Below are 113,697 nucleotides of genomic sequence, written 5' to 3' on the forward strand. Positions count from 1 at the left end.
CTCACAATTTTTTCTGGCATGATGGCCATTACTATAGGCAAGATAGAGGGGCTGCCATGGGGGCTAAATACGCCCCCAGCTTGGCGAATTTGTTTATGGCCAAGTGGGAGGAGGATGTCGTTCATGTGGTTTCTAGGCCCCAGGTTGTGCTGTGGGCCCGCTACATTGACGACATCCTCCTCCTATGGAATGGTTCTGAGGAGGATCTCTCACGATTTATGACATTCCTTAATGCTAATGATAGGGGTATTGTCCTCAGCTACGAAGCCAGCAAGGAAAAGATAAATTTTTTGGATTTAGTTATTGGTGTTGTCACATCGACATACTTCAAAACAACAGACAGGAACTCTTTCATACCACAAGATAGCTGTCATCACGCTACTTGGCTTAAGGCGGTACCCAAGGGCCAATTTCCCTGTCTGAGGAGGAATTGCAGTGATCATGACACCTTTCTCAGACAGGCGAATGTTTTGACTGAGCCGTTTGTGGAAAAGGGGTATTGTCGGGATTCACTTTTGGGAACATTGGAGATGGTAATCAACACCAATAGAGAAAATCTACTTAAAAGCAAACCAAAAAATGTTTTGGCTAGTGGATTCAAAAGTCCCTTTGTCACTGATTTTTCTTGCCAGCATGCCAGTGTGAAGCACATCATGTCTAAACACTGGCATGTTCTAAAAAGTGATAGGGTTTTAAATACCATCTTACCCGATAAACCCCAGGTGGTGTTCAGGGGTTCATCATCATTGAGGAGCAAATTGGCACCGAATGTGCTCAATCCACCGAGGATTCAATCCATGTTTCTATCTGGGCTTGTGTTTTTTTTTAAATGTGGTCGTTGCCAGGTTTGTACCATCAATACAGGTACCCCTAAAAAAAACATTAGTTTTCATTCCAGTTGTACATCAAAAAACTACCAGATTGAATCATTCATCACATGCTCCACGATGGGGGTTGTCTATTTGCTTCAATGCCCTTGTGGGCTACAATATGTGGGCAGGACTAAACGCCCTTTGCATATTCGTCTGAACGAACATCTGGCCAATATATACAGTGGTTTTCCTAACCACTCTGTTTCCAAGCACTATTTATTGGCCCACAACAAAGACCCCACAGGGACCATGTTTTTGGGGATAGATAAATATCAGGCCCATTGGAGAGGTAGCGACCTAGTTAGGAGCATCTCCAGATGTGAGATGATGTGGGTACATACACTCAAATGTTGTGAACCACATGGCCTCAACATAGAGGTAGATGTCAACTGCTTCATAGATAATTCCTAGGCGCCAGTGGCGGAACTACCGCCATAGCGACCCACGCGGGCGCTATGGGGCCCGCAGCCGAGAGGCGCCCGGTGAGGATCTGTGTTGCTAACCGTCCGGTTTTTTTTTTTTTAATTTTTTTTTTTTTTTTCTACGAACAGTCCGTTACAGGGGCGGACTGATCAGTCGGGCAGAAACCGAGGACCCCAGAGTCAGGGAGGCCCCATGAGCTGCTCATTCTGCCCCTGGATGTGCCCACAGTTTATTATGCACAATTAGGAACGTTTGTGCACCGCAGAGGTAGTGAGTGATGTCAACCCTGCCTGCAGATGATGAGGCTGTATGAGAGGACTAGGTGCTGGCCAGGATTACAGAGCGATCATGGAGCCATGAGGATTATTGCAATGACAGGCGCTCTGGCCACCTATCCTCCTAGGGAATTCAGCAGAGGGGCGGGGCCACAGTATACATCCATGCCGCGGGGGAAAGCCAGTGAGAGAGCTGGAGGCTGGAGAGGGAAGACACAGTGGAGTCTTGTGTGTGGCAGCAGGTCAGTGTGTAATCACAGCATGTCTGTGATCATCAGCCAGGCTAAGTGTTCCTTCTTCCCCAGTGCCCATCTACCAGGAGCTGTTCCCTGACACACGGAGATCTGTACACTGAGGGCCTGATTTACTATGCTATGTGCGCTGCGCTGGTTCATGCGTTAATTAGTACTCCGGGTGGAGGCTTAATTGGGCGCATGAACCAGCGTAGCAGCCGGCGCATTGAAACTAATATGTAAAGCCGCGCCGAACTCCCTATAGAAGTCTATGGGAGAAATTAAAAGTGTTCATTTTAAAGGCTAATCTGCAAGTTTTGTCCTAAAAAGTGTTTGGGGACCTCAGTCCTGTCCCAGGGAACATGTATCAATGCTTTTTTTATTTTTTAAAACGGACGTTTTTTCGGGAGCAGTGAAATTAATAATTCTTAAAGTGAAACAATAAAAGTGAAATATTCCTTTAAATTTCGTACCTAGGGGGGGTGTAATGTCAGCATGTGAAATAGCGCATTTTTCCCGCACTTAGAACTCCCCCTGCACAAAGTGACATTCAGAAGGAAAAAAGTCATTTAAAATTCACACGCGGCTATAATGAATTGTCGGCTCTGACAATTCTAAAGGGATTCATTCATAAAACAAACAAAAAAATGTGTAGGGGTTCCCCCAAATTAAATTACCAGGCCCTTCAGGTCTGAAATGGATATTAAGGGGAACCCCGCCGTAAAAACCAAAAAAAAAAAGACGTGCGGTTCCCGGCAAATATCCATTCCAGGCCCTTCAGGTCTGGTGTGGATTTTAAGGGGAACTCCACCCCAAATTGAAAAAAAAAATGGCGTGGAGTCCCCCTAAAAATCCACACCAGACCCTTATCCGAGCACGTTGACCTGGCCGGCCGCAGAAAAGAGGGGGGGACAGAGTGCGGCCCCCCCCCCTCTCCTGAACCGCACCAGGCCACATGCCCTCAACATGGGGAGGATGTCCCCATGTTGATGGGGACAAGGGTCTCATCCCCACAACCCTTGCCCGGTGGTTGTGGGGGTATGCGGGCGGGAGGTTTATCAGAATCTGGAAGACCCCTTTAACAAAGGGGACCCCCAGATCCTGACCCCCCCCCTGTGTGAAATGGTAATGGGGTACATTGTACCTCTACCATTTCACCCCAAAAAAAATGTCAAAGTGTTAAAAATTACAGTAGCCGGTTTTTGACAAATCTTTTAATAAAATCTTCTTTTCTTCTTTCCTTCGGGTTTCTTCCGCTGCTTCTTTCTTCTCGTCCACATCTTGCCCTACGTGTTCTTCTATCTTCTCCGTCCGTCCTTCAGCCTTCTGGTCACGCATCTTGCCCGTTGTCTTGTCCTGTCTTCTTCTCCGTCCTTCCGCCAGCCTCCTCGCATCTTGTGTCTTCTCCGGTCTTCTTCTCGGTCCGCCAGCCTTCTCGTCCCCGGATCCAGCGTTTGAATTTGAATTGGGCCGCCGTGTTCCCGCTCCTGGGACCCGCCCCCCTCTGACGCCACAAGTAAACTCCTTAGAAGGTCATGTGCGTCAGAGGGGGGCGGGGTCACATGAGTGTGACACGGCGGGAACTTCTTCTCCGGGCGGCGCGATTGAAATTGAATTCCCCCGCTGTGTGACGCTCTGTGACCCCGCCCCCCTCTGACGCACATGACCTTCTAAGGAGTTTACTTGTGGCGTCAGAGGGGGGCGGGTCCCAGGAGCGGGAACACGGCGGCCCAATTCAAATTCAAACGCTGGGTCCGGGGACGAGAAGGCTGGCGGACCGAGAAGAAGACCGGAGAAGACACAAGATGCGAGGAGGCTGGCGGAAGGACGGAGAAGAAGACAGGACAAGACAACGGGCAAGATGCGTGACCAGAAGGCTGAAGGACGGACGGAGAAGATAGAAGAACACGTCGGGCAAGATGTGGACGAGAAGACCCGAGAAAGAAGCAGCGGAAGAAACCCGAAGGAAAGAAGAAAAGAAGATTTTATTAAAAGATTTGTCAAAAACCGGCTACTGTAATTTTTAACACTTTGACATTTTTTTTGGGGTGAAATGGTAGAGGTACAATGTACCCCATTACCATTTCACACAGGGGGGGGGGCCAGGATCTGGGGGTCCCCTTTGTTAAAGGGGTCTTCCAGATTCTGATAAGCCCCCCGCCCGCATACCCCCACAACCACCGGGCAAGGGTTGTGGGGATGAGGCCCTTGTCCCCATCAACATGGGGACATCCTCCCCATGTTGAGGGCATGTGGCCTGGTGCGGTTCAGGAGAGGGGGGGGGGCCGCACTCTGTCCCCCCCTCTTCTGCGGCCGGCCAGGTCAACGTGCTCGGATAAGGGTCTGGTGTGGATTTTTAGGGGGACTCCACGCCATTTTTTTTTTCAATTTGGGGTGGAGTTCCCCTTAAAATCCACACCAGACCTGAAGGGTCTGGTATGGATATTTGGGGGGACCCCACGCCATTTTTTGGGGTTTTTTTTACGGCGGGGTTCCCCTTAATATCCATTCCAGACCTGAAGGGCCTGGTAATTTAATTTGGAGGGACCCCCTTTTTTTTTTTTTTTTTTTTTTTTTTAATGAGCAATGACTCTATTCTTTATAGCCATGAGTACTTTAACCACTTGCCCACCGGGTTAATTCTGGCACTTCTCTCCTTCATGTGAAAATCAAAATTTTTTTGCTAGAAAATTAATCAGAACCCCCAAACATTATATATTTTTTTTTAGCAGACATCCTAGGGAATAAAATGGCAGTCATTGCAATACTTTTTGTCACACCGTATTTGCGCAGCGGTCTTACAAGCGCACTTTTTTTGGATAAAAATCACTTTTTTGAATTAAAAAATAAGACAACAATACATTTTGCCCAATTTTTTTATATATTGTGAAAGATAATGTTACGCCGAGTAAAATGATACCCAACATGTCACGCTTAAAAATTGCGCCCGCTCGTGGCATGGCATCAAACTTTTACCCTTTAAAAATCTCGATAGGCGACGTTTAAAAAATTCTACAGGTTGCATTTTTTGAGTTGCAGAGTAGGTCTAGGGCTAGAATTATTGCTCTCACTCTAACGATCGCGGCGATACCTCACTTGTGTGGTTTGAATACCGTTTTCATATGCGGGCGCTACTCGCGTATGCGTTTGCTTCTGTGCGCGAGCTCGTCGGGACGGGGCGCTTTAAAAAATTTTTTGGGGGTTTTCTTATTTATTTTTATTTAGTTTTATAATTTTTTACACTGAAATAAAAAAATAAAAAAAATGATCAGTTTTCTTCCTATTACAAGGAATGTAAACATCCCTTGTAATAGGACTAGTGTGTGACAGGTCCTCTTTATGGAGAGAGGCGGGGTCAATAAGGCTGGAAAGCATGGTATTGAAAAAAAAAATAAAAGATCTCATGCTTTCAGCTGCAATCATGTTCGTTCACCACAGTGGTGTAGTGTATAGCACTTTGACCTAGCAGCAAAAGAGTCGTTGGTTCGAATCCCGCCCGTGACAGCATCTGCATGGAGTTTGCATGTTCTCCCTGTGCCTGCGTGGGTTTCCTCCCACAATATAAAAACACGCTGTAAATCGGTTCCGGTCTAAATAAGCCCTAATATGCAGTAGTATATTTAGGTTTGGTTCTGCCCTAGGCCTGACTACATATCTGCACCTCCTAATAGAAAAATGACCCACCCCTTCCTGTCAAGGTCACACCCTGTTTTTGTATAACCCCGCCCAGTAATTTTCAGGGGACCCACACACTAGTTCTGGGGGGGCACTGGATTCCCTTAACCACTTCCATACCAGGCACTTACGCACCTTCCCGCCCAAGCCAATTTTCAGCTTTCAACACTGTCGCACTTTGAATGGCAATTGCGCGGTCATACAACACTGTACCCAAACAAAATTGGCGTCCTTTTTTCCCCACAAATAGAGCTTTCTTTTGTTGTTATTTGATCACCTCTGCGGTTTTTTTTTTGCGCAACAACTAAAAAAAGACTGCAAATTTTGAAACAAAAAAACGTTTTTATTTTTTTAGGTTAATTTTTTTGTAAATACGTTTTTCTCTTTCAATTACGGGCACTGATATGGCGGCACTGATGGGCACCGATGAGATGGCACTGATGGACATCGATGAGGTAGTACTGACGGGCACAGATGAGGTGGCATTGATTGGCGGCGCTGCTATGCGGCACTGATGGGCACTCATAGGCGGCACTGATGGGCACTCATGGGCGGCACAGATGGGCAGCATTTATGGGTGGCACTGATGGATACTTATGGGTGGCACAGGTGGGCACTGATAGGTGGGCACTGTGCATGGATGGGCACTGTGGGGTGGCACTGATGGACACTGTGGGGTGGCACTGATTTTCCCAGTCAGTGCCCATTTGTGGGCACTGATTGGCATCTTTTTTCTTATTTTTTATTGCTTTTTGTTTTTTTGTTCTATATTTTTTTTGTTTTTGCACACCCTGGTGGTCCAGGGTGGGCATCCCTGGTGGTCCAGTGTGGTGATCCGAGGGGGGGCTGCGCTGATAAACAATCAGCGCGAACGCCCCCTGTCAGGAGAGCCGCCGATCGGCTCTCCTATACTCGCGTCTGTCAGACGCGAGTGAGGAAGAGCCATCGATGGCTCTTCCTGTTTACATCGTGATCAGCCGTGATTGGACACGGCTGATCACGTGGTAAAGAGTCTCCGTCTCCGTGAGAGACTCTTTACCGAGATCGGAGATGCAGGGTGTCAGACTGACACCCCGCATCACTGATCGCCGCGCTGCGTGCCCCCACAGGCGCGTGCGGCATGAAATCCTGCAGGACGTCCTGTCAGGATTGTGTAACCACTTCCCGGACGTAAATCGGCCATAGGCTGGGCGGGAAGTGGTTAATTTGCATAGTTTTTCTCTCACTTCCTGTTTGGCTATGGGGCAGGAAGTGAAGGTAAATCTCCCCAATTGGACACAGATAATACAAAATAAACTGACAGGGCCTATAACCCTCCCTCACTCTATCCAAAATTAAAGAAAATAAAACTTGTTGATTATAGTTCTTGTCAGGGGCGGACTGACCATTGAGTCACTCGGGCACTGCCCGAGGGCCCCATGCCACTAGGGGGCCCCATCCGGGTTGCCAGGCTCAGTAAAACCAGGGACAGTATGTAAAAATCTGTGTTTTTTTTAGATCTGTCCCTGATATGTCCGAAAATGACATGCTTTTAATGTGAATATCCCAAGATTTTAGCTGCCCGCCTCTGCACTACCTCCTGGCGTGGTGGTCATCTGTAAGCCAGAGGGGCCCCATAATCTTCTATTGCCCAGGGGCCCCATGAGTTGTCAGTCCGCCCCTGGTTCTAGTTTAAGCACAAATTTCATAGAGTTTTATTGAGAGCCCTAAGAAAATATAACCATGCCAATAGGCCAGGATAGAGCGTTGCTAATATGTAGGAATGTGTGTGTTAGAGCACCCCACCCAATGTTAACTTAAAAATTATTAATTTGCAAATAAGTATTATCTGCTCATTTTTTTGGGGATGTCTGCACCCCTGATAGTGACAACATTTGTGAGGTGTCTTCACCCTTTCTAATTCATTCACTTCCTGTCACATAGCCAAACAGGAAGTGAGGGTAAAACCTTACTAATATCTTTTCTTGGGGACACAGAGATCAATCTAAATAGTTTCCCATTATGTAAATTGCACTCTAGCATTTTGCTGTGTACACCCCAAATTATTAGGGATCTTGGACTTTGGGGTCCATTGACTAAAGGCAAATCCACTTTGCACTACAAGTGCAAAGCAAGGAAGAAAGAAAACAAAACAACTTTGCTTCTACAGGATTGGATGTTAAAACCATCAGTGCTTCCTCTCTGATTTTCAGCAACTATGCTTGTACTGCAGAGTGGCTTTGCCTTTACTAAACCCCAAACTAAATAATCATTTGGGGCAGGGATCCTCAAACTACGGCCCTCCAGCTGTTTTAGAACTACACATCCCATGAGGCCTTGTAATGCACTGACATTCACAGACATGACTAGGCATGATGGGAATTGTAGTTCCTGAACAACTGGAGGGCCGTAGTTTGAAGACCCATGATTTGGGGTGTACACAGCAGTGCTGGAGTGCAATTTGCTTAATGGGGACACTAGTTAGATTGACCTGTGTCCCCAAGAAATGACACTGGTAGGGTTTTAACCTCACTTCCTGTTCAGCTGTGTGACAGGAAGTGAAGCCAATTTTAAGAAAAGGGACACAAAGCTCAACACAAAAATAAAAAAACACAAAGCAGGGGTTCTAACACTCACTTGGCTTCCCTCAAACACCCACAATTTGAATAGGATTGCCTTGCGCTAGATTTAAGCACAGTGCTGTAAATCAGCACATCAAGCCTGTCCACCAATAGCAAACCCCCCCCACAGGCCATGTTTGCAGGTTTTCCTTCATCTTGCACATGTGCTTTAAAATACAGTCTGGACAGCAATTCTTGATAAGAGAAATCCCCAAAACATGTCCTGTCGGGGGTACTTGAGGGCTGAGGACCACTGCAGAATAAATAAAATACTTACCAGTTTTTGTCTTTAAAGTCATGGAGAATAAACATGGCAAACATTTCATGATTACACACCAGGAAAGAAGCTTAGACAAAAATCACACATAATTTGTTAGGCCCAAACCTAGTTCAGCTGCAGCTGTCAACATATGTAGCATGAAAAAGTAACAAAAGACAAACTTAACAATTTTAAAGTAATTTTTATTGGTCAACAAAACAAGGAAAGCAAAAAAAGACAAACAAACAAAAATACATTTCAAAATTCTAAATAACCATAGCTTCACACATTTTTCATAAAATAAGGCCACATAGACAAATACATCAAAGTGAACATCATTTAAAAATAAACCAAAACCATTGGCAAAATAAAACAAAACCCATGCAACAAACCACATTTGTGTTTAGCAACAGCATTTCTGCCAGCCTGCCCCTTCTGAGGACTGATCGATCCAAGCTTTTTATAACAGTGCTAGTAATGAAGCAATTGAAATCACATGAACAAATTGCAGTCTCTAGTTTGGGTGAGCTTGTAATTGGGCACACCTGCAATTAATCCAAACCACGCTCTATGAGCATCCAATGAGTGTTTTTCACCTTTTAAAAAGAAAGGATATTTTTTTTCTAAGTGTTTGAGCATGCTCAGTTCATCACACATGTAGGAACCAAGCTGCAATGGAATGAGAGCTTTTTTTTTTTTGTTTCCCCTGATCTGATGCTTTCCAGCCTGAAGGGGAGGTGTTAAAGACAGAAGTAAACACGCACATTTAATAATCTATTTGTGTGAAAAAAAAGGTTGCCAATTTTGTTTGGGAGCCACGTCGCACGACTGCGCAATTGTCAGTTAAAGCGACGCCGCGCCGAATCACAAAAACTTGCCCGGTCATTGACCAGAAATATGGTCCGGGCTCAAGTGGTTAAAAATTAACAAAACACAAAAGTGAGCCCAATTTTTGGGGATAATGTGAAAGATGATGTTACACTGAGTAAATAGATACCTTACATGTCACGCTTTACTATTGGAAACACTCCTGCAATGGGGCCAAAATGAATTCCGTGAATATCCCCATAGGCGACCTTTTTCTTTTTTTTCCAGGTTACCAGTTTATAGTTACAAAGAAGGTCTAGTGGTAAAAGTATTGCTCTCGCTCTAACGCACGCGTCAATACCTCACATGTGTGGTTTGAACGATGTTTATATATGTGGGCGGGACTTGCGTAAGTCCCGCCCACATATGTAAAAATTATTTTTACTTTTTGCTATAATAAATATCCCCAAAAATATATATTCAAAAAACTAAAAAACCCCTCAGTTTAGGCCGATACGTATTCTACATCTTTTTGGTTCCAAAAAATCGCAAATAGCGTTTAGTGTTTGGTTTTTGCAAAAGTTATAGCGTCTACAAATTTTTTTTTTTTGTTGTTTTAACTAGTTATTGGGGCGATCAGCGATTTTTATCGGTACTGCGACATTATGGCGGACACATCGAACACTTTTTTGGAACCATTGGCATTTTTCTAGCGATCAGTGCTGTAAAAAAATGCATTGCTTACTCAAAAAATGCCACTGGCAGGGAAGGGGTTAACACTAGGTGCGAGGGAGGGGTTAAATATGTTCCCTGGGTGTGTTCTAACTGTAGGGGGGGGGACTGACATGTGTAAATGACAGATCGCTGTTCATGAAGGGGAACTCCAGACCCCCCAAAAAAAAAATGTGGGTTCCCTCCAGGTGCATACCAGGCTCTTAGGCTTGGTCTGGAACATAAGGGGTTAAACCCGCGCAAAAAAAAATAGCGTGGGGTCCCCCCCAAGATCCAAACCAAGCCCTTATCCCAGGCACGCAGTCTGGTCAGACAGGAATGGGGGTGGGGACGAGCGAGCGCCCCCCTCCCTCCTGAGCCATACCAGACCACATGCCCTCAACATGGGGGAGTGTGTGCTGTGGGGGAGGGGGGCACTGCCCCCCCACCCCAAAGCACTCTTGCCCCCATGTCGATAGGGACAAGAGCCTCTTCCCGACAACCCTGGCCGTTGGTTGTCGGGGTATGCGGGCGGAGAGCTTATCAGAATCTGAGAGACCCCTTTAATAAAGGGGTCCCCAGATTCCGGCCCCCCACCCTATGTGAATGAGTATGGGGTACATCGTACCTCTACCCATTCACATGGGGGAAATGTAAAGTAAAAAAAACACACCACACAGAATAAAATATTTTATTAATCTGCTCCGGAGCCCCCCCTTTCTTCTTTAGCTCTCTTAGAAGGGGGGGTTTCTTCTCTCCCGATCTTCCGCCGGGACCCTGGGCTTCGGTGATTTCTGCCGGGGGAGGGCGCCATCCCTCGGTCCTCTTCGGAGCCTTCCGCCGGATGCCCCCACCCCATTTAAGCTCTTTTTCATTAGGGAGGGGCATCCGGACTTCGGGGTCTTCTGCCGGGGGATGGCGCCTATCCCCCGGTCTTTCCGGTGCCTTCCGCCAGGGTTCCGGTCTTCCTGGTCTTCTGCCGGGGGTGCGCCAACTCCCCGGTCTTTTCTCTTCTGTCTTCTCTGCTCCCTCTTCTGCCTGGCTCCCCCGCGGAGCCAGGGCTTTCTTCCGTCTTCTTTCTTCTCTCTTCCTTCTTCTGCCTGTCTCCTCCGCGGAGCACAGGGCTTGTCTCCGCTGTCTTCTTCCTTCTCTTCCATTCGATGTTGACACGACGAGGTTCCGCGCTGACATGCCGTGTCAGCGGCGGGCATGGACTTATATAGGGTAATGCCACCATGTGACCTCAACCCATGTGACATCACATTCCCAGGGAATGTGATGTCACATGGGTTGAGGTCACATGGTGGCATTACCCTATATAAGTCCATGCCCGCCGCTGACACGGCATGTCAGCGCGGAACCTCGTCGTGTCAACATCGAATGGAAGAGAAGGAAGAAGACAGCGGAGACAAGCCCTGTGCTCCGCGGAGGAGACAGGCAGAAGAAGGAAGAGAGAAGAAAGAAGACGGAAGAAAGCCCTGGCTCCGCGGGGGAGCCAGGCAGAAGAGGGAGCAGAGAAGACAGAAGAGAAAAGACCTGGGAGTTGGCGCACCCCCGGCAGAAGACCAGGAAGACCGGAACCCTGGCGGAAGGCACCGGAAAGACCGGGGGATAGGCGCCATCCCCCGGCAGAAGACCCCGAAGTCCGGATGCCCCTCCCTAATGAAAAAGAGCTTAAATGGGGTGGGGGCATCCGGCGGAAGGCTCCGGAGAGGACCGAGGGATGGCGCCCTCCCCCGGCAGAAATCACCGAAGCCCAGGGTCCCGGCGGAAGATCGGGAGAGAAGAAACCCCCCCTTCTAAGAGAGCTAAAGAAGAAAGGGGGGGCTCCGGAGCAGATTAATAAAATATTTTATTCTGTGTGGTGTGTTTTTTTTACTTTACATTTCCCCCATGTGAATGAGTAGAGGTACGATGTACCCCATACTCATTCACATAGGGTGGGGGGCCGGCATCTGGGGGCCCCCTTATTAAAGGGAGCTCGCAGATTCCGATTAGCCCCGCCCGCATACCCCGACAACCAATGGCAAGGGTTGTCGGGAAGAGGCTCTTGTCCCTATCGACATGGGGGCAAGAGTGCTGTGGGGTGGGGGGGCAGTGCCCCCCTCCCCCACAGCACACACTCCCCCATGTTGAGGGCATGCGGTCTGGTACGGCTCAGGAGGGGGGGGCCGCTCGCTCGTCCCCTCCCCCATTCCTGTCCGGGCCAGACTGCATGCTTGGGATGAGGGCTTGGTTTGGATCTGGGGGGGACCCCCGCGCCGAATCGGCGCGGGTTTAACCCCTCACGTTCCGGACCAAGCCTAAGAGCCTAATGTAGCCCTGAAGGGGGACCCGCGCCGATTTCAAGTTTGAAATTTGGCGCCGAGTTCCCCTTCAGGGCTGAAAACAGCTCGGAGATTCCCGTGCGCCGCGTCACGCAGCGCAATCACGGGTACGCCGCTTGGTATTTACCAAGATTTTCACGGCGTACTGACAAGGCGCACGGGAAGCGCCGAAATTTCTCTCTGCGCATGCCCAGTATGCAAATGAACCTCCCGAGGTTCAGGCGCACTGTGCAAGCGTACGGGGATCTGTTTTCAAAAAACACTTTCACTTTCAATTCGGCCCGCCAAACACTTTCAAACACATGTCACTTCACTTCCCCTGCATCCCCCCACCTCCCCCCTAATAAACTCCCGCCCAAACCCCCGCAATTTACAGTTTAATGTGCCGTGCGCCAGGTCTGTACTGGTGCACAATGCACCCTCTCCTGGGCGCACGGAGCACATTAGTAACTAGGGAATTACACTGCACTAGCAGCGTATTTCTTTAGTAAATGGCCAAACGGCTGCTACTCCTGCTTTTACTCCATGAGTCATGGAGTAAAGGCTTGGTAAATCAGGCCCTGAGTGTTTTCCCTGACACTGATATATCTGTACACTTCGACAAAAAGAACCATCAGTGGGAAGAATGTCCCTTACATTAGTGGTCAGCAGAAAGAATGTTCCCTACATTGGTGGTCCCCAGAAAGAATGTTCCTTACATTGGTGGTCCCCAGAAAGAATGTTCCTTACATTGGTGGTCTGTGCGAATAATGTTCCTTACATAGGTGGTCAGCAGAAAGAATGCTCCTTACATTGGTGGTCTGTGCGAATAATGTTCCTTACGTTGGTGGTCACCAGAAAGAATATTCCTTGCATTGGTGATCTGTGCGAATAATGTTCCTTACATAGGTGGTCAGCATAAAGAATGCTCCTTACATTGGTGGTCTGTGCGAATAATGTTCCTTACATAGGTGGTCAGCAGAAAGAATGCTCCTTACATTGGTGGTCTGTGCGAATAATGTTCCTTACATAGGTGGTCACCAGAAGAATGTTCCTGCAGACCCTGATGTAAGTGGGAACTTTGATGTAAAGGGAATGCAGTGGACTCTGATATAAGGTGGTCTCTGGTCACCAGCGCCCCTCCCCCCACATCAGAGTTCCCCCTTAGATCATGATCTGCAGCGTTCCCCTTTACGTAAGAGTTCCCTTTTACTGTAAGGGGGAATCCTGCAGACTCTGATGTAAGGGGGGAACCCAGTGCTGGTAGGGTTATAGTGACCTGACCTTCATGTAAATGGAGAAATATGTTTTTTGACTTTTGTTTAACTTAAACACATTGCTAATAGTACTAGCTACATGTTTATAGTTCAAACATTTTACTTGCACTATTTAGCACTGAAAACAGTAATTTTAGTTAGTTTTTTGCAGTGCCAGTAAAAAATTTGGTTTCGTTTGTAAATGTTGGCATCCTTGCCAGTAAATTTCACTTCAGGGGGTTGGCAACACTGGTGAGGATGAAGAATGTAATCCGGCTCCCAGCCCCGCGAGCCCGGCCGTGTCCCGAGCAGAGGCGTCGTTAGGCCCGGGCTAGGGGGACTGGAGCCCCGAATGTGCCCCCGAAAAGCCCCGAGTCTCAAAAAGGGCACCATACACTATTTAGCCCCGAACGCCGGCGAGCAGGAAGCGATCTGATCTGCCGAGTCACAGGTCCCGCCTTCTGGAGCCTGCAGAACATATGATGTCCATCATACGCGTCGCCGGCTCCAGAAGGCGGGAGTTTCCAATCCCGCAGCCGCCGCCACATCACAACACTGAGATCCCCGCTCGGCGCTGAAGCGGGACTCAGGAGAGTTCAGATCAGGGCAGCGGAGGAGCGATCGGGCAAGTCTGAAATCTGCCACTGACTGCACCAATGAAGAGGAGGGGGATGAGGATGACCGGAGGAGCCCGCTGCACTGGGGTGAGTGTTGATTACCTGACCTGAGCTGTTGTTCAATGGCATTAGTTCATTTTTTTTGGAGGGGGGGGCCCCATACAACATTTTGCTATGGGGCCCTGTGATTTCTAGTTACGCCCCTGCTAGGCGCTTTGGGATTTCATTTAAATTTAATTGTTTTTGGCTGGTGTAATATATGGCTAATTATAATATTTGATATTGAGTGCGGCTATCCTGTGTTGGGCTTCATTCATTTATAATGACAGTTTAATACACTAGTCCCTTTTTTTATCTTCATTTCCTCTTAAACGTTTTTTTCTTCTCTATTTAAATGTCATTTATACAGGTGTCACCTCATTTGGTGGTTAATTGCTCATATATATGTTTTTCCGTGTTCTGATATGTGCTAGTTTATCAATGTACAGGCACCGGTCTCTGACGGCAGGCACAATATACCCAATTTATTAACTGTTACTATATTTCCCATTGATGTAATTACTGTGTACTAAGCGTGTTAAGCCGATTGGTAACGCTTCCATGAGTTTCCTCGGTTATATCACAATTTTTAAACAAATCCTTGTTTTATATATGTTACATTTAGCAAGTTCCCTTGCTCTTTCCCTCAGTTAAGATGGCGCGTGTGCGGCCGTTTGAGATCTGTGCCTGACGCTGACTCCGCCCATCTTATGTTTATATGCGGTGACGCAGAACGTTCTCCTCATCCCGTGATCAAGTCTCTTCAGACGAAACGTCGGGAGGCGACGTTCTGACGTCACCGCACGCTGAGGGCGAATCCTCGTTCTGCCACGCCGGCCGGCTGTTTGATTTTATGCTATTTTATATCTTCGTAATTGTAAGTGTATCCGATTACTTTTTTATTAAATTATCTGGCGTTTTTACACTATATGAGTCTTTTCTTGCTTATGGTTATCCTGCAACTTCACTGGTGACCTCGAGGATCCATATCTAGGACTCCTGTAACCCCCATGCTGAAGTGTATCTTCCCTGCTCTGTCCGATCCCCATTGGGATCTTCTGGTCCGGTAAGGGTCAGTGTGTTTGGTGGTAGTGGTTTACACATTTTTACACTGTCCGTCAGTCAATCACTGGGTGAAGTCCTATGTGTTTTGATTGTATGGTTTTACACTATGTGAGTTTTTTTCTTTGGATGCTCTGTGGCGTGATCGGTGGCTGCTGAGGACCCCGTCAGGTGGCGCGTTACATCCATTCCCACATTGTGATTATTCCTGCATTACTTGATCCATTGGGATCATTGATTCTGGTAAGGGTCAGTATTGTCGTTTGGGTGACCTGCATATTGTCTTCATCTACTGCAGCAGTGGTCTCTAACACTACATAGACTGTGCACCGTTTTAGACTTTGCAAGAAAAAAATCTATTTTTTTTAACTAATTTTGGACTGAATCTATAATATTTTCACAATTTTTTTACACATCATATTTTATATATTTTTTCACTAAGATATTCTCAACTGTTTAGCGCGACTCCAGCTTTTTTCTTTGTACTATGTTGTATAACATTTTTGAGTCGCAGCTTTATTTTGTTTATTAGTTTGTGGTATGCGCACTGTTCCTTCCATTTTCATATATATATATATATATATATATATATATATATGTATGTATATATAGGGAGCAGAGTAGTCACCTCAAGGTAGGGGGTGTCCGTTGTCACCCGTTTGCTCTGGCTATGGAGCTGCTGGCTATGCACATCCGCTGCTCCCACCAGATTAGGGGCCTTCCTATCGCTACCATAAAGGAGCAGATCTCGCTTTATGCAGATGATACCCTGGTGTACCTGGCCTCAGTGGCGTCACTAGGGTTAAATTGAAGAGAAGAAGCTGGGACAGCCGCACTCCAAAAACGTTCCTTTTTATTAAAACTGGTCACAGAACATCACACGCCACAGCAAACAATCAGGAAAAGTCTAACGCGTTTCGCATTGTGCTTCCGCCTCAGGTTGGTGTCACCCGGTGCGAAAAAAATGGTGTCACCCCCCCCCCCACCAACTATAGTCCCCCCTCAGTACAGACCCCCCTCCACTAACTACAGATCCCCTTCCCGCAGTATAGATCCCCTCCCTCAGTACAGACCCCCAACTAAGTACAGACCCCCTTCATCAATATAGACCTCCCCCTCAGTACAGACCCCCCATCAGTACAGACACCCCCCACCTCAGTGCAGACCCCCATCAGTATAGACACCCCCACCTAAGTGCAGACCCTATAAGTAAAGACACCACCACCCAAGTGCAGACCCCCCATCAGTAAAGACATCCCCCACCTCAGTGCAGACATCCCCCTCATTGCAGTCCCCCCTCAGTACAGACACCCCCCAGCAGTACAGACACCCCCCACCTCAATGCAGACCCCCCAGCAGTACAGACACCCCCCTAAGTGCAGACCCCCCTCAGTATAGACATTCCCCAGCAGTGCAGACCCCCCCCAGTGCAGACACCCCACAGTGCAGACCCCTTTCGGTGCAGACCCCCCAGCAGTACAGACCCCCCTCAGTGCAGACCCCCCCAGAAGTGCAGACACCCTGAGTACAGACACCCCCCAGTGCAGACCCCCCAGCATTACAGCTCCCCTCAGTGCAGACCCCCCAGCAGTATAGACTCCCCTCAGTAGTACAGACCCCCCAGGAGTATAGATGCCCCCCTTACATACAGGCTCCTCCTCCCCTGTGGATGTAAACAGAAAGGAGGGGGGTGGCTTCGGTCCGCTCCGCTGAGGGACAGAGCGGCGCGAGGCACAGCTAATCAGGGCAGCGGGCCACTACCCACTACCCACGGATGTCACCTCTCTGGCGGGCGTCACTCAGATGCGGCTCGCACCCGCCTAATAACGCCACTGCCTGGATGATACTCAGGACTCACTAAAGAAGCTGCTATCAGAGATAGAGGATTTTGGTGACAACTCTGGGTTTCGAGTGAACTGGGACAAATCTAATCTTTTTCCTCTACCATGATGCAACTTTTCAGATTCACCCAGACTCCAGACTTCAGGTGGTGTCCTCTTTCAGATACCTGGGGTCTTAGTGCAGTTACCCTTAGGCCTCATTCACACGGATGGACCGTTCAGGTCCGCCTGTCAGTTTTGACGGCGGACCTGAACGGCCGCTCCATGCATCCCTATGGAGCGTCGGATGACAGCGGAGACATGTCCGCTGACATTCGACCCGATCCGCTAAAAACAGACGTATGCGTTCCCTAACTTTTATTTATATTATTTGGCTTCCCAACTGGTCCACATCCATGAATGGCTACACTCGGTTGCAGCAAATGCCTGTACATTCACTGAGGGAGCCATCGCCTCCTCTCTGGACACTCTCCATAATATATACAGAGGTCGGGCTCCAGCCCGCCCGGGCATGTCTATGCTAACTACCCCGCTCTCCCTGTTTAAAATACTTGTTTACAAAGAGTCCTGGTCAACGTCCCCTAATAACCCTCTGTGGTTCAACCCCAACTTTAAAGAACTATGCTCTATACCTGACCCGCAACGATGGTACTCCAAGGGAGTTAAATACTTGTGCCATGGATGACACACATGGATTTAAATTCTTCCAACAGATTGCAGGCTGATTTTGACCTGTCACGCTCATATATGTTCTTCTAGCACAGCCATGGCTGGAACAGAGGCTAAATTGCCCTTAGCCACGTAAGACCCAAACCATTACGCAGGTAAAGGACCTGGCCAGTTTTTGCGATTCGGTACTGCGTCACTTTAACTGACAATTGTGCGGTCGTGCGATGTGGCTCCCAAACAAAATTGGCGTCCTTTTTTTACCACAAATAGAGCTTTCTTTTGGTGGTATTTGATCACCTCTGCGGTTTTTATTTTTTGCGCTATAAACAAAAATAAAGCGACAATTTGAAAAAAAATCTATATTTTTTACTTTTTGCTATAATAAATACCCCCAAAACAGATCTAAAAAATACATTTTTTTTACTCAGCGTAGGCCGATACTTATTCTTGTACATATTTGTGGTAAAAATAATCGCAATAAGCAATTTTTTTCGTGACTGCGGCATTATGGCGATACATTGGACAATTTTGACAAATTTTGGGGACCATTGTGATTTTCACAGCAAATAAATGCTATAAAAATGCATTGTTTACTGTGAAAATGACAATTGCAGTTTGGGAGTTAACCACTAGGGGGCGCTGTAGGGGTTAAGTGTGACCTCATATGTGTTTCTAACTGTAGGGGGGCAGGGCTGGACGTGTGACGTCATTGATCGCCTTTCCCTATATCAGGGAACAGACGATCAATGACAGCGCCACAGTGAAGAACGGGGAAGCTGTGTTTACACACACACCTCTCCCCGTTCTTCAGCTCCGGGGACCGATCGCGGAACTCCGGCGGCGATCAGGTCCGTGGGTCTCACGGTCACGGAGCTTCGGACCGGGTCGCGACCCATGGCTGGGCACTTAAAGAGGACGTACAGGTACGTGCTTGTGCCCAGCCGTGCCATTCTGCCGACGTATATGTGCAGGAGGCGGTTCTTAAGTGGTTAATCACTCTGGTCTGAGCCAAATTACAGCTCAGACCCCCATTAAATTTGAGGCAGCGCCTGTTCGTCAGGAGCAAGGCGCTACACAAGCAAAACATTTTATTTTGGCCAGAATCGTGCAGCTCTAGCTCATGGACACATAAGACTGTACAATGTATATTGTGAGCATATTTCCAGGCCTGGGAAACAACGCTGCAGTGTACAGCTGCCCATACTAATAGATGATTGCTCTTGCTACCAGTAGAAAGAAGCAAAGCCCTTTCTTTAAGGCTGGTAGTGATCAGGGAAGAATTACAAATAAGGTTACTTGTGGGGTACAAGGTACTCTAAGTAAAGTTACATAAATATACTGTAAATAGGCATCCCTACATAAAATATAGGGCTCAAAGACCAGTTCCCAGAATTGTTTTTTTCTTTAGCTTTTTCCCCCTCTGTTTTCACCTGGTGATCTGGCCAGTAACACACCTCCTATAATTAATGAGGCACAGCTCTGGAGGAATGAGAGCAGGAGGCACAGCAGACCGTGCCATTGTCACCGCAAAAAGGGCTCTGAGGAAGAGGCTAGGCTTGAAATGCGTTAGCCTATTGGATCTTCACCTTTTCCTACAACATTATATGGACTTAATGACGCTGTACTATGTGATGCGCTTGTTACATTTGTCACCTTGTGAGTATAATACTTACCATTTATTACATTATAAAGCAATGGTTTTAGGATAATGCACTAGGTCTGTGCGCCCTCTCTGTCTTTTTTTGGTATCATTTGTTCCAGACTTCCCCAGTCTTAAGAAAGCAGCAAGACAAAGTGCATCTATACAAGCCAGGACTGAGATGTATCCTACGTACATTGGCCCAGATTCAGGTAGATTTGCCCTTTAGTTACACCTGTGAAGAGCAGCTGATTTGCTCTGCGCTGGGGCAAATTGGAAAGATTGCCACCTGATTCAGGATTCCTTTTGTCTGCTAATTTGCTCCTTTGTAAGGCAAAAATCAGGGCGTAAGGCAGCGCAAGTGAAAGTGGGTGTGCCCTATGCAAATGATCTTTTTTCCACTCAGCAGTGGTTTGCGCCTATTTTCAGGGCAAATTTTGCCCACCTGCTTGCACTGAGCAAATAAATAGGGGCAGACCTGCGCAGGTCCTGTGCAAAATTACATCCTGCTTGTTCCACCCCCCCCTGAGCAAGGTAATTTTGCCCTTTGCTGCGAGATGGCACCCCCCGGCCAAAAAAAAAAGAGGAAGGCTAATTTTCTGGCAGCGGAGATGGAGATCATGCTGGAGGCACTGACGCGCCATACTGCTGTTCTGTATGGCGCTGAACGCCAAAATACTACCGTAGCCCAAAGGAGGGCAATATTTGAGGCGATAACCTTAGACATCAATGCCCTGGGCTTTGAGGACCGGACTTGGATGGACATCCAGAAAAAGTTCACGGACATGCGGCGTCGCGTCAAAATTGTCCTCATTAAAAAGCACAGCAGGGGCACCGGAGGAGGACCAGCCTGTTCTGTGCGACTCAATCCGGAGGAGGAGGTCATCTCTCAGAGTCTAGCGCTGGAGCAGGTGGAGGGACTGCCAGGCTATGACTCCACTGTTGGGGACTGGTAAGTTTTTGAGGGGGTAGAAGGGAACATGTAACAAGTTTTTGTTTCTCATATCTGCTGTGTATCATGGGAGGGGGTAGAAGGGAACATATGAGGGGGTAGAAGGGAACATGTAACAAGTTTTTGTTTCTCATATTTGCTGTGTATCATGGGAGGGGGTAGAAGGGAACATATGAGGGGGTAGAAGGGAACATGTAACAAGTTTTTGTTTCTCATATCTGCTGTGTATCATGGGAGGGGGTAGGAGGGAACATATGTTAAGTGTGTTGCTCCAGCAACATTTTTGTTTTGTGTCATCCACAGATGTTGATGATGAGGCTGGGCCGTCGTCGGCTGTAGGGCGACCCACGCCATCCCCAGAACATCATGGGGTGCAGTCAGGCCCTCTGCAGATCCTGGGCATGTTGGTGGAGGAGGATATCGGCCAGAGTCCATCTAGGGAGGAGGAAGTGGTGGAGGAGGCCGTTATCCTCAATCTGGAGGAAGCAGTGTCCCTCCAGGAGGATCCCACCATCCCTGACCGACCCACCACCCCCCCGACCATAACATCATCCCCCTCCAGGGCAAGCCCCTCCAGTGTCCCTCCCTCCAGTGTCCCCCCCTCCAGTGTCACTCCCTCCTGTGTGACCCCCTCCCCTTCTGCTCCCTCAGTTCGTGCCCCAGCCTCTCCTCCAAGGAAGGCTCTTTCTAAAACTAGGGGTGTACCCTCCAGCCTCCGTGAGGGTCTGCAGGAGGAGCAGGCCCGGCAGACCCACCATATAGGGGAGATGGTGGGAGACCCTAGGCGGGTGGCCTGGCATCCTCCTCCTCCTCTGTCCAGCAGGCCCTCACCCACCATGCTGACCGGGGGGACCGACAGAATGAGACCCTGGAGGATGTTAGTGGCAACTGCGCAGCCATTGTGACCTGTCTGGTTGAACAGCAGGATGCCACTGCATTATTAACTTCGGAGGTGAGCAGGTTGGCAGGTGCGGTGGAGGCCAACACTGCTGCTGTGCGGGAGGAGGGGAGACTTACCCGACGGCAGTTGAGGATCACCACCACATGGCAGATGAGGATGTTGGGACAGACCAACACCGTCCTCAACCGCCTGGCCACCGCCATGGAGGGCTTGCAGGCACCACCTGCCAGGAGAGATGAAGTAGGGGTTGATGCCCCCCCCCCCTCCATCCCCACCCCATGCTCCACCACAGCGTCTGAGGAGCCAGAGCCGGGGCACCCTTGGGCCAAGGATGTCCAAAAGAAAAAAAAAATTCATGACCATTTTTTTTTTTTTTGGTGGCTCAGATTATGAGCTTGTTTTTTGGTTATGCTCAGATTTTGATTTTTTTTTTTTATTGATGCTCAGATTATGAGCTTTTTTTTATTTTGTAGCTGCCCCTGGCATGTTGGCACACAGATGTGAGATCCAGAAAGTGTGGGTGCTCTGCTTGTTCAGCTCGTCCGTCTTGGTGCTGCTGTAGTTGCTCTCCAGCTGACCTGTGGCCATCTGTTGCTAACTTGCCCCTGCTTTTATAAAGTGCAAATATGCCCCGGCCAAACAGCTTGCGCGCTTTGGGCGCAAAATGCGCCTCACACGTGCAAGTTTATGAATCAGTGGCAGTTCCTCATTTGCATATTTGCTGAGGGAAAACCATGAGAGCGCAAGTTGCTCCCTGAGCAAAATTGCCCCTTAATTGCGCCGGGGCAGAGAAACTGCCTCCGTGCAAAAATGGCACATTTCAGGCTTAGCTTGCTTTCTGGGTCACCCGCAAATTTGCCTGGGCGCAAATCCGTACTTGCGCGGCGCAAATCGCACTTGCTCCCGCGCAAGTCGTACCTGAATCTGGGCCACTGTATGGGTCCACTCCACTCCCAAGTGCAGGAGGTTTTTTGTATTTGTGTGGATTAGTGGCATTGTCAGCTTGGGGGAAAGGGAAGTGTTAAATGTATTAGCAGATTTAGATACACTAACACATCGAAGCCAAACTCCAACTCACACTTTTAATAATCAATTACAACAGTTTTTTTTCTTTTGGGATAAAGGTTTTACATGAGTAATCTCCCCTGCCAGTGTTAAGTGGTTTGTCTCATCCATGTAAACTGATACATTCTGCTGGAGCGATTGAGCTTCTGAAACCCAATAGACCTGCTAGTTGGATCACCAGATGAAAATAGAAGAAAAAAAAGCCTAATAAAGCAAACTAGTGCAGCCATCAGATCTAAGAATGGGTAGGCTGCAATATAATAAAAAAAAAAATTGGGGGTTTAATACAGCTTTAAAGGAGTTGTAAAGAGAAAAAAAAAAAAAAATAACAAACATGTTATCCTTACCTCCACTGTGCAGCTCGTTTTGCACAGAGTGGCCCCGATCCACGTCTTCTGGGGTTCACCAGCAGCTGTCTCTGGTCCTCCCCGCAAGAACTTTCCACCTTCATGCGAGCAAGCTCACATGGTGGTAAGTTCTTGCTGGTGTGGTCCCGTGATACAGCCGGTCGCTATAGCTTACTGCATCACTCAAGCCCGCCCCCCGGAATGCCGCGTCATTGGATTTGATTGACAGCAGCGCGAGCCAATGGCTGCCCTGCTTTCAATCCATCCACTCTAGCCAATCAACGACCAGGCTGAGCGGCGAAGAGTACGTCGGGGGCAAGAGCTGCAGGTGAACGGGCTCAGGTAAGTAAAACGGGGGGCTGGTGGGGCCGGTATTGTCGGATGTTTTTTCACCTTAATGCATAGGGTGCATTAAGGTGAAAAAACATGTACCATTAGTGTCCCTTTAAAGGAGATGGGGTGGGAAAAAGAGACTGGACTGCTAACTGAATGGAGAGACTAGACTACTGGCTGAACAGAGCCTTGCTATACTTGACCACAGTTAGGTGAGACCTCAGAGAGACTGTTTATCACACAGGACTAAGGATGAGCTCCGGCGTGTTCGCACAGTCCATGTGCAGAGCCCGCCAGGCAGTCGGCACCGCGCTACGCTAATCACAGGCAGGGAGACATTTCCCGTTGCTCGGCTGCAGAGATCGGGAAATGTCTCCCTGCCTGTGATTAGCGCAGCGCGGTGCCGACTTCCTGGCGGGCTCTGCACATGGACTTTGCGAACACGCCAGAGCTCATCCTTACACAGGACCTTGCCTCAAAGACAGGAACTTTCTCCTTGGGAAGGTTTGAGGTGTGATTGGGACATGTCCAGAGACCCAGAAGAGGGAGCTCTGGGTCTAGTAAAAGACTAAAGACGGCCATACATGGATTGAAATTTAGCTGGTTCAGCAGGGACCAGGGTTGTAACGATCAACTTCTGTACAACCAGCCTGTCAGTTAAATGTCAGTATTCTGACAGTGGGTAATTCTTTAACAATTTGCCGAACACCCTATAGCAATTTTACTCAGTGGCGGCTGGTGTTCAAAATATTTGGGGGGTGCAAACGAACTGAAAAATACTGAAACAAAAACATCATATGCAGCCAACTGTGCCCATCATATGCAGCCAACTGTGCCCATCATATGCAGCCACTGTGCCCAGCAAATGCAACCAACTGTGACACCGCGGGCCCCCCATCGTGGTGGCTGGTCAGGCAGAGGGTGGTGGTGGCGAGATGTGGGACGGGTAACGTAGATCAGGCAATGACTCCTGTGTCCTCCATGCGTCTCTTCTTGCCTTCTGCTAGGTGGCCAATGGGATTGATGTATAGAGTAATTTTCTCACGTGTGAAAGATAGTGTGCACAGCTATTCTATAACTTTGTTACTGGATAAGAATGTGTTCAAGTGAACACAGTCGGTTATTTACTTTAATACAAGGCTATTCAGAGGAAGATGTGATAGGAAAAAAACTCTTTGAAGAGGTATCATTTTATCAGATTCCCCACCATGTGCAAATATTGGCATCTCACCAACAGCAATTTCTGCATTCGTGTGCCATTGTTCACAGGTTATACAGATTTCAGTACTACTGTTACCTCTATCACATATTCAAGTGTCTATTTTGTTCACATTCAAATTTGTCTGACTGGTTTGCAAAGAATATTTAAAACAACATCACATGGCATCCCTGTCTGTAAAGTATTTGTTAAGATAATTTCCATGATTGTTACCTTGGAAACTTTAGGGAGAATCAGTGATAGGACATACTCACAAAAAATGCTGTATCTGAAGATAATTGTTACACTTTTAAAAATACCCTAATGAGCATTGTGGCGCTATGCATTGTGAGTGGCACCCCAAAGAATTGTACAGCATAGTACAATACACTGCAGTGTACTGCATTACCAAAAAAATATATTATTTAGACTTGTATTGGAATGAAAAATAAGCATTCATAGACCCCTTTCACACTGGAGGCAGTTTTCAGCCGCTTTAGCGCCTGTAAAGCGCCTGAAAAAGGCCTCAGCTGCATACCCAGTGTGAAAGCCTGAGTGCTTTCACACTGGGGCGCTGCGCTGGTAGGGCGTCAAGAAAAAGTCACCACTCCTAAAGTACCCCTGCCCATTGAAATCAATGGGCAGCGGGAGCTTTTAACACCTTTTCGTCCGCTAGCAGGGGTTAAAATTGCCCCGCTAGCAGCCAAAAAGCGGCGCAAAAGCGACAGTAACGCCCGGGCGCTTTCAGTGTGAAAGTAGCATTAATCACCTCCATGTTGCAGCATAAGTCTGATGCTGCATCTGTCCCCTGCTGGCTCTAAGCTTGAGAACTCATAGAAGGGGGGAAATGTGGGACTTTAAATGAGGCACAGGCCAGTGCCTCCATCCCTGGTACAGATACGCAAAGAAGGAGAGTTGGGTCTTTAAATTAAGCAATTTAAAATGTGGAAGGTAAGAGTAGATAAAAAATAATTTATTAGTAACAAAATTGTAGTAGACCAATAATTTCGTGTATATACATATTTGAATTGCACAAGGTATAAAATATGATGGATAAGAGAGTACATGTAAATACAAACATAAAACATAATCGTAATAGATACATAATAGTTGATATAATTATACAAGAATGACCGGTAAACTGGCCTACAAATGCCAAGGCGGCATGCTTGTTGGCTGTGTCTATATTTACAAGATATATAAATATATTATATATTAGGAAGATGGATGACAGATCATATTAAGTGTGACTGTGGCATCAGGTATAGCTTGACGCGTTTCGTGGATGTCTCCACTCATCAGGAGCAGATGCGACAGAATCCTAGAGGATATGAAAGTATAATAGTATATTAAACCACACTCTGTATATAGAGGGGAGAGGTAAAGTATGTGATCTTTTTCTGTAGATGGGTAACCAACCACACTTACCAACATGGGCAGTAAATGTAGCATGTGGTAACTGGTACATGGTGAGCCGGGAGCACCGACCCCATCTAGGGAGCTGCGATGCTCCTTGTGGGTCCTCCCTCCCCTTCCTTAACACTTAGTGTTCGGGAGGATTGGACAGGCGCCCCTTTCGCGCATCGATGCAGCGTTCCGTCCGCATGACGTCAATCATGGCGTCATTGCACCGTCGTAATTAGTACCAACCAAGTGACCTCCGAAGGGGAAACATGGCGCCGTTCATTGAGCGTTAATCAGCTCAGGTGTGGTCGCCTCCCCTCCCTTGGCTCACGTACGTGGCGTTGGTGGTGTACATATATATTTCTCTCAGTTGGAGCGAGCTGTCCACACGGCTGGTCTCTTCCTGGGACTCCTGCACACCAGCTGCTCTTGCTGGTGTTGCACGTCCGCAGCATTGGGGTAAGTGTTCCTGGGTTTGAGTCCATCTCGGTTGTTTAAGTCCTATCCAACACTATACTTTTCCTTCACCTGTAGTTTTTCTATTATAATATGTATTATCCCTTATGAGTCTGGTGTACACTTATATTTAACAATTGGACACTTCCCCCACACATAGGCACATTATTAATTATTGTCATTAGTCTTACTCCCATTATCACTTTAGATGTAGCCACATCGTGATTAATCTCTATGAACTACTTGCAATCCTTTATTACTTCAATTATTTATATATTTAATACTTGTTCCTAGATATTCATGCCTGATGAGCTACAACTATCACTGTTGTCACGTGGAGATTATCCCTACACCCACGCTTTTCCCAATATCATCTGATGCTGCGGTCGTATATATCACCACCTCAGCTCCTGTGACGGGGTCCCCGGCTCACCATGTACCAGTTACCACATGCTACATTTACTGCCCATGTTGGTAAGTGTGGTTGGTTAACCATCTACAGAAAAAGATCACACATTTTACCTCTCCCCTCTATATACAGAGTGTGGTTTAATACTATTATACTTTTATATCCTCTAGGATTCTGTCGCATCTGCTCCTGATGAGTGGAGACATCCACGAAACGCGTCAAGCTATACCTGATGCCACAGTCACATTTGATATGATCTGTCATCCATTTACCTAATATATAATATATTTATATATCTTATGAATATAGACACAGCCAACGGGCATGCCACCTTGGCATTTGTAGGCCAGTTTACCAGTCATTCTTGTATAATTATATCAACTATTATGTATCTATTACGATTATGTTTTATGTTTGTATTTACATGTACTCTCTTATCCATCATATTTTATACCTTGTGCAATTCAAATATGTATATACATGAAAATATTGGTCTACTACAATTTTGTTACTAATAAAAATTTTTTTAACTACTCTTACCTCCGCATTTTAAATTGCTTCATTTAAAGTCCCAACTCTCCTAAGCTTGAGAACTGAACGATCACAGCTCTCGGTCTTCCTGGAGCAGAGATCAGTGGCTATCAGTCACCACTCTCTGCTCTGCCCCTCCAACGCTCACTGGAGTCTCAAACTGGTGAGGGGTAAGGAACTCCTTGTTCAGGCTCTCAGCCATAGGTGTGTGCAGGGTGTGTGCCGGGTGTGCTTGGGCATGACCTAATCACCCCGTGCAATGCAAATTCCCACTGCTGTCTGGTTTTGATATTTCACTAAAGCTCCCCAACGAAGCTCCCAAAAAATTGTAAAAAAATAAAGAATAATATTGTAAAAAAATAATAAAAAATAAAAATAATTAAAATAAATAACTACTGGCATCATCCACTGCCTTACTGACACCAATCTGTGCCCTACTGACACTGTCCTCTGCCCTACTGACTGACTTGCTGACACCAACCTCTACTCTACTGACACTGTCCATGTCTGTATTTATTTATATATATATATATATATATATATATATATATATATATATACACACACACACACACACAGCTTTGGGGTGCACACCCTAATGCATTAGGCTGCCCACACTTATGCTCTCAACAGTGCACTGAAAGGCTGGGCTGGCTGCTGGTCAGGCATTAGAGTGGAATCCAACATTATTGTCAGGACCCTTCCAGAGCGTGGAGGGGCTCAGTGATGTAAAACGAAGATGGACTTTAGCCCACTGTCGGCTGATTTGGTTAAAAGAACAACAGCGTGTAATGTAAAGTACTGTGATCAATATATATGCATTATACCTTTCTATCCAGCAGGTGGCACTGCAGTGTTATAATGTGTATTTTATGGTAATGTATTTAGAGGAAGTACCTTCGTTCATAAGTGTGTGTGGTTGTAGCCTCCTGTTTCCTGTTTCATGATAAAGACATTTTTTGATATCCTCCATGAAAGTAAAGATATATTCTGCATACAACAAGATTCCAGCGCATTATTCAATAACCTATTAGATTCTGGGACACAAGAAAGCCCAAGTAAGAGCACTTCTGTGACCTGAAGAGAAGAATGGCCAAAAAAAAGCTTTGGAAAAGAGGCATGTAGGTGGTTTCATCTGTTGTGGTATGTTACCTACAGGTAAGCTTATAAAGTCTACGGCCCAGATCCACAAAGAAGTTACGCTGGCGTATCTATTGATACGCTGCGTAACTTCTAGGTTGCTCCGGCGTATCTTTGTTTTATATCCACAAAACAAGATACGCCTGAAGCTGGGCTATATCCGACTGACGTACGTCTTAGTACGCCGTCGGATCTAAGGTGCATATTTACGCTGGCCGCTAGGTGGCGCTTCCGTCGATTTCCGCGTTGAGTATGCAAATTAGCTAGATACGCCAATCCACAAACGTACGTCCGCCCGGCGCATTATTTTACGTAGTTTACGTAAGGCTTTTTTCAGCGTAACGTTACCCCTGCTCTATGAGGCATACGCAATGTTAAGTATGGACGTCGGGCCAGCGTTGAATTTTCCGTTGTGTACGTCGTTTGCGTAAATCGCTCGCGAATAGGGCTTTGCGTAAATTACGTTCACGTCGTCGCGCTGTACGAAAAAAGCATCATTTATGTGGGGTCAATAGGAATTACCATAAAACACGCCCACATCTTATCCATTTGAATTGCGCACCCTTATGCCGACACAGTTACACTACGCCGATGTAACTTACGGCGCAAATTCTTTGTGGATACGGAAAATACGCTGAGATACACTACGCCGGACTTACAAATGCGCCGCGCTACGTGGATCTGGGCCTTCCTGTAGGTAAAATAACTAACACAGTTTAGAAGATATTCTAGTGCACAGCACTGCCACATGCACTCTGAAGGAACTGCATACCTGTGCTGTTCCTTCCGAGCTGTGGACCATGGCCGAGTGACATCATTGTGGCTCAGCCATTCATGTGGCCGCAGCCCATGAACCCAGATAGGACGACTGGGTGAAGATAGAAGCCTCTGCAGCAGTGACAGCATGCCGCTGGAGGGCTTTGTTTCAAGGTGAGTCTTTAATATTGTGCTAGTATGCAATGCATACTAGCACATTATGACATTGCCTTGCAGGAGGAAACTTTTTGTTTTGTTTTCTTTCCAAGAGTTTACTACTGCTTTAATGCAACACAATGCAACACATGTTGACACATGCTATAATATATTGTACATTGTTGGTGTGCATTGATATACCACAATAGTGTAGGTGGGCCTCACGCTTTCTTTTCGTATAACAATCTGTTAACCATTTAACCATTTAACAGTATGCATGCAGTGGGTCAATTAAAGTTAACCCGTTTAGTAGCATCATTATGCACTCTATGACTAATTTACCTAACTAAATAATTTTTCCATTGTTTTTAGGGGAATATAGGATTTGTATTCAATATGCTTTAAATAAATACCATGCTCTTCTTCTTTTTTTTTTTTTTTATTATTATTATTATTATTATTAGCTGAAAATTGAAAAAAAAAATGAAAATCAATGCATTTTTGGTTATTTTACACATACCTTTTTACTTATAGGACTGGTTAGAATTCATCCACTTAACCACTTACCCCCCGGACCATATTGCTGCCCAAAGACCAGAGTACTTTTTGCGATTCGGGACTGCGTCGCTTTAACAGACAATTGCGCGGTCGTGCGACGTGGCTCCCAAACAAAATTGGCGTCCTTTTTTTCCCACAAATAGAGCTTTCTTTTGGTGGTATTTGATCACCTCTGCGGTTTTTAGTTTTTGCGCTATAAACAAAAATAGAGCGACAATTTTGAAAAAAAATTATATTTTTTACATTTTGCTATAATAAATATCCCCCAAAAATATATAAAAAAACATTTTTTTTCCTCAGTTTAGGCCGATACGTTTTCTTCTACATATTTTTCGTAAAAAAAAATCGCAATAAGCGTTTATTGATTGGTTTGCGCAAAAGTTATAGCGTTTACAAAATAGGGGGTAGTTTTATGTCATTTTTATTATATTTTTTTTACTAGTAATGGCGGCGATCAGCGATTTTTTTTTTCCGGTACTGCGACATTATGGCGGACACTTCGGACACTTTTGACACATTTTTGGGACCATTGGCATTTTTATAGCGATCAGTGCTATAAAAATGCATTGGATTACTATAAAAATGCCACTGGCAGTGAAGGGGTTAACACTAGGGGGTGGGGAAGGGGTTAAGTATGCCTGGGTGTGTTCTTACTGTGGGTGGGGGGGGTGGCCTCACTAGGGGAAACACTGATCCTCGGTTCATACATTGTATGAACCGAAGATCAGCATTTCCCCTGCTGACAGGACCGGGAGCTGTGTGTTTACACACACAGCTCCTGGTCCACGCTCTGTACCGAGCGATCGCGTGTGCCCGGCGGCGATCGCGCCCGCCAGGCACACGCACGGGAGTCGGGGGCGAGCGGGCGCCGCGCGCGCGCCCCTAGTGGCGGCTGGGAGAGAGGACGTCATATTACGTGCTCTCGCCCAGCAGAGCCACCTTGTGGACGTATATCGACGGTGCGCGGTCGGCAAGTGGTTAAGGACTGGTTAGAATTTGTAGCATGCCATCTAAGAAATCTGAGATTTACAGCATATTTTTATTCACCTGTATAGGTTAATAAACAGCTAGGATTTCTATGCTTAAAATGTACAGTATGTGCATATCTTCCACTTTTTCATTTGCTTGTGTGAATTTGAAAGTTCCACTAAGGCCTCGTACACACGATAGGTTAACCAGAGGACAACGGTCTGAAGGACCGTTTTTATCGGTCCAAACCGATTGTGTAAAGGCCCCATAGGGTATTTTAACCTTAGGTTAAAGAAATGGCAACTTGCTTTAAAATTTAACCGATGGATTGCTAACCGATAGGTCAAAACCGATCGATAGTACGCACAACCATCAGTTAAAAATCCACGCATGCTCAGAATCAAGTCGACGCATGCTTGGAAGCATTAAACTTCGTTTTTTTCAGCACGTCGTTGTGTTTTACGTCACCGCGTTCTGACACGATCGTTTTTTTAACTGATGGTGTATACGCACGACAGACCATCAGTCAGCTTCATAGGTTAACCTAGGACAACGGTCCTTCAGACCGTTGTCCTCTGGTTAACCTATCGTGTGTACGAGGCCTAAGGTGTTTTCTAATACTAAAATATATGTGAATAGATTGCCTAAAAAAAATGGTATATTGAAAAAAAATTGAACATCCGTGGTTTTATCCACCTACCTTTGTTCCTTAGCAGTGTTTGTTTTTGTTATATTCCAAATACATGGAATGAAATGAGTAGGCAATTTTTATTTGCTTGAGGACTAATGCCGCATACACACGATCACTTTTCAGCATGAAAAAGCTGCTAGGAGAAATTCGAAGATTGGAAAAAATACATAAAAAATCATTAGCTATACAGGTAGAGGAGAAGCTGAGGAAGGCACGAGAGGAACTGAACTTATTGCTAACGGATAAAGCAAAAGCATCGCTGAGAAGGTGTAGACAAGCTTTTTACGAATTTGGCAACAAACCAAGTAAAATGTTAGCAAGAGCTTTAGGAGAGGTAAGAGCGCAAAACCATATAGAGGGTATAAAAACAACAGGAGATAAGATAACAAAATCCCCACAGGAAATGGCGGAAGTATTCAGGAACTATTATGTGGGTTTGTACCAGTTGAAGGGGGAGCAGGAGTCAGAAAAAACTGGGGAGAGGGAGAGAAAAATAAAAGAGTATATAGAGAAGTCGGAAATGCCGAAGCTATCAGAAGAAATAGGAAGAAGTCTAGAAAACCCAATAACAGCAGAAGAAGTTAAAAATACGCTAAAGCAGTTAAAACCAGGTAAAGCACCAGGACCAGACGGCTTTAATCTCCTGTACTATAAGACATATGTAGAAGAACTGTTGCCGAGATTTTTAGATGCATTTAACTCGATACGGGAGGGACAGGAGATGCCAGAGGAAACCCTAATGGCACACATATCGGTCATAAAGAAAGAGGGGAAAGACCCAGCGCAATGTGCCAACTATCGCCCAATTTCATTGCTGAATGTCGATCTGAAAATTTTTGCAAAGATCCTTGCAAATAGAATACTGCCATACATTCCTGGGCTGGTACACCAAGATAAGGTGGGCTTCACGCCAGGAAGAGAAGGCAGGGAAAACACCCAACGAGTAATAAATGCTATCCACCTCTCGCAGACATATAAAATGCCACTAGTACTAGTATCCACCGATGCTGAAAAAGCATTCGATAGGGTAGATTGGAAATTCTTAAAAGCAATTATTCAACATATAGGCCTGCGAGAGGGGATGCAAAGATGGATCACGAGTCTTTATTCCAGACCCAAAGCGAAAATTAAGATAAACAGCATGATGTCAAAACCCTTCGAAATACGAAACGGGACGCGGCAGGGATGCCCCTTGTCACCATTGATTTTTATTTTGACGTTAGAGCCTTTTTTGAGGACAATAAGATTAAGTACAGATATTAGAGGTATAAAAGCGAAGGGGGGAGAACAGAAATTAGCAGCATTTGCTGATGACCAATGGCGGACTAAGCAGGGGGCGGGGGGGGCGGGCCGCACCGGGTGGCACACACTGGGGGGGTGTCAGGCCGACGCCCCCCCTCCGCGACTGAGGCATGATTGACGGCAGACTAGGTTACACACAGCCTGGCTATTCAGGTGGGGGGGATGCCGTGCGAGCCGCACCCGAGTGGGACCCGGCCGCAATGATCCCCCTTCTCCATGGCAGCGCAGCCCCGCGCTCTGATACTATCGGCTGTGACTGTCTGACAGTCACACAGCTGACCCGAGCAGCGTGAAGCTGCGGCCGCCTTCCCTCCTCCGTACAAGTGCTCTAACACGCGGCGCGCTGATCATCACATTACATCAGCAGCATTACGGGTCTGAAGGCAAGGGGGGGTGTCACTCTGCACTATTGTAAGGGGGGTGTTCTGTATAAGGGGGTACTGTATATGAGGGGGGGTTCTGTATTATGGGGGGTGTTCTGTATAGGGGGGTTCTGTATTGTGGGGGGGGGTGTTCTGTATAGGGGGTTCTGTATATGAGGGGGGGTTCTGTATTGTGAGGGGGTGTTCTGTATAGGGGGGTTCTGTATTGTGGGGGGGTGTTCTGTATAGGGGGGTTCTGTATATGAGGGGGGGTTCTGTATATGAGGGAGGGGGTTCTGTATTGTAGGGTAGGGGGTGGTATCTGTATGGGGGGGTTCTGTATTGTAGAGGGGGGTGTTCTGTATTGTAGGGGGTCTGAACTGTAGGAGGGGGGGTTCTGTATTGTATGGGGGTGGTATCTGTATAGGGGGGTTTTGTATTTGGGGGGGTTTCTGTATTGTGGGGGGGGTTCTGTATTGTAGGGGGCTGTTCTGTATTGGAGGGGGTGGTATCTGTATGGGGGGTTCTGTATATGAGGGGGGTTCTGTATTGTAGGGGGGTGTTCTGTATTGTAGGGGGCTCTGAACTGTAGGGGTGGGTCTGTATTGTGGGGGGGGGGGTTCTGTATTGTTGTTGGGTCTGTATTGTAGGGGGGGGGTGTTCTGTATTGTAGGGAGGTCTGCACTGTAGTGGTGGGTCTGTATTGTAGGGAGGGGTTTGCACTGTCCAGAGGTGCAGTCTAATGTAAAGGGGTGCAGTGTAATGTAAAGGGATATAGAGGTGCTGTGTAATGTAAAGGGGTCCAGAGATGCAGGGTGCTGTGTAATGTAAAGGGGTCCAGAGATGCAGGGTGCTGTGTAATGTAAAGGGGTCCAGAGGTGCAGTCTAATGTAAAGGGGTCCAGAGATGCAGGGTGCTGTGTAATGTAAAGGGGTATAGTGATGCAGGGTGCTGTGTAATGTAAAGGGGTCCAGAGGTGTAGGGTGCTGTGTAATGTAAAGGGGTATAGTGATGCAGGGTGCTGTGTAATGTAAAGGGGTCCAGAGGTGTAGGGTGCTGTGTAATGTAAATGGTTATGTGATGCAGGGTGCTGTGTAATGTAAAGGGGTCCAGAGGTGCAGGGTGCTGTGTAATGTAAAGGGGTATAATGATGCAGGGTGCTGTGTAATGTAAAGGGGTATAGTGATGCAGGGTGCTGTGTAATGTAAAGGGGTCCAGAGGTGTAGAGTGCTGTGTAATGTAAAGGGGTCCAGAGGTGTAGGGTGCTGTGTAATGTAAAGGGGTATAGTGATGCAGGGTGCTGTGTAATGTAACGGGGGTCCAGAGGTGCAGGGTGCTGTGCAATATAAAGGGGTCCAGAGGTGCAGTATGCTGTGAAATGTAAAGGGGTCCAGAGGTGCAGGGTGCTGTGTAATGTAAAGGGGTATATTGATGCAGGGTGCTGTGTAATATAAAGGGGTCCAGAGGTGTAGGGTGCTGTGTAATGTAAAGGGGTCCAGAGGTGTAGGGTGCTGTGTAATGTAAAGGGGTCCAGTGATGCAGGGTGCTGTGTAATGTAAAGGGGTCCAGAGGTGCAGGGTGCTGTGTAATGTAAAGGGGTATAGTGATGCAGGGTGCTGTGTAATGTAAAGGGGGTCCAGAGGTGCAGGGTGCTGTGAAATGTAAAGGGGTCCAGAGGTGCAGGGTGCTGTGTAATGTAAAGGGGTATATTGATGCAGGGTGCTGTGTAATATAAAGGGTTCCAGAGGTGTAGGGTGCTGTGTAATGTAAAGGGGTCCAGTGATGCAGGGTGCTGTGTAATGTAAAGGGGTCCAGAGGTGCAGGGTGCTGTGTAATGGAAAGGGGTCCAGAGGTACAGGGTGCTGTGAAATGTGGAGAGGGGTACACAGTAGTTACAAAGAGATATTGAAGGATGCAGGGGACGTAGTGGGGTGTTTTCACATTTTACCATGGGGGGGGGGTGCCAGATATAGGATCCGCCCTGGGTGCCAAATGCTCTAGGTACGCCCCTGCTGATGACTTAATGTTTTTTGTCTCGGAACCAGTGTTATCTCTACCCCCACTGCTAGCTGAGATAGATAAGTATGGTAAACTTTCAAATTTCAGGGTAAACTATAACAAATCGGAAGCAATGGGGGTAGAGATGAGCATTATACAACAACAACAACTGACTAACTTCTTTCCATTTAGATGGACAAACTCGCATATAGGTTACCTGGGGACTAAAATTCCAAAGAAACTAAGCAGAATACATGAGTTAAACCTAGCACCTTTGGCAAGACAATTGAAAAAAGATTTACAGAAATGGGACAAGGAGGTGTTTACCTGGTTTGGTAGGATAAATATTATTAAGATGAATGCAATGCCGAGAGTGCTGTATTTATTACAGACACTACCAACAAAAATATCTCAGGGAGTCCTCAAAGAAATCAGAGGGAAGTTTGTAGGATTCATATGGGCAGGGAAACCGGCTAGAGTAAGAAGAGATATCCTTACATTACCGAAGGAAAAGGGGGGAGTAGGATTTCCGGACCCGCTAGCCTATTACGAGGCAGTACATTTATCGAGAGTGCTAGACTGGTGTGTAAGGCCAAAAAATAAACCTTGGATCCTATTAGAACAAGCAATGACAGAGATTCCACTGGAGGGACTAATATGGCTCTCGAAATCGGCGATACCTCAGACAGTGAAAAGACATCCGACGATAGGGACGACAATTAACATTGTGAAAAAAATATTTAAAAACTTAACAGACGAAAACGGAGCGAACCCGATGACACCAATCCTGGGGAACCCAGCGTTCGTACCGGGCTTGAGGGACCTAGGGTTCGCGAATTTAAAAAATAGTGGACAAACTAGACTGATACATTTCCAGAGAGAGAATCGGATAATGACAAAGGAAGAAATAGAAAGGGATTTATCAGAGTACTTAGATCCCTACAGGAGGAGACAGTCAGGGGGATTTCTTCGATCTATACGGGGACACATTAGGATGAGAGAAACACCATCAGAGTTCGAGAAAATGTGTCTTAGGGGAGAGTCGGTGAGACACTCACTTTCTATATTCTACTCCTTGATAAATGAAATGAAAGCACCGCGGGAGATAGGCTTTATCCAGAAGTGGGAAACAGACTTAGGGGTTAGATTTACGGAAATTCAGAAAAAAAAAATCTTCCAATTTAACCATAAAGCATCAATAGCTTCCAAATTTCAAGAAGGAGGATATAAGATACTGAGCCGATGGTATAGGACACCAGAGGTATTAAACCAGATTTACCCTCAGGTGTCAAATACTTGTTGGCGATGTCAAAAAGAAGAGGGAACACTCTTACATATTTTTTGGAATTGTGAGGGGGTTAAAGATTTCTGGAAAATGGTATCTGAAGTGATAGAAGAAATAACGGAGACAGCACTAGGAGAGGAACCGTCGACCTATCTGCTACTAGACATACCTATGTCAATGGAGAAATACAAAAGATCCCTTGTGAGACATTTAGTGGTTACAGCTAGATCGTGTATCCCGGTACTTTGGAAGAGCACATGCTATCCAAGTAAAGCACAATGGTTAGCTAAAATCAAGGAAATGCAATGCATGGAGAACCTCACGGCATTTCTGGGGGAGAGGGAGGAGATGGTGAGGGAGACATGGGAGCCCTATGTGAGATGGGAGATGCGGGGGAGGGAGGACAGGGGGGAAGACTAGGGAGGGATGACGAGGTGTGGGAGGAGAGGGGAAGGAGAGAGAGAGGGGATTTTCCTTTTTTTTTTTTTTTTTTTTTTCTCTAGGCCCGGAAGAAGGGCTTGGAGGTAAGGGGGGGAGGGGGGGTTGTAGTGTCTTGAACCAGGGGAGAACACGATTAAGGGGACGATATGATAGGATGAAGTGGGATAGAAAGGAATAACAGTGTTTGGAAATGTAAGATATACAGCAATAGAAAACTGTTTGTATTGTGTGTTGTGATACTAAACTGAGTTCAAGACAATGTAAGAGGTGAAAAATGTAAAATAAAGAATGTATAAAAAAAAAAAAAAATTCAGCATGTTCGAATTATTTTTTTTGTCGTTTTTCAGAACCTGAAAAATTATGTGCAGCCCACACACGATCATTTTAAATGACATTTTTGAAAAACAACGTTTTTTTCATGCCGGAAATAGATCGTGTGTACGCGGCATTGGACTCCTTATATACCACTACTTATATACCAAATACACATAGATATTGCTGCTGTGTTGTGTTATCTATTGTCACTGCAATTGTGTGAACCAGAGATGAAGAAGACTGAAAAGGAAATCTAGCCATTATTAGAATGACAAATAACTACAGGTGGTCTTAGGAAAGGCTTAATTCATGTCCAGCAAGCTGATATTATTTCACTATATTCATAATGAAGTCTGTTTAGGCCACATTATAGTTGCCAAAGGATTCAGTATTTTCCTACCAGGTTTTGAGATATCAGTCAGATCAAGTTATTCACAAGGGAAATGAAACTGTAGTATCAACGTTCCTTTAACTGGATAGTGTTGTCTATTCTTGCGAATGCCAAACATGTTCTGTAACTAGAGCACCTGATAAAATATTTTGTTGGTTTTGATCTGCATTTCATAAAATACACACCATCCGGTTTCAATAAAGCATGACATTGAAGTATATATACATACCGGCTAACTTACCCTGACAGAAAGGAAAGCAACTTCACACTTTTTCACACTGTGGGCGTTGTTTATTGAGAGTAGGTGTGGCTAATATGATGTTTGCTAATGAATATTTTATATATATATATATATATATATATATATATATATATATATATACTGTATATACACTATACTAACAAAAGTATTGGGACACCTGCTTTTACAACCACATGAACTTTAATAGCATCCCAGGCTTAGTCTGTAGGGTTCAATGTTGAGTTGGCCCACCCTTTGTAGCTATAACAGCTTAAATTCTTCTGGGAAGGCTGTCCACATGTTTAGGAGTGTGTCCATGGAGGAGCATATGTAAGGTCAGGCACTGATGTTGGACAAGAAGGCCTGGCTCGCAGTCTCTGCTCTGATTCATCCCAAAGGTGTTCTATCGGGTTGAGATGCAGGCCACTCAAGTTCCTCCACCCCAAACTTGCTCATCCATGTCTTTATGTGGCCATCCCCAAATTGTTCCCACAAAGTTGGGAGCATAAAATTGACCAAAATGTATTTGTATGCTGACGCCTTAAGAGTTCCCTTCACTGGAACTAAGGGGCCAAGCCCAACCCCTGAAAAATAACCCCACACCATAGTCCACCTCCACCGAATGATTTGGACCAGTGCACAAAGCAAAGCAAGTAAGAAAGCAGCTATTAGTAAAAGCTCAGAAGAAGGGCACAGATAGATGATGTGTGAACATGTCATTCAAGCTTTCACTTACGTATGTTCTACAACTATTACCTAATGGTATTCCTTCTGATTCATGGGGCTTTAAAAATCCAAAATTGAGTGCGGCTGGGGTTTGCTATTTACATGTATTTATCCTTGGCCAAAAAAGATTATACGATCCTCACCTTGAAAGTCAGCCGAACGATAAATGTAGCCTAACATTCCCACCACCATAAAAAATAAGTTAAGCCAAATGGAGTTAAACCAAATAAAGCCCAGGATAGAAGGATATTGGGTTCTTAATTCAGAACAATTTTTGATGGGATTTTAACAGATACCTATAAAGTATAACCATTTTTTAGAATTTGTAATGCTACATTTTTTTTTAAATACAACTATTTAACCCTCTAACAATATAACATTCCATAAGATAAAAAGAATCATAATACTTTTACGTTGATATCAAATGTCCTTCACTAGAAATATCAGATTTTTTTTCTGGTTTTAGCCTTTGTATCACAGTTTTACTCAAATACATCAAAAACTCTATCTCCTCCTTTCCACTCCACTTCCTCCATAGGGGTACTCCTCTGTCTTTAGACCACTGGCATACCTAACATATCTGGCACCTGGAGCCAATCATTTTTCAACACACAAACAAACACAAAAGAATAACAAAAAAATAAATGAAGTCCTGCACCAATTCATTGGTGTGTCCAAATTACGCTAAAAGAGAGAGAGACTCTTAAAGGGTCATAGTTAAATGAAACCTGAGCCCACTCTCTGCTTACACAGCACATATATGTGACTCGTGCTTTTACTTTTACTTATACTCTAAGGAGTGTATAATGGGGGTTTAGGGTGGACCTCCGCTTTAAGCAATGAAACCACTAAGCTACTCATTCACTCCCAATTTATTTATCTAACTATTTATTTATTTATTTATTTAACTACAGTAAAACCTTGGTTTGCAAGCATAATTAATTCCAGAAACATGTTTTTAATCCAAAGCACTTGTATATCAAAAGAGAAGAGAGGCACCTCTAATGCCGCGTACACACGATCGGTCAAACCGATGAGAACGGTCTGACGTTTTCATTGGACCAAACCGATCGTGTGTGGGCCCCATCGGTTATATATCCATAGGTTAAAAAAAAGCAATCTTGTTTTAAATTAAAAAATTAAAAAATTTAAAAATCCACGCATGCTCAGAATAAAGTCGACGCATGCTTGGAAGCAATGAACTTCGTTTTTTTCAGCACGTCGTTGTGTTTTACGTCACCGCGTTCTGACAGGATCGTTTTTTTAACCGATGGTGTGTAGGCACGACTGACCATCAGTCAGCTACATCGGTTAACCGATGAAAACGGTCCATCAGACTGTTTTCATCGGATGGACCGATCGTGTGTACATGGCATAAGTGTAGCAATAAGTTGCCAAATGTTGTACCTTCATTAAATGTAACCATATTGCTACACTTTGAGGTTCCTCTCTTCTTTTTTATACTCAGTTGTGACATAACGCTACTCTTATATCAAGACATCGCTTTTATATGAAGGCAAAATGTATTAAAACATTTTGCTGGTTTTGCAAAACTCAAACCAAGGTTTTACTGTAATGCAATTCCCTTCTAATTGGCCTACCTTTATATAGGATATTCTCCCTTCAGTCAATCATGCTGCTGCCAGACTCATCTATCCTACAAACTGCTCAGTGCTGGCCACCCCACTTTGCCAGTACCTCCACTGGCTTCTGTTTGCCCAATGAATAAAATTCAAAACATAACTATTCCCGAGCTATACCACCAATCTTGTCTCAAAATATCACCCAAACCATCCTCTCTGCACCTCCCAATACCTCTTTCTCTCTAGTTCACTCCTCCTGCCATGCTCGTGTAACACCCTCCTAGATAGGTGTTAGGTTAGGTAAATTTAAGCCCAGATTCACAGCCGAGATACGACGGAGTATCTCAGATACTCCGTCGTATCTCTCAGAGTATCTATGCGACTGATTCATAGAATCAGTTACGCATAGATAGCCCCTAGATCCGACAGGTGTAATTGTTTTACACTGTCAGATCTTAGGATGCAATACCGCGGCCGCCGCTGGGGGGAGTTTGCGTCGTAAACCAGCGTCGGGTATGCAAATTAGTAGTTACGGCGATCCACGACGGTTTTTCGCGTTCGCTATGTCGCTGCTAGTCTAGTTTCCCGTCGCAAAGTTAGTCGTCGTTTTTGGTGCCCTAACTTTACACAGCACACGTATGTGCTGTATAAAGTATGGCCGTCGTTCCCGCGTCAAAATTTGAAAATTTTTCCTTCTTGCGTAAGACGTCCGGGAATACGGAAGTACGCTACGCACATCGCCGTTCGAAAAAATGTCGTCACTTCGCGCAAAGCACAGCGGGAAATTCAAAAGGGAGCATGCGCAATAGGTCCGGCGTGGGAGTGCGCCTAAATTAAATGGCACATGCCCCTTTGAATTACGCGGGCTTACGCCGGAGGCCGCCAGCGGAAGTTTTCTCGCAAGTGCTTTGTGAATCAGGCACTTGCGATGAAAACTTGCGGCGGTGTAACGTATCTACGATACGTTACGCCGCTGCACTTCTACGTGAATCTGGGCCTTAGTTCTTAGCTCCCCTGTAATCAGTGGAGCTGCTTGTGATTACTCTGATCTGCTCTGAGTTTCACAGGCTGTTGGTTTGGCTGCTTCCCCCTGTTTTCTGGAAGGTTCTGTAAAGTAGTGGGCTTTCAGAGTCAAATCTACAGTACGAATATTTATGCGGTCCCAGCCAAGCCCTGAGGGAGTGTGCATAGATGGTGGCTGGCTGGGGGTGAGCATAAATAGTCTGAAGCCTGGAGGTGCTGGGCTTTTGTCTAGGAGAAGATCCCAGCCTAAGGGCTGCTGCCCTTCTGGGTGGTCCAGCTGTGCTTTCCTGTTGCTCATCGAGGTCCCAGCTAGCTAGCTAGGGTGCCTATTCTCAATGGCGGCTCGTGTTTTTTGGGGAGGGGGCGGTAATCAACCAACCCCCCCGCCAGCAGACTCATCCAGTGACGACCCCCGTGTGTGCGGCCAGTGGCACGGATGCACACAGCCACCTCAACCCCCTCTTCCAGCACCCCCACCCGCTGTCTGCCCGGCACTTACCCAATCTTAGTGGCGGGTCAGGCAGCGGGTGAATGACAGCAAGATGATGTGTCTCGGGAGCGGCTTTGTTTCCTCTCATGAGATGTCGTGCGTCTCTTCTCTCCTTGCAAGGCGTCCATTTATCGCCTGTACTGTCAGCCAATCGGATGGCGGGTACCAGACCCGCTTCCCAATTGGCCAGGAGGAGGATCAGTGTTGCAACAGCGAATATTCATGCTTCAAAAAAAAAACCCTGGCCTCTGTAATTCATATGCCGGTGACCAGAAAGGGGCCGGACATAATAATAGGGGGCGGCTGTAGATAGATTCATGCATGAATCTATCCACTGCAAATAGGGGGTGGAGAAGAGAGAGGGGGCAGCGCCCCGGCGCCCCTAATGGACGGGTCGCCACTGCCTATTTTGTTGAATTCTGCAGGAGCTGACTGAGGGACTTCCTTTGGGATCTGGTTTGAGGATTCACCGAAGAGGGGTCTGGAAGATATTAAAAGGAGGCATCCAATCAGTGGTGGTGTGTCCATAGAGGGCGCCGGAGCGCCGCCCCCTCTCGCTCTCGCACCGCCACTGATACAATACACGGATTCATGCATGTAACACTTGCCCTCCCTTTTAGATTGTAAGCTCTCATGAACAGAGTTTCCTAACCCACTTGTATTGTATTGTACTGCACAAACTATATACTGTAAATCCTGTATTACAATAATAAGAATGTACAGAGTACATATATATTAATAATACATGCATTTTTCATATGGCACTATCAATATATAAGGTCTGGAGTGTAAGTGACTGTTTCTTATTAGGAAGGAAGAAAAAATCCTGGATGGCCGCACAATGTTAAAGGCATCTTTATTGATATCTTGTGTAGCAGATGAAATCCAATGCAGTCACTTCATGTTAGCTTCATGAAAGCAGGAAAAGCTACTGACGCGTTTCACACCATATGAAGGTGCTTAATCATAGCTCTTTTTATTGCCTATGTGTTACAAGGATGACTCCACTTGTTCAGGGGATAAACTGCCAAATTGCTTTTAGTCAGAAAGGTATGTGATCAAATAATCAAAGGTTTATGATTTAATCTCTCCCTCTACCGATCCTCAGACAGACACCATGAACCCAGTAGGAGTTGTAAGGTGGCCAAAGTAGGAGTGGGTGTGCAACAAAAAACGGTGTTGTTGTGGGAAGGCACCATCAAAAATGTTCCAGAAAAAATATGGAATGGGGATGTGGAGACCACTACACTACATGTATACTTCTTCTACCCCATTGCAGTAGTTGTATGATTAATGGGTTTGTATTTCTAAATATATCTTACTATACCATACAGTGATAGGGACACCAAAAGGACTATTGTGTTCATAGTCCTAATTTGAAGGGAAGTATTTCTCTTAAAAATCCAACACCGTGGACCTAAGGACTTAATTCAACTAGAACAAATGGAATTCCTCCACGCCGGCCTTCTCCACCTGCTTACGTTAGGTGGCAACCTGACATTCTAACCAATGCCTTGCCATTCTGGATACCTCTCACTACATATGTTCCACAGGATTTGGAAGACTGCCTCCCGATGATGTCACTGTGACATAGGCAGGACTTCCGGTCACTACATCTGATTCCAGCTCTTCTTTACTTTGGGTCTTCATGGTGTGATGGAGAGACTAAAGAGTGTTTAAGGTGGTGCAGACTGATAATTTATAATGTGCCTGGGCCATTTTGAAATAAGAGGAGGATCCCGTGTGCAACAAAATGCAAACTATCAGAAGAAAGTCACTTGGTCTGAAATTTCACATGGAGAGACTGTTTAATATTTCAAAAGACCAGGCATGTAAAAGGATCTTTTATCTCCCTCACTGAGCATACTACTTTTGGGACACTGTGAGTAGGACCTGATTTGGGACTTTCATGTGTGACTGCAGGTATGAGGATTTAGTGTGAAGATTGTCCTCCTATTGATTGGAGATCTTGTTTTGGGGTATCCTGTGACCTTAACCCCCTCTCCTGTTTCAAGTTCTTCAGCAATAAATTCTAAAAAGTCTGTCCCCGGTTTTGTCCCCGGAAGGGGCGCCGCCCCTGCCCGCTTGTTCTGCCATTGTAGGGGGCTGCCTGCAGGGGGATGTTGAGTGATGCTGCTGCAGTCAGATACATGACATGACGTCAGGAGGCGAAGAAGACTGATCCAGTGAGTTAGCTGACGAGCTGACTGCCAGTAGAGTAAACTCTCATACAGTTATACCTCGCATTGCGAGAAACGATGTTTACGAGCGTTTCGCAATACGAGCTATTATGTTTTAAAAATCCTGACTCAGTTTGCGAGCATTGTCTCGCAAGACGAGCAGGATTCAATCCAATGGGGTGTGCAGTACCGCATTTTTTTCAGAGGTGCGAGGGCGCCGGTGACACTCTGAACCGTTTGGAGCCACTCGGAGATACTCAGAAAAACACTGTGTTCCCGAGTGTCTACGAGTGCATCCGAACAGCTCTGAGTGGTCTCTAAGTGTTTCCGAGTGTCTCCGGCGTCCCCCACCTCTGGCCACATGCAGTACTGCATACAATAGCAGTCACTGTGGAACAAATTATCTGAGTTTCCACCCCAAATGCGGTGCAACTTTGCTATGATTGCAGAGCGACAAAACACGCTAAAATTGTGGCAAAAATTGCAACACCATACGTTTCTTGCTCTGTACCAAGATTTGGTACAAGAGCTTCTTTGGAGCATTTTTGGAGTGACGGGAAGCCCATTCAAATGACTGGAGCCAGTCCAAAAACATACAACAAAAAAACACAACAAAACTTAAAAAAACTGTGCAGCAGCTGTTGCTGCACCACGCTCAGGGGTTACCGGAGCCTATAACAATGGTATATTTATGTATACTTAAATAAAATATTTAGTATGAAAACATACTTTAGAATATACAGCATATTGATATTACTGAAATTTTACTAGCTGTTTTGGCACCTTACCTACTACTCCACCCCTTTTCCATTACTGTAAATATAAATTGTGTCAATTTTCTGCAAATAAAGAGTTTGTAAAAATGATCTTTGTTCTTTAAATCTGCTTTGGGGCTATATCACACCAGATGCATGTGATTTGGCATGTTTTCTTGGCTTTGTTTTACATGCCATGTGACAATTTAGCTATTGCTGTTCTTTGCCTCTATGCTGAAATAAATACAGTCAACAAAAAGCACATTAATTATTCATTGTAGTTTCAGAAATCCCACACTCTGCTCAATCCTGTTAGGTTGCTATAGTGATTATGTGCCTTTCTCACTTCTCCTAATTGAAGCTGATAACACTTTGTTTTCATTAGTGCAACTAAACAAATTTTAATTACTTTGTCCACAAATTTAGCTTGGCGCACATACATGTGCTTTACACAAGTCACAATGATGTGTTGCGTAACATTCTGAATGTCAAGACATAACGAGGCAAAATGAGATGACATAATACTTTTAATAAAAACCCTTTTAGGACCAGTGTCTATGGGCTTTGGGCATGTGCATCAGTAAGATATACCGTATTAATCGCGGTATAGCGCGCTCCCGCGTATACCGCGCACCCCTAAAGTTGCCCCGAATCCTGTGGAATTTTTTTTTTTTTTGTACTTACAGTTTTGGTGTCTTGCGCGGCGTCCATCGGTGGCCTTGTCGGGTCCGACGTCCGTCTGCGGCTTCAGGTGTCCTCTTCGTCGGGTCTGGCGTCCTTCTGCGGCTTCGGGTGTCCTCTTCGTCGGGTCCGGCGTCCGTCTGCGGCCTCGGGTGTCCTCTTCGTCGGGTCCGGCGTCCTTCTGCGGCGTCCTCGCGTCCTCCCCGCTCGTTTCCCGCGCCGAGTTTGAATACTGCGCCGACATATACAGAGCGCAGTACACTCGTGTATTGTCAGCAATGCTCGGCAACTCTCGCGCTGACGTCCTGTACGTCCAGGACGTAAGCGCGGAAGGAGCCGAGACTGCCCGACTATACCCGAGTGTACTGCGCTCGGTATATGTCGGCGCAGTATTCAAACTCGGCGCGGGAAAGCGGGTATCGGCGTATACCGCGCACCCACGATTTTGCTCAAAAAAGTGCGCGGTATACGCTGATAAATACGTTAACTGTGACAGATAAGCAATGCCGTTTTTTTTCCACAAGTCCAAGCTTCCCCATAATATTCACTCACTTAGTGATATATTGTCCCATAGGGACATGTATTCATTAAATCACTAAACATTCAAAATCAGATTCAGATGGAGCCAAGTTTTATGATCCGAATTGAGAGAAAGAAGGTGTGTATGGCCCGGATTCACAAAGCACTTGCGCCGACGTATCTCCAGATACGCCGCGTAAGTGCAAATATGCGCCGTCGTATCTGTGCGCCGTACCCACAAACTAAGATACGCCTAAAAACAGGCTTCATCCCGCCGTCATAACTTGCCTATGCCGGCGTAGGGTGGGCACACATTTACGCTGGCCGTATGGTGGCGCTGCCATTGATTAGCCATTCAAATGAGGAAAATACGGCGATTCACGAACCTGCGCCCGCCCGACGCAGGCTAGGAGAGGTGTGCGTAAGTTGTACGTCCGGCGTAAAGTTAAGCCCCATAAAGGAGGTGTAACTCAGCAGCAGACATGTAAAGGTCTGCATCAGGGAACAGAAGCCGGCGTTTTTTACGTAGTTTACGTTGGACGTTTGTCTGGATGGGCGTAGATTACGTTCATGGCGTAGGCAGTGACCTGGCGTATCTTAGGTAGTTGTTCCGATGTGGTTATGAGCATGCTCACGGGGATGCTTACACGACGCATGCGCAGTTTGTACAACGTACTTGTCTGGCTCTCAAACCATCATTTGCATGGGGTCACGCCTCATTTGCATGGCTTTGCATGGGGCAAGCCCACTTCCACCTACGCCGGCCTGCGCCTTCGAAATCTACGCCACGCCGACGCAGCTTTGGGAGCACTGGCTTCCTGAATTCCATGCTTGCCTCTCTGCGCTGCGTCGGCGTAGTGTACATTGAGATGCGCTACGGCGGCGTAATGTGCGCCCGCTCTCTGTGAATCCGGGCCTATGTGTTTTAGAAAAGTACAAATTTTCAAGGTTGAGATGTCTGTGCTTAAGAAATTACATCAGATTTCTAGTAGGGTCCTCCAAATAGGAAGAATGCCACCCACACAAATCTTGTAATTGTGAAAAACATATACAGCGAGAACTTAGGGACCAACAATTCAATTCTAGGGGGTTTTGTCTTTCAAGATAATTTCCTGGAACAGAGCATCAAGCTTACATTTTTTGTTTTAGGAATCCAGATACAGTAAGTGTATGGTGAGTAATGAACAGAAGTTGGGCTAACCATATCGATTCACCCTTCCCACCATAGTTAGGAGCAGGTGGGTTCAGCATTTAGACTTTTTTTCTTTTATTTAGCAAGTGTAGCGGTCTTCCCAACCTCCAAGGGCCTGGTGGTGACATCCCCAGAAGGTGGGAGGGCTGACATTCCTCAGGGGTGAAGGTTACTAGGCATGGTGGGTGTAGTGCAAGGTGAAAGATGGGCACTAGTCACGTTTAAAAATTAACAAAGAGTTCTCTTGTTAAAAAAAATAAAAATAATAAAGAGTTTTATTTGTCTTAACTGGAACAGGGGGAGAGAGAGTAGGGCACAGGACACCCTTAGCATACCTCCCAACATTTTAAAAGTCCACTGGAGTCAAGTGTTCCCAGAACACAACAGGGGGGGGGATGGGACGGGAGGTGACGTCATGCCCGCAGTCTGCCAGCTATGACTAAGCGCTGATACCCCAGTGCGAAACGCGTCAGCTATCCACCCCACTGTCTGTTGTGACTTGTAGTGCTGTTTCCATTTTTTACAATTAAAAACAACTTTTTAAGAATTTCGTGGAAGTGCGGCTGTCCAGTCTTTTCTCCGGTCTTCTGCCCGAGACTGTGTGGCCGGAAGTGGGTACAAATACCTGTCTTTAGACAGGTATCTGCACCCCCCTCCCCCTGAAAGGTGTCAAATGTGACACCGGAGGGTGGGAGGGTTCCGATCAGCGGGAGTTCCACCTTAGGGTGGAGCTCCGCTTTAATATATATCTTTTGTGAATCCGTAATAGGTTTGTAGATACCTCCGCAGATCAAAAAAACACTATTTGAAAATTTATTAATACGTGCATGTTATAAACAAGTGGGGGACTAAAGCGCTAGCCAACAGTGAAAATTAAAAGTGACCAGTGAAAAACAAAATGCTGCTCAAATCTAAAATGTGCTAACAACAAATAAAGGTCTGAATAAAGAATGATGAGCGCAAACTAAAAATCTAAAAGTGAATATAAAGACAGTCCATAGGGGACTGATGGCAATCAATAAAGATATGCAGTGAATTCAAAATTAGTGAAATAACCCAAAACTGATAATAAATCCAAAAATAAAAGTCCAAATATATAAATCAAAGTTTGGATAAATCAATCTGGTGTGCCAGTGATAAACAAAACTTCTGCACTTCGGGCATCAATGTGGACAATCTTGATAACTCTTTGCTTAGCCTGGGCTCACAGAGCGCTTACCTCCAGACACTAGGTCATGCGTATCAACGAAATCCTCCCAAAACTGGAACAGAATCCAAACAGTGGGTAACTCGTGTTGCACGGAATCTTCCCAGTGCTGAGATAGTCGAGGGGCGTTCTCTGTATCCAATACCAGTATCGGTCCAGGCGCAGCGAAGTCGACTCCACAGGATAGCCACAAGGTGTATCAAGAGCATGTTATATTATAAGAATTTTTTATATATTTTTTTATATATATATATATTTGTTTAGAAGAAAATTCTCCACATAGGCACTTGGTAAACAAAAGGGACATGAGGGTTTGTTTTTTATACATACAATTTTTTGGTGTGTTTTGTCATAAACTTTTTACAGTATATATAGTTTTACACAGAGGGGTACACCTTTGTGGAGGCACATGGTGATATTCATAGGAGCTAAATAGTTTTTTATATTGCATAAGGCAAGGCTGATCCAGGTCACCTGCTAGGGTAGCGCAATCCTTATATTATATCCTTTACATTTAGGGAGGGTATTGTTGGGGGAGGGGTGGCCCAGGGCATTTGGAGTGGGGGTGGTTAGGGGGGGATCAGGGGTGACCTGTACGTTGTTGGGGACACACCTCAAGTGGGTGGGGGGTTTATCTGTGCCACATTAACACAATACTGATATATTATGTCCAATAAATATATACATTTTTAAATTGGTAGCCTTTGAAGGTGCATTTTTCCTTGTGTGTTTTTTTATACGAGTGCATGTTTATGCCAGATTTATGTCTGTAGATAAAAACAAAGGCTGCGATTCAGATACATTGTCGTATCTTTGAGCGGGCGTGACGCATCTTCTATGCGCTACGCCGACGTAACATTGAGAGGCAAGTACTGTATTCAGAAAGCACTTGCTCCCAAAGTTACGTCGGCGTATCGTAAATGGGCCGGCGTAATTCAAAGTAGCAAGGCAGTGGGCGTGTTGTATTGTAATTAAGCGTGACCCCATGTAAATGCATGTCCGATCGAACGGCGCATGCTCAGAATCACGTTGCAAATACTCCCTAAGATACGTCGGCTCAATGCTTTGTTGATGTGAACGTAACCTACGCCCAGCCCCATTCACGTACAACTTACGCAAACAACGTAAAATACGACACTGTTCCGACGTCCATACCTTAACATGACTTACCCCTGCTTTATGAGGGGTAAACTTACGCCGGACATACGCCTTACGTAAATGGCGTAGCTAAATCCGACGGGCGCAAGTACGTTTGTGAATCGGCGTATCTAGGTCATTTGCATATTCGAGGCGTAAATCTACGGAAGCGCCCCTAGCGGCCAGCGTGAATATGCACCCAAGATACGACGGCGTAGGAGACTTATGTTGGTCGTATCTTGGCCAAATTCAGGCGTATCTGGTTAACAGAATACACTTAAAGATACGACGGTACACATTTGGACTTACGACGGCGTATCTCCAGATGAATCCGGGCCAAAGTGTGCAGCTCTGACCCAGAAACTCTACTCTCTGCTGCCAGGGCTCTGTCAGAAGCCATCAATCAGACCGAGACAGAAGCACAGTTAAATCACACTTGTTTAATAATAAAAATAAAAAGGTAAACAGAGTAAGCGTAGTTAAAACATAGCCAGAGTTCAGTAACCGGGTCGGGTAGTCGGCCAAGCCAATGTCCAAGAGCCAGTGATAAGGTAGTAGTACAGCAAGCAGGATCTGTAGCCAGAGGGAACGTCAGTCAAGCAGGTCTTCAACAGGAACACAGCCGAAAGTCTCTTGTGATGTTAACACAGGCGAAGGCGAAGAGCAAATGAACTGGAAGGCTTTAAGTAGGCAGAGCTGACGAGCAGGATCATCAACAGGTGGATCACTGTGGAAAGATGGGAGCTGGCAATTAGCTGATAGCTGAGCTGCCAGCACAGAGAAGGAAGGGCTGAGCCCAGCCCTGACAGGCTCAGAATATTTATGGACTTTCCCTCCACCTTCTGGCACACCTTCCCAGGGATTAGCCAGAGCCCCAAAAATATGCAGACTGTTACTTTCTGAGGGGTCTACAAGACAGGGGGAAGTAGCAGAACAGCAGCCTGTGAGACACTGAACAGCCCTAAATAATGGACCCCTCCTCCTCTGCTAAATAAATTTACCTTGCAGCCTTCTCCGAACTCAGGAGGGTGCTACACATAGGAAAATTAACATACAGTGGAACCTTGGATTACAAGCATAATCCGTTCCAGGAGAATGCTTGTAATCCAAATCACTTGCATATCAAAACGAGTTTCCCCATAGAAGTCAATAGAAACTAAGATAATTTGTTCTGTATTGACTTCTATGGCATGCAATAGCGCATGTGGCCAGAGGTGGGGGGAGCCAGAGAGCCTCGGAAATACTTGGGGACAGCTTGGCTGATCTCGTAAACTCTCGGAAAGATCTGGGAACGGAGTATTTCCAAGTGATTCCGAGTATTTCCGAACAGCTCCGAGTGTCACAGTGCCCCCGCACCTCTGGCCAAATGCGTTACTGCACATCCCATTAGCATGTATTCTGCTTGTTTTGCGAGACACTCACAAACCGAGTCAGGATTTTTTTTTAAATGTGCTTGTCTTTTAAAACGATTGTTAACCGCGTTACTCGTAAACCGTGGTTCCACTGTAATGTGAAAGAAATAAACCTAACCATTTAACTACTAGAAGAGAGCCTAAAGAAAAGTTTCCTTTATTGGCCAGAGTAAGCACCAAAGTAATAACTACAGTCTGCAGGGGAACTACAATAACTGTCATTGGGACACAGGTTAGCCACCTATAGCTAGATTCAGTAAGGGCGCCGCATCTTTAAGGCGGCGTAGCGTATCGTATTTACGCTACGCCGCCGTAAGTTAGATAGGCAAGTACTGTATTCACAAAGTACTTGCCTCCTAACTTATCGTAAATGTGGCTGGCGTAAGCGCGCCTAATTCAAATGAGGATGGGGGGCGTGTTTTATGTTAATTACTCGTGACCCGACGTGATTGACGGTTTTTTACGAACGGCGCATGCGCCGTCCGTGTACATATCCCAGTGTGCATTGCGCCAAAGTACGCCACAAGGACGTATTGGTTTTGACGTGAACGTAAATTACGTCCAGCCCTATTCACGGACGACTTACGCAAACGACGTAAAATTTTCAAATTTCGACACGGGAACGACGGTCATACTTAACATTGACTAGTCCAGCTATTTGATGGAATAACTTTACGCCTGAAAATGCCTTACGTAAACGGCGTATCTTTACTGCGACGGGCGCACGTACGTTCGTGAATAGGCGTATCTAGTGATTTACATATTCTACGCCGAACTCAATGGAAGCGCCACCTAGCGGCCAGCCTAAATATTGCACCCTAAGATACGACGGCGCAGGCTGTCGTATGTTAGATAGGTTTAAGTGTATCTCAGTTTGAGAATACACTTAAACTTAGGACGGCGCAGATTCCGAGTTAGGTCGGTGTATCTACTGATACGCCGGCCTAAATCTTTCTGAATCTAGCTACTGGGGTCTAACTAATTAATACAGTGGGGTAGATTCAGATAGAATTTACGCCGGCGTATCCATAGATACGCCGCATAAATTCAAATCTGCGCCGGCGTATCTACTTTCTGTATTCTGAAAGCTAGATACGCCGACATTTGCCTAAGATACGGCTGGCATAAGTCTCTTACGCCGTCGTATCCTAGGGTGCATTCTGACGCTGGCCGCTTTCGTTGTTGTCGGTGTAGAATATGCTAATTACCTAGATACGCCGATTCACAAACGTACGTACGCCCGTCGCAATGTAATTACGTCGTTAACGTTAGGCTTTTTCGGCGTAAGGTTGTTCCTGCTATTAGGAGGCGCAGCCAATGTTAAGTATGGACGTCGTTCCCGCTTCGAAATTTGAATTTTTTACGTTGTTTGCGTAAGTCGTTCACGAATAGGGCTGGACGTAATTTACGTTCACGTCGAAACCAATACATCGTTGCGCTGTACTTGGAAGCAATGCACACTGGGATATGTACACGGACGGCGTCAGGTCATCATACATTTACATAAAACAAGCCCCCCCTTCCACATTTGAATTACGCGCGCTTACGCCGGCCTCATTTACGCTACGCCACCGCGACTTACGGAGCAAGTGCTTTGTGAATACAGCACTTGTTCCTGTAAGTTACGGCGGCGTAGCGTAAATACGATACGCTGCGCCGCCGTATCATTGCGAGCCCCTACGTGAATCTACCCCAGTATATATAGGTTTGTCTGGTACTTTATACATACCTCCCAACATTTTGAGATGGGAACGAGGGACACCTACTAGCAAACGTATGAAGGCATAGGGCACGCCCCATGCCACACCCCCTTAAAGGAGACTTAACCGGAAAAAAAAGGTTAATTAAATCCACAAGTGCTTTCTTTACCACTACTATTCCTTTATATTGCCTCTTAAAATTTACAAACGCAGCAATTTAGAATTTGCATTAAAAGGCTTAGCACTGGGAAACACTTTTTGAAAGATAAAAAGTGCATTTTATATATATAATACAACTATATAGATCAGACCAAAATGAGGGACACATGAGGATGAAAGAGGGACAATGCTCTGAATCAGGGACAGTTGGGAGCTGTGCTTTATAGCATCAGCAGTGTCCCTGTCACCCATGTTCAGGAGATCAGAGCTCTTCTAGCACCATCTATATGCACACCGTGATGATGACACGAGACAAATCTATGGCCACATTCCTGACGATGCTGTGTGACAAGCTGTGATCACAGGACACAAAGCCATCAGGACAATTCGCCTGAGATTGCCATATATGCCTTCCAAATTATCTTTTTCCTTGTTGCCAAGGGTAGCCAGGCGGTTTCCTGGATGCTGTGCTACGATTGGCCACAGAATTCCTTGCTCGCCTTCCGGTTCAGCTTTGCTCGCTCTGATTGGCTCAGGGAGATCCCGCCGAATGACTGCGTCCTGTGAAGGGTTGGCGGCGGACGTGACGCAGGGAGAGGGATGGTGAAGGAGTCTTGGTGTTATTGTTGTTGTTTCGCTTCTTCCTCCGGCTCCTCCTCCTCCTTAGTGCGGTGTCCGCGGCTCTCAGGCTCCGGGGTCGTCGTGTCTCCGGGATGTGCCTGTGTTCAACATGGAGAACAAGCGTGTGGAGGTTCCCGAGGGGGTCCTGGACGACCTGTGCAGGTGACTGGGGCTGGAGGGCTTGTATTGGGGCACTACAAGGCTCAGCATTGTCTGCCTGATGGCAATTATAGTTCTGCTGAAGAAGTGGACTTATATGTGTTATCAGAGTCATGAAAACTCGCCCTGTCAGCCTGTTATATAAGCATACTCCTTCCTTTTCTGGAAAGCTTGTGTTCACCTGAACAGCCCCAGGCCTGACACTTCCGGGTGTGTCAGATAATGTGTTCCCTTCTGAGTGCCATGTTTTCTCCTGCCCACCTCTTATGTTACTACAGGACAGATGTAGGGATCAGCGGGATGAACCAGAGGGGGCAGAGCTGTCCGACACTTCTGGAAGTGTCAGATATTGGCAGGGCCTGGAGCTGTTCAAGAGAGCGCAGGACCAACACCCCACCTGACCGACAGGCATCGTCCGCCTTTGTGACCGTCTCATGTTATACCTATATTTTGGGTCTAACAGGAAGCTTGGTCACGTGACCCAACAACCTACACCCTCGCCCAAAGATTTTTTATTGGTAACACATAGAAAATTTGCTGAGTGCATTTTTACTGGCAATCTGAAATCTGACAGATTGGACAGGAGAATTGATATGTTACCCTGAAAAAAAAATAGAGACCCTGTTTCCTTATAGCAGGTTAAACAGCCCAGTGCTTGAGCTGTCTAACCTGCCCATCTCTAAGCTGTAAAAAACCTGCCTGATCCTGCCCCCCCCCTCCCCCTGTAAACTGACCATAGTTTATCATGGCTGCTGAGCCCTGACACCGTGGTCAGTAAGGAAGCCAGGAAGCTTACACTGCGCAGCGCTAATCACAGACAGTGTGGCTGTGCTGCTACTCCGATCCAGGGCTACAGCAGGAGTGGCTGAGCTGCAAGCTTGGCGGTCACGTGACTCCCGGCTGACGTCAGAGGGAAAGCTCGGCTCCTCCTGCTGAAACCCTGGGTCAGAGTGCTAGCGTGGCCGGGAGTCACGTGACCGGCCTGGAGATACTTTACAAAAAGGTGTTTAGAGGCAGTGGGCCGGATTCAGATACAATAGTGTATCTGGCCGGCGTAGCGTATCTTAGATACGTTACGCCGCTGTAACTGGGCGCAAGTTCCGTATTCAGAAAGAACTTGCGCCCTAAGTTGCGGCGTAACGTATGTGGGCCGGCGTAAGCCCGCCTAATTCAAATGGGGATGTTGGGGGCGTGTTTTATTTAAATTTGGCTTGACCCCGCGTATTTTACGTTCGTGAAAACATCCCAGTGCGCATGCTCGAAAATCCGCCGCAAAACATCATTGCTTTCGACGTGAACGTAAATTACGTCCAGCCCTATTCGCGAACGACTTGCACAAATGACGTAAAATTTTCAAAACTCGACACTGGAACGACGGCCATACTTAACATTAGCTACGCCTCATATAGCAGGGGTAACTATACGCCGAAAAAAGCCTAACGTAAACAACGTAAAAAATTGCGCCGAACGTACGTTTCTGAATTGCTGTAACTACCTAATTAGCATATTCCTCACGTAAACATACGGAAGCGCCACCTAGCGGCCAGCCTGAAAATGCAGCCTAAGATACGATGGTGTAAGACACTTACACCTGTCGGATCTTAGGGAAATCTATGCGTAACTGATTCTCTGAATCAGGCGCATAGATACGACCCCCCGCACTCAGACATACGCCGGCGTATCAGGAGATACGCCGTCGTATCTCTTTTCTGAATCCGGCCCATTGAGTCTAACAAACACTTATACAGTGCAGGATAGCAGCTTAAAATAGGGAGGCTGACAGCAAAGAATAATTTAGGGTTACAAACCCTTTAAAAATACCCATAGCAGCTAATCTGCTTGGCTTTTCAATGAAATGTCAAAATAGTGTGACAAAATGGAAGCATGACTAGGATTATGAAAAGCCAGAGTCATGGGCACACGTAGCGTGCCACGGTAGATGGTCATGGTGCATCTAACTTAACCTCTTCCTCTCCGGAAGGTTTTACCCCTCCTTCATAACCAGGCCATTTTTTGTGATACGGCACCGAGTTACTTTAACTGACAATTGCGCGGTCGGGGGACGCTTTCCCCAAATTAAATTGATGTCCTTTTTGCCACAAATAGAGCTTTCTTTTGGTGGTATTTGGTCACCTTTTTATTTTTTGTGCTATAAAAAAAAAAAAAACACTGACCACTTTGAAAAAAAAATAAAAAACTTGTTATTTTCTGCTATAAAACATACCTAATAAAAAAATTCTAAAACATCCAATTTCTTTCTCAATTTAAGCCAATATGTATTCTGCTACATGTTTTTGGTAAAAAAAATCCCAATAACACAGGGTTTGACAAATTTGCTTGGAATCTAGGAGCCAGCTAAAAAAGTTAGGAGCCAGAAAACGCACCCCGTCCCGACGAGCTTGCACGCAGAAGCGAACACATACGTGAGCAGCGCCCGCATATGTAAACGGTGTTCAAACCACACATGTGAGGTAGAGGTCAACCGATATATCGTCCGATATTTGTCCGTTTTTAAGAAATCGGCATCGGCCGATTATTGTAAAAAAATCGGCCGATTTTCGGCTGCCACGCTAAACCCCGCTCCACCTACAGCAGCACGAGAAATGAATCCTTCAGTCACGCTGCTGGTAGCCTGCAGGGACAAGGCTTACCAGTGCTGTGTGCATCTATGGATGCACACAGCCTGGTTTGGAAGTGTGCACACACGGGTGTCCCCATAGCCTTTTTAAGGTGTGGACAGCACCAATAAGGGACTGCCAGAAGAGGAACTAAGGGACCTTTCTGTGTAATATAGTTGCACATAACATTTACCTGTTATGTAAAATTATATTACACAAAAAGGTCCCGCCCCCCCCCCACCTCGGCGGGCTGTAGCAGAAAGCAAACTTGTCACAAGCCCGAGCAGCTGCAGTACAAGTTGTCTGCGCGAAGAGATCACAAAAGCTTCCTGCATGCTGGGACGGTGGCAGGATTACTGAACATGGGCTCTAGGCTACGGCTCCAGCCGTAGCCTAGAGCCCATGTTCAGTAATCCCACTACCGTCCCAGCATGCAGGAAGCTTTTGTGATCTCTTCGCGCAGACAACTTGTACTGCAGCTGCTCGGGCTTGTGACAAGTTTGCTTTCTGCTACAGCCCACCGAGGTAGGGGGGCGGGGCCGGCGCGCAGGCTACCAGCAGCGTGGCTGAAGGATTCATTTCTCATGCTGCTGGAGACTGGGGTAATGTACAGTATTCCTATTATCTCTGATAGGTGCCTCGGCTCTCTAGTGATTGTACATAGTACTCCAACTCACGTGGGAGCTCACAGGTGTCATCCAATGGACAGTGTACATGTCAGAGCACACCCCTCTCCTGAATACACACTAATTTTATATATATATATATATACCCATCGCCACCCACGGCCAGCTCCATCCATCCACCCCCCTCTACAAAGCATCTCCCACCCACGGCCAGCTCCATCCACCCCCCTCCCTCCATCCACAGCCAGCACCATCCATCTCTTCCCCTCCACAACGCATCCCCCACCCACGGCCAGCTCCATCCATCCATCCATCCCCCTCCACAACGCATCACCCACGGCCAGCTCCATCCATCCACCCCCTTCCCTCCATCCACAGCCAGCACCATCCATCTCTCCCCCTCCACAATGCATCACCCACCCACAGCCAGCTCCATCCATCCACCCCCCTCCCTCCATCCACAGCCAGCACCATCCATCTCTCCCCCTCCACAATGCATCACCCACCCACAGCCAGCTCCATCCATCCATCCATCCCCCTTCACAATACATCCCCCACCCACGGCCAGCTGCATCCATCCACCCCCCTCCCTCCATCCACAGCCAGCACCATCCATCTCTCCCCCTCCACAATGCATCCTCCACCCACGGCCAGCTCCATCCCCCTCCACAATGCATCCCCCACCCATGGCCAGCTCCATCCATCCACCCCCTTCCCTCCATCCACAGCCAGCACCATCCATCTTTTCCCCTCCACAACGCATCCCCCCTCCACGGCCAGCAACATCCAGCCATCCCCCTCCACAACGCATCCCCTACCCACTGCCAGCATCATCCATCCATCCATCCCCCTCCACAACACATCCACCGCCAGCACCATCTATCCCCCTCCACAACGCATCCCCCACCCACGCCCAGCACCATTCATCCATCCCCCTCCACAATGCATCCCCCAGGCACAGCCAGCACCATCTTTCCCCCTCCACAACGCATCTCCCACCCACGCCCAGCACCATCCATCCACCTCCACAACGCATCCACCACCCACGCCCAGCACCATTCATCCATCCCCCTCCACAATGCATCCCCCAGGCACAGCCAGCACCATCTTTCCCCCTCCACAACGCATCTCCCACCCACGCCCAGCACCATCCATCCCCCTCCACAACGCATTCCCCACCCACGCCCAGCACCATTCATCCACCCCCCTCCACAACGCATCTCCCACCCACGCCCAGCACCATCCATCCTCCTCCACAATGCATCACAATCCAAAAATCGGCCCAAAATATCGGCCGCAAAAATCGGCATCATATATCGCCCATCGGCTGTCCCGATTTCTAAATATCGGCATCGGCCAGAGAAAAACCCATATCGGTCGACCTCTAATGTGAGGTATCGCCGCGATTGGTAGAGCGAGAGCAATAATTCTAGCCCTAGACCTCCTCTGTAACTCAAAACATGCAACCTGTAGATTTTTTTAAACGTCGCCTATGAAGATTTTAAAGGGTAAAAGTTTGTCGGCATTCAACGAGCGGGCGCAATTTTGAAGCGTGACATGTTTGGTATGAATTTAATCGGCGTAACATTATCTTTCATAATATAAAAAAAAATGGGGATAACTTTACTGTTGTTTAATTAAAAAAAGTGTAATTTTTTCCCAAAAAAGTGCGCTTGTAAGACCGCTGTGCAAATACGGCGTAACAGAAAGTATTGCAACGATCGCCATTTTATTCTCTAGGGTGTTAGGATAAAAAATGTATATAATGTTTGGGGGTTCTAATTAGAGGGAAGAAGATGGCAGTGAAAAATAGTGAAAAATGACATTAGAATTGCTGTTTAACTTGTAATGCTTAACTTGTAATACCAACGGCCACCACAAGATGGCGTCAGCTCACAAAAAAAAGTTTTTTTTTTGCCCACCTTCCAAGCCAAGTCGCCAGGACACTATTTCTAGTCGCCATGGCGACTGGGATTTTTTCGAGCCCTGCAATAACAGTATATTGATTGGTTTGTTTACATAGGCAGACCGCCGTTCTGTCTGCCTTGGGAACGAGGTCCTGGCGGACATGGGGGAATGGTTACAGAAAATATGTGCTTAGTCACTGTATACACTCCACCCATATGAGACAGTCCTTGTAATAATTACTGCTCTACAAGTGACAGTCTCACAGAAACACATAAGCCTCTGGACAAAGGATCATTAAAAAAAAAAATTAAATTACATTTGCTTTCCTGCATACAAAAAGATATCTCTTTGACTGAGCAACTGCAGAGGTAATGAACACTTTGGTCAGAAATATATAATGGACAACATCAGGGCTCGACAAACCCACAGGTACAATCTTTACTTCCCACCACTATAGACGAGGTTGCTTAACTACTATCAAGTCTATCTAACCACTTGCCCTCTGGATCCTGTTCCCTGGCAAATGCTACGTGCGCCCTCTGGCTCTATTCTACACTCTCGAACCCACATCTTCAAGCTCTCCCTCTCTTCTAGCATATTCCCCAACTCTCTAAAACATGCACTAGTCAGCCACATACCTAACCACTTCCCGACCATACTGCGGCAAGAAAGCTCTATTGCTCAAATTGCTGTACCGGTACGGCACTTTATTTAATAGCTATTGCAGGCGCGTGCTGCCAGAGCCAATGCGCATTGTCGGCGGCTGCGATGTCCGCTGGCCACCCACGATCGTTCCACAGAGAGCCAGAACAGAGATCTGCCATTGTAAACAAAGCAGATCCCCGTTCTGACAGGGGAGAAGAGAGAGATGGTACAACTCTAAAGCCCATCTCTGCATGCAAAGGTTCTAGGTGTAGTGCTGGACTCTGAACTCTCCCTTAAACATTTCCTGCCTGGCCTATAGTAAAATGATGACCAGGCGGTGGTTACGTTATCCTGACTGAACGTCATATGAAGTCTTTCAGGATAACAGCCAACGTGCGCCCATGGGGGCGCGCAGCGCAGCAATTGATGGTGTGGCGTGTCAGTCTGATGCACGGCAACACTGATCTCGGTAAAGAGCCTCTGACAGATTGTGTCCAATCACAGTTGATTACGATGTAAACAGGAAAAACAGTGTATCAGCTTTTTCTATGACAGACGCAAGTAGAGGAGAGTCGATCGGCTGCTCTCCTGATGGAAGGTCTGCACTGATTGATTATCAGCACTGTTTCTTTTTCCACCTTTTTAACCACTTAAGGACCTGCTCACGACTATATACGTCCTGTTTTTAAAGATGGGTATCTTGGTAATGGCAGCAGCTGCCACAACCGAGGTATCAATCTTTACTGTGAGCGGTCCTGTACACGATAACGGTGGTCTCCACGGCGGATTCGCCGCAAGATCACCATGATCGGCGGCGGGAGAGGGGCCCCCCCTCCCGCGCCCTCCGCCGCTTACCGGAGCCGTCGGTAGTGGCAGAGGCGATCGGGTCCTGTCCCCTGCTCGGCTGGGATACGAGTGAGGGCAAGATGGCCCCCACCCGTCCCCATAGCATAGCAGGGCGGAAGTGACGTCAAAACGTCACTTCCGCCCATGCTTCTTAAAGCAATATTTTCTAGTTGTCATTTTTTCAAATGCCAAAATTTTTTTTTGCACTTAAGTCTAAATATGAGATCTGAGGTCTTTTTGACCCCAGATCTCATATTTAAGAGGACCTGTCATGCTTTTTTCTATTACAAGGGATGTTTACAAGGTATTCATACAGTGCACACACATTAAAAAGCCGAGTAACGGACAATCTTTGAAGTCACATGACCGTGATGTAACGCACAGGGCGTGAGTGGAGGCTAAGGATGAGCTTCTGTGTGTGAGCACAGTCCACGTGCAGAGCCCGCCAGGAAGTCTGCACGACGCTGCGCTAATCACAGGCAGGGAGACATTGGCCCAGATTCAGGTAGAATCGCGCAATATTTGCGTGGGCAAAGAGCAAATTTTTTTCTCTGCGCCCACGCAAATATTGCGCTTTGCCCGCGATTCACGGAGCAGTTGCTCTGTAAATTGCGCGGGCAATATGCTAAACAGCCGGGCGCAAGGCTGCCTAATGTAAATGATCCCGCCGGGGGCGGGAATCATTTAAATTAGGCGCGCTCCCGCGCCGAGCGAACAGCGCATGCTCCGTCGGGAAACTTTCCCGACTAGCATTGCGGCAAATGACGTCGCAAGGACGTCATTTGCTTCTAAGTGAACGTGAATGGCGTCCAGCGCCATTCACGGTTCACTTACGTAAACGACGTGAAATTTGAATTTCACGGGCGGGAGGCGCAGCTATACTTTAGCATTGGCTGCGCCTGCTATTAGCAGGAGCAGCCTTATGCTAAAGGCGCCGTACGGAAACTCCGTACCTTGCGTACGCAGGGCCCGCGCAACTTTTGTGAATCGGTGGTAGTATGCAATTTGCATACTATACACAGATCACAATGGCCGCGCCCCCTAGCGGCCAACGCAAGAATGCAGCCTGGGATGTGAAGGCATAAAGAGGCTTATGTTTGTCACATCCTAGGCTGCAGTCGGTGTAACGAGGTTCCTGAATCAGGAGCACTCGTTACACCGGAGCAAGTAAGCACTTGCGCCGCGCAACTATGGTTGCGCGGGCGCAAGTGCTTCTTGAATCTGGGCCATTGTCTCGATGCGCGGCTGCAGAGATCGGGAAATGTTTCCCTCCCTGTGCTTAGCGCAGAGCTGTGCAGACTTCCTGGCGACATTATGGCGGACACCTTTGACACATTTTTGGGACCATTGTCATTTTCACAGCGAAAAGTGCTATAAAAATGCACTGATTACTGTGAAAATTACAATGGTAGAGAAGAGGTTAAGTGTGACCTCCTGTGTGTTTCTAACTGTTAGGGGGGCGGGGCTGGACTTCTGACGTCAGTGATCGTCGTTCCCTATATCAGGGAACAGACGATCACTGACATTGCCACACAGAAGAACGGGGAAGGTGTGTTTACACACACCTCTCCCCATTCTTCAGCTCCTGTGACCCGATCGCGGGACACACGCGGCGATCGGGTCCGCTCGCGACCCACGGCTGGGCTCCTAAAAGGGACGTATATATACGTCCCTGTGCCCAGCCGTGCCATTCTGCCGACGTATATCGTCGTGCGGCGGTTCTTAAGTGGTTAAAGTGAAACAATAAAAGTGAAATATTCCTTTTAAGTTTCGTACCTGGGTGTCTATAGCATGCCTGTAAAGTGGCACATTTTTCCCGTGTTTAGAACAGTCCCTGCACAAAATGACATTTCTAAAGGGGGAAAAAAAAGTAATTTAAAACTACTCGCGGCTATAATGAATTGTCGGGTCCCGGCAATACAGATAAAAGTAATTAAAACCCCTGTTGTGTCAGAGGGGGGCAGGGTCACCCGTACATGTCACTTTTTAACCCTGCAGTGCTTCCCTGTTGTGTCAGAGGGGGGCGGGGTCACCCGAATACGGTAGCCCCGCCCTGAGCTATTTAAGAGCTGTCACGGCGGGTGTAGCGTCTTTCGCCGGGCATCAACATGGGGACATGGTGCTTTGGACCCCAAACCATCCTCCCCATGTTGAGGGCATGTGGCCTGGTATGGTTCAGAAGGGGGGGGGGCGCTCTCTCGTCCCCCTCTTTTCCTGCGGCCTGCCAGGTTGCGTGCTCAGATAAAGGTCTGGTATGGATTTTTTTCAGCTTTCAGCACTGTCACGCTTTGAATGACAATTGCACGGTCGTGCTATGTGGCTCCCAAACAAAATAGACGTCCTTTTTCTCCACAAATAGAGCTCTCTTTTGGTGGTATTTGATAATCCCTGCGGTTTTTATTTTTTGTGCTATAAACAAAAAAATTATTTTGAAAAAAACACAACTTTTTACTATAATAAATATCCCATTTTTTTTTCTCAGTTTAGGCCGAAATATTCTTCTACATATTTTCGGTAAAAATTTGAAATAAACGTATAGTGATTGGTTAGCGCCTATAAAATAGGGGATAGATTTATGAATTTTTTTATTATTATTTTTTTTACTGGTAATGGTGGTTGTGTGCAATATTGCGGCGGACATATCGGACACTTTTGACACTATTTTGGGACCGTTCCCATTTGTACAGCGGACAGTGCTATAAATATGCACTGATTACTGTATAAATGTGATTGGCAGAGAAGGGGTTAACACTAGGGGGCAATCAAGGGGTTAAAAGTGTGCCCTGGGGAGGGGACTGACTGGGGGAGGTGACCGATCGGTATCCCTATGTACAAGGGGCACACGATCGGTCTCCCCTCCCTGACAGGATGTGGATCTCTGTGTTTACACACAGAGATCCACGTCCCTGGCTCTGTAACTGCCGATCTCGGGTACCTGGCGGACATCAGGGTCGACAGGGGCACGCATCGGCACCAGAGTGACACAGGGGGAGGCCCGAGGACGTCATATGTCAATAGGCGGGATGGGAAGTGGTTAATATCCATACCGGGCCTGGTATGGAATTTGGGGGGACCCCTACGCAATTTTTTTTTTTTTTTTTTTCAAATTTTGGTTTGGGGTTCCCCTTAATATTCATACCAGACCCAAAGGCCCTGGTAATGGACTGGGGGGGGGAACCCATGCATTGCCGCCATCCATCTGGTTCTGAGTGGACATTGATTGCACAGTGCACTCACCTGGAGCGGCAGTCTTCTCCTCTCTGACAATTTATTATAGCCACGAGTAGTTTTAAATTTACTTATTTTTTTTCCTTTTTAGAAATGTCATTTTGTGCAGGGACTTTTCTAAACACGGGAAAAATGTGCCACTTTACAGGCATACTATAGACACCCCCCCAGGTATGAAATCTAAAGGAATATTTCACTTTTATTGTTTCACTGTAATCATTATTAAAATCGCTGCTCCTGAACGGACGTTTTTAAAAAAAATGTTTTGGATTGATGCATGTCCTCTGGGACAGGACTCAAACACTTTTTATGACAATACCATGCATATAAGCCTTTAAAATTTGCACTTTTGATTTCTCCCATAGACTTTTAAAGGGTGTTCTGTGGCTTTTCGAAATTTGCCACAAGCACCCCAAATTGTTTGCTATTCGGCGAACATTGGGCTCATCCCTAATTATGAATAATCACCACTAAGGGTGTAGGGATATTTTGTACTACCTCAAAAAAAGGACTTTTTATATAAGGACTTGTATCAATGCACATTAGGGCCGAAACAACCAATCGATTAATCGACAGCTAATTGATTATGAAATGAATCGATTATAATTTTCATAATCGATTAATCGGCCAGTAACATAATGGGGTTAAAAAAACTAAAATTAGCCCTTTGTAGTACAAAAAAGCAAATCGCTACTGTAAATATTACGTTCACTGTCCCACAGTAAAAAATAAACCCCTTACAGTAGCGATTATTTGCTCTTTTTGTACTTATATTTGATTTTTTTAACCCCATTATGTTACTAAACGTCTCAGGCCTGGGGTCACACCTGTTTTTTGGTGCTTTTTCCTATGGGACACGTTCACATCCATGATTTATTTTCAGCTGCTGCGTATTTGGAAAGGGCAAGGACTTTTTAACGCAAAATGGTGCTATTTTTTATTTATTTTTGTTTAATATACTTCAATGGAGAAGCTGCAGAAAAGCATGTAATGTGTTTTGTAATCTGCCCAACAACAAATTTGCCCAAAAAAAATGTAAAAATGCTTTTGTCTTTTTTTTTTTTAAGGCTATTATCCGATTAATCGAAACAATAAGCAGCCCTAATGTACATGCACCATTATATTGTTTAGATTTGTGTGTTAGGTGTCCAGCCTTGAGACACACGTTATTGTTAATGCACTAGGATCACTTTTATTACATGTTTTGGGTCATTATTTATATTGCATGTTTATACGCCTATTTTCTATTGCTGCTGATTTAACACAGTGTGGTGAGTGTGACGATCGCTGGATGATTAGGGGCATCACAGAGTGATTGCTTTTAGCCTCGAGGTTACACCAGTAATGTTCAGTTTGGTTTATGCATTGAAGTCACTATTCTTATTTTGATGGTTACTAGGTTTGCCTACCACAAGAGTTCACGTCACATATTGGTTAGATTGAGTTAACTGTCAGCGCCTCACTACTCTAACAGTGGCTTGATAGTTGGCACACATCTGCCTTGCAGCATTTGGGTCCTTAGTTGGAGTCCCAGCAAGCACACTATCTACATGGAGTTTGCATGGTCTCTCTCTGTGCTTGCGTGGGTTTCCTATGAGTATTCTGGTTACCTACTACATTCCAAAGACAGTCTGGTAGGTTAATTCGCTCCTAACCAAATTGGCCCTAGTACGTGTGCATATACATTGTGTATGAGAGAGAACACTTACCTGTAATACATAAATAATAGCTCTTAGTTGGGAACATGGTCTCTAAATATTTGTAAAGGAAACTTTTAGCTAGTGCTAAAAATAGAACCCTTGGATGTGTACTACTACCTGGCCCATGTAAGGCATCTACAGATAACACATACATAGTGTGACCCTGACATTGTAGTATTCCTGATTTGTTTGGTTGTTTATATTCTGTCGATTTTGTTCAACTGTATTCATATTTTCACATTTTTTTTTTTTCTCCACAGCCGATTTATTTTACACATTCCCAGTGAAGAGAGAGACAATGCAATCAGAGTGTGCTTTCAAATTGAACTGGCCCATTGGTTTTACTTGGACTTCTGCATGCAGAATTTTCCAGGCTTGCCTCAGTGTGGGATAAGAGACTTTGCTAAAGCAGATATCCTTTTTACTCTTTGACATTAGCTTTCCTGAGAAAAGGAATACAGAGACCGCCTTTCATATAATTTAGAAATGACCACTTGCAGCATATTGTGGACGTGAGTACTTATTATTTAAGGTTGTATTTGCACAGGCGTTTTGGCCATGCTGTGATTCCCAGCAGCAGGAATCTGCTGGACACTGGGATTGGCGGCTGCATACGGATGGCAGTAGGACGGCGGCAGCTATTTGTGTCTGTTCACCTTTGGTGATCGCAGCTGGACCCACACAAAGTGCGAACAGGCACAAATAGCTGTGGTTGCCGATAGCCTCTTATTGCCGTGTGTGGGCTCGGCAACCACTACTATTCCCCCACTGCTGTCAATCCCAGCAGCGCAAATCTGTATTTTCCTGCCAGGGGATATTTAGCATGGCAAAATGCTCGTGCAACTGTAGCCTACGGTCTATTTAAGCTAGCCTCAGAGACTTGCTTATTCAGGACAAAATGCCCACTCGCTGACTATCTTTTTATCTCCTCTCTGTTGCTCCCTCGTAATTCTATCTGCTTTTCCAGCTGCCAATAGAATACCCCATGTTGGAGTTTAGATGGTGTCGCCCTTCCCATCATGCATCGTAGGACAATGTCACCTGCTCCCAGAAGCACCAGGTATTTGCAGTGGCAGTCATTGTAGTGGTAGAGCGGTGCTGGACAAGATGTGGACAGAGTTATTACTTGAGCTCAAATGGCCTGTATTCTGCAGCTCACCACAAAGATGGGGATCTACCAGGAGAGAACATCCACCTGTTCTTAGGGCTGGGTGAAATGGCAGAGTGTTAAATTGACCCAAAGTACTCCTAAGCAGACTGATCTGCAGGCAGAGGGTGTTATAAGCAGTCAGTTCTGCTGTTCACAGTAGAAATGGCAAAGAGGTAAAGGGAGCAGCAGGGAGAGCACTGAATAGGTTAGTATAGGGTGGTTGGGGGTGGACTTTACACAGATGCCATGAAAAGTTACAGGGTCTCTTTTAAGTAAAATGCAGCCCATAATTTTTCATTTTGGGTTGAGTTAAAGCTTCAAAGTCCTGCAACAGAAAAAGCAGAAATTTTCCCCCAAGTGAATTGAGTTCTAGCTTTGGCAGTTGTCACTTTCTGTTCAGGAGCAGTGGTCACCATGACAAATAAGCAGTCTGGAACTCACCAACAGAGGGCACAGACAATAATAAAACCTGAAAATTGTCCTAACCTTCCCCCCTCCTATTATAAAAAAGAAAAAAAAAATTGTCAGGAGTTTCATTTAATAGTGGATTTGTGACATGCACTCGACAGCATCTGAAAACCAGACCTTACTAGTGTGTCTAATAGTGGGGATAAAGTAACAACATTTACAAGCATAGAAATCTGAAGTGTGACTGGTTGAGTAGTTTAAAATCGCCTGAAATCATTAATGATTTAGAGCTTGTTCACACATACTGTGGTGACCTGCATTTTCGTTCCGTCCTGACTTACTGGTCACTACTAAGGCACATAGACAACAGTTGTTCTTAATGTGCCCTGTTAGCACCACGCCGTTGGTGTGGCATGTGGGACAGTGCATAAAAGTGTAGACACTGGATGGCACCGCAGGTCTTTCTAGCACAGGGCACAGCTCTGTTGTGCAGAGACCTGAATACGTACCCTTTGTACACTGTCAATAAAGTTAAGAGGAAAAAATTCAAACGTGAATTGCATGTATAATGCAAGGCACCAGTTCTGTACACCAGACATTTTAGTGTCATTTTTCTGGTATGAATGTGCCCTTATTTGCATCAGAACTGCTTTTCTGAGGCACAAAAGCTGCCAGAAGTCCCTAATAGCGTCCCAGGTAGCTTCTCTGTTCCTATACCAACTTATATAGGAATATGCCCAAATTTTTTGTTATAATAACCAAATTTCTTGTGATCACAGACCTCATGTATACCTTCTTCCTGAAGGGGTTCTGGAACCCTTTGTACCCTTTGAGATTATCGCTTTACCTGAAGATATTTATGGTAAATGTTTTTCTTCCTTTACAACAAGTGTACTATTTCAGCATTGCCCGTTTTTACTCCCCAATGGTGAAGATGTTCAGAGGGTCTTAGATGAATGGAAGGAGTACAAGATGGGAGTGCCTACCTATGGTGCCATTATTCTTGATGAGACCCTTGAAAATGTAAGTGATTTATTTATAAGCCAGGATATTATAATAAATTCGTATTTTTCTGTTAAATGTAATTCAATGTGCTTTCTTTAGATCGGTTGCTGATCTATAGTTCTCAAATGCGATAAGCTCTACTTTTTTCATCTTATGTGTAGTTTGAGTTGCCCAGGTTTGTGACAGGCTTACGCCAAACATTTTTGACATTTTGTTGTAGTTTAATGTTGTATCTGCTGTTTGCGTTCTGTCTTCCAAACGGTTAAACCTGATAAAAGGTCCTAATCCTTCCCTATGTTAAAACTAAAAAAGTAAAACTTTATGTCTAGAAGTAGGCTTTATTATGGACCCGTGGAAGTAAAGTTTCAACAACCTTCTTATAAACTAGAGAAAAAGTAGTCCAAGTTATTACCCTACAAATGGGCCATGGACAAACAGGTTAAGCCTGAAGCCTTGCCTAACTTGTGATACAATACCCATACCCACCACTTAGCAAGCAACTTTTGATAGAACAGGAGCTGGTCACAGCAACAGCTTGTTGCACTGACCATGCAAAGTATGTTACATATTTGTTGCAGCTGTTCTGTAATCTGCTCCTAATTCCAGCTGCAACTAACCTATGAAATGGGGAAAAAATTGATACATTTTACACCCTTTCTAACAATTATTGCCACCGATTAAAAAGATTGTAAACGGGGCGTGGTCTGGACATGGCTGTATAGTCATGTGTTCAGTGAGCTCATGTCCTTTCCCTCCTTCCCCAGCTTATTTTGCTAATTTTCCAGTGGTATGCTCTCGGCGAAGAGGCGCAACACTAAAGCAACCCGGACACCCCGTTCATCTAAACCTAAAGGGGAAATTCAGCGCTTATTTCAGAGTTCCCAGACAGCCTCCCCAGAATACAAGATGGCAGAACCACGCGGCTCTCACAGTGAGTCCTCTTAGACACAGGATCCCCAAGCCTCACCCTCGGCTTCCGATGCCCTTTCAGACACCTGCAATCTTTTGCTTGGATCAGCAAAGTCCCTCTCTCCATCCGCTGACTTTGTGTGCAGATGCTGAACTCCGGGCTCTCCTCAGAGCCCTACCGACTAAAATGGACATAGAATCCCTCATTGGCAAGCTGGAGGAGTCGCATCGCCAAGACCTGCAAGCCATTAAGTTGGAGATACAGTCCCTTTGAGACCGATTATCCACAGGGGAAACTACACTCACTGCACTAGAGCACAGTATGACCTCTCTATAGTCTCTACAGGACTCCCATGTAGATGCTGAGGTGAACCTGCAGCTCCATTTGGAGGATCGAAGCCGCCGCAATAACCTGCAGCTTTGTGGCCTCCCTGAGGCCCCCGACGCAGAAATGGCAGTGGCCATCCTACGCAAGGTGCTGGGTGATACACCCCCGCCAGACTTGGTGTTTAATCGGATCCACAGGGTCCTTGGACCCTGGTCTACAGATCCTAATAGACCATGTGATGTCATCTGTTGCCTACATTGATACTCATAAAGTAGTTCTTTGTTACTTGAGGGTCCAGCCCCATAGACTTTGATGGAGCGGTGATTAAGATCCTCCCAGATCTCTCACGGGCGACTCTGCAATGCTGGGCAATTCTGTGACCTGTTCTGGACTTATCCCGGCATCTAGACTTCACTTACAGGTGGGGCTGCCAGTAACTTTCCACAAATGCCAACTCTCTTTCACACTTTGGAAGTCGATAGACATCACCGCTCTATTTACATTCATAGAAGCGGCTCCCATACAGGTACCATAACCTTGTGGAATCTATCCAAGGCCCTGATGTTGACTCCTTCACATTTTTTGCTTGGAGACATTTCACTTAGGTCTTGACCTAATTGTGTCCTGATTTTCTGGAGGACCTACACACTCAATTTGGAAGGGCTTAGTTCCTTAATGTTTTTCTTTTTTTCATATTTAAATCTTTTATTTTCTTTTTTTTTTAAAGGTCAAGTTCACAGAATATTAACATAACCTATACAATGAATACATCAACATATAGTTCTTAACACTACCGTCTTCTATAGGGCTAGCAGAGAAACCCGAAGGAATCCAAAAACATAAGTAAAATAATCCAAACCAATACCTCCCTGGGCTCCCTACCCCGTGCCCATATCCGCTTACCTCTTATCAATAGCTTCTTTTCCCATTTCTTAACACCACTGTATTAATTTCATACTTCTTCCCAAATTCTGTTCCCTTGTCCCTTCATGCGCCCTACCTAACCCCTCCCTAAAATCAACAGAAACATCAACACAAACACACAAAAAAAGAAGAAAAAAAAAAACCCTCTGCCCCCCCCCCCCCCCCCCCCTCCCCGCCGGAGACAGACCGATCCCCTCCTCTACTTCAACCCTTCGACCGCACCCATCCCACTGCTACCCCACTGGACCCTTCTCTCGCTATTTTATTCCTCCAGTAATCGCTTCCCTTCTTCCGTGCACATAAACTGATTCCAATCTGTCCAAGTTTCTTCATATTGTTCCCTTTGGTTGCGGGCTGAGAGGATCAGGTCCTCTATGGCTCCAGTCTCTCTCACTCTATTAAGCCATCTCGCAATAGATGGTACTTTGCTATCTCTCCATTGTAATGTTATTCCATTTCTAGCAGTATTTATCATGTGACAAACTACAGACTTTTTATATTCATGCCCTGGAATTTGTGAGCTATGGAGCAAAAAAAAAGCTGGATCTTCCGGAATCTGAAATTCTGTAAATTTTTGGACTATTCTCTGAACTTCCTTCCAGTATTCTCTCACTTTTGCACATGACCAAAAAATATGCAGAAAAGTTCCCTGCTCCAAACCACATTTCCAACAGTACTCTGAATGGTCTTTAGAAAATGTATGTAGCTTTACTGGTGTATAATACCATTGGGACAGTAGTTTATAGTTGGATTCCTGTATCCGCGTGGATATTGAGGAATTTAGTGCTAAATGAATTATGTGTTTACGTTGCGTCTGTGAGAAATTTCTCCCCAGATCTCTTTCTCATTTCCCCAATCCCGGCAACTCAAAATCCTCCTGAGGGGAATTCAGTAATCTATACATCTTTGAACTCACTCTTTGTATTGGTTCCTCCTCGTCGCAATATTTTTCAAATTTTGTTAGTTGTCGCCGAAAATTAGATGGTTGTCCCAGGGATCTTAGAAAGTCACTTATTTGAAATGCTTGCCAAAAGGATAGCTCATAATTCCCTCCTCGCTTTAAGACCTCAATTGATGGCCACATATCAGTTTGCAAAAAGTGTGATGCCTGTACCTTACCCCTTTCTTTTAATTTATTGAAGACTGTTCCTACTGTACCTGGTATAAAACTTGGGTTCCCCAATATAGGGAACAGGGGGGAGTACTTTGATGAAAATTTTGAATTTTTACATATCTTGGCTGCAATTAACAGTGTTGGGCCAATTATAGGGTGTTTCTTCATCTTACTTGGCAGTATCTTATAGCACCAATGAGCTCTGCTTAGTGCCATTGAACAGGTCTGCTGTTCTAATTCAACCCATCTTTTATAATGCCCATTTCTGCACCAGTCTATCAATCTCGTCAAATGTGCCGCTTGATAGTATTTGGCAACATCCGAGACTGCCATCCCCCCAAAACACTTGGGTAACCTCATCACCTCTTTTTTAATCCTGGCCTTTTTCCCCGCCCAAATGAATCCCATCAGAAGGGTATCCATTTGCCGGAGAAATGCCAGTGGTATCATTATTGGCAATGTTTGGAATAAGTACGTAATTTTTGGCAAGATGGTCATCTTAACTATATTATTTCTACCGAACCATGAATGTAGTCCGTGTTGCCATTTCTCAAGTAGCCTTCTTATTGATGTAAGAAGTGGTGGAAAATTCATTTTAAAGACTTCTTTTATGTTTGCTGGAATCAGGGTACCCAAGTATTTTAGTGCAGTCTTCCACTTAAAACCAACATTTTGTTGTATAATCGACTGTTTCTGGGGTGTCATTGATACACTCATTGCTTCGGATTTTGCCTGATTAATTTTTAGGTTGGAGAGCTCTCCAAATTTAGCGATTTCTTTGACAGGATTGGGGAGAGATACGTGTGGGTTTGATATAGTAAACAGCAAGTCATCTGCGACTGCAGTTACTTTATGACTTCTCCCCCCTATCTGTATACCCTGAATATCCGGGTTTTGGCGTATTTTATTTAATAGGGGTTCTAAAGATAACACGAATAGTAGCGGTGACGGGGGGCATCCCTGACGTGTTCCGTTTTGTGACTTGGAAAGTTTTGGAAAACATCCCGTTAACTCTCACTGAGGCACGCGGGTCCGTATAAACACTCCCAATCCACCTTAACATCTTCTCCCCCAGACCCACGTGTCTCGGCACTGAGAACAGGAAGTCCCAACTCACTCTATCAAAAGCCTTTTCGGCATCGGTATTTAGGAACACGCCAGGGATGTCCCCTTCAGTGGCCTCCTGCACCAAATTAAGGACCTTTATTGTGCCATCTCTGGCCTCCCGTGTAGGAACAAATCCAACTTGATCCATATCCACTAGGTCCGGTAACCATACTTGGATCCTTCTTGCTAATATCTTCGTAAAAAGTTTTAGGTCCGAGTTTAACAATGATATCGGCCTATAGCTGCCGCACTCCGCCGGATCCTTCCCCTCTTTGGGAATAACTGTAATTTGAGCTAGTAAAGCATCCGGCGGAAATTTAGCAGTCTGGCCCACTGCATTGAGAAACTCGGTTAACTGCCCTCCCAATAGTGTTACAAATTCTTTATAGTATCTTATTGTATAGCCATCCGGTCCCGGGGCTTTCCCTTCCTTCATAGTTTTTAATGTAGCCTCTAGTTCTTCTATCGAGATGGGGGTCTCTAAGCTGGCCCGGGCTATTGATGGTAAACTAAATCAATTGCTGAGAGATATTCTTCTATTTTGGATGGGGCCACTGGTGGCTGTACCAAATTTTATAGAGAGGAGTAGTATCTCCCAAACTCCTCCACTATCTCTTCTGGCTTACGTTTTAATTGTCCCTCTTTCCCCTTAATTTGCGGGATATATGTTTGTTGACTCTTCTCTATCAATTTCCCAGCTAATAATTTACTACACTTGTCTCCAAATTCGTAGGTTGTTTTCCTTCCCCTTTGTATTGTAGCTTTGGCCTTGTAGCGTAAAAATTCTGTAATCTGCCTTCTCAGATGGCTCAATTCTCTGCCTGTTTGTGGGGTGTGTGTCTTTTTGTGCTGAAGTTCTAATTTCTGAATCTCTGTTAATAAATTTTTAACCTGCTCTTCTCGCTTCCTTTTTAGATTCGCCCCATGTCTAATGAGGACCCCCCTAATCACCACTTTATGCGCTTCCCACACCATCCCTAAATTGCTCCCCGGGGTAGCATTCATTTGGAAGTATTCTATGATTTCCCATGCAACATCTTCTCTCACTTCCCTATTCTGCAAGAGACTTTCATTTAGACGCCACCTTCTCTCCTGTGCGAGCCCTACACCGGATAGTGAGATACGTAGGCTGACCGGGGCATGATCTGACCATGTTATACTGCCAATGGACACTTCCTTCACAGAGGAGATCAGATAGTGAGGTATCATAAAGAGGTCAATCCTGGAGTACACCTGGTGGGGATTGGAGTAAAGTGTAATCCCTCTCTTCCCCATGTATCGTCCTCCATGCATCCACCAGCTGAACTGCGTGCAATCCTCGTAGTACCCCCCGTCTGACCCCCTCTGCGATAGACGAAGTTCCCCTTGAGGTGTCTATCTTCGGGTTCAGGGGGATATTAAAATCCCCCCACAAGATTAGTTTTCCTTCAGAAAACTCCCATCAGCTCTATAAGAGTCTTCCTCATGAAGGTATCTTGGTGCACATTGGGCAAGTACACTGTAGCCAAAGTCACTTTTATTTCTCCTATCTTCCCTTTTAAAAAAAGGTATCTCCCTTTTGGATCTCGATAGCTATTTTCTAATGTCCATGGGATCCTATTAGAAATCAAAATAGAAACCCCTTTGGATTTTGCTTCTTGGTTCTCGGCATGATAGGCCGAGGGGAAGAACCTATTTTGCAATAGTAGGGGCCCCCCCTTCCTAAAGTGAGTCTCCTGTATGTAGGCAATATCTGTCTCTGAATGGCGCAGGTCACTCAGCAACATCCTGCGTTTTTTGGGGACGTTGAGTCCCTTTGCGTTCAGGGAGGTTATTTTTATTCCCTCCATCTCCGGCGTCGAGGAGGACAAAGCGAGAAAGAGAGAGGAGAAAAAAATAAAAAATTAAAATAAAAACCCAATCCCCCTTACCCACTTTTCTTTATCCTACCCTCCCTATCTCCCACCCTACCCTCCCTCCTACTTCTAAATCCCCCAAGGGAAAGTTGCCCACTTTTAACCCCCCACCCAATGGTTCGGTGGGCAATACCTAATCTAGGGGCTGGTCCAATTAGGTGATGCAATAAAAAAAAATATCCATCTGGTTTTTATAATCCTACAGTCTTGTTACTAATTTCCCCCCTTTTTCTGCCTAGCAGAGTTTTCCCTTTTCTCTTTCTTTTCCTTTTCCCTGCATACCACTTTGCTTTTCCCTCAGTAGCCTCTATTTATTCCATTGTCCACAAGTTTTTATATTTACTTTTTCCCCTGCCTCCTCCCCCCTCTCCACTCCGCCCACAAATAGGGTACCTTCCACCCCATTATTAGTACCTCCACTCCCCCCCCCCATCCACCCCCAGACCTCGCCCGTCCACCTGCCCCACCTGTTAGTGTTTACTCTGTGATCCTTAACTGTCCGGGGGCAGAGAGAGGGGCGGGCCGGGGAGGGACAGTGATTACCACTCCCGCCTCCCCCCAACCCCTATTCCTGTGCATAATTTACTCCTCTTAACCCTTTATTACTTAGTGTTACTACCCATAGTGCCACAGTCGGTCTCACCATGGTCCACCATAGGCCTACATAATCCACTGTGATGTGTGCCCTCCCTCCAAATTCTTCTAATCATCAAAATAATAATAATTATAATTAAAAAAAAACACACCGGGATAACCACATATCCACTTTCTGAGGTACTCTAACTGTACCACTTCCTTCTAGTGTGTGTGTGTGTGTGTGTGTGTGTGTATGTATGTGTGTGTGTGTGTGTGTATGTATGTATGTGTGTGTATATATGTGTCCACATCTATATATCAACCCGCTATATCTGGGGTTATAATACATCTAAAATAAAAAGAATAAAAAGGAAAAACAAAAAAAAAAAAAAGTGATTCAAAAAGTGTTAGTTCCTGGGGCTTTCCACAGGCAGTCCAGGCCCACAGGGGGATGGGGGCAGGAGCGGGCGGAGGCGGAAGCCACCCACTCCTCAGGGTAGAATCACAACCTAGGTGAAGAAAGGGGGGGGAAACAAGAAGAGAAAAGAAAGGGACATTGCCCCTTCTACAGGGGTTCTCAATCCCAAGTGGGCATTGTCATTTAACTTTAGTATGCTTCAGTGTATGGCTTCTCCATAGCTTCTCCATAGACTAGGGAAAGAAGAAAAAAAAAAAAGACCAAATATAGGCCAGGAAAAAATAAAGCAAGGCAGTCCTCGTGTTAGGGGGTCCTTAATCTTCCTCCTTAAGGGGGTACCAATACATTCTCCCTTCTCCTCTCTGGCCGCTTAGGCCCTGTAAATTTTTCTGTACCCCTAGAGGGGCCGGGTAAATGCTGCAACCAATTTGTCACCTCCATTGTCTCCATCTCCATAAATTTAAACATCTCTGGGAGTTCCAGGGGCTGTTGTAAATGAAATGTCTGAGTATTCCTCCTTATTATGACCGCAATGGGGTACCCCCACCAATATGTCCCTCCTGCCTGCTTGACCTTATCCAGCACTGAACATAGCATTGCTCTTCGCTGGAGAGTGGCGCGGGAAAGGTCCGGCAGTATCTGTATCCGGGACCCCTCAAACATTATTTCTCCAGTCTCCCAAGCCCTCCGGCTTATCAGCTCTTTGTGTGAAAAATAGTGGAAACAACAGATTATGTCTCTTGGTCTATTTGGATTTTCTGATGGGGGCCCCAGGGCTCTATGCAGCCTCTCAAATTCAAGAGGATGAGGGATGGGGGGGTCTACCAATTGGAGGCATATTGCCTCAATGGTCTGCTGTAAAGCTTCTCTCCCTATTGTTTCAGGTACTCCCCTAAACCTCAAATTCCTGCGCCTACTGCGGTCTTCAATTTCTTCAATTTTAAGTTGTAGGGAGTCAACTTGTAGTGATTGTAACCTCTGTATTTGTTCCAGGCTTGCCACTCGCTTCTCCAACATCCCCCCCCCCCCCCCCCCGCAACCTCCACATGAGCCAACTTATCTGATAGTTGCTGTACTTCCTCCTGTACAGTTTCCAGCTCCCTTCGGTGCGACTCCTCCATCCTTAACACTAGGGCCTCCATCTCTGCTCTCGTGGGCAATGCGAGTATGTCTGCACGTGTTGGAAGGGTTGGCAACAGCTCTTTCAGGGACCTGAGCTCCGGCTCCTGGTCAGCTTCTTTTTGGTCCATCTCGCGTTGCAGCCGCTCAGCCTCTTCCAGGTCTGTCTGTGTTACCAGCGTCACCCTCCGCGTCCCCCCTTCTTTTTCCTCGTCCGTATCTACAGCTGGGGGTAACTTACTGTGTCTCCCTGCAACGCTTCCTCCTATAACTCTCAGTGTGCGTGCGTCTGGGTCTGGATCAACTCGTGTTGCCGCGGATCGAGTGCGGTTTGCAGCTGCTCTGGTCTGCGGGAAGTACTGCTGAATCTCAGCTTGGACACGGGCTTTGGAAGGTCTCTCTTCCTTCCTCATCACCAGCGCCCCGCTCAGGTCCCGCTCACCCCTTCAAAGCAGCCCACACTATAAGGCTATTTTGGTCTGGGACCGTGGGAGCTTCTCGGCTTCAATAATTGTCAGGAGGAGGGTGGAGGTTTGAGGAGCTCTGGAGCTAGTGTGCCTCTACTCCACCATCGTTAGGCCACGCCCCCCTCCTTAATGTTTTATCCACAACTCAGGTGGGAGAATCTGTCCACAGGACAACTATTAGTCGTGCACTCCACAAATCTGGCCTTTATGAAAGTGTGGCAAAAAGAAAGCCATTGTTGAAATGAAGCAAACATGTGGAAGAAGGTGCTCTGGTCAGATGAGACCAAAATTGAACTTTTTGGCCTAAAAGCAAATCACTGTGTGGTGGAAAACGAATGCTCCACATCCCCCTGAACACACCACCCCCACTGTGAAACATGGTGCTGGCGGCATGTTGTGGGGATGCTCTTCTTCAGCAGGGACAGGGAAGCTGGTCATAGTTGATGGGAAGATAGATGGAGCCAAATACAGGGCAATCTTAGAAGAAAACCTGTTAGAGTCTGCAAAAGACTTGAGACTGGGGCGGAGGTTCAGCTTCCAGCAGGACAACGGCCCTAAACATACAGCTGGAGCTACAATGGAATGGTTTAGATCAAAGCATATTAATGTGTTAAAATGGTCCAGACCTAAATCCAACTGAGAATCTGTGATTGGGGGGGGGGGGGTGAAAACAACAAATGCACATCACAAAGTTTGAAAACCATTTATCATTTTCCTCCCACTTCACAAATATGTGGCACTTTGTTGGTCCATCACATAATATCCCAATAAAATACGTTTACGTTTTTGGTTGCAACATGAAAAAATGTGGAAGATTTCAAGGGGTATGAAAACTTTTTCAAGACACTGTAAATGGTTTTTAGCATTTAAAAAAATGTACAGAATTAAAGGGGTTGTAAAGGATTTTTTTTTTTTTATAATAAGCATCCTTTACCTGCAGACATTCCTCTTTTCACTTCCTCATTGTTCGTTTTTGCTCAGAAGTTGCTCCATTTCTTCTCTGTTCTGTTCACTTCCTGCTTGTCTGATTGTTACTCACCACCGTGAAGGGAGGCTTTACTGCGGTGGTCAGTGATGTGCTCGCCCCCTCCTGGGAACTACATCTGTGCGGCAGGACGCTCTCTACGTGTTAGAGACTTCAAGGAGGTGTAAATTACTGGGCGTGCCTCAATTCATACGGTGAAATGTAGTTCTTACATGAATGAGCGCTGCAAACCAGGAAGTGAATGAGAGAACAGAAACTAGAACGCCGGAGGTGATATAGATGAAGGAATTTAATAGGTATTTACTTGTTTTTTTAACAGAATCATTACACTATTCTGTCTACCTTGCAGACATTCATTTTAGGCAAAACATTTTTTTCCTTTACAACTCCTTTTAAGGGGGGAAAAAAATCCTAGGAATTTTATAACGTGCAATCTTTATATCTACATTAACTCTAGGTGCTTTAAAATGATCTCTGGTCAAAGTGGAAACAGCATTTTTTGCTTCCTTTTTTAAACGCATAGAAAAAAATATATGCTTGGAAAGAAAAAACTGCCAAAAGCCTCAATCTTAATATATAGTATAATTTCAGTATTAAAAGTAAATAAATGAGCTGAAGTCTTAAAAGAAACACTTGTCCATGCAATGCAGAGTGACCTTGTCCCTGCAAAGACCTCCTTCCCCCTACCTCCCGATTACAAATCTTGCCTAAGGCAGGTCAAATGCGTTTGACAATGACATATTTCCAGGATGTAACAAAGCAATATTCTTTGTTTCTAAATGAATGGTGAACACAAACTAAGAACTGGTTTTATCTTTGTATCTTTTTTATTTTTATTTTTATTTTATATTAACAAGCATTTATGGTTTTGTAGGTTCTGCTTGTCCAGGGTTATTTAGCAAAGTCTGGCTGGGGCTTTCCTAAAGGGAAAGTGAATAAAGAGGAGGCTCCACATGACTGTGCTGCAAGAGAGGTATGTTTCTATCATCCATAAAAGTTTGCATGAGCTCACCTGAAACATTAGAATCCACACTTACAGTGTAAAGCATTATTCTAAGAAAAAAAAGAAAAGAATTCCATAAACTCAGTTGGATACTGAAATTATCCACTTATAAAAAATTATTTGTGTACACTATTGCATGACCAAGTAATTGTCAGTCAAATTATCACGGCATCAAAAATGTTAAAATGCCCTGGTACTCAAGTTGTTAAATGGACTCTGTCACCAGAATACTCATTGCAAAAATATCTTCAAATATTATATGTGTATTTGTTGTTTGCCTGTAAAAGCCTCCCTTTATGTAGAGATGCAAAATGCCTAAAACTGCTGCTGGGCACAGCCATCTTGCATGATTTCAGCAGAACCAGCAGATTCAGAACTGTTTCTCATGTGGTACACTATAGCATTACCCTTTTGTTCCTTCTCCAGCAGCTACATACAAGGGTTATGTAAGGAGGTGGGGGAGGCAGCACAGACAATAATTGGGTACTCACAGGAGAAGGCTATGGTGTGCAAGGTGGGAGGGGGGGCTGTGCTAAGGAATTGACTCAATGTTGTAGCACATTCATGGGCACATTGCAAGTGAAAAAATTATGGAAAGGAGAAACGCACTGCAAGGAAGCTTTTAGAAAACTAGAATTTTCTGTCTTCGTCTGCATTTTCTTAAGTTGGTGACGGGTCTCTTTAAATGTTGGTGCAGACTGAAAGTAGTTTTTAGAAGCCTTGACCCATAGCACATCTGATAGTTATGCCTGAAAACAATAACCAATCTTTAGCTATTAAGCTGGCATCTGATCACACAAATTTCTTTTGATTTTTAGAACAGCTGTGTGTAATCTGAGGATTTCGGTTGTACCCTAAAAAATGTTGCAGAACAATGTATTCAGATTAAAAGACTTGTGTACTTGGTTGAGATTTTTATTCTTGTTGTACGATTGATGCAATAGAATGTGTTTTCCATCCGACAGAATGTTGGTTTATCAATGCTGATCTGTTTCAGGTGCTTGAAGAGACAAGCTTTGATATCAAAGATCGCATGTGCAATACTGATTATATTGAGCTGAAGATCAATGATCAGTTGGCTCGTTTGTATATCATTCCTGGAGTCCCAAAAGACACAAAATTTAACCCAAAAACAAGGAAAGAAATAAGAGTAAGTTGCTTGATACTTTATTAGAACAATTGGATTGACTTGCTGACCAGATTTACTAATTTACTAATTGACATATTTAATCTTTTTTCCATGTTTATTATCAAGTGCACAAACTCCATACAGGACTTAAGAAATAGGTACCGGAAAACATTATATGTTTGTAGGTTTAGAACAGCATTCTCAAACCTTTTTGGTACCAGGGACCAGTTTTGTGGCAGACAATTTTTTTCCAGGGACAGGGTGTGTGGTCTGGATATTCACGGAGTATGTCCTTGCCCCCCCCCATAACTCCACCATCCAGCTTTACAGTGTCCACCATCCCCCTTTAAGGCAGTCTCACCGTGTCCTCCATTCCCTTTCACAGCACAGCCCCCTTTTACATTACAAGTGCCCTTTACATAAATGTAATGAGGGCTGCACTGTAAAGGGGCATAGTGTTGTACTGGGGGCTGCACTGTAAAGGGACATGGTGATGTAATGGGCACTGTGATGTAACAGGAGCTGCACTGTTGAAGGGCACTGTAATGATTGCAGTGCCCCTTTACAGTGCAGTCCTCTTTATATCAGTGTCCCTTGCAATCACAGCCCCCCTGTTACAGTGCCCTTTGCAGTCATGCCCCCTTTTCCTCCCTCACTGCCCATCACAGTGCCCCATTTCAGTCTCTGCCTCCCCTGCACAGTCATACCTGTGGCAGGGTATAGGCAGTTTTCGGCCGTGTGTCCTCTTCTGGGTCCCCGTCCCCCGCTGCCGATGTCAACCTGTCAGCAGGGCAGAAGGAACTGGAGATTTGCATGGAAGATGGGAGCTGCCAAAACTTATGGGCGAATACCCGCTTGTAATATGAAATGCTCTGCTGTCCAGAGCAGATCTCCAGCTCCCCCCACTCCCTGCCTTGCTGATGGGATGACACTGGCGGTAGTAGACCTGGGAGAAGACACAGGGGCTCGGTGGCACAGCAGTAGGCGAGTGGCAACTGCGGTCTGTGGTAGTCCTGTCGGGACCATAGTTGCCAGTCGCTTCCTGCTGCGCAGGCCCAGCCATCAACAGGCTACAGACTGGTACTGGTCCGTAGCCTGGAGGTTGGGGAAACTTGGTTTAGGACTTGGGTCACACATTTTTGAAGTATGTGGTATTATTTATTTTATTTTATTTTTTTACACACTTTTTTGCTTTGTTTACATCTTTCTCCCCTGCAAGGAGAGAAAGATGCACTGTATGGCCCCTTTCACACGGTCAGACAGTTCAGGTACGCCTGTCAGCTTTGTCGGCGGACCTGAACGGCCGCTCCATGCAAGCCTATGGAGCGTCGGATGTCAGCGGTGACACGTCTGGTGACATCCGACTCGATCTGATCCGCTAAAATCAGACATCTGGCGATACTCTCCATCCGTCCATATCTGATCGGATGAGATCTGATGAAAACAGACATGCTGTCTGTATTCATCAGATCTCTCCATAGGAGACAGCGATGCTCGTCAAGCCCCTCCCCGCTCAGTGAGCAGAGAGGGACCTGTCGTCCGCCAGCTCAGCAGAGAGATCTCCTCGTAGCGACGGAGTCTGCCTCGTAGCGACGGAGTCTGCCTCGTAGCGACGGAGTCTGCCTCGTAGCGACGGAGTCTGCCTCGTAGCGACGGAGTCTGCCTCGTAGCGACGGAGTCTGCCTCGTAGCGACGGAGTCTGCCTCGTAGCGACGGAGTCTGCCTCGTTTGAATGCAGCCTATCTCTCTCCATTCACAGGAGAAAAAAACACAGGGGCAGACTGCACAGTGACTGATCGCTGTGATAGGCAATCGGAGGCCATCACCGGTATCATCGGATGACTGGGAATCGGTGGTCCCGATCGTTCGTGCGAGACCCGGGGCTCACGGTGAGAAGCCTAGTCTCTGCTGAGAGCTGCACTGTGATGTAACGGGGACTGCATTGTAAAGGGTGTACTGTGATATAAAGAGTCTAGGTCCTGAGTATGACATCCTTGCCAATCATCAGCAGAATTTGCTCTGTGAAGACTACCCTAAAATGTTGTTCTTTTCTTGTAGAACATTGAATGGTTTCCAATTGAAAAACTGCCTTGCCATAAGAATGACATGACTCCCAAATCAAAATTAGGATTAGCTCCTAACAAATTCTTTATGGTTATACCATTTATAAGGCAAGTATTGAACACCAGTTTGTTAGTTGTGCTTACTTTATTTACGTTATGTAGTCAATTTAGATTCATACTTACACCAATTCTTTTACAGACCATTAAGAGATTGGCTTCAACGAAGACTGGGTGACTCCTCTGACAGTGAGAATGGACTTGCTTCAGCTGGAAGCACACCATCCAAACCTAACGGGGAAAAATCAAAGTAAGTCATTACAGTTAAACAGGTGGAAAATATATTGGTATAAAAGATTAGAGGAAGAAGTCAGAATTACAATTTTGTATAGATGTTTAGGGGGGATGCATAATCAAACAGTACATAGGAGTGCAGAAAGAGCAGAAAATGATTTGTAGCATTGATAGGTTAGAGTTTTAAAGCAGCGATCCGCACACGCCACAAAAGATTAAAAGTCAGCAGCTACAAATACTGCAGCTGCTGACTTTTAATATATAGACACTTACCTGTTCAGGGAGCCCACAATGTCGGCACTGCAGCTGATCTTCGGATCGGCTGTCGGGTGCAGCCGCCACCATTGCAGGTTAGGGAAGCCATCGGTGAAGCCTTTCCGACTTCACAGCTGGTTCCCTACTGCACATGCGCGAAGATCGCTGCGATTTTGAATTGGTCCGATGGTGGAGGAGGGGAGCTGAACTTCCGAGAGACGGCGTTGCAGCCCCGTCTCCCGGAAGTGAAGACGGGGCTGCTTTTGTACGGGACCATGTCTTCTGCAAAGTTTAACTGAGGTCTCATCGTGGATGGTGGACATGATGTAAATATCTTTCCTATCCCTTCACTTCATGGCCAACACTCGTTTCTCAGGCTTGTCAATTCCCCCCCCCCCCTTTTTTGTAGCCATGTGGTGACTAGACTCTGTGGGAAGCCTTTTCTGTTTTCTTTATCGTACATCACAGGACACAGAGCAGCATAGCCATTACATATGGGTTATATAGTGTACCTTCAGGTGATGGACACTGGCACTCTCCGACAGGAAGTTCCCTCCCTATATAACCCCCACCCATAGTGGGAGTACCTCAGTTTTTTTCGCCAGTGTCTTAGGTGTTGTGCACGTTGATGGTTGTGCCTGCAGTTGTCCTTGGGACCAGGGCCAGCCGACCGGATCTGTCCAAGGTGCTTCATAGCCAAAGTGGACGGTACCCGGGCCCCAATTCGTGGATGGGGTTTTGCCTATAATGCCTCTCCTTGGAGGGCTGGACTCTGGGTCCCAGGACTGGGTTTTTTAACCTATGGATACCTGTTGCCAGTAGTGCTGTATAGGTCTAGGTGTGTGGTGTTCCTGATTTGGACCCTGGTCCCTGAAGGTCTATGACCATACCCACGGTGAAGGGGAAAGATTGGGCCTCTTGCATGAGCAATACCCTGCGGCGTAGAAAAAGGTAAGCAGGGGGGGGGCTACTGAACTTGGTTTGTCAGTGGGCTCCCAACAGGGGACTCCGGGTTAAGCCTTTTTTATGCCTCTGTGCATGGGCAGAAAGAAACCACAAAGTCTATCTGACTGGATGGCTCAGACACCCAGGTATAGTGTTCCCCTGGCTGGTCTAGTGGACTGCTGCTGCTGCTGCTGCTGCTACTAGGTGGGTGTTTGTTCCATAAATTGAACATGCCACGGTGGAAGTATTCCTGACTTCCGGGTACCTGTAGTGTCGTCCAGCAACTCCTGGGCTCCTCTCCCCGCATGGCTTCCTGCTTCTTCTGAGCGGGGACGCGCGCGCGCACTGTAATAGACGGCGGGGCGTGCCGACGCTGCGTGGAGGGGGCGGGGGACGCCCGGGTAGTCCCCTCCTCTCTGCACGTCAGAGGGGAAATCTCCTATTTAGCCTGTCAGTCTGCTGTAGGCTGTGGAGGGACACGGAGCAGCGGTGCTGGCTGAGCACAGGATAGGTTTGCCTATGTTATGCTGACACAGTGACACCTAGTGGCCGTTTTTTTGTACACACCAATTTTCTCTAGAAAGCCGGTGTACTGAGCAGCAGTCAGAGTACTTATCACTATTGTGTGCTCTTCTAGCCCAGCATTAGGGGAAGCAATACTAAACTTACAAAAGTGTTAAGCCCTTGGGGCACAGTATTGTTTATCCCTTGTTAGGTTATGGGAAGTTTAGGTTCTGTCTAACATTACCCTTGCCTATATTTTTTTTGCTTCTCATTTATTTGAATGCATTTTTTTCTCCAGCTATTACAGTCTGTTGTATATTAGCGGAGTATCTCAGATTTGTTTATTATGGCTCCTAAGGGTGCAGGGAACGCTAAGAATGCTAAAGGTATTAAAAAGCCAAAGGGTTCCCCATCGGGCTCTGAGGATATCCCCCAAAATCCAACTGCCCCTACCTCTCCAGAGGATCCGGAGGTTGCTGCCCTGGGTGAGCCATCAGGGTTGCTAGGTGCTGCGGCTGGCCCTACTCAACCAACTCCTTCCTATGTAACGGAAGAGATGTTAGCCTCCACCTTGGGTGGATTTGAAAAGAGGATGGCCGCTTTTATTACGGCCTCTTTATCGGGGAAGAAGCGGGCTGGGTCCCCGTCTCCCAGGTTGGTATCTCCTGATGAAGATATCCTTTCCCCTGAGGAATTGGAAGATCCAGGAGACCAGACCGAGGATCACCTGGACCATTTAGGTTCTGAGGATTCTACAATAGAAGAACCTTTTTCAGCTTCTCACGCAGAAAAACTGTGGGTTCAGTCCCTAACGTATATGGTGCGGTCAGCTTTCAAAATGCCTTTGCCTCAGCCTCTAGCTTCCGCTGTATCCTCGTTGGGCTCCCTGAAGGCGCCCCAAGCCAACTTAGTGTTCCCGGTTCATCCTTTGTTAAAAGGACCTGATTTTTCAGGACTGGGCTAAGCCAGACAGGATTTTTCTGCCTCCTAAAAAGTTTGCAGTTTTATACTCTTTAGAGGAGGAGTTTTCTAAAAAATGGGATGTCCCTACTGTGGACGCGGCCATCTCATGTGTCAATAAAGCTCTAACTTGTCCTGTGGACAATATTCACATGTTCAAGGACCCTGTGGATAAGAGACTTGAGACCTTATTAAAGGCCTCCTTTGCCACAGCGGGGGCAGTAGTCCAGCCGGCTGTAGCCGCCATTGGCGTCTGCCAAGCTTTAAAAGACCAGGCAAGGCAGGCCCTGAAGGACCTCCCAGCTCAACAGGCTCAGGAGCTGGCCGACCTACCTAGAGCCTTATGTTTCGCGGTAGACGCTATCAAGGATTCAATCCAACAAGCTTCCCGCCTATCCCTGTTTCTGGTTCACATGAGAAGGTTACTATGGCTAAAAAACTGGTCTGCAGAAACCCCCTGCAAGAAGCTCCTTACAGGATTCTCCTTTCAGGGAGAGAGATTGTTTGTTTGGAGAGGATCTTGACAAATATATTCAAAAGATCTCTAGTGGTAAGAGCACCCTCTTGCCGGTTAAGAAAAGATTCCGGGGTCCCTCTTTTAAACGCCCAACCTCTCCAGTCCCAGGGCCCTCATCCTCTAGGCAGTATCGACAGCCCCCTGGACGTGCAGCTGCAAACAGGCCACAGGGGCAAGCTGCAGGGAACAAGAGACCATGGAATCGCAAGCCGGTTAAGGCTGCCCCTAAGTCAGCCTTGTGAAGGGGCGCCCCCACTCTCTCGGGTGGGGGGAAGGCTCCGGTTCTTCTCGGAGTTGTGGGGGGCCAGTGGGTTCTGTCCTCAGTGGCTCAGGGATACAGGCTGGAGTTTCGGGAATTCCCCCCTCCTCACTTTCAGGCGTCAAGACTTCCAGGCGATCCTCAAAAGAAAGCATCGCTTCTGTCCACCCTAGACCGACTCCTATCTCAAGGAGTGATTATGGAGGTACCAGCAGGGGAACAGGGACAAGGGTTTTACTCAAACCTCTTCATTGTCCCGAAGCCAAACGGCGACGTCAGGCCTATACTGGACCTAAAGTTATTAAACCGCTTTTTAAGAGTCCGTTCCTTTCGAATGGAATCCATTCGCTCGGTGGTGGCCGCCCTTCAAGGAAAGGAGTTCTTGGCCTCCATCGATATCAAGGATGCGTACCTACACGTTCCGATTTTCCCCGGGCACTACAGGTTCCTGCGTTTCGCCCTAAACCATCGGCATTATCAATTCGTGGCTCTTCCGTTCGGGCTAGCCACGGCTCCTCGGGTTTTTACGAAGATCCTGGCCCCTGTATTAGCCATCCTAAGGGAACAAGGCATTCTGGTCATGGCTTACTTAGACGACCTTTTGGTAGTCGACCACTCAGCGGCCGGCTTGAATCGGGCAGTATTGCTGGTAGTAAACTGCCTAGAGTCCCTGGGTTGGATTCTAAACCGGGACAAATCAGCCTTGCAGCCCACAAGGAGGTTGGAATATCTAGGTTTGATTTTAGATACAAGACAACAAAGGATCTTCCTGCCCCAGTCCAAGGTAGATTCGATAAAGGAATTGATCCAAGTAATTCTAAGCAGCACAAGGCCGTCTATACGCCTCTGCATGCGCCTGTTGGGAAAGCTAGTGGCCACCTTCGAAGCGGTGCCCTATGCCCAGATCCATTCTCGGAGGTTACAGAGAGCAATTCTCACAGCCTGGGACAAAAGGCTCCAGGCCTTGGATCTTCCCATTTCTCTTCCCTATGCGGTAAGACAGAGTCTTGTGCTGGTGGTTGGTCCCAAAAAATCTTCTGAAAGGAAGATCGTTCAGCCCCCCCTCATGGAGGATAGTAACCACGGATGCCAGCCTATCGGGCTGGGGTGCAGTCCTAGACAGATTAACCCAACAGGGGAAATGGTCAAGGGCAGAATCAGCCCTATCCATAAATGTCTTGGAGATCCGAGCGGCTCGGTTGGCTCTTTTGGGCTGGACGGAGGCTTTGCAGGGCTCCCCAGTAAGGGTACAATCCGACAATGCCACTGCCGTGGCTTATATAAACCACCAGGGCGGCACCAGGAGTCGGGCAGCCCAGAGAGAGGTAGATCGGATCTTTTCTTGGGCAGAGTCCCATGTCCCCTGCATCTCAGTGATTTTTATCCCCGGGGTGGACAATTGTCAGGCGGATTTTCTCAGCCACCAACAGATGTCCCCAGGGGAATGGTCCCTCCATCCCGAGGTGTTCCAGGACATCTGCCGGAGATAGGGGTCCCCGGAGGTAGACGTTATGGCGTCCAGATTCAATGCAAAGGTAGCAAAGTTTGTCTCTCGAACGAGAGATCCATTGGCTTGCGGGACGGATGCCTTGGTGTGCCCTTGGCATCAGTTTGCGCTGATTTATGCCTTCCCTCCACTAAGGATGCTACCCCGTCTCCTTCACAGAATCCAAATGGAGCGCAAGCCAACAATTCTAGTGGCCCCGGTGTGGCCCCCGAGGCCTTGGTACTCCTTGTTAAAGAGGATGGCGGTAGAGGAGCCCTGGGTCCTCCCTCTACGTCCGGACCTCCTCTCACAAGGGCCGTTCTTCCATCCTGCCTTACAGGCCCTAAGTTTAACCGCCTGGCGGCTGAATCCCTGATCCTCAGAGACAGAGGCCTTTCGGGTCAGGTCATTTCCACTCTTATAAACGCAAGAAAACCAGTTTCTAGCAGGGCTGTGGAGTCGGAGTCGGGGGAAATTTTGGGTACCTGGAGTCGGAGTCGGCAAACAATGCACCGACTCCGACTCCTACTCCTACTAAATTTAGATTGGAATAAAAAAAAAAAAAGCAAGTTTAAATGTCCCAATTCACAAAAAGTTATAATTAATGACTTCTCTACTGTAAGAATAAAGACCAATGCATGCAGTGCCTCACGTAACCGCAAAACGAACACGTTAAGTGACCGCTTAACTATACCACTATATGGCACGCAACGCACAATTAGGAGCTGCAATACTTATACTTTCCATAGTGTTGTGTTCTGCTTTTACAGGGAACGCAGCGTCCATGTGTAACCTAGCCTCTCACTGATAAGGGATTAAATAAATATGTTTTTTTGCAGGACTAGAGAGTGAGACACTTGTATAAGTGAAGGGAATGGAGGGCCAATAGTTCAAGACTGAAGCTGTAAACCATTGGAAAAACTGCTGTCATTTAGCTAAGGCTATAAAAACTTGTAAACTCCGATTGTTAGCTTAAACTTTAAACATGACTATGGGATTCTCCTAGGAAAATCATGTTTTAGAATAAATGCCCCTTCCTGGATCCTCCCACTGCCCTATGTTTTGTTTTTGTTCTAAAACAACCAAATAATGTGGTTTGTATTTTTGAACTGGTAAACATCCTGTTCCTGATGTTTATGCCTGCTGCTACTATCCAGCCACTTGATTGATTAAAGCGGGAGTTCACCCATAAAACAATTTTTCCCCTTAGATGGATGCTTGTTTTGTCTAGGGGAATCGGCTAGTTGTTTTAAAATATGAGCCGTACTTACCGTTTTCGAGATGCATCTTCTCCGTCGCTTCCGGGTATGGGTCTTCGGGAGCGGGCGTTCCTTCTTGATTGACAGTCTTCCGAGAGGCTTCCGACGGTCGCATCCATTGCGTCACTAGTAGCCGAAAGAAGCCGAACGTCGGTGCGGCTCTATACTGCGCCTGCGCACCAACGTTCGGCTTCTTTCGGAAAATCGTGACTCGATGGATGCGACCGTCGGAAGCCTCTCGGAAGCGGCGGAGAAGATGCATCTCGTAAACGGTAAGTACAGCTCATATTTTAAAACAACTAGCCGATTCCCCTAGACAAAACGAGCATCCATCTAAGGGTAAAAAGTGTTATGTACGGGTGAACCCCCGCTTTAAAAAAAAAAAAAATAATAAAACTTTGTTTTCATTGTGTTTGTCTTTTGCTTAAACTGTGCAATACAGTAGACTGTTGGCTTCCCAGCCAGTAGTCCTGTGGTAGGTTGCGTTTCTTTCCCTCAAGGAATGTATAAAATACATTCGCATATTAATACAGAGGAGTCGGAGTCGGAAGTACATAAAACTGAGGAGTCGGAACATTTATCTACCGACTCCACAGCCCTGGTTTCTAGGTTAATATACTATAGGGTGTGGAAGGCCTATATTGCCTGGTGTTAGGCCAAGAAATTGCATCCCCGCAAATATGCCATTGGGAGAATCCTAAAGTTTTTACAACTGGGAGTGGAAAAAGGTTTGGCGGTTAGCACAATCAAAGGGCAGGTGTCTGCCTTGTCGGTTTTTTTCCAAAGACCTTTGGCTACCCATTCATTGATGAAGTCTTTTTTTTACAGGGTGTTATTTGAGTTAATCCCCCGATTAAAGCTCCCCTGTATCCTTGGGATCTAAATTTGGTTCTGTCTGCCTTGCAAAGGCAGCCCTTTGAGCCCTTGTCTGAGATTCCTTTGGTCTTATTGACTAGGAAACTAGTGTTTCTGGTGGCCATGGCATCCGCCAGAAGAGTGTCGGAATTGGCAGCCTTGTCATGTAAGGCACCTTATTTGTTACTGCATAAGGACAGGGTCGTTCTGCGACCGATTCCCTCTTTTCTGCCCAAGGTGGTGTCCAACTTTCACCTTAATCAAGATTTGATTCTTCCATCATTTTTTCCAAAACCCTCTTCTAAGGAAGAGAGATTACTACATTCCTTGGATGTAGTTAGAGCTGTTAAGATTTACTTGAAAGCTACAGCTCAGATTCGTAAGACTGACATCCTGTTCATTCTGCCAGAAGGGCCCAAGAGGGGCCAGGCAGCATCTAAAGCCACTATTTCCAAGTGGATTAGGCAGATAATTATACAAGCCTATGGCCTGAAGGGAAAAAGTCTACCCTTGTCAGTTAAAGCTCATTCCACTAGAGCTGTGAGTGCCTCTTGGGCAGCGTATCACCAGGTCTCTATGGCTCAGGTCTGCAGGGCAGCGACCTGGTCGTCTGTCCACACATTTGCAACATTTTCGCTGATTCAGCTTTTGGGCAGGCGGTCCTCCAGGCCGCTATTTAAACTCCTCTTGTCCGGTGGCACCTTCTGTTTGGTTTCTTTACCTGGTTGTTTCCCTCCCCTCATGGAGCATTGCTTGAGGACATCCCATATGTAATGGCTATGCTGCTCTGTGTCCCGTGATGTACGATAAAGAAAAAGGGATTTTTAATAACAGCTTACCTGTAAAATCCTTTTCTTGTAGTACATCACGGGACACAGAGCTCCCACCCCTCTTATGGGGAATTTTGGGATGCATATTGCTTGCTACAAAACTGAGGTACTCCCACTATGGGTGGGGGTTATATAGGGAGGGAACTTCCTGTCGGAGAGTGCCAGTGTCCATCACCTGAAGGTACACTATATAACCCATATGTAATGGCTATGCTGCTCTGTGTCCCGTGATGTACTACAAGAAAAGGATTTTACAGGTAAGCTGCTATTAAAAATCCCTTTTTTTTTCTTGCTGTACCACAGTCCAAACTGTTCTTCAGGTAAAGGTGGCGAAAAAGGGGCAAACTGGTATAGTAATTGTCCATGTAAATGTGATGCCCCTTTTGGAGGAGTGGGAATGCCAACTCCCAGACAATTTTTCCGCTTATTCCCAGTGCAAGGGCCTGTTTTACACTCGGGGCTGGAGCTGGGAGTCTTTGCCTTCGTACACACGAAAAAGGCATTCACATATCCGGAGGAGCTTTCACAGAGCTTGTTGCGCTTCAATCCGTACCTTGTCCTCTTACTGGGGATATACTGCTTGATTCCCAGCCGGCGAGAGATGTTCTGGTCAGGGATGTAAAGCTCCACAAACCTCTTATTAAAAAATTTGCCGCAAAATCACTTTTGGTGGAGAGCGCGGGGGGCCCCCCCTCTCCGCAGAGGGCCGCAGAGACCTCTTTTATCTTAAAGCGGACACTGGAGTTATGGTAGCTAGCTGCTACCATAACAACGGTATTCCTTTTCAAAGCAGCGTCGTAAAACGATGACGGGCAGTCCGGATGTGGTTAATTAAAATTTTCCCTGATGAGTTACTTAAAAGCATTGTGGACCAAACAAATATTTTTGCCCGTCAGTACATAGAAAACAACCCCAGTCGGTAGCGCCGGAGGCGATCGGGTCTGTTTCCTTGTTGGGTATGGAGACGAGTGAGGGGGAAGATGGCCCCCACCCATCTCCATATCACTGCAGGGCAGAAGCGACGTCAAAACATCACTTCTGCCCAATGCTCTTAAAGGGATATTTTTATTTAAAAAAATTGACATTCAATTTATTTTTTTATTGCATTTTAGTGTAAATATGAGATCTGAGGTCTTTTTGACCCCAGATCCCATATTTAAGAGGTCCTGTCATGCTTTTTTCTATTACAAGGGTTCTCTTTAGAGTTACCAAAACCCATGTAGTGCAAGGGCCTGTCTGATTGCATACAAATTGACTCTTAACTATTTGCCGACCAGCCGCCGTCCTACGCATTTTTATAGCACTGATCGCTATAAAAATGACAATGGTCCCAAAAATGTGTCAAAAGTGTCCGCCATAATGTCGCAGTACCGAAAAAAAATCGCTGATCGCCGCCATTACTAGTAATTTTTTTTAAATAAAAATGCCATAAAAATACCCCCTATTTTGTAAACGCTATAACTTTTGCGCAAACCAATCAATAACCGCTTATTGCGATTTTTTTATTTTTTTATTATGAAAAATATGTATCGTCCTAAACTGAGGAAGAAAAATATTTTTTTATATATTTTTGGGGGATATTTTATTATAGCAAAAATGCCACCAAAAGAAAGCTCTATTTGTAGGAAAAAAAGGACGCCAATTTTGTTTGGGAGCCACGTCGCACGACCGTGCAATTATCAGTTAAAGCGACGCAGTCCCGAATCGCAAAAAGTGCTCTGGTCTTTGGGCAGCAATATGGTCCGGGGGTTAAGTGGTTAAGGTTTGACTTCATATTATATGGTTTTGGTAAATCTGAAGATAAAAATCTGCAGAAAATCTAATAGTGTGTATGGGGTCTGATAGGAATAAAAGTGAGACAATTTTTTTTTTTAAAGAACAGTGTAAAATATTAAAATATAGGGCGAAATAAGTAAATACATTTTTTATTTTTTTTAAACGCGCCCTGTCCTGCCGAGCTTGCGTGCAGAAGCAAACGCATACGTAAGCAGCACCTGCAATGAAATCGACGTTCAAACCACACATGTGAGGTATCATGCGATCGATCTTTGGAGCGAGAGCAAGAATTCTAGCCCTAGATCTCCTCTGTAACTCAAAACATGCAAACTGTCGCCTATGGAGATTTCTAAGGGTAAAAATTTGTCGCCATTCCACAAGCAGACGCAACTTTGAAACGTGACATGTTGGGTATCAATTTACTCGGCGTAACAATATCTTTCACAATATAAAAAAAATTGGGCTAACTTTACTGTTGTCTTGTCTTATTTTTTTTATTCAAAAAGTGATTGTTTTCCAAAAAAAAGTGCGCTTGTAAGACCGCTGTGCAAATACGGTGTGACAAAAAGTATTGCAATGACTACTGTGTTATTCTCTAGGGTGTTAGAAAAAAATATATATAGTGTTTGGGGGGTTCGAAGTAATTTTCTAGCAAAAAAAAAAAAAAAAAAACAGTTTTTAACTTGTAAGCACAAAATCTCAGAAAGAGGCTTGGTCCTTAAGGCTGCATTCACACCTGAGCGTCGGTCGTTCGGTCCGGCGTTTTGTCGCGCGTATTCATGCTTATTTGCGCGTTTGCATACATCATCGTCCGACGTTTTTGTACTTCAACGTTTTTTATTTTAGCCAATAGGAAAAATTATCATCTTTTCATCACTTGTTGCTATGTTGGTAGATTTTTTTAATCTTCTGCCTGGGTGAAATGTTCTATTGATTAAAGCGACGAAACGGCCGTAGCAAACGCTCGTTGTCGCTTGAATCGAGCGTTTCCGTTACTTTCTATGGGAAATGGAAACGCTCAAAAACGACCAAACCGCCCGATACGCACGACAAAAAAGGGTCCGGAACTTGTTTGAGCTTCAGGCGTTCGGCGTCAGGCGTATTGGCGTGCAGATGTGAACCATCTCCATAGGGAATAATGTATTTTTTCCCCTCTAGCGTATTTGAGCGTCGTGCTTCAGGCGACAAAACGCTCAGGTGTAAATGCAGCCTAAGTGATTAAAAAAAATGGATTTCGGAGAAACCTTTGGTGTTGGCCTGCACACCTGGCTGTGCTGTGAAAGGGGGGATTGTGGCTGACCCTGTGCTAAAAGGCAGCCACAATGGGTTTGCCAAAGCATCTGGAAGATGGGTTTGGGCCCTACTTCTTTGGCGTGTAATTCCAGCGCTTGTACTGGGCCTCTCCTCCTGGGGTCTAGCGCTGTTGGCATTTGCCTTTTGGCCTTAGTGGCTGTATGAAAAAAAGATCTTTTATCCTGAAAGGAAGAAAAAAACACTGCGCTAACAAATAGGACACAGGTGAGTGTATATAAAGCTGCTATTACTAATACTTATGATACCAAAGTAAATAAACAATAAAAAACAAAGTGCAGCGCTCAGTGAACAATGACAGCCAATATTCAGTTGAACAATATTGGTATGAATAACCGTTACATATGTGAAAAATAATAAAAATAAGAATAAGTGGCTGTATGACAGTTGACACTGATGGGCTGTACGACAGGGACTAATGGGCTGTACGTCAGACAGAAATTGGCTGCACATCAGGCACTGTTGGTCTCACGGGACAGGTACTCAGATGTGGTGACAGGTACTCTTTATTCGAGGGGGCAATCTGGGCACAGTGGTAATAGAACATAGTAACAGCAACTCACTGTTGCGCTTTCTCCTCCTCACACTGAATAGGTGTGTGAGGAGGGGAACCCGGTAACAGCCGTTACTCCTGGTATGTTTACACTTGTGACTGCCTGTGATTAGACAAAGCCGGTCACGTTGTAAAGAGCCAAATTTATTGTCTCTTTACCCTGATCGGGGATGGGCTGTGCCTGAGGGACATGCCTCGGCCCCCGATAGCCGCTCTGTGCGCACAAGCGGCGTGAACAAGCAGCTTAAAAGTGACCGGCTGTGATTGGACACAGCTGGTCACATAGTAAAGAGCCAATTCCATCCCCGATTGCTGTGCTGGGGGCCCACAGCAGCGTCGAGAAGCGAAGCGGAGGCCGTCGTATGATGTCCACCCGGAGGGAGAGAGTGTTCCTGCCGGCGTCATATTACTATGGCCTGGTATGGAACTGGTTAAGCTCCAGTAAAACGTGGAGTTAGGTTTTAATTATTTTCATGACTAAGCCTATTTCTGAAATTTTTGCTAGAAAATTACTTAGAACCCCCAAACACGGTATTTGCAATTTTTTGGGGGGAAAAGACAATTTTTTCATAAAAAAAAAAAAAACACAGTAAAGTTAGCCCAGTTTTTTTGTATAATGTGAAAGATGATTTTACGCCGAGTAAATAGATACCAAACATGTTGCGCTTTAAAATTGCGCACAATCGTGGAATGCCCACAAACTACGGTACCTGAAAATCTCTATAGGTGACGCTTTAAAAAAAATAATGGTTACCAGGTTAGAGTTAAAGAGGAGGTCTAGTGCTAGAATTATTGCTCTTACTCTGACGATCGCGGCAATACGTGTGATTTGAACACCGTTTACATTTGCGGGCGCGACTTCCGTATGCTTTTTCTTTGCTGCGCGAGCTCTCCCTGTCAGCAGGAACCGAGGAATGCTGTTTTTCTAAAGAATAAAAATAAAAATAAAAATTGGCTTCAGATATAATTTAATTGAAGACTATATATTTACAAAAATACAGATTGTGCAACTCTGTTGTTTTCTGAACAATATTTTAGGAGTTTAACTACTTCCCGCCAAGCCTAAAGCAGAATGACGGCCAGGCGGTGGTTCGGTTATCCTGACTGGGTGTCATATGACGTCCAGCAGAATAACAGCCGCCACGCGCTTGTGTGGTGTGCATTGTGGCGATCGGTGGTGCGGCGTGTCAGTCTGGCACAACGCTACACCGGTCTCGGAAAGAGCCTCTGACTGAGGCTCTTCACCACGTGATCAGCCGTGTCCAATCACGGCTGATCACGATGTTAACAGGAAGAATCGTTATCGGCTTTTCCTCACTCGCGTCTGACAAATGCGAGTAGAGAGCCGATCAGCTGCTCTCCTGACAGGGGGCTCTGTGCTGATTGTTAATCAGCGCAGCCCCCCCTCGGATGCCCACCCAGGACCACCAGGATGCTGCTAGGACCCCCAGGGATGGCTACCCACACTGGACCACCAGGTATGCCACCCTGGACCACCAATCGGTGCCCAGGCAGCTGCCAATCAGTGTCCATCCACAATGCCTGCCAGTGCCCACAGTGATGCCCAGCAGTGCCACCCATAAGTACCCATCAGTGCAGCCTATCAGTGCCTCCTGTCAGTGCCGCCTTATCAGTGAAGGAGAAAACGTATTTACAAAATTTCATAACAGAAACAAAAAACTTTATTTTTTTATTTGTTTAGCAAAAAATAAAAACGACAGAGGTGATCAAATGCCACCAAAAGAAAGCTCTATTTGTGGGAACAAAATTATAAAAATTCTGTTTTGGGTACATTTTAGCACGAATACCCAATTGTCATTTAAACAGCAACAGTGCTGAAAGCTGAAAATTGGTTTGGGCAGGAAGAGGGTGTAAGTGCCTGGTATTGAAGTGGTTAAATAAATAACTAGATAAACACCAGCTTACCCTGTCCAGCAGATGGCATTGGCATGCATTCAAGCATAAACTTTCACACGGGTGGCTGTCCTGCCGCTGTTAAAAGCGTGTCTTGTTGTTATGAATTTTTAAGACTTCAGGCACAGCTATCACTTGCAGTTGTACATTGCGATTAGCAGCGATTACGTGGAACATTCTTGCCATTTTTGATGTGCTTCCTGTTTTTCCTTTCTTGTTGCCGCTGCTATCCGCAGGTGAAATAGTGCACTGCGATTACGCATTTGACTGCGATAAATCTGTCCTGGACGCAGTCAAATTTATTTTTTCTAACCGCACAAGACCCCTTGTAACGAAAACGTTGCTAAACGCAGTGTGCAATAATTCTAGCCCTAGACCTCCTCTGTAACTCAAAACATGCAACCTGTCAATTTTTTTAAACGTCGCCTATGAAGATTTTAAAGGGTAAAAGTTTGTCGGCATTCCACAAGCAGACGAAATTTTGAAGCGCGACATGTTGGGCATGAATTTACTCGGCGTAACATTATCTTTCATAATATTAAAAAAAATGGGGATAACTTTACTGTTGTCTTATTTTTTAATTAAAAAAAGTGTAATTTTTTCCCAAAAAAGTGCACTTGTAAGACCGCTGCGCAAATATGGCGTGACAGAAAGTATTGCAACGATCGCCATTTTATTCTCTAGGGTGTTAGGATAAAAAATATATATAATGTTTGGGGGTTCTAATTAGAGGGAAGAATATGGCAGTAAAAATAGTGAAAAATGCCATTAGAATTGTAATGCTTAACTTGTAATACCAACGGCCACCACCAGATGGCGCCAGCTCACACAAGGAAGAGCTGGGGACTTCACAAGCCCGCAAAGCCGCTGCCTCAATTACCGGACATCACGGGCCCCCAGGGATCGAGCCGCGATCCTGGGGAACAGGCACTCCGCGGACTAGGCCGAAGCCGCGGCCTCACCTAAAACATCCTGCCCGCAGCGATCCTGGAAAACCGCTCGCGGCCTTTTCCTAGGATTGCGGCGAGCTGCGGGCAGGATGTTTTAGGCGAGGCCGCGGCTTCGGCCTAGTCCGCGGAGCGCCGGTCCTAATGGAACAATTTTTTTTTTTGCCCACCTTCCAAGCCTAGTCGCCAGGACGCTATTTCTAGTCGCCCTGGCGACCGGGATTTGTTGAGCCCTGATAATGATTTGGAAGCAAATGTATAGACTAGAGTACAATGAAACCGAGTGCCAAGGCATGGTTCGACAAATTCCGGGCGCCAGGTCGCCGTTACGCCTAGAATTATCGACCTGGCGCAGCAGAGCTGGGGTATTCTGTGCGCGTCGGACGCCCCCCCACCCGCGATCTCGTAGTGCCGCAATGGCCGCTAATTGAGGCCGCGGCTTTGCGGCCTATGCTTCCTAGGACTGGAGCGAGGCAGTGGCGTACTAAGCAGGGGGCGGGCCGCCCCGGGTGACACCCACTGGGGGGGGGTCAGGCCGGCGGGCGCCCCTCCCGCAGCGGCAGCACAGAGCGGTCACAGGACACACGTGTAGAGCCCAAGGTAGTGGCTTTGCGGAGGGTATTGCGAGCTGCACCCAAGCCAGTCGGCACACCCGGACCCGGCGCAACCATCACATTCTCTCCTCTCCGTGGTCGCGGCTCTGATCAGTCTCTGCAGTGGCTTTCACAGCCAAGCAGAGAGTGAAGCCGCCTCCCCTCCTCCGTTATGTCTACACAGTGCTGTGCATGCAGGAGGAGGGGGAGGCGACTTCACTCTCTGGTCGGCTGTGACAGCGGCTGCCGAGACTGATCAGAGCCAAGAGTCCACGCTACCATGGAGAGAATGGGATCATCATGGCGCCGGGTCCCGGGTCTGCCGTCTGGCTCAGGTGCGGCTCGCATTACCCCTCCCCCTGCAAAGCCACTACCTCGTTCTCTTTAAGTGTGGTCTGAGGTACATGGGTGGGTCTGAAGGGAAGGGTCTGTCATGGCACCGGGTGCCAGTGTGCTGACTGGTTCAGATGCAGCTTACAATACCCCTCCCCCTGCAAAGCCACAACTACTGTACTGTGGGGGGGGGGGGTATTCACTCTAGGGGGGTCTGTATTGTTAGGGGGGTCTGTGCGCTGTAGGGGGTCTGCCCTGTATGGGGTTGTCTGTATTGTTGGGGGGTCTGTGCACTGTGGGGGGGGGGGGTCTGTGCACTGTAGGGGGGGTATGCACTGTAGCGGGGGTCTGTACTGTTGGGTGCAGGGTGCTGTGTAATGTAAAGGGGTCCAGAGGTGCAGGGTGCTATAAAATGCAAAGGGGTCTAGAGGTGCAGTGTAATGTAAAGGGGTCCAGAGGTGCAGGGGGCTGTGTAATGTAAAGGGGTGCAGGGGGCTGTGTAATGTAAAGGGGTCCAGGGTGCTCTGTAATGTAAAGAGGTCCAGAGGTGTAGGGTGCTGTGTAATGTAAAGAGGTCCAGAGGTGTAGGGTACTGTGTAATGTAAAGGGGTCCTGAGTGCTGTGTAATGTAAAGGGGTCCGGAGGTGCAGGGTGCTGTAAAATGCAAAGGGGTCTAGAGGTGCTGTGCAATGTAAATGGGTCCAGGGGTGTTCGCTTCTGCGCGCGAGCTTGGCGGGACGGGGCGCGTTTTCTGTCTCCTAACTTTTTTAGCTGGCTCCTAGACTCCAAGCAAATTTGTCAAACCCATTGCTAAGGTTTTGTATATTGACATTTTGTGATCATCTAGTATTATGACAACCATCAGAACTTTGTATTTAAATTGTTATTCCTTCAGATACTATTTAACGTGTATTGAGAGAGAGATATAGAGATAAAAAAGATAATATATATATATATATATATATATATATATATATATATATATATATATATATATATCCGGATTCACATACATCGGCGCATATATATGCAGCCGTAGCGTATCTCTTTTACGCTATGCCAACACAACACAGAGAGGCAAGCATGGAATTCACAAAGCAAATGCTCCCAACGTTGCGCCGGTGTAACGTAAATTCGTAGGCGGAAGTGGGTGTGACCCCATGCAAATGATGGTCCGAGCGTGGAGCAGTGTTTTACGCCCGGCGTATCATGAACAGAGCATGCGCAGTGACGCGGACGTATGACTGCACCCCTGTGCGCATGCTCACAACTACGCCGGCGCAACTTCCTGGTATATGCCGGCTTACGCCGAGCACATAATTACGCCCAGCCATGCGCCCGTCCGGCGCAAAAGTACATCCTGCTTGTTTTCCCCCCTGAAGCAAGGTATTTTTGCTGAGCGATGGCAGCTGCAAATGTTGGCAAGGAGAGGAGAAAAAGGAATTTTTCGAAGGAGGAGCGGGATGTCCTGATTTCGGCAATAGCCCACAGTGCCAGGACCAGCAGGGCACGTAAGAGGGAGATCCTGGAGGAGATCACCCTGGAGGTGAATGCCATTGGTAATGAGACCAGGATCCCCGACGATGGCACAGGAGGAGGGGCACAGGAGGAGGACCAGCCTCTGCTCTGCGGTTGATGGATGAGGAGGAGGTCATCGCCCAATGTCTGGAGCTGGAGCAGATGGAGGGCTTTGACTCCGGTGACCAGGCCTTGAGGACAGGTAAGTGTGTTTTATCCCCTATCCGGTGTGTAGCATGTGAGGGGGTGGAAGGGAACATGTGACAAGTGTGTGGGTCCACCAACATGCGAATGCTTTGTGTCATCCACAGATGTGCTGGAGGGAGCGGGGCCATTGTCAGCTGCTGGACGACCCATGCCATCCCCGGAGGAGTGTGCCCACACCTCTCCTCTAGAGGAAGTTGAGGAGGAGCATGGGGACCCCTGGACCCTCCCAAACCTCCTCCCCCATCAGGGAAAGCCCTTCACCCTCCTCCCCCATCAGCGGAAGCCCCTCAGGGTCCACCCCCATCAGGGAAAGCCCCTCAAGGGCCTCCCCGTACAGACTGCCTCAAGCCTCTCCTGCCCCCAGGAAGGCTACCCGGAAGACAAGGGGTGTTCCTGAATCCCTCATGGAACATCTTGCGAGGGAACAGGGCCGCCAGACCCGCCATATGGGTACTATAGCCGGGGACCTGCGCCATGTGGCAGACAGCCTGGCCTCCTCGGCCCAGATAACTGACAGCCTGCAGGATGTGAGTGGTAACTGCGCTGCTCTGGTCACCTGCGTTGGGGAGCTGCAGGCCACAACAGCAGGCCTGTGGCAGAGATAAAGAGCCTGGCAGTGGCTGTACAGGCCAATACTGCTGCCATCGAGGCGGAGGGGAGGCAGACGAGGCGCCACCAGCGGCACACCACCACCCGCCAGCTGCGGATGCAGGCGCAGACTAACGCGGTCCTCACCCGCATTGCCCTGGCGTTGGAGGGCAGGCAGCCAGCACCTGCCAGGAGTGGAAGACCTGGGGATGATCCTCCTCCTGATGCCCCAAAGCTCCCCGCAGGCAACTGAGGAGCCGGAGCCGTGGCACTATGCATGGCCCACGACAGGTCAAATGAGTGCCTTTTTTTTTTTTTTTTTTTGCTCAGGTTATGAGCTTTTTTATTTTGGAGTGTCGTGCACAGAAGAATGTGCCGGCCTCCAGTAAGGGCATGCCATGTCGGCCAATGGCATGAACCCTTTTTTTTGTTTTGTTTTTTGTGACTGCACACGGTCAGTAGTGCAGGCTACAGTGTGACTGGTGTGTGAATGTGGGTGACATACCTGCCAGCAAGGCGTGTCACCCTGGGTCGTCGGGGAGAGGTTATCCCCATGACCGTGTGAATGTGGTATGAAGGACAGTAACACAATTGGGGCCTTGGCGTGGCATTGCTGCTCCCAAGTCCTGCATTGTGGACTTGGGCTAATCCAATGTGAAGTGGATGTGGTGTGTGTGAGCACAGGACCCCAGATGGCAAGCCCCCTTTTTTTTTTTTTAATGTTTGGATATTTAACCACTTAAGCCCCGGACCAATATGCAGCCTAAAGACCCAAGGTGTTTTTACAGTTCGGGACTGCGTCGCTTTAACAGACAATTGCGCGGTCGTGCGACGTGGGTCCCAAACAAAATTGGCGTCCTTTTTTCCCCACAAATAGAGCTTTCTTTTGGTGGTATTTGATCACATCTGCGGTTTTTAGTTTTTGCGCTATAAATAAAAATAGAGCGACAATTTTGAAAAAAATGCAATATTTTTTACTTTTTGTTATAATAAATATCCCCCAAAAACATATATAAAAACATTTTTTTTCCTCAGTTTAGGCCGATACGTATTCTTCTACCTATTTTTAGTAAAAAAAAATCGCAATAAGCGTTTATCGGTTGGTTTGCGCAAAATTTATAGCGTTTACAAAATAGGGGATAGTTTTATTGCATTTTTATAAAAAAAAATTTTTTCACTACTAATGGCGGCGATCAGCAATTTTTTTCGTGACTGCGACATTATGGCGGACATTTCGGACAATTTTGACACATTTTTGGGACCATTGTCATTTTCACAGCAAAAAATGCATTTAAAATGCATTCTTTATTGTGAAAATGACAGTTGCAGTTTGGGAGTTAACCACAGGTGGCGCTGTAGGAGTTGGGGTGCACCTAGTGTGTGTTTACAACTGTAGGGGGGTGTGGCTGTAGGACTGACGTCATCGATTGCGTCTCCCCTATAAAGGGGATGACACGATCGATGCGCCGCCATAGTGAAGCACGGGGAAGCCGTGTTTACATACGGCTCTCCCCGTTCTTCAGCTCCGGGGAGCGATCGCGACGGAGCGGCTACAAACAAATAGCCGCGCCGTGGTCCCGGATCGCTCCCCGAGCGGACCCGACCTCCGCTAATAGGCAAGGACATACAATGACGCCCATGTGCCTGTACGTGCCATATTGTGGACGTACATTTACATGCGGAGGTCGGGAAGTGGTTAAAAAATTTTTTTTTTTTTTTTTTTTTTTTTTATCATTTTAGTTCCTTTTTTTTATATATATATTTTTCTGTAGTTCGTCTTTCTCAATTCGCGGCAGCACCCCCCAGGCCCATGCCTGAAGCTGTGTAAGGGGCCCCATAATTCCTGATGGCGGCCCTGCCTGGCATGTTGGCATACAGATGTGTTGTCCTGCAAGTGTGGTTGCTCAGCTCGTCCGTAACGGTGCTGCTGCAGCTGCTCTCCAGCTGACCTGTGCTGAGTTACACCTGCTTTATGAGGAATAACTTTAGGCCGGACGTACAACTTACGCACACATTGCGTAGCCTGCATGTACGTTTATGAATCGCCGTATCTCCCTCATTTGCATATTTGAATAGGAAATCAATGGGAGCGCCAGATGCGTCCAGCGTAAATATGCGCCCATGATACGCCGGCGTAGGAAGGTTACGTCGGTCGTAGGAAGCCTATTTTCAGGCGTATCTAGTTTTGTGGGCACGGCGCACAGATACGACGGCGTACATTTACACTTACGTGGCGTATATCGAGATACGCCGGCGTAAGTGCTTTGTGAATCCAGGCCATATTCTCTATCTAATATATATATCAATTTTTTTTTTTGGGAGTATCTTTAAAAAATAGGTAAAAGAAAGATTAAATGTGTTGCTCATGGCAACCTATTTTCTTTTCATTAAACTGAACCTGTTCGTTTCTCATCGAAGTACCACATGATGTTTTTTATGTTTCCAAAATTGTTACAGAAGTATAGGGCATAGATCTATGAAATGAATAGAAAAGTATGATGTTGCATTGTAGATGTCAGGATACTTGCATCATAAACTTGGTAATGCAATCGGGGGGGTACTGGTTGACACATATATAGAACATACCAGCATATCCTGATATTTGGTATGTCACAGCATCTCGTGTATATGGGTTCTCTAACTTTATTGGGTTCTACAAGCCACGGGGGAATTCTTTGTGAATAGTAGGTAGATTAAGAATGGTTAATGGTGGGATTGTCAAATTAGGATGGGTAGTGACTGAGTGAGCATGTTGTTTCGTAGAGGTAGTTTACTGGATACAATGGTGAGAAGAGGGCAGTAGAGAATGGGGGGGACTGCTCACCACAGTGCCAGCATCAGTAAGGAGGTGGGTCCAGAAGTGGGGACACATGAGGGGGATCACCCTAGGCAACTGTCTCTCTCTGTTGGCACTACGGAAAACTTACAGGTGTTACTGAATATCTTCTGCACAAGTATTAACTTTGGTATCATGGAATGCATGTGACCTGGTTCTGGTGGACTTTTTGTACCTGATCCTGGACATTATATCAATCAATTTGCCCTTTATGGTATATGAACTAATTAGCGGGAGGCTAAGATCAGGTTTATCTTACCACGGCTGCACTTTGTGGATGGGCTTTGGGGTGCCTGTCTCATTTTTATAATTTGTGGTTAAATCTGTTTTTCTCACTTATGGTACTCATGCTAAGGTTTTTCTACATTGACCTATTTTAATAGGTGGTTTATAGTTTACGGCACCTATATTTATTTTGCACATTATATTTTGCATTCTTTATATGGGCCACTTTAGACACTTAGTAGTGTCTCTATACTTTATATTACTGCCCCAAATTGCACCTAGATTTGCATATATTACTAGGTGGTTTTGACACCTATTAGTGTTCATACACTGGTTACAGCTGACCCACACAATTGGGAGGCCAGCTGCCCTATATATACACATACACCTCTCACAGGTGTGAGTCTTGGTGTTTGGTCTCTGTTTATACACACACTTATTTACTGTTGAGTTTATTTTAGGTAGCGCCACTACCCCATTCATTTTGATCATTCTTTCTGCTATTACAATGGAGGTGATGCAGGTGTGAGTGCCCCAGCAGCTGATATTTTCCCCACTCTATCTAGCCAGACTGTCTGAGAAATACCCAGGGCAAATGGGTATGAAGGAACATATGATACCCTCCTGCCTGCTTACAACCCCGCACCCAATCATCAGGCCTTTTTGGAGTTTGTACAGGCAACATTTTCACAGGGATCTTACATAGGCATATTGGGGCAGCAAGGGTGCAGAGAGCGTTCCTTCAGGGTAGTTTAGCTTGCATAAAAATTCAATTTTTTTGCTTCATAGCCCATTGAATTGATTAGGGTTCCAGAGTGTCCATGTGATGAAAGAATGTTCGGACAAAAGTTTTGTGCGGCAATCTGTTCTTGTACTCCTTGTGTATAAAAAAAAATGTACTGTGACTGCAAAACCAAATTTGGCCCATAGAGGGTTCTTATATTTTGGTTACATGTTTCCATACATTTAGTTTGTGCTTATATATAATTTTTTTTTTTTTTTTTTTACAGACCCAAAATGCGTTGTATGCCTCAGTTTTCTGAGCCTGCTCAAGCTGAACAGTGGACAAAGCCCAAGGTACTACAAAAGCCATACAGTCATTTCAGTCCAGCAGAAATGTCAGAAATTCTAAAGATGAAGGTGATTTTCTTTTATTTTCCTAATGCATTTTAGTACAGTGATTACAAAATCTGCACCATTGTTTACTAAACTGTCAAGCTAAATTACCTACTCCACATGTGAATTTTTAGTGCTAGAAGATCATTTAAAGTGTAACTCCACTTTTGTTGAGAAAAAAAAATATTCCTCTCTGGGTAATAATCTATGTACATTGCAAGGATTTTAACAAACTTTGTTGCAGATTCCTACCTTTTTGTTGTTCTGAAGTAATTCCTTTTTGTTCCTCTGTGCCTCTGTGTAGAGTGAGTCTAATCGGAGTGGTTTCATTATTATAAACCAGTTGCTGCGGAATCAGGGCTCTGAGGAAAGTTGCAGGGTCTACATCCCTTTAGACATTATTTCCTTTTAGGTGTATCTTACCAAAAATTTAGATTTTGTTGCAGGGGATGCACAAATCTGACTTGTGTTGTAGTGTAGTTTTGTGGGGAAATCAGTAAGGCAATCACACAAGCAGAAAATTATGTTTCCTTTGGACCGTTCTGTATACATTCTGTATTGCATCGCACTTTTTACAGAAAATTACAGAGCTTTAGATTGAAAAGGAAAGGTAATTTTTAATACCATTCAATTACAATATGACTTGTGTTGCAATTTTGTATATGTATTATTATTATTATTATTATTATTATTATTATTATTATTTTTTTGCCTTTTTTTTAACCAATGAACATGGAGTTACCCTTTAATATGCCGGTATGTTTACTAACCTAAAATATTTGTAGATGGAAGGCTGGTGAAAAGTTTGAGAGATATATGTGTGTGTGTGTGTGTGTGTGTGTGTGTGTGTGTGTGTGTGTGTGTGTGTGTGTGTGTGTGATTTTTTTTTTTTTTTTTTGCTAAAACCCTGAAATTGCAAATGCATTAACCATATTCATTATTTCGCCATCTTGTAAACTTTCCTCAACATAAGTGAAAGATGATGAGTGGAACAAGATGTAATAATACTTTCCTTGCAGGAAATTCTCTGTGGGAACTGTTTTAATTTTAAAGATGGCCATAGATTATCAAACAAATATTCATACAGACTTTTAGTGAGCAGTTGAGCATTTTTTTTCCAGCAGCCCCTGAACTCTCCTCAATGTTATCTTATGTGTACATTTACACTGTCGTTTATAGTAGGTTAGAGACAGTTGAGGTTACTGGCATTTTTTTTTTTGAAAGCATATAAATCGCATTTAGGACTGTGGTTTACCAACATTTCAACCGCCAAATGCTTGTAACCGTGTGTAAATAGAGAAGCCGCGTTTTTGCAAAGAGGAACTTGTAAAATGTGGAAAAAACTAAATTTTCACTACATGCTGTTGCCTTCAAGAGGCAGAGAGAGGCAGAGAGAGAGATGGGCTCCATAGTTAAAGAACACTGCATACAATGTGGCTCCCTCAACAGAACATTGTGGCTCAGAAAAAGAGCAAGATAGAGGGATGATGCCAATTCCTGATAAAGCTGGCCATACACCTGTAGAATTTTGTTTGAGAATGTTTTTTTTTTTGTTTTTTTTGGAACATTTGTTTGTTTGATTTTCTCATGGTTAGTGAGGTCAAATCGACCATCATTATCAACCACAGTGATGAGAAAATTCATGGAAGCATGGTTATTTTATTGTTTTCTCAAATGAACACATCTCTAAGTGAATGTGGTAAATGCAACAATATTCATGTAGCCTATTCAAAATTTAAATATATTTCAGCTTATTAGATTTTAATATATTGAGCGTTTTTTTTTTTCCATGCTTTTTTTTTTTTTTTTTCGCTTGGTGATCTTGCCAGTAGCACACTTCCTGATTTAAGATGACAATGCTCACTCACTGTACTGCAGCGGTGGAGGAGCAGCATTTCCACCGAAGGACATGGAGATGCTTCAGAACAGGACAGAAATAACAAAATGCTTTCAATTTCATAATTTTTTATTTATTTTTATGCTAGAACCAGAATCTTAAGATTAACGGTAAAAAGCAGCATCAGGACTCTCCAAACCAAAAGAAGAAGGCAAATGGGGTGCACACTCCGCAGGTCAAACAACCGATTAGCCTTTTGGTAAGCCAAATCTTGAGTGGGATAATTGGTGCAGCAATATTGTACATAATGTGGTTGATTTATTAAACTTGCAGACTGCAATATTTGGTGCAGCTTTGCATAGAAACCAATCCGATTCCAAGTTTTTTTTCATCAGAGCTTAATTAAAAAAGCTAAAGTTAGAAGCTGATTGGTTTCTATGCAGAGCTTCACAAGGTTTGGCACTTTCCAGTTTTAATAAATTAAAGCCACTGTGTTGTAAAAATATGTCCTGTTATTTCTCAGCTACATTACGGCATGTAAAGCATTTAATTATTTGTGCCAGAAAATAGTACAGCAAATGTTCATTGCTTGTTTTTGTTTTTTTCTTTCTTTTAGAAATCCGACAGGAAACTTAACCCCAAGCGACTGCATGACACCTTTGATGGGGGTAAGGGTTTTTTCACTTTTGGCAAAAAAATACAAAACCAAATCTGACACACATTCCATGCAAAATTCCAAAAATGGACTGAACAAAATAATTGGCACCTTCTCAAAATTGTAAGAAATAATTAAATTCTAAGTTTGTGATGTTCCTGTGATTTGTAATTGCACTCACCTGTATCAACAGGTGCTGACAATATCGAATCACACTGAAAACCAGTTAAAATGGCGAAAAATGTAACATGTAACATGTAAAATGCAACCTTTCTGTTGTGTGTTTCTGTGTGCCACACGGAGAAGAGAGACCGCAGTAAACAATTGTCTGAGGATTTGAGAACAAAAATTGTGGAAAAGCATGGACAACCTAGAGGTTACAAGTCCATCTCAAGAGATCTTAATTCTCCTGTGTCCACCGTGTGCAACATTGCCAAGAAGTTTACAACCCCTGGAACGTCTAATCCCCCTGGATGTGGACAAAAGAAAAATTGATCAAAGATTACAGTGAAGGATTGTTCGAGTGGTAGATAAAGAACCTCGATCAACTTCCAGACAAATTCAAGCTGACCTTCAGGCACAGGGTACAACTGCGTCAGCTTGCACTATGTGTCATCATCTGAATGAAAAGGGATGCTATGGTAGGAGACCCAGGAGGACCCCACTGCTAGCACAGAAACATAAAGCCAGATTGAAGTTTGTCAAAATGTACCCGAGGAAGCCAAAAAAAAATTGGGAGAATGTGCTGTGGACAGACAAAACACATTTACAGCTTTTTGGTAAAGCCCATTATTCTCTTCAGAAAATAATTGAACAGTCCCTACAGTCAAACATGGTGGTTCACTGATGTTTTGGGGTTGCATTGCTGCTTCAGGCACTGGATGTCTTGACCATGTGCATGGCGTTATGAAATCTGAAGACTACCAAAGAATTCTGGGGTGCAACGTAGGGCCCAGTATCAAAAAGTTGGGCCTCTGTCCTAGATCATAGTTCTTGCAGCAGGATAATGACCCAAAGGACACGTCAAAAAGCACCCAGAAATGGTTTAAGCACTGGAGAGTACTGAACTGGCCAGCAATGAGTCCAGATCCAAATCCCATAGCGCACCTGTGAAGAGATCTCAAAACAGCAGTTTGGAAAAGGAACCCCTTCAATCTGAGAGACCTGGAGCAGTTGACGAAAGAGGAGTGGTACAAAATTCCAGTAGAGAGGTGCAAGAAACTCATTGGTGGTTACAGGACGCGATTTGATTTTGGTTATTTTTTCCAAGGGCTGTGCTACCAAATATTAAATTGAGGGTGCCAGTAATTTTGTCCAGTCCATTTTTTGAGTGTTTGTGTGGAATGTTTTAGGTTTGGCTTTTTGTTTCTCCACTTTTTTTGTGTCATACCAATACAAACAAAAGAAATAAACATGAGAATGTTTATACATTTGTAATTGCAACAATTTTCTGGGTGAAGTGGTGCGTCATCTGTCAGAAATGCAGGGGTGCGATATATACAGTATCTGAAAAAAAGTTGATACACCCCTCACATTTTTGAAAATATTTTATTCTATCTTTTCATGTGACAACACTGAAGAAATTATACTTTGCTACAATGTGAAGTAGTGAGTGTACAGCTTGTAGAACAGTGTAAATTTGCTGTCCCCTCAAAATAACTCAACACACAGCCATTAATGTCTAAACCACTGGCAACAAGCATGGCTTTAACACTTCAGCTGTCATCAGGGGAACTCCACTGACAGCTGAATGAGTCATCAGTTGTTGAGGACGCGGTGGCCCCACTTCTTAACAACCGATAATTGACAGCTTTTATTTTTTATTTTTTTTACATTTTAATTGTCAGTGGGGGAATCCCACTGACAGCTGAAAGAACCGAGTCCGAAAGTATCGGTTTCAGGTATCGGTGCATTTGCACGAGTACTGATACTTGTGCAAATGCTTAGTATCGCCACCAATATTTTTGCAACCCTAATACTGTGTGTGTATGTATGCTGTGAATCACAGCCAGTGATGAAGGAGCCGGGGATGCGTCCGCGTCCCTTTGTCTGTGTCAGTAGATGCAGACAGCGAGGCTTGGGAGCCAGCCCACATGAGTGCCCCCATAACAAATGGCTTGCCATGGGGGGCACTCAGCAGGTCGGAGGAGCCAGGAGCCCCAGCGGGGGGACCTGAGAAGAGGATGATCAGGGCTACTATGTGGTGAACCATTGCACAATGCAGGTAGGTATAACATGTTGCTTTTAAAGAAAAAAAAATCACTTAACTCTTTAACATAGATGGAAGACTATTATCAGCTGACATATTCTAGTATTCTACTATATTAAAGTAAATGGGAATTCCATGACCTTGGATAGCACCAAGCCATAGGCTTTGAAGGTCTCTGAGGTGACTTATTGGCCTCTATGGAAAACATATGCTGTAGCTACTAAATAAATGTGACATTCCATCCAGGTGTTATTTCTGTACCTGAACCATATTTAGAACATGTCATTCAGTCTGAATTTAGAGGACTACATGTTTATTTGAAACATACAAGCTTTTATGTCACTAAGAAATGTATAGGGTTAGATTTTTATAAAAAAAAAATGTTTTCCTCATGATATTTTTATGTGCATGTTGGATAGGAAATGGTTTGACTATTATCTTGTGATTGTTTGGCAGACTCGGCATTCGGTATGGTGTATCCATCTGAAGGACGGCAGTGTGACCTCAATGGAGATGAAGTTTGTAATGGGACAGCACAGTATCCCTTCTCTTCCAAAGCCTTCCTGGGCTTCCGATTTGACAGGGATGCCATCATGAAATCCTTGGATCTCTAACACACCAGCAGCTGCACAAGGCTTAATGTGTCACAGCTGAAAAATGAGTTTTATTCAAGCCTTACCTTCCTCAGGTGTTTTTATGGACATGCAGGGATTTCCTGGTGGTTTTGAAAAGCTCTGTCCTATGGACAGGACTTACAACTTGGTTCTGTTCATTATTTGTGATTGTGAGTGACTGATGGAGGGGGGTATTTTTCCTTCTTCTTGCACTGTTTTTTGCAATAGCAATTTTTTACACATGAAAACTTGTTCAGTGTTTTAACTTTCCCACTTTCTGTATTCAGTGGGCATTGTCTAGATGTAATATGTCTCGTCCCATCTTCACCCTAACATATATGACATTTGTTGTAGTTTGAATGTAATATGAACACAATGGGGGGAATTAATAAAAAGTGCCCGAATCAAGTTCTAACTCAACTGGTGCTGTTGCTCATAGTAACCAGTCAGCTTCTAGGTTTCATTTTGTTTCCAGACAGGTTCAAAAATGAAAATGTAAAAGCTGATTGTCTGTGCTCCAGTTGAGACAAAGTTTGTCTCTCAAGAAATATATAAAAAAAATTCCCCTCATTGTTGCAGGTGACTTAAACCTTGCTGCAAGCCTAGTGGGGGGGGGGGGGAGTGATTTGTTTTCTCTATGCTTAGTATAATGTGCACTGCAGAATAGCAGAACCCGAGTTTGGAATATCTCTAAATCAGCTTAGAAATGTTGGTTTTATTGTACCTCTGTTAAATTTGTAATGCAGAATCTGTTAGTGTGTGTACCTTGGGGTCCTTCTACTCTTATGCATTACAGGAGGGTTCTTTGTCTGACTGTGCTGTGCATACAACCCAAACTGAGTCTCTTCTATAAGAACTTTCATTTGTTTGGGAATTCAGATTGCACCGAAAAGTCTGCCATATTGTGATCTGTGGTGCTGACCACCTAAATGTGAGCAGATCATAGAAATTTCCCAGGTAAAGTAGATGTAAACCCTTTTATACATGCTTTTGCATGTTATTGTTATTTCAGTCATTTAAAATCTGCAGCATGCATTATACCTGGTGATCAATGCATTAAGACCCTTCCTGTTATAGGACCACCATGTCCCTGTCTCCTAATTGTGCTCCATCATTGTCACTCTGGCTGCCAACACAGACAACCATTTCACTACACAGGCAAGGACCACTGTTGTCACCAGCATACTCATCCTGATAAATGCCATGTAGGCAGAAAGTGTATGCAGAAGATGGAACAAAAAGGTTAAACTGTGAAAATGGCACTTGTTATAATACACAGTGCTTTAGCAAACTTAATGTTTTACAGTTTGGGTTTACATCTACTTTAAACTTCAGTCAGTGCATGGCCCTCCCAAGTTGCCTTAACACTGCTGCATAAGTGGAAGGCAATCCTAAAAAGCATGCCAAACTAGTTAATGCAAAAAGTGAGCTGCGTAGATAGAGAACTCACGTTGGATATCACTGTTGCCTCTGATACATTTCTAAGCTAAGCTTTAATGTGAATTTATTTACACCTCTAACTTCTACAACAAGAATTCAGAATCCTGCTGTTTTATATGCATTTTGATCAGAGTGTGAGTTGTAGCACATTTAAAGGCAACACATTTGCTTTGCATCTTATTTTAGGCTAAGACACTTCTATTTGCATTTTCTTGCAAGGAACTGTAGCAGCCATTACGTATTATTTTGTTCCTCAATTATTCTTATGGCCATGCGTAAGGATTTCAGAAGCATAAGCGTGTCTTTTTTTTAAGGCTAATAGTTGTTTGATTCTGATTTAATAAAACGGGGATACATCTGTTTCTTCAGTAGGTTACAGCATCAGGAGAAGCTAAGGAGCAGAATGAGTCTGTGGTGGCTGGACCACTCTTGATTTTGACTACAGCAGGCTACTTTTTACAAGTGTCGTTTCAAGTTTTTTGTTTCCCCCGTGTTGGTTTTGTTAGATTTTATTCTAGTGGGTGTTGCCCCAGATTTAAGTCGGCCAAAGGTGGAGCGATTTTCTTTCCTGCAACCACAAGTTTCTGGAAAGAAAATTGCTTGATTCCCCTATCAACACAGTCAGTGTTGAGAGAATCCTTCCCGCAGAGACATTGCGTTCCCCCCGATAGTGGGAGCCACCTCTGACGGGAGCGCACAGCAACAATTTCACGTAAAACCGACAGGCTGGTTGTACGCAAGTTGACCGATCATTCATGAATTGAACTTGGCCGGTCCCTGCTGAACCAGCTGAGATTTGAACCATCTATGGCCGGTTTTCCAGAACAGTCTGCAGGCTGTTCAGTGATTTGTGTAATTTGTATAAGGTAATTTGGGGTATGACATTCATACCTTTTACTTGGTGTTGATTTGAAACGGTGCCTAAGATGTCTTGCAAATACAGCCTTGTATTCCTTTTTGGATGATTCTCCAGTTTGTGAACATTTTTGTGTTACCTGCTTAGAAACCGATTGCATAGCTTGCCATTTGTCGTATTTGCATGGTTTAAAGCGAATGAAAACTTGTAACTGGAACCAGTTCCATCTCCTGCTTAGGAAAAACCTGCATGGATAGTAATAGGGAGACTGCCATAGCTGACCACCATTCAGAAAATGCAAGTTGCTTGTAAGCCACGGACTGAAACAAGCACACAAATCTGAAAAGTCAGAAATTCTGATCTACATACTTGTCAGTGACCTACTTAAAATGGAGTTCCAGTCATATTTTTGTTTATTAAAAATCAGCAGCAACAAAAAGTGTAGCTGCTGACTTTTAATAAACAGACACTCGCCTGTCCCACGATCCAGCTGTGTACTCCCCGTGTCCTCCTGCATCTCTACTATGGACATCCTGGCTGTGACCGATTGTGTCTTCACAGCCGGGTGCCCACTGCACATATGCGAGCGGCGCTGTGCTTTGTGACTGGTCCCAAAGTCTTCTAGGACCTGTCATGTGTCCCAGAAGACTTTGGGAGGGAGAACTTCCACTTCCGATTACTTAAGGTGACCGGAACTGAAGTGGGAGCAGGTACCTGTCAAAATCGGGGACCTGATCCCCCCCCCCCCCATCCTCCCCAAAAGCTCCGTTTCACAAACGAGAGCTGGGGAAGGAGGCCTTAAAATGGAAGTTCCACTTTTGGGTGGAACTCCGCTTGAAACGATTGGATCAGTATGACAAGCTAGGAAAGTGTATTTTTTTTTTTCAATAGTACTAGCAGCCTCCATATTTCCTCACCACAGATTTCCTTGAAGCCTATGATGAGAAAAATCTAGGTGGTGCAATTTCCCCATTTCTTTCACTAAATTCTAGTTGCCAGGCTGTTATACTGGCCATCTGGCATTAATATTTTTAACCTAATGACTGGAGCAAGTATTCAGTTTAGGAAAAGCTGTTATCTGTGTATTTATTTCATATTTATAGCATTTTAGACAGAGGTTCTGTGTGACAGCCAGGTAGCTAGCATTTCCAGAAAGAGAGGTCAGCAATAGCAACCTCCTTGTTGCTCTTATGTAAAGGTTATTTTAAGCTTTTGTATTTGTATAATCTTTTAACACCATAATGACCATGCAGCATAGATCTATGCTTTAATTCTCTGTACGTTCTCGCAGCGGGCGTAGATCTACGCTGGCAAATGTTTATTTTATGTACATGTACACGCAGGTGTGTGCATATCCACAGGGGTACATACACCTGCAAGAACGTGTGCTGTACTACGCACACAAATGTGCATTGTATACTTGCTGTGACCAGGCTATTAACAACTGTCACAGTGAAGGGACTCGCATGTGGACTCCCAGCTGTAAAGATTGCTGTCATTAGACAGTGATAAACTAAAAAAGCAGTGTTCACCATGGCACTGCATTGTGCCAAGTCTGTCTCTTGCTGCCCATAAAGCAGCCAATAGATCAGTCCTTTTGACTCTGTTTCTCCATTTACACATGCAGTGTGGACGGGTGAATCACTGCCGCTAAGCCTTGGTATTCTGACAGACTTCTCTGCCATCAAAATACACTGATCAGGGCTGGCACTGCTAATCCAGTATGGGAAATCTGTCAGGGTGGTTGTACAAAAATGTAATAGACTTCTGTACAACCAGCCTGTGCCCATACATGGATCAAAATTTGGCTGATGCGGCTGAATTTTGATCCATGTATGGCTGACTTCACTGTCAGGGAGCAGAGGGAAAGAGATGGACGGATACACTGTGCCCATTAGCGTAGCCATCTAAGATAAAAAAATAAAATAATAATTTGAGTAATGCCAAGTTCACACAGTTGGCAAATGGACAGTAAAAACAGGCGGTTGATCTGCATTTTTAGCGCCACCCAACTGCCTACCTAAAAAATGAACATGGCACCCGCTCAGATCCATTCACATTGCCTTGGTTGCAATGCTTCACTGTGTGACAAATTTAAATGCGGCATGTTGTGTTTGGTACCTGCTAAATGCACCCATTAAAGTCAATGGGGCTGTGCCACACCCATATGTTAGATGCTTGGCATGCAGTGGTGGCGTTGTATTTCAATGTACTATTCCCCTCTGGTTTGAGAAAAAAAAAGATGTTTGGGAGATGTCAGTAGGGCCTCTTGAACACCAGCAAACCATGGCTCAACCACATCTAAAGGCAATCCACCATTAATTGCTTTTCAGAGGGGCGGTAAAGTCCGCTGCCTATGGGAAAAGGGCCTTCAAGTGTAACTTTTTACACTTATAATATAGCTCCTCTTCCTCCAAACACCCCCTTACCAGTTGTATACTTACCCAGTCTTCACAGCTAGCAGCTAGGCCTATGCATGCACTCTGTATTCTTATGAAGACAGTCCACACAAGCACATACTCTGAAGCTTCATATGAATAAGAGCCCGGCCAGGAATATTTTGATAAGCACCTGTGTGAGCTAGTCAATAATCATTTACCTTTAGGGGGACAGATGAGTAAATGACTGGGAGGGGAGTTGGGGGGCCAGGAGAAATAGAAGTGTAACTGCACCAAAGACAGAGTAACATTTTAAAGGAGAAGAACAGTCAAAGCTTGTCTGGCTGTACTTCTCATGTGACCCGTTTTCAGCAGACAGCAGGCTGAACCCCGCTGTCATCTAACGTGTCAGAGCTGGTCCAGACTCGGG

At 45.7% G+C, this 113,697-nt stretch overlaps 1 protein-coding gene across 1 annotated transcript; it reads left to right on the top strand.

Annotated features, from left to right (window-relative positions):
• The first annotated feature begins 52,799 nt into the window (after nucleotides 1-52,799).
• On the top strand, nucleotides 52,800-112,908 carry DCP2 (decapping mRNA 2). The gene is made up of 11 exons (XM_040343557.1): nucleotides 52,800-53,032; nucleotides 64,861-65,012; nucleotides 67,054-67,181; nucleotides 77,880-77,978; nucleotides 79,006-79,158; nucleotides 81,196-81,308; nucleotides 81,400-81,507; nucleotides 103,173-103,302; nucleotides 105,264-105,374; nucleotides 105,732-105,783; nucleotides 108,436-112,908. Exons 1-11 carry the CDS (start codon nucleotides 52,980-52,982, stop codon nucleotides 108,591-108,593), a joined length of 1,257 nt encoding a protein of 418 aa, XP_040199491.1. The 5' UTR covers nucleotides 52,800-52,979; the 3' UTR covers nucleotides 108,594-112,908.
• Nucleotides 112,909-113,697: the final 789 nt, after the last annotated feature.

This window comes from Rana temporaria, chromosome 1, assembly GCF_905171775.1.
Source record: "Rana temporaria chromosome 1, aRanTem1.1, whole genome shotgun sequence".
Taxonomy (NCBI): domain Eukaryota; kingdom Metazoa; phylum Chordata; class Amphibia; order Anura; family Ranidae; genus Rana; species Rana temporaria.

Bases quoted from the DNA above. Each gene is read 5' to 3' on its own strand.
- DCP2 (XM_040343557.1), top strand. From the start codon at position 52,980: ATGGAGAACAAGCGTGTGGAGGTTCCCGAGGGGGTCCTGGACGACCTG. The intron at 77,979-79,005 runs GTATGTTTCTAT...GATCTGTTTCAG, and splicing joins ATGACTGTGCTGCAAGAGAG to GTGCTTGAAGAGACAAGCTT. The intron at 79,159-81,195 runs GTAAGTTGCTTG...CTTTTCTTGTAG, and splicing joins AAACAAGGAAAGAAATAAGA to AACATTGAATGGTTTCCAAT.